This window comes from Spermophilus citellus (assembly GCF_964194105.1).
Source record: "Spermophilus citellus genome assembly, chromosome: 12".
Classification (NCBI taxonomy): domain Eukaryota; kingdom Metazoa; phylum Chordata; class Mammalia; order Rodentia; family Sciuridae; genus Spermophilus; species Spermophilus citellus.
Genome location: NC_138198.1, coordinates 91594580 through 91738758, shown reverse-complemented (window position 1 = coordinate 91738758; position 144179 = coordinate 91594580). Strand labels below are relative to the sequence as shown.

General features: G+C 37.9%; 1 protein-coding gene across 1 annotated transcript; it reads left to right on the top strand.

Moving 5' to 3' along the window:
- Positions 1 to 40176: 40176 nt before the first annotated feature.
- On the top strand, positions 40177 to 135331 carry KLHL14 (kelch like family member 14; the record flags this gene model as incomplete). Its single annotated transcript, XM_081263291.1, has 8 exons — positions 40177 to 41141; positions 69975 to 70096; positions 114500 to 114589; positions 122213 to 122291; positions 128804 to 128994; positions 129076 to 129234; positions 132771 to 132928; positions 135191 to 135331. Exons 1-8 carry the CDS (start codon positions 40192 to 40194, stop codon positions 135329 to 135331), a joined length of 1890 nt encoding a protein of 629 aa, XP_081119417.1. The 5' UTR covers positions 40177 to 40191.
- Between the last annotated feature and the right edge of the window lie 8848 nt (positions 135332 to 144179).

Here is a 144179-nt window from a genome sequence, read left to right as displayed (position 1 = left end):
AAGAATACTTTCACAAAAATGTATGTACTTATCATAAAAAATAAGGGGAATTATAGCTATTAAAACATTCTTTTTCTTTTAGTTTTTATTTGTTGTTTTTAGTTTTACATGACAGTAAAATCTATTTTGTTATATTTATACAAGCAAGGAATATATTTTATTCTAATTAGGATCTCAGTCTTGTATATGTAAACCATATGGAGATTTACTGTGGTATATTCATATGTGTACATAGGAAAGTTAGATAAGGTTCATTCCACTGGCTTTCCCATTCCCACTCCTCCTTCCCTTTATCCCCCTTTATCCAATACACTTAACTTCTACATATTTTATTGCTGATGATTGAAACAGGCAATGCTGTGTCAATCTACCTTATACACACCTCATAAGTGAAATATATAGTGATTAGATACATATGCATAGCATTAGAAGGTGGTACACAAAGATACTTTGCACTAAACATAAAGTCTTACAATTCCAAGAAATGGTCTTCAACCTGCTTTTCTACATGCATTACCTCTAGCTGGGACACTCCTTTCATGTCAACATGACTGCTTATCCTATCTGCCCTAGGATAGAGTTCAGTTCAAATGTAGATTCTAGAGTTTCCAGATTCTTCAAAAATCCAATTTCACCTGTATTGCCTTTGATGTAATTTAAAATACCTGTCTTAGTACAATTGTATTTGTTAATGTTTTCTTTCTTTCAGAATTAAATCTTATGAAAGGCAGGACTGAAATTTTTTCATCTTTATGTACCCTGAAATTCTTCATGTTCATAGCTGTTAGCAAACATGTATGTTGAATGCTAAACTCTAAAGAAGGGCTATATAGCATTATTTGTAAATCAAAGTGCAAGAATAATAATTCCTCCCCCTTGAGTTGTGGATAGTTTAATGTACCAAAATGCAAGATACATAATTAAAGTAGAGATAAAGTAAAATCACATCATAATTGTTTGTGGGGTGTGTGTGTGTCTGTGTGTGTGTGTGTGTGTTGGTGTAAACATTATCCTTTCCAGCTAATAATGACCAACAGCCAATTGTTGGTAATTAATTCCAACAAGTTCATGCTTCACCTGTAATTAACTTTGTTTATTTGTATAAAACCAATTCAAGTAAAATACACAAATGTTTCTTGCATTCCTGCAACTCAAAACGCTGTACTGTATATTCGGAGAAATATGAAGAAGTATCATATATTAACCCTGCCTCAAGAGGAAACATTCTGAGGCATTAAGATAGTTACATATTCAGAATTTTAATAATCAAAAAATTAAATAGTGTTTAAAAAACACAGTTAACGAGATATTACCGAACAATACATAACTAGTTACTTATGGATTATAAAAGCAATCCCTATTTTAGTAACTGGGTGAGGGATGACCACTTTATTAGGAGGCACAGGAGATAAGAGGGGAGGGAATACCAGGGGGGACACACTGAAACCCAGCCCTCACTCAATTCACAAAATTTGTTGCCCCAATGGAGGCTCAACTCAGACCAGAGAGGAGAGGTCTTTTTACAGTTAACATAAATACATCGTGTATGTCAAGGCACTCTGTTTAAGTAGAATTTTGTGGAAGGTTTAGGATTTGAACAAGGTCTTTAAAAACTAGTGTAATTTGCTGTAATTCCACAGATGAAAAGTATCAAAAATATATTTGGGGACCACTCATGGGAGAATAATGTGTTCATAGGGAATATGTCATATGAATGTGTATACATGTCTAGTCTTAAGCTTCAAGTTAAAGAGCCTACAATTTATTGCACAGATATTTGAGCAGGTTAAAAGTGACTGATGTTTTAGCACATTTGCCCAATGTAATACAGTATGTAAACTGTACTGCAAGATTTTGTATTGCCTTTGATGTAATTTAAAATAACTGTGTTAGTAACATTGTATTGTTATTAAAATAAGCAATATCTGCATCTCTGAGGATGCAGATTGTTAGGGTCTGTAAACAAGTCAAGATGGCGCCTGGCATTTTGCCAGAGGGAGTGGTTTGTGAGGTGGTGCCAGCGAGCCATTAAGTGTGGAGATTCCTTATTGGTTGACTGCTGTATCTAGTTTATGTTAATTAAGATAAGCTGTGTGTAATGTATATATACCCCTCCTGTCCTACAATAAACGGCTCCCACTTTTGCTGTATCAATCTACACAAGTTGCTCGTCACCCCCCCCCCCCGGGTTATTTTGCTGCAGCAGATATTGAGAGGCCATATTCAGTGCATCTCACTGGGATGCTGCTCTGATTGTCCAGTCATGACAAGATTCAGGTTTGATCTAGAGCAGTGGCAGCTGGAATAGAAAACTGCAAAAGAAATGCAAGGGGGAAAATGCAAGATAGTTGGAAGGGTAAGAAAAATGGGAAAATATGAGGGGAAAGAGTTTCATTTATAATAAAGATATCTTAGTTATTAAAAGTAATATTTCTTCTTCAAGCAAATCAAACATTCCTTTTCCAATCTTGAACTAATTTATTCAGTGGTTTTGTTCTTAAAGGCATGAAGATAAAATTTCACCAGCCCTGGAAAAAAATTCTTCACAAATTTGTATTAATTAAGAAATAAGGTTTCACAGTGCCACATGATGCTCGCAAGCCTGGACTCCCAAGCCAGATCTTTCAAGTCTGAATCATTCAGTTCATCATTCACAAGTCATGTGACCTTGGATACGCTACTTCATTTCCCTGTCCCTATATTGCATGATCTTTAAAACAGGGGCAATCATTGAATCACCTCATAAAATTATTGTTAGTAACAAAACAGTGCCATACACTTTGTGTTAATTTTTATTCTTTGTTTTTATACCTTTATTTTATTTGTTTTCTATTTTTATATGGTGCTGGGGATTGAACCCAGTGCCTCACAATGCTAGGCAAGTGTTCTACCACTGACCCACAATCCCAACCCCTGTTAAAGTTATCCTTGATCCTTTATTATTCTGTTTTCAGGCTATCACAATGGGGTTAAGAAAATGATCACGAAGTCGACAAAACTGTATTTCTTTGATTCCAACCTCACCTATGTTTTATGAATTTCTACCCCGCTTCGCAGTTGCCAAATTATTCTGGAAATCATAGGTCACATCTCACTGGGTTCTCAAGACATCCAATCCCCTCCTGTTCTCAAAGGCTCATGGTGCTCATGGTGGTAAATGTACCCCCATAGACTTCACTGCTGCCCATCAGAAGTGCTGTCATTGCTGCTGTTGATGCCCACATATGTGGCAAGGTTCCTAGTGTCCAACTTTGAGGGCTATTAAAAGACACCATAGACACTCTGAGGTTGTTAGTGCTATGGGTGTCCCCCACTGCCATTTCTAAGGCAACATATCTCCTTCACTCCCACAGCCGTGGCCACCATGGCCATGATATCAGTGATGATTCTGTGTACTCCTCTTTTTATGCTTCAGAGATACAGAGATTGCTCATTTTAATTTTACATACTCTTCTTTTTCCATGCCCTTTAAGACACTGGTTTAAATCACGGTAATCATCCCAATGTACCTTCCACATGACAAGCACCATGCCATAATAGAATCTTCCCTCCCAGTTGAAATTTAGAGGAGGTGTTTCCTAAGATATTACTTTATCCTACAAGGCAGTAGCCTGGCTCCTGGCAATTCTACCTCCAGAGACATGTCAAAGGTTGATACATACAACATACACTCAAATTGGGACTCTTCATTCAGTTAAGAAAAGAAAAGAAAGCCACATAGAAAACTTACCTTTCTTTAAAAAATTAAATCCATAAAAACAAATATTAATGTGAGGAGGTGTGTTTGCCTATAACATGAAAACTAGGTAATAAACAGAAAAAAAAAGTTGGAGGCGTTAGACAAATAAAAGTCGTTGATGTGATTCAATTTCAATCCTCTGACAATGACTGATAGATCACAGGAATGGAATCAGATGGATGCTCATCTCTGAGTGCATTGCAAAACATCCCCTCACCCAGCTTGTGCAACAATCAACAGGACCAGGGGCTATTCTGGACTCAGTTCAAGGAAATGAAAGTAGGTGAAATGAATACTGTAACATAGAAGCTAATAAACCCCTAGGGGAAAGTTATCATAATATCATCAGATTGGAACACACTTCTGAGAATATTTGTGAATGGTAATAGAAGTATAAAAATATTGGAAATGTGGAATGAGTTAAAAAAAAGTTGATTGGAATCAAGTATTGTGCACTATAATGGAAAGGTACACAGTGCTGAGAGAGAACATACGACGTTCACTATCCTGAAATTCAATTTTAATAACAGAAGTCAATGCCGTCTCGTAAAAATGTAGTAATAGAAATCAAAAACAATTTCCTTATTTAAAAATACTATCAGCTTTGATATGGAATTAGATTTTGGAGATTAAAAAGAATGAGAGAAGTCATAGCACGCTTCAAAAATGTATTTAAAATGTAGTTTCAAAAAGAAGTTACATAGAATTGCAGAAGGAGGAAGGATTTTGAAGTTGACTGCCCAGATGCATGATGCTAAACTTGTCTCGTGGTCTCTTCCAAACAAAGAGGACACAAATGCCCACTTCAATAGAGGTGTTGCTCAGAGTATGTCAGATGAGTCATGTGAAAGCATCACATAGTGGTACAGAATTGGTGCTCAGTAAAGATCACCTCCACTTCCTTTATCCCTCCTCGTTTCATGGTCAACAGTGTGCTGACCATTACCTCTCCCTTCTCACTCGCTTCTCCCTTCAACCCAAATCGTGGTATCCCCATTGCCAGGTCAACCCTTGAAGTCCAGTGAGAACAGCTGGGCAGATAACAGAGTGAAAGTCCTTGAGAGAAACTAGAAATAAAACATGTGATTGAATTACAGTATGGAATCTGCTTTTCACCAACCAGCAAGCATTGGTCTATCTTGGGGAAGCTCTGAAATATAAAAGAAGAAGCTACAGCGGACTGACAATTTTCTCAGTATATAACAATAAATAAATAAATACATTAGCTGGGTAAGGACAAATGATTCCTAAGTCTCTTTCAATCTCTTTCTTCTTGATTCTAGCAAACTCTCATGTTCTTACTAATCAGGCTCCTGGGGAATTTCTGGCGAACTCCTCAGATTATACACCCTAAAAAACAGGAAACACACCCATGGATACACAGGTGAGGTGGCACACACAGGTGGTACTCAAGAACCACCAAGATTGTAATGAGACAACTCAGTCCAGGCTTACAAAAGGACATAATAAAGTCAAGAGAACCCTAAACACTGCTATTTTAACCAAGCTTAGCTTATTAGATATAAACAAAATATATTTTTTAAAAAAATATTTATTTTTTAGTTTTTTTAGGTGGACACAACATCTTTTTTTTAGAAAGAGAGAGAATTTTTTAATATTTCTTTGTTAGTTTTCAGTGGACGCAACATCTTTATTTTATTTGTATGTGGTGCTGAGGATCGAACCTAGCACCTGGCGCATGCCAGGCGAGCGCACTACCGCTTGAGCCACAACCCTAGCCCAACAAAATATAATGTAATGTTGGTCTCTGCTTCTATTATAAAATACACTCAATGAGAGACATTTCCCCTGTCATTAAACACACAAGGGTCCTTTTACTTCTACACTTACTTTTTTTCTTCTTCTTCTTTTTCAGTACCAGGGATTGAACCTAGGAATTTAACCACTGAGTGATATCCCCAGTCCATTGTTTTTGTTTGTTTGTTTGTTTGTTTGTTTGTTTTTTAGAGACAGGGTCTCACTGCATTGCTTAGGGTCTCCCTAAATTGCTGAGGCTGGCTTTGAACTCACAATCCTCCTGCCTCAGCCTCCTGAGTCTGTAGAATTACAGGCATGGGACGCTGCGCACAGCTGCACTTACTTTTTAATAGTAGATGGTTCCAGATACACTTTAGAGTCAAAGCTGTCTCCATTAAAAGATGCCCCTTGCTAGCAACATTGGAAATTCTGAACTCAATTTAGAGTTAAATTTTCTCCTGTCCATCAACTAGGCCCATTGAAGACCCACCTGCTACCTGAAGAGAACAACACTTTTCTTCTTTGTCTAGACTTGTTCTTCTACTTCATTGGCTTCACTCATGAGCTGTGCTTTCTAATCTGCTTTAGATGTAGCACTGGGCAACCAGGGGCAGAACAGTGGGCAGGGACGCCTCCTGTGTGAGCTTGTTTTATTATATTGACTCCAAGCCCTCTCGCCTTCAAAGTGTTTGAGCTTTCTCTCTCTCGGGCTTGGATAAGTAGCTACATTTGATGAGTCCCTGCTGATCCCCTCCTACTACCTACCACACTAGCTTTTGCCTCTCTTTGGCCTTCAGACCACCTGCACTCACCCTTGCCTTGGCCCTTGGTTCTCAGATGGTCTATTCCACTGAGATATTTTCTGCTGGAGTACCTCAGCCAGGCCAGTTTCTTTGTCAGGACATCAAATGACTTCTGACTTATATTTCTACATCAGTTTCCTGGGATTTTTTGCCTCTCTGGACTGATGACCAGGGATGGCTGTTGCTTTCCATTCACAGCAGCGATTCACCTCTGCTCAGCTGCCAAACCAGCTCTCCAACACACCTCTGGGGCTTTGGGATTTCCTGTGCCCATTGTACTCTGGCCACAGACCCACAGGAAGCTCTTTGAGCAGCCTTTGAACTTCCCCCTTACTCTGAGTGAATGAGGGCAGGCATGTCCTCTGTCTTCCTCCCTCAGAGGAAAAGGAGACTCTCAATGCAGTTTTCTCGGAGAAAGGTCCTCAGAAATGCTCTTCCTCCCCACTTTCTTTACACTATCATATTTTCCAGTGAGCATACTCCTCAAGTCAAGCTCCAAAGTTGTGAAATCAACTCCTGCTTTAAAAACATCTTTTTTGTTGTTGTTGTTGTACTGAGAATTGCTGAGGCTGGCTTTGAACTCTGATCCTCCTGCCTCAGTCTAGTATTCACTCACCATCTCATTCATTCTGCAATACTAATTGAATGGGTGTCGTTGTGCTGAGCTGAGACCACAACAATGAACAAAGAAAGTCCTAGTTCCTGATGATGGGCCATATACTCTATCAGGAAAGCATCTGTCCCTGCTTTATTTTGCCTTCCTAATTTTTTTTTCATTTAATTTTTTTAATTTGTTCTTTTTAGGTATACATGACACTAGAGTCAATTCTGTCCTTTGAATTTTTTCATTAGGCACTTGTGATAAAAAAATGGCTGACTTTCTAAATTTTGGGGGGTGGTAAGAAGTACTGAGGATTGAATTCAAAGACACTTGACCACTGAGCCACATCCCCAGCCCTATTTTGTATTTTTATTTAGAGACAGGGTCTCACTGAGTTGCTTAGTGCCTCAATTTTGCTGAGGCTGGCTTTGAACACTCGATCGATCCTCCTGTCTCAGCCTCCTGAGCCACTGGGATTAAAGTCGTACTAAAAAAATCTACATTGGAGAACCATGCCTGGCTCCAATATAGACTTTATTAAGCTCTTGTATTTTGGGTTCACTGTTAAAAATCCACCACTTTTTTTTATTGTCAGGCGCATAAGGCAATTAAGTCAAGTCATATATAAGACAGTTGGTTCTTGCCAAAAAGTCCGTGCAGTGCATGATGTGAGATTGTTGCCCAAAGACCTTGCCAAGGTTTGGTGTTATTGAAACCTGAAAGTTCACTTGCTCAGAAGTACTTCTTGGTAAAGCAACATGGGTCAGTAGGTGAAGCAATGGCATGGAAAGGACTCTGGGAACATGAATTTTAATTTGGTTCTGTCACTGACTGTGACCTTGATCAAGTCCCCAGAACTGTATCTCAGTTTCCCTGCTGTACAACAGGAGGGCACTTGGGATAAAACTGGCTGAGTGCTGTCCTGCTGCTCTCTTTATACCTAGAAAGGACATTGACATAGTATCTATTTTATCCATACTGAAACTGAGCTACAAACTGAAAAGGATAGGAGAAGGATATTCCTGGATTCATATAGTGAACAGGAAGCCATTCAAAAGTTGGAACTGAGGATCTGTAATTCCCTCGTCTCTCATCTCGGCGAAGCTCTTGGCAGTGTTAAATATGAATTCTGGGTTTAGTGCTTCTGTTTCCATTTCCATTCTATCTTTCACAGAATGGCTCTATCCTTACTCCTTCCCATCTTACAGTGAAAGGAAACACACACACACACACACACACACACACACACACAATTTAAGGATAAGTCGTACAGCTAAAAGAAATAAAATATGTACTGAGGCCCTACTAGAAGTCAGATACTGTGCTAGGTTCTAAATGTAAAAACTAATGTAACCCATCAGAGCTCATAGTTGACGAGGACTTTCCATGTGCCAACCGTTTTTGTTTTGTTTTGTTTTGTCGGTGCATTTCTCTCTTAATTCTCCAGACAATCCCTATGGGATAACAAATCACCACTTTAGAGATGGTAAAATCACTGCTCAGAGTGGGTAAACGTCTTTTCACCACAGCTAGTAGGTAGAGGGAGCAGACGTTTTACCCAAACCTTCTAACTCCAGAGTCCATATTCTGAGCCACTAACTTGCTCTGCCTTCCAAAGATGAATAAGATTAGATAGAACCTCCTGTGAGGAGGTTCACGGATGAATGGAGGAGAAAGATTCATAAAAAACTGCTATGGAAGTACAGAGAAATGCGCAGTTAAATTTGTGCAGGGCTGGAGCAAATGGGTGTGTGAGAAAGTGTCACAGAGGAGGTAACATAAACTTGAAAGAAAGAAATGAAGGATTCAGGATAGGCATCCCAGAGGGAACAGCATGGGGTGACAATACTGTATGTGTATAAATATGGTGGGGTGGGAACACCTAGTGCAGAATGTGGCTTGACCGTAGCACAGCCAGACCTCTTAGTGGTTGCCAGAAACCCAGATGCAGACAAAAGATTTCTTACCACTCTACCTTCCTACCTTGAGCCCACAGGTTAGGGAGAATCTACAACAGCAAAAGTATTACCAACTTGACATCAACTGTGGAGAGAAACCTCACATGACCAGGTCGGTACAACTCCATTGTCCCCCAGTTTAAGCTTAAGATTCTGAGATAACCTTAGTGAATCTACAGATGAAAGAATTTTGTTTAATCATATATCCAGCTGCAGATTGATGATGGCTTTTAAGAGAATGGCTTCCTTGTCCCCTAGCACCCCAGTTGATCCCATATGTCAAGTGACACCAGTGTATAGGCAACAAATAAGTTAGAGCTCTAAAACAGGTGTGAAGAATGCTATTGAAAATCAGGCAATGAGAATGAGTAGCAAGAATCAAAATATAAGGTTGCAGGAATTTACCTTTTGATGGATTAATTTTTTTAGAATTTTAAATAAAGTCTTACAAAACCCCAATGTGAAGAGGGACTAAAACTGATATTTTTTTTCATCCTGACCTATTAGTTTCTACATCAGTCTTCTACTCCTTCCCGTATAACTATTAATAACACAGGGTGCTTTTACAATAGAAATTAAGTTAAGCTATACTTTGGACTGTGCTATACTTGAGCATAAGTTAATTCCTAACCACATATGTTCTGTCCCAGGTGCACAAAAGAAAACCTTATAAACTTGATTTCCACATACAAAATCCAAAAAGTCATATAGGAACTGATTTTTACTTAATTTGGGGTAGTGACAATATAAGAGACTTGTCCCATGATGACTCATACTTAGAATAAGATAGAGAAGGATTTAGATTTGCTATCCCTACACATTCGGTCTCCTGGTGTTTCTACACATTACTAGACATACAGACACCTCTGAATATAAGCTGAGAAATACTTGTTAAATGACTTTGAAGTATGTTTTCTTATGAGCTTGTGTTATTGCTGCCAATCAGGCCTAATAAGCAAAACAAGCAAAGAAAGAAGATTGACTGGCTGGGTTTTAGAAAATAAAATCAATGGGAGTAGCTAAGCTGTTAACTTTATGAAAACATATTATTTGTATTCTGAAAGGGATGTTTTTCAAAAGACTCCTGAATAAAAACATCTAGGATTGTAATAATGGTGATGATGATAATCCTACAACTAATAATTTTATATTTGTTATTTTTAAACGTTGAGAATTTTGCATTCTGAGATAGGTATGGCCATCTTTCCTTTATCCTTGAAGAAACCATATCTTTGGGAGTTTAAGTACCTAACACAAGTTCATAAATAGCATAACATGGACTCAAACTGCAATCTGCAAATGCTAAAGACTGAACTTCAGTATTATGTTTTACTGCCTAACAGTAATGGGGCAAGCAATTCCTTTAGGAATATATAACCTCAGAAATCTAGATATGCAAATAGCTTCCAAATGCTACATTATAATGCTTTCACTAAATACTGATTTTCTGCCATATTCTTCATGAAATGTAAAACCTGGCCACCTGTGTACTCTCAGGCCCTCTTATGCCTGCCCTGAGCTCTGACCTTAAAGGTTCAGAGCCTTGTGAAAGGCTGAGAGCCATAAGAGGACTTGTCATCAAACTCATGTCATCAAACATGAGTTTACATCCCATGCTTATTATTCAGACCTTTTCAATGGCTCCTAATCTCTTGTTATTAAGGGGTTTTGACCTGGACTCATGACCCCATGTTGTTAAAAAAAAAAAAAAAAAACCTTTCCACCCCCTGACCTTGTGTCTTCCGGAATCCTAACCTCAGTATCTGATCCCTGATGCCTGTCTCCCTGGATTCTGGACTTCTTACTTGCTAATCTCTTCCTCGGCTAATCTCACTTGAATTAATCAATGATCCTCCTGCCGGTTCCTTTTGTGCTCAACCAGCAAACTACCGGCCCTGACCCATTTGGCTTTATCTTTGGTTCACTGTCAACCAGACTCTGTTAGAACATGCTTTGAAGAAATGGCTTGATTTTTCAAAGACACAAAATCAGTTGTAATCTTAACAACACATGGCCCTTGAAAACAACATATGTACCAAACCCCCAAACTCAAGATCGCAGTGTTCTGATTACATGTCAGTGGAACATGTCATGAGTCAAAAAAAGGAAAGTGAGCAGGAAGGAGGACAGATATCAAAGAGCCACTTGAATGGCATCGATTTTCAAAGACACAATTATTTTTGTCTAACTTATCTTTCCTACTAATTGATAATCTCTTTGAAAGGAAAAATTTGAACTTCATTCTATTTTAGATCCTACACGATGTCCACCACAGTGCTTGGTACTACTTGGTCCTCATCAATGTTTATCGAATTAATGAAGTAATTGATTAATGTTTAATGGATTGGCTGCAAACAGCCTTTTGGCTCAGTTCCTTTTAGAATACAGTTAGCAGTTCCATAAACAAATCAATACTGTGTACCTGTCACCATCTACAGGAGTTAACTGTCTCTATACTATCTGGATTTTCAAAACCAAGAAAGGAAATCAAGTGTCTGTCATGTGGCCTGACCTTCATCTGCACTTTATGAAAAGAAAGAAAAATTAACTAATAAACTGGACAGGCCAAGAGAGTAGCCCCCGTCCATGAAGTTCAGCCTGATTTACAAACCAACAACAACAAAATAACCTTTCCAGAGTTATTTAGATAGATTAAAGTGAATTCCAACTCAAGGGAAAAATCAAAAGAGAACAAAACATTCTACCTCTAACACACATTGGGTGGAAAATAACATCAGGACTTTGCAAACGGTGAGTGTGACCCTGAGGATTTCAAATTGGACTGAATTCCCTCTGCCCGAACATGGCACTCTACCACCAAACAAAGAGCTGAGGGGCCCTGTTGCATCCTGAGAGCCCCCTGCATGTGTGATGTTCCTGAGGTAAGCGGCTCAGAGGAGGGAACTTAAAAGAAGACTTGCATTGTTCATGGAGCCTTTCAAGCATAGTAAGGGTGGAATTCCATCTGTTCAGTTCAGCTTGGTTCAGTGAGCCGGTTCACTTTTAATGGTTCACTGAGTCGTGACACCTAGTAGAAATTACAACCAATGTTTTAAAAAACCTTTATGGTATCATTTATGAAACCGTGTGGTTTGATCACTGTAAAGTTTTCAGCTTCTTGTATATCTGATCTGTTTCCCGGACATCTTTCTACTGGTTTAAAAAAAAATTATACTTTAAAATATGCCAGTGAAAAAGAGGAATGTATTTGTTGAGCTCTGTTTTGCACACTGACTTAATTTGTGTGTGATTTCAAACACAGGAAGTTTGCAAAGCTTTTTTGCTCCGGGTTTGCATTCACCTTGGTCTCCTAATCATGAGTTTTTACATGTAGAAAAGCTATGACTAACATTCTTTGCAGCAGCTTCACAGATACTCTACCTTTAGGAACAGATAGAATTCCACTCTATTCGCTTGAATGACTCGCTGAACAATACCAAGTTATTAAGTTTTTCAGTACTGGAAGGCGATGGGGGAGGGTACTGCACCTGATATCTGCCCAGTGGCGTCTTACAAAAAGTCTGTGTGCTTGCATGGGCCTTTGCAGGAGGCCAAATACTGATCAGCAATGATTATGATCTCAGCCAGATCATCATTTTCTCTTACCTAGAGAAGAAACAAAATGGTACAGTGCAACAATGATGTAAAGTGATGGATGGTTATTTGCAGCACATTTTGCAAACAGAACATGAGGCAGGATGAAAGAGGCCGTTTGTACACAGTTCAACAAATAACAAGAGACATTTCCCACTGCACTTTGAGTAACCTGCTTCAAAGGTGCCAGACCTATTTCTCACAGAGTGAAAGAAGCATGCAACCTATGCAGAAAGAAAAAAAAAATTTGAGAGAAATGTTCAAGGAGGATTTCCACTGCATGTACTACAGATCTGGGAAGAAAGAAAGCAAATCTCTAAAAGCAGAAACCTAAAGTAGAAGAAAAATAAAAAGGCTGACCACATCTAGAAACCTAAGGCTGACCACATCCAACCACTGCTTGTTCATGCCTTCATAGTCACCTTAGAACACTGATGGTTTTGTCTTGTATTGTATGCTCTAGTTCACTCCAAAAAGTAATTCCAGCATTTCCATCTGATCTTTGCTCAATAAAGGAGACATATGCACTAGAAAATGGAGGGGCTACCCTGGGTCTCCACAATAAAGAGCTTCTTGTTGGAGATATCATTTCATCATACAAAAGGATCCTGATTTATTTGTCATCAAAGGAAAGAAAATAATTCAAACTAAAGACCTTGTGTAAGTGATAGTTTTGCTATTTCCTACTTCCTAAACATACCTGAGATTACCATATTTGTTCTTCAGCTCACTGTACCATACCACTCTGCCTGAGACTGTTCCTTTGGACTGTGTCTTGACTCTCTAAACTATTACCCCAGGTACCATCCCCACCACAACAAAGCAGGCAAGGTAAGATATGTTCACTGCGAAAATAAACACAGGATGTGTGCTTTGCTTTTCTAAGATCTACTCTGATTTCTGGTGAAATTCCTTCCATTGGACTTTTTGGCTATTCATTGTTAGATATTTTGTCTTGGTTTTTTCTATTTGCATTTGTCTCAGACTCAATTCTGTTAATTATCCTCATCTCTCATCAGAAGACCTAGATGGCTAATTTTCAACATGTAGTAAGATAGGTCAACAGCATGATCTCCATTTAATATTTAGAGAATTTTACATTCTTGGTCTTTACTCTTTAGCATTTTTTTCCTCCATTATTGATCTTGGTTTCCAAAGTTTCTCATTTCAAAAAGTAAAACTGTTGATGAAACTAGTTTTTATTGGGTGAAAACTAGGTAAACTGCAAAGCAACAGTACACTAACTCTGTCCTTTTTAGATTTCTACTTCCTTTTTTTTTAAAAAAAAAAAGGAAAGTTATAAGATGCTTTGCAAGCTAATTATTCCAACAAACAATATGCACCAGAAAAAAATGCATACTGTAATTTTGTCCTGGATTTTTATTAAAATCTACAACAAAAGGGAATGCTTCTGTCTAGCAATGAATATGGCAATAGAAAGACAAAACTGACACGTAGACTAAAAATATCACCCAATGCTTCTGAGGACTCTCTGGAAAATACAGATCAAATATGTGTCTGTGGGTTAAATCTTAGTTGTTTCAGAAGCTTACATGGGTGGCATTTAGAAAGTCACAGCATGCCTAAAGATTGCTGGCATGCTTTACAAAAAGAAAAGGGGGAAAAAGAGGAGGAACGTCAAGCATCACTAACTTTTTGGAATTTCTGGAAGACACAACTGGCCGTGGAGACCAGGAAAATAGAATGAATACGCTATTCTTTGAATTTTTATTTTTTAAGGAAGCTTTTGATTGTGGTCTGTGTGAAATACTACAAAAAGTTTTAAAACAGGTGAATTCATTAAGGAGGAGGGAAATGTTTAGAAAATGTCCCATGGTTTTCTGAAAAAGTGGGTGCCTTTTCTCACTCCAAAGGTGACAAATGTCAAAATGTATGTGAAAACTTCTAGAATAAAAAAGGAAAAGAAGCACCTATTGGACACCTACTGGGTTCCAGTCATGTCACACACTAACTCTCATTGACTCTTCACTCATCCCTGGAAGGTAGATATGATTGTCCTCATTTAATGCATGAAGAGGTTGATGCTCAGTGAGATTACGTAGATTGCCTCAAGTCACCCAGCTGGTAAGTGAGTGGGGGAACAGGGATTCAAACTCAGGTCTAGCTGCCACCAACCCTCACGATCATGCCACTTCACCACAAGGGCTCCTGAAGAAACTAATGGATGTGTTGCTGGTCCTCGCATCCTTAAGCTTTCCTTCCTCCAGGAGGGGCCTCTGCCTCTGAACCACCTAGAAATTTCTGCCTTCCAGCATCTCCTTCCAGCCTCTCCTTCCAGATCCTATACAGATCCTGGATTTCTTCCTTAACAACCAGGTACAAATGTTCTATTGCCACTTTGCAGGTATTTGTAGTCCCCCATGTTTTCAGCCTTAAACTAAAGGGATTATGTTTTAAAAGGAAATTCTGGCATCTGAAAGGGATAAAGGAAGAAAGGCTTTTCTGTTCCTTGAGAACTACTCCTGGCTCTCCCAAGACCTTGTGCATGTGTTCCTTTAAATATGTGTGTGCAATCCACCATGCCGAGTCCAGCAACGTCTTTTGGCTAACTAGCTGACATTTTGGTGCTTAATAAAAGTGGACAGAGCCTAGGGGAGTCAATTACAATAAAGGTACTGAGCTAGAACCTCGCTGGGAAGGAAGAAGAAAAACAAAAGAATCAAGTGGTTAGAGTTGAAGGAAAAGTGTTAACAGGTGAGTTTCAGTAATGATTATATTAGGTCATACCACAATCATTGCACTTGTGCCCATGCGACACCTTTTAATGTTTTAGTGTCCATACCCCCTCATCTAGTACATTTTTAGATACCATATATGTGTATATATTTATATGTTTGCATAGATGTATACATAATATGCATGTATATGCACACAGTTACATGCACGCCCTCTAAAAAGCAATCATAAGTTCAAAAATTAAAGGAAATTAAAATTAGATGCTAAGTTTTTTATAATCATCTCTTGAGATAATTTTTTACATCCTGGGGTATCACAAAATCAAAGTACCGTATGCTCCAGTGCTAGAAGTATTTTGGCCTTCAGAGAATAAATGGCCCGAGGAGTTTCCCAGAGGCACTTACTTGTATGGGAGAGTCACTTTCTGTGGATCTGCAGGATGTCCATTAGGGATCCCCACCACTACCCCAGAGAGATCCCCAGTGATATTTAACACAGCAATTTTAACCTTGCCCTGTCAGGCTCAAACATTTTATGACATTTGTTCGGAATCGTTGAGATTTTCCTCAGACAGTGTGATGGAGAAATCCAAATGTTACCAACAGTCATTGTCTTATATACCACAATAATGATTCTCATACCTTGTGCTTCACAGAACTCCAAAGTGATTTAGATACTTGGATTATACCTGTTGGTATTTACATTCCTAGAAATGAAAAGCCAAGTCTTTTAGAAATGCTAATTAATTCATTCAAAGATAATAAATCTTTTACATGTTAAAATAAATAATGATTTTAGAAAAGTAAACATGTTACCCCAATCAACAATCAATGGTAATTGCAGAATTGTTTTGCATGTTTGCAAGACTCTTTTAAACTGGCTTAATAAATGACAACTGAATTTTCGTGTCTGCTTTTGCATTTAGTTTACTGTAATGCATGGCTATGGTAGAAGCATTTGAAGAGATTCCAGAATCACACAGATATGAACTTAGAAGATGGGGACCATTTTAGTATCCATTTCAGATAATTTGGGGCATCTTTTTAATACTAGACAAAACTAATATGGAATATGAAATCATATTAACTTTTTAGACTTTTACATTAAAATGCACATTATATTTTATTTTGCATTTTTCACAAATTATTTGTCATTGTATGATTTTGTGTTATTAAGCATCAATATTTAAAAATATTGCTTCTTCAAATTCTATAAAGCTCCTAAATATTGACAAATGTCATTTTTCAATATCAAAAATATCATCCATTAATAATACCAATAATCTCATTAGAAAAGCATTTACTCAAGTTTATAGAATACAACTTTTCTAAAAATTCTATTCTTCACTGAAAAGTTCAAATGTGATCATTGGCAATGAATACCCTCAGTTGTTCTCTTTGAAATGATAAGTTCATTTCATTCATTGTCAAAAAACTCTATGCCATATATCCAAGTCTAAATAATATCTATTTGGTTATTCTTTCAAGCAAAATTATGTTCCATGAAACAGTGGCTAGTTTAGCTTGTAACTCAAGCAATTGTACAAGTGTTTTTCCAAAGACAGCTATTGTACTTCAGTACACAGCGGAGCTTCCCATTTTTTCACACAGAATATAAAAAGATAGATAATCAAAGTTAAGATTTAATAAAATTAACATTTCTATTGCTTTAGCAAAGACTATCTTAAGTGAAACTGGCCATTTCTTTAAATCAAAAGTAGCACTTAAGAATACAATGATGATTGGGTCAGTTTGGTGCCACTGCCTTGATTTTTGCTGAGGCACCAGTAATTTTACCCACCATTGATTTTCACCATCGATACAAATGTCAGAACAGTCAAAAATAAAATCTTTGTATTGTTATAAAAATAGTTTGACCTCGTGGATTCCCTGAAAGAATTGTAGGAGCCCCAGAGTCCATAGAAAACACATTCAGAACCACGGCTCTACATGAATAATCTCCTATGCCTGTAACCACAAGAAATTTTTAGACTTCATAGCCTACAGAAGCTCTGAATTCTGGCCTTTAAGCTTTCTCTAATTGGTTTATCTGTGGTATTATTTATAAGGTATGCATGCTGTGTCTGCTATCATGAAAGTCCCTCGAGGTGAGGGTGTTTTAGCTATTGCTTTGGCCATTTTCACTTGCCTGATTTTAGCTCTGTATTCAATAATTTTTGTATTCTTATAGATATCTCTTCTGTTATGTGCTGCAGAATTGAATTGCTGAATGGTTCCAGAGCAAATATTGTGTCTTATTCATCAAAATCCTAGCACATAACACTGCTTAGAAAAGATCAGGGTTTGATGAAGTAAAGGATAATAATTATCTTGTAAAAAGATATTAGTTCATTTTTATTATATTACTATTATTGCCTCTTTAGGGAAATTAGTAGATGCTAATGTGGAAATTATCTAAAAATAGGATTATTATAACTCACTTGCTTTTTCAACTACACTTTTCTTTTAAAAGTTCACTGCCACACTAATGTTATTAAGGGACCTGCAGGCTATCTGAATGTACTATCTAGATCCTTGTCCTTTAGCATACTAGACTTCAAGAGCAGTTTTCTAGCTTTCTTCTTCTTTTTTTTTTTTTTTTTTTTTTTTTTTTTTTTTTTTTTTTTTTTTTTTTAGTACCAGGGATTGACCCCAGGGGCACTTAACCACTGAGCCGCATCCCCAGCCCTTTTTATATTTTATTTAAAGACAGGGCCTCACTGAGTTGCTTAGAGCCTCGCTAAGGGTAGTTTTCCTTTGAGTTACTAAGAGATGTATATAATTTTCCCTCACAGAATTTGTTGGGCTACCTAGCCTTTCCTCAGATTATGTGAGCTTTAGCTACACTAAAACTAAAGGTCCAAATGTGTGCTTAGAAAGAATGATCTCTCAGCTATAATATGTCTTCCTTTGTTCCAGGCAAAAGCTAATAAATCAACTAGTATTTATGCACCCTTTTACATTTTACAAATTATTTCATGTACACTCTCATTTTCTTTTATAAGATTAAGAACTATTGTATATACAGGGCATTCTATTTGCAGAGACGAGGCTATAAAAATTTACACACAGAGTTCTGCTTGATGCCAATGATACTTGTCAGTAAATATCATTACTTCCAATTTACAGATGAGGAAACTGAGATTTCAGGGAATGCAAAACTTGGACTCACAGGCTAGTAAATTACAGTCATGGAACTTGCACCCAGCTTTCTAACTCCAATGCTTGAATCCTTTCCACTAAAGCACACTTCTTGGAAATTTAATTTTACGTTATTCTTATTGAAAATACTCCAAATTCTTTATCAGAAGTTGCTTCAAAACACTGTGGTTTGGGATTTGCTGTTTTTGGAAAGCTTATGAAAAGATTAAGAGTCTTAGGATTGATGTTATTTTTTAAGAGTCTCAGAGCTAAGAAAGAATATTATCAAACTCTGAAATATTTGGTTAGGATGACAATCCTAGAAAAGTACTTGGTTAATGCTTTTAATAAACTCAGCATTTATCTAGGTTTCTTTATCTAGGTGCTACGCTTTTTTAGAGGTTCCGTTTTATTTTCCCCATCTTCAAAGAGTATTTTAATTTTTAATATAAAATTTAAAAAATACTGTTCAAGCCATTTTAGTAAACTAATGAATATACTAGCATTATTACATTACAGCTATAATAAAGACGTGCTTAAGAGGTCTGGGGTAAGCACGTTCCTATTATGTTTGAGGTTGTGGGTTCCATCCTTTGCACTGAAAAAAAAAAAGTCTTTAAGAATACCTTCAAGCAATTCCTAAATGTCACACTTACGTTCTTAAAAAAATCCTACCCTTCTACCTAATTGTATTTTAAAATAACACGGAAAGAATATTGGCCTCATGAGTATGACCTAGTAGCTATGTGGTTTGTGTTTTTTATTAAAATGAAGACAATAAGTCAATTCTAGCAGTTCATCTGTAAGTCGGTGATTATTAACCTTTGTCAAATGTCTTAGGGTCAAATTGATACTTAGAAAGTTGAAATGTATCTCATAAAGTCCCCTCTCTGTGTGAAAGAATTTGGCTCAAAACTCCCACTGATTTTTCTCCCTCACTAGCAAATCACACTTAAATATTATCCATTTAAGTGTTCTTTTATTGTGTAATATTTATTTTACCAAGTATAGATTTTAATGCAAGATAACCAGAGACATAGAGACAAAAAAAGATTAATACATGGCTTTGCAATAGTTTCTGTTTATTATTCTTTTCCTGTAATTAAATTGCATTGACTCAAATGAATGATATATTTAATTCCATTGTATAATCAAATGAAATTTTATATATGTCAGAACTTTGAAGAATGAAAAAATGTTATATAATTTAAGTGGCTAGTATTATTAATGCTAAAATTGAATCACCATATGGCCTTGACCCAGTTATTCTGAAGACTAAAGATGGATGAGATAAAAGTAATCTAATTAAATGGTCAATAGCCAACATCTGGATGTATCTCTAGCATTTCACTTCAGTGGATACATTAAGGAATATTAACTTTTCAGCAGTCTTTGTGGATAGATATGAAGATGTGACTAGCCTCACTCTAGAACACTGTAGCTCTCAAACATGAGCAGCCATCAGAATAACCAAGGTTTGTAGTCATTTAAATGGCTGGGCCCCATATCAAGAGTTTCTGAGTCAGTAGATCTGGAGTGAAGTCCAAGAATTTGCATTTCTAACAAGTTCTCAGATGATGCCATTACTGATGGTCCAGGGAACAAATTTTTTTTTTTTTTTTTTTTTGGCAATTGAAGAAATTTGGTTTTATTTCTTACTTTCCCTTTTTTTATTTTTTATTTTTTTATTGGTTGTTCACAACATTACAAAGCTCTTGACATATCATATTTCATACATTAGATTGAAGTGGGTTATGAACTCCCAATTTTACCCCAAATGCAGATTGCAGAATCACATCGGTTACACATCCACAATTTTACATAATGCCCTATTAGTAATTGTTGTATTCTGCTACCTTTCATATCCCCTACTATCCCCCCTCCCCTTCCCTCACATCTTCTCTCTCTACCCCATCTACTGTAATTCATTTCTCTCCTTGTTTATTTTCCCATTCCCCTCACAACCTCTTATATGTAATTTTGTATAGCAATGAGGGTCTCCCTTCATTTCCATGCAATTTCCCTTTTCTCTCCCTTTCCCTCCCATCTCATGTCTCTGTTTAAAGTTAATCTTTTCTTCCTGCTCTTCCTCCCTACTCTGTTCATAGTTGCTCTCATTATATCAAAGAAGACATTTGGTATTTGTTTTTTAGGGATTGGCTATCTTCACTAAGCATAATCTGCTCTAGTGCCATCCATTTCCCTGCAAATTCCATGATTTTGTCATTTTTTAGTGCTGTGTAATATTCCATGGTGTATAAATGCCACATTTTTTTTATCCATTCATCTATTGAAGGGCATCTGGTTTGGTTCCACAGTCTAGCTATTGTGAATTGTGCTGCTATGAACATCGATGTGGCAGTATCCCTGTAGCATGCTCTTTTAAGGTCTTCAGGGAATAGTCTGAGAAGGGCAATAGCAGGGTCAAATGGTGGTTCCATTCCCAGCTTTCCCAGGAATCTCCAAACTGCTTTCCAAATTGGCCTCACCAATTTGCAGTCCCACCAGCAATGTACAAGTGTACCCTTTTCCCCACATCCTCGCCAGCACTTGTTGTTGTTTGACTTCATAGTGGCTACCAATCTTACTGGAGTGAGATGGTATCTTAGGGTGGTTTTGATTTGCATTTCCCTGACTGCTAGAGATGGTGAGCATTTTTTCATGTACTTGTTGATTGATTGTATATCCTCCTCTGAGAAGTGTCTGTTCAGGTCCTTGGCCCATTTGTTGATTGGGTTATTTGTTATCTTATTGTCTAATTTTTTGAGTTCTTTGTATACTCTGGATATTAGGGCTCCAGGGAACAAATTTTGAGAATCTCTACTCTGATATTACCAGAGCCACACTATATGTTGGGATGTGAGGTTTTATAACAAATGATTTATGCAAGTGAGTCCATTGCCATCCTATTAATCAATGTATCAGTAAAGGTAACTGTGTTAATAGCAGTAAAGGTAACTGTGTTAATGTGCATTTATAGCAGAAGGAGAGAGAAAAGAAAACAAGGGAAAGCCTCTGATAAATTATTTCAATAACTGAACAAACATGAGTGAAGGAAATAAGAGAATGTGACTTGGCTTTCTGCATTGGAACAATCATCTTAAGAGTCAAGGCAGTAAGAGTTAGAAGTATAATCCCTACACAAAGATAATGACTTAACAGTATCAAATTCAGATACAGAAGGAATAAAAATATTAATGGCAACAAGAGATACATTATTTTCTTCCTCAAGCTAAAGGAACACTTTATGTACAGTTCAAGGTTTTTTATTGGTTTTTGTTCTTTGGGGGTTTTGTTTTGTTTTGTTTGTTGTTGTTTCTTTTCTTTCTTTCTTTTTCTTTTTCTTTTTTTTTTTGGTACTGGGGAGTAAAAAATCCAGGGGCACTCAAACACTGAGCCACATCCCCAGCCTATTTTTGTATTTTAATTAGAGACAGGGTCTCACTGAGTTACTTAGGGTCTCACTAAATTGCTGAGGCTGGCTTTGAACTCTCAATCTTCCTGTCTCAGCCTCTTGAGCCACTGGAATTACAGGTGTGCACCACCATGCCAGGCCTGGCAAACTTCAAGTGTCTTTAAGACCCTGCATTTCATCCATATGTAACAGTTAGAGTCTTAAGTCTTATAAAGGTTAATTTCATGAAGCTAGGAAGGCGCCTCTGAATGACCAGTTGCCATAAAAGAAAATGTCGATTCTTGTATGCGTAATTGTTCTTAGTGCTGCTATCCACCCTGTGCCTCTGTCCCCTCTGCCCCACCACCTGTATCCCCTCTGGCTACCTGGCTACTGCAGATCCAACTCTTTTCTGTGAACAATGGTCAGAGGCACATATACCTTTTTGAAATTACAAGCAAGATCAGGAGCTTTCCTAGGACTCCGAAACCCACAGAAATTTCACAAATCACTACTAGTATTCAGCTACAACTTTCATCCTCACCTCCCCACACATCAGGGAGGCTGGGGGATTTAGCTTGAAATGAACTCATGCTCCTAAATGGTGTCCATGCCAGCTGGTAATCTCATTCGGTCATGAATTACAATGACCATCTGCCCTCTTCAACAGGGATTAAAGCATGCAACATTTCATTTTCTCATGTAAAAGTGGTACAGTTATAGGCAATCCCAAATTGGTGCAGCGATTTCATGAAATCATCAGGATCCCAGGTCCCTTCCAGCTCACTGACCCACCAGTCCTAAGTTTCAGCCTTGTCCTTGTGGTCCAGAATATGCTGCAGGGGGTCCAGATGATACAGGCTCATTCTAAGCAGCATACTGGAGAAAAGGAAGAAAGAGGGCATGTTCCTGCCCTTTAGTGAAGATTTCGTAAGTCCTATACAAAATCCCCTCTTGCATCTAGCCATTAGGAAGCTTGAAAAATGTTAACTGGGCAACAAGGAACCCAGGTAAAAATTATAGTTCCTATTTTACAGAGGAAAAAAAAATATGAATATTGGGTGAGCAAATAGTAGTAACTTTGCCCATCAGATCCAAGAAAACTAAAATTCTTGCTATCAACCATAGAAAGTAGTTAAAAGGAGCAGAACCTTCAAACACACCAACTTTATGCAGTCGACCTCATACTTTGGAGAACAAAAGAGTTTTGGAGAGCGGTTGTTAAGGTTCAGAGTCCCGGCACTCTTGAGTTTAATTTAGCACTCTCATGTGGTATTCTGCTTCAGGAGATGCCAGGGACCATACTTTGAGAAATGCTATTTTACAGTTTTATTATCATTTGTCAGTCATCTGTCTATTGCTGCCTGGCACATTATTGATCATTCTTGATAACAAATCTTTTCTGTTCCTTTTTTACTATTTTCTTCTCCATAATTAGATCTTGTAAATTGGTTGAACTTACTCTGCCAAGTGTTTGTTCCATTAGTACAGCAAAGTTGGACCAACAATGACAGGGGGACATTAGCAATACAATAAGTTCCACCTGGAAGACAGACAGTAGGGTGCAGGTCAACTCCAGGAGGAGTTGACCTGAGTTCCAAGCCAAGACATGTAGCTATACCTTCTGATGACTTCAATGGCCAAAAGAAGCCAGGGTCAGGTACAACAGTGAATCTAACAGTGAGTGATTAATAGCTGAGTGAAATCTGTGGAATTTTATTCCCCAACCCCTACTCTGCCTCCTCTTTAACACTCAGGTAAATGTCAAAAATGGACCTAGGGATTATAGCTGACAAGGGGTAAATGCCTTCCTGTTGTCCTCCAAAGGTTAGGGTTCCCAGGCTCAGTTGGAAGCCCCAATATTCAATAACCATTAATCCACTCCACACTGGTAGGAGTGAGCATATTTATGACTGCAGTCACTAAAGGGTGAAATAAAGATTAGTTTTTAGTTAGGAACGCAAAGCCTTTGAGATCAATACAAACTCACTGCTGAAATCAATCTAAAGTTTGGAATTTTTAAGTAAAGATTTACTAGGCTTTCTTGTACAGTTAATTTTCCAAAGGGAAAATAAGCTCAGAAAATGTAACACAGTAATCAAATTGAGTAAACACTAGTCGGTTTGTAAACTGACCTTGGTTATGCACATATCAAATAAATGTGTAAAGCAATAAAAATCCCCATAATGTGGACTATAAATTTGCCAATAAACAGGTAAAACCAAAACACACATATAGATTTACATGATAAAAATACTCGAAGCTACAGTGCCTATTTGAAAATATAAATAATCAATAGACATTAATAATGAAGTTATTCGTGCGTTTCCCTATTACTGTGCATATTAAGTGTTTCAATTATTTCTACTTAGTTTGATAGATAAATGTATAGCCATATTTTATGAAAACCTTCAAAGAGGATATAGAATTGTTCTTGAAAACAAAAACTACTGTTTGGATGAAAGAGCAAGTGGACTGGAAACACATAGCTTGTTATAGTCCTCTGCTGCTCATGTTTGATGCATGTATACAATTTATTATGCAATTTCTTGAGATTTGACAAAGTAATTGTCTGGCAAACCATAGCTTTAATGATTTTTTTTTCTGTTTCATATGAAAAGACTGTAGGTATTTTAGGAAAACGGCTTAATAGATCAATGTCTATAAGTATTCTTTGGCTTATTATATATCTGTAGGTTGTGGAGACTCAGAAATATTTTCAGAGGAGTGTGATTCCATGTAGTAAATTCATTTTCTTCAGCAGAGTCAGTGCATGTAAGCTTACAGTAAGCTATAACTTCAGAAATTATTTAAGCTACCCTTGGGCCTTTATGGTAGAGTTGTATTTTGTTCTCAGCAGGGTATGGGGGAGTGAGAATACAACAGCACCCCACCACTCAAGAGGCACTGGAAGACAGGCATGACCTCCAGTTAATTTCTGACTGGCTGGTGTTGTCTGCAATCATTAGAGGCAGAATTATCAACTACACTCTAAATGACTCTGATTGATGCTCAGATTCATTTGCCACTATTAGCTGCCTAGATACAAGAGATGGTCTCCTAAAGTCCTTCTACCTTAAGTATAGGTTCCTTCTGTTCAGTCCATGCTTTGGCAGAGCTCTACAGGAATTTGGGTTCTAGAGATGGATGTTGCTGTAGTTGAAATATTTAGAGAGCACAACAAAATATTTTTGTTGCTTAATGTTGGCATCTGATACCTAGTACCATGTTCTTTGGAAATATTGAAAGCCACTGAGCAAGTATGTTCTTACATAGTAGAATCCACACAGATTTTAAGAGAGGCATTATTATTATTATTATTATTATTATTATTATTATTATTATCTCCACTAAAGCTGTTACATAGGGGCTAAACAATATCTTGAATGATGCTACTCTTCAAGGGTGGTAAATTAACTCCTAAGGTTTATAAATTTTATGTACACAGTAATTACTATACTATAATGTGTGCAAATGCATATACATAGATATACAGGTAAACATAAAAGTTCATGTGTACATTCACACATATATGTATATACACATATACATTCGCATTAAAAAAATAAAATTACCATGTCTACAAGATAACTTGACCACCTCAACTGTGGTTCAGATGTTTTAATTGATAATACACTATTTTCCAAATTATTTGGAAATTTTTAAATTATTTTAATAAATTGCACTTTCATCAGAAGATTCATGTAACAAATCTACCCTCATAATATGAAGGTGAATGACAACTGACCATTGAAATAAAGCAATTAGGAATAGGAATGGTTAATTTGCCATCATGAACGTGAATGATTTGAAGAAAAACCAGGTTAGAAGTTATAAAACTGGGCATGCCTGTAATCCTAGTGGCTTGAGAGACTGAGGCAGGAGGATCACAAGCTCAAAGCCAACCTCAGCAATTTAGCAAGGCCTTTATCAACTTAGTGAGAACCTGTCTCAAAATAAACAAAATAAAAAGGGCTGGGGATATGTGCAGTGATTAAGCTTTCCTGGGTTCAGTCCCCAGTACCAAAAAAAAAAAAAAAAGAAAAGAAAAGAAAGAAATTATAATACTGGAAGGATTTGCAGGTTTCTATAGATTTCAGAACCAAATTAGTGAGTGACAGAGTACTTACATGATTCAGATTTCTAGCACTGCCAGTTCTTTTGCAGAAACCTGAAAACATTTGTTCCAAGGATCAACCTATGAGCATAAAAGTTATTTTACACATAACATGAAATGCTTTATTACATGAATGAGTGATGACTGCACAGGGGAATCTATATATCAGCACAACTGGAACCAGCAAGTCCAAGTCTCCTATTTCCAGTAGTGACAAACTGCCAAAGTGGCTCCCAGTAGTAAGCTGGGTCCCCAGGAGTCATATGTTCTTCCAGACCAGTGTGGGAGGAAGCTGCCCAAACAGAAGCAAGCTCTAGGAGCCTAGAACTGATAGGAAGAGAACTCTGAAAGCATGACTCTTGGAGCTGAATAGCCTTATTTCACGAGATTCCTGAAATACAAAGACTCTAAAAGAAAATCTATATTCAGTTCTACATTTTTGTGAATCACAGAAATCCATCTACTTCCACAGCTACTTGTTACAGACTTGGCAGGATTCCCAAAGAAGCAAACATGGGGTAGGCATGTGGGCAGGCACACATTCTCTGGTGCCTAATATTAATTTTTTTTAAAAGCTAGCATGACCACAAACATCACAAAATCCAGGAAAATAACATAATGTTAACTAACTAGCTGCCCGGTACCTATCTTTTTCCTGAAATTTGACTTCATAGTCCTCATGGTCTTGAGTCAATTTCACAATGACAAAGATTTTGTAATACTATTTTCTAGGGGAAAAAGATTGAGATCAGTTAATTTTCCTTCCAGTATGATTAGCCAAAATTTGTCTTTTATTATTAATACTTCAGCACATTTTTTTTGTTTCCCAATTTGTTTCAGTCATGTGATGAATGTGAAAAAAACTTCTCCAAGTTTCTTTCTCATATGAACTATAAGATTGCAATTTTCCTGAACAAGAAACCTCCATAAATACCTCCACATTCTTCAAAAATTTTGCCATAGTACACATTCATATCATAAGACGACTTCCAATCCTTTATTTTTATGTCTTGATGCTGTTTAAGTCAGCACAAATGAAGAGTTAGAATATTCCTGGTATTCCTTCAAAGTATTAGGCAATAAATTAACTCCACATGGAAATACTTGTTAACCACATATATACATACATCCTTCTGTATCAATCCACATTGAATTCCCAAATTACATTCCTTTTAGCCACATCTCAGAAATGTCCACAGCTCCTCCAACAACCCTCTGACATGAAGAAAAGTCAAAACAGACAAAGAAAACAAGTTTAGTTGATTGTAGTAAAATGTCTTATTTGGTAAATTTCATGCATTTTTAGAGTCTCTCCCAGAACCTTAGGAGAGGTCTTCCCAGTGGACAGCCTCCTCTGATCACTCAATTGGGATAGAGTTTATCTGATGTCCCCCAGAGCTCAGTGCTCACATTCTTGACCACTGTGCTATGTGTGCCCCCTCCAAGAACCAGTGGTCTCCTCCCACTGAAGACAATATAAGGAATAACATTTATTGAATTTTTATCAGTTCACAAATTACTTTGACATTTCACATTTTTTCTTGATCATAACACTGCTCCTAAACACTAAATACTGCAGGAATTATTTCCCTATTCACTAATGAGAAAACTAAGGTTTAAAGAACTTAGGATACTTATACTACTGATAATGATGGAGGTGATCCTCCAATCCAGTTTCTTTCTATTCTAGACCCTATGTTCTTTCCTCCTATTCCCACAGGATCTTTAGCTTTTAGGTGAATAATAGCTATGACAGTCTGTTAGAGGAACTTCCAGTGGTCATCAGGATTAATGGACTGTTGGAAGACGATGAGGCTAGGCTAGGCTGCGACCTTTCTTATTGCAACTTCCTCCCAATAGGCCTGTGTTGAGATTTCTCTCTAAGGTGACAGGATCCTCAATCTCTCTTATCCTATTGAAAATGTTGGATTTCAATTACAAGGCATCCATTTTTTTGCATGTTACACCAAAAGCCTTTGAAGTGTATCCCTACTAAATACTAAATCTGAAAATTGCTACTAATGGATGTAGCTTATTCTTCCGTTGAAGTACTTGTTTACATCCTCTGAGAGCTCAGTGTAGTCTATGGTCCCATCAACCCCCAAATAGGAACATTGTTTTGCCTATTTTTCTTTCTCCTCTTATTTTCACCCTATATACCTGTTAAAATAAAATAATGTTGGCTGGTAATGCACTAGAGTTGAGTGTGAACTCATGTTTAGCTTAACACAGATATATCTGGTAACATATATAAGCGTGTGTTTTAGGCAGCTTTTGGGCTGCTGTGACAAAAGGAACTGACCAGAACAATTTTAAAAGAGGAAAAGTTTTTTGAGGCCTCATGGTTTCAGAAGCCTTAGTCCATAAAAGGTCGGCTCTATTCCTCAGGGCTCCAGGTAAGGCGGAACATCATGGTGGAAGAGTGTGACAGAGGGAAACAGCTCATGTGCTGATCAGAAAGCAGAAAGACAGAGTGTCCACTCACCAGGTACAAATATATCCCAAAGCCACACCCTAAATCCCACCCCCTCCGGCCACACCTTACCACTTCAGTTACCATTCAGTTAATCCCATACAGGGGATTAAATCACTGATTGGTTTAAGACTCTTACAACCCAATCATTTCTCTTCTGAACCTTTTTGTACTGTCTTACATGTGAGCTTTTGGGGGACACTCCCATCCAAATCATAACATGTGTGGATAGATATGTGGACATACAGGGTTATTATACATGCATACATTTCCTTGTTCTTTTAGTTCATAGGCGCCGTCTAAAAAGCTCCCAATGGTCAAAACTGGAATAGTTTGAGTAGGGAAATAAATAAATTTGTGTTGGATTATAACACAAAGTGAAAAATAACTGGAGTCCATATTGATATAAATCAATGATTACATAAATAAATGGAAGAGAAGAGGCAAACCTCCTTTGCAGACAAATTCCCCCTCACAGAGCTGTTCCATACCTCTTTACTCTTTAAGTGCAGGGTGTGCATAGTGACTTTTTTGCAGGAAGCACAATATGGGGAAATTATTTTTTAAAAAAACAAAAGAGGAGAGTACCTTTACTATGAAGAAACCCAACAAACATTACTTCAGCCAGGTGGTCAAGTTTGACATCAAGAGTGATAACTCAAGCCGGGCGTGGTGGCGCACTCCTGTAATCCCAGGGGCTTGGGAGGCTGAGACAGGAGAATTATGAGTTCAAAACCAGCCTCAGCAACTTCGAAATACTAAGCAACTCAGTGAGACCCTGTCTCTAAATAAACTACAAAATAAGGCTGAGGATGTGGCTCAGTGGTCAAGTGCCCCTGAGTTCAATCCCTGGTACAAAAAAAAAAAAAAAAAGAGTGATAGCTTATATTGATATATAACAAAAATGGGTCTTTATCACTGTGGTCCTCCTCACAAAAATCTATAACCCCAGTGTAATGGTGAGACAAGTTCAAGTGAAGAAGCAATTTACAAATTAACTGGCCAATACTTCTGAAAATCATCAGGGTCATCAAAAACAGTGCAAGTGTGGGAAACTATGTAGGCAAAAGAAACCTAGGAAACATGACAATCAAATGTAATGTGGTCCATCGGATGTGATCCTGGAACACAGGAAGGACAGCACATAAAAACTAAAGACATCGGAATAATCATGGACTTTAATAATAATTCATCAATATTATTCATCAATTGTAACAGATGCACCATACATACTAATGGAAGATATTACTAATAACACCATGCTCTAGATTCTTGGGGTTCTCTGTGCTTTCTCCTCGTTTTTCCTATAAATCTTAATCTGTTCTAAAAATGTTTCAAACTATATTCTAGAAGTATTCTGCATCCTATGAAAACATAAAAATTTTATGTTAATGACAGTTTTGGAAAAATAAACTTAATATGTACTATCCATGATAAGAAATAGTAATTTGGGTGGGGAGGGGGAGCAATAATAATAATAATAACACACTTATAAAAATTTACCTTCAAAACTACATACTGTGCATACAACCTAAAATCATTATGCTTTGACTTCACCCCAAAATATATCTAAAGTGCACACTCATTAAATGAGCAAGTAAGTACTTCCAGATGAGATTCAACTGACAAATTTTACCCACTTCGGATGTGCGAATAAAATGTATGTCAATAGTACATACATTTCAGGTTTATGAAGACAGTTACAATTGGAAGCATATCTTAAAGATGAGAACTCTAAAGATCTGCATGTTGCACAGTAGGAGTGTTCTTGAAAATCTCTCTGGAAGCATTTGACTACTGTTAGAAAGCCAAAAAAAATTAATACACATAAAACAGGATCAAACAGGGCCAAATATTCTTACAGCCAAAACTTAAATCTCTACAGAGGACTTAGTCCTTATCTTGACTCATGTTTTCCTCTATTATTCAGCTCCTTAAGAGGTAAAGACAAAAATGAAAAGATTCCAATTCAGATCTGTCATGTTGTGTTAGCCATGGCTGCATGTTACTACTGGATTTTGTAAAAATATATCCTGTAGTCAGTATGTTGCCTTTTAAAAATAGTAAAATGCAATACTCAACAGAATTCTTTGTCACCTCAACTACCCAAATTTATCCAAACTTTCAGACAGTGCTTCAACAATATGAAAATATTATTTTGTAGAATATGATCACTGAAATTTTATGAAACAAGCATTATAAAACAAACAATTAAAATAGGAATCAGACTGTGTTGGGGTGGAATGTAGGATGTAGTGAAAAGGATAAGACAGAGCAACAAAGATTATTCTGAAAAAGGTACATTAAAGAGCTTTACACTGATTTGGCATGAACATACTCTATATACACAGTTACGAAAAAGTGTGCTGTGAACAGATAATTATGAATGTAATGCACTCCACTATTGTCATGCATGAATAAATAAATAAATAAGAAAGAAAAAAAAGAGCTTTACCCTAATATTAAAGCAGGTAAGAGCAGTAATCAGTAAACATCTTAACAATAGGTCACCTGTGAGGGAATCTTGCACCTCAATCAATATGATAAATTCTAGTAATGATACAATATTTGACTATTAACCACATAGATATTTGTCTAAGAAATATAAATCATTGCTTTCTAGTAACTATTAAAAAATCAGTGAATATTCAAACACAGGAACACTAATCATTTTTAGAAATTGGTAAGGTAAAGAAAAATGTATTGCCACATATGAAAGAAAAAATTGAGGGTGGAGGTGATTAGAATAATTTGTAAATTTGTATGATAATTCTTTATGATAAAGATGCATTGTCCTTCTGATAGAGAAAGTCACTCATGCCTTTCTTTAATGAGCATTCAGAATATGTCATTTCTATAGCAAAACAAATTGTCTCTCATAAACTCCAATATTTTGAAAGATTTTGATGCTTATTGAAGCTTATGAATATACCAAGCATAATTTTTATCAGTGCACTCAAAATGTGTTAATATTTTTTATTTTCATTTTTCTATCTGACCTACTTCCAAAAAGATAACTGGATAAGTATCTAGGGCCCCAAGACTCTGGGCAATATCCAAGAGGAGAAGAATATATTTTTTCCTTATTTCACTGTTTAAACCTTCAGCTTATCCCACAGTCACTAAGAAAGTTCCCAGTTGTACTTTGGGGAACATTCATTGTAGTCACTTCTCTTCATTACACCCCTATCCAGTAGTTAAATGAAGAAAATGCCCTCTCTCTCCAAGTACAGGAAAACTAAGTCCTGAAAAAGCAAAATGATTTGTCTAGAGTCACAAGTAGTGACAGAGACAGCAGCCAAAGTACAACTACATCCTCTCTCATCTCAATCATTTGCATAAATATGAATTTCCAAAAAGTTACTTTTCAAAATCAGAACTATATTTGGCAACCTATAATTAATGTTAAATATCCTTATTTTTTATCTCAGTTATTTAGACATATGCATGAAGTAGCAATACTTCCAAAGGTAAAGGAGTAGTGGCTTTCAAAATTACAGATAAACTAATGCAACATAAAATATCTGAAGAGCAAAGTCAAAAATACTGGTACATTTGTTAAAGTGATTGATTGCCCTTTGAATAGCATCGCAAATTATTGTAGCCTAAGTAAAGCAGATTTTATTCTTTCCTTTACCTTGTAGTTGTTGAACCCTAGGCATAACCTGTAGAAAAGAAAAAATAAAAGGAAGATTAAGTAGGGAATTCTGCTACCTTTCCTAATACAACAATTACTAATAGGGCATTATGTAAAATTGTGGATGTGTAACCGACGTGATTCTGCAATCTGCATTTGGGGTAAAATTGGGGGTTCATAACCCACTTCAATCTAATGTATGAAATATGATATGTCAAGAGCTTTGTAATGTTGTGAACATCCAATAAAAAAAAAAGAAAAAAAAGTAGGGAATTCTGTAGCCATGTCTGTTTATCTTTTACTCAATAATCATTGAATTATATTCATTGTATCTGACAATATTCTAGGCACTTTACATATATTTAAAAAAATTTAACATCAAAAAATGCCTTAAAATAGATGCTATTATTACCCCCACTCTCAGATGAGGAAACTGTGCAGAGGTGGAAAGTACCAGAGCCAGGATTCAAGCCCTAAGGGGTCCGCTTCCAGATCTATACTCAGAGTCACAGCACTATGCTACCTTTGTTTAGTAGTTTCATTAATATTTCCATGAAAGTAACTATTTTCCAACTTTTCAGAGAGTTTTGCTAGGTGATGTTTGCCATAGGTAAAAGATTTTTACCAAGGTCCCACCAACTCTGCTCTATATGTTGTGGAACAATAATTGCACAAGAGTATAAGGATTTTCTTAATTGCAAACAATAGATCAATACATTTGGGAGACTAACTGACACTACTTTGGTCAAATGCCCAAAATAGTTTCTGAAATTCACCCCCCCATTCTTTCTCCTATTTCTCTAGATAAATTTGAAAAATCACCCTTAATAGTCCATGAATATATTTATTGAATACTATTATGGACAGGTATGAAGCTATGCACCATAGGAAATCTTTACCAAGAAGAAGGAATTTTTCCTCCAGGAAACTTATAATCTAGTTATGATGATAAAATAGATGTCCCTAAATAATCAATGAACAAAGCAGTAAACAATCAATGTCAAAAGAATGTTATAGATAATAAATACTATGAGGTAGTTAGGGACTTGCTTTTTTTCTACTCCAATAGTTCCTTATACATTGCCTTTTTTAGGGCAATTATCAATTGTAATTATTCAGTTGGTATGTCTAATTTACTGTACTAGAATATTAGCCCCTTGAGGGCAAAGATGCAATTTTATTCAACATTGTATCATCAATATTTAGCATGTTGTTTGGTGTATGATAAGTACTTAATGTAGACTTGATGAACAAACAAATGAATGAATGAATAAATGTGTATGGAAGTGTATGGAAGGCCCTGGACAGTGTAGTAGAATGACTAACTTCTGGAGGCAGATTGTGTTGGTTTGAATCTCAGCTCTACCTTGTTTCCAAGTTGTATGATTCTGAAATTTTTATCTGATATCTTTGTACATCACTTTATCCATTAGTCAAATGATAATAATAGTATCTTTCTATATCAGCTAATTTTACTGTGGAACAAATCACCCCCAAAAGCTAATGACTTGAAAGAACAGCCATTTATTTAGCTTAGGGTTCTGTGAATAATCAATTTTGACTTTACTGGGTCTCCTGTCTCAGCTGGGCTCATTCATGCATCTGAGTTCAGTTACCAGGTGAGTGGGGAAATGTCTGGTTTATGTGGTATCCCATCTTTCATCAAGCTAGCCTGGGCTTCTTTACATGGCAGCTGATGGGGTTCCCAAAGAATTGAACTGGGGGGAGTTGAAGCATACAAGGCCTCTTGAGGCTTAGACTTAGAATTGGCTCAGTCACTTCTGGAGCATTGGGTCTAAGCAAGTCATAAGGCCAGCTCACATTTAAGGAGTAGAGAAATAGACTCTACTCTTGACAGAAAATCAGCAAAACCACAATGTAATGGGGGTGTGTTTATCAGGAAGGGTGGAAAGATGGATCCGTTTTGATAACCTATTATACTCTCTCATAGGATTGGCAAGGCACTAATGTTTATTTTATTAAGAAAACAAAAAATCTGAAGGATTTAGAATAGTGTCCACCATACAAGTAAGGAGCTAAACAATCAATTGTCATTCTTTTTGAAGTTGCTTGTAGACATTTCATAACAGAAAGAAATCTGAGTTTAATCTTGGGATTTCTATGTGTAAAGAACCAAAACCCTTCATAAGAATACAACCTAAGCAGAAGCATGAGGTACAGCTAACAGACCAGACTACCCAGAAAAGCTGGAACTAGGTTCTTGAGAATCTGAATAGCTGATATAGACTCCCAAATCCTTGTCCCTGACCCTAGAGGAATACTAAACTATTGTTTTTTGAGTAATGGTTAGCCAATAGCACCGTTTCTTATTTTTTTTTTTTTACTATTATTTCAGGGGTTTGTTTTTATTTATTTCTGGCTTTTCGCTTTTCCTTGTTTTGTTGGTTGTTATTTTTATGTTTTTAACTCTTCAATAAGCTTCTTAGTGCTTATGACTTTGTGATATCTCTGTCCAGAACTGCTCATTTAAAATTCAAAACTAGAAAGTGTCTGGGTTTTGTCTAGGTTTTGCCTGAGTTTGAGGGAACTGTGTGGTTCTTCTCAATTTTTTTCCATCTGTAAAATGGAATAATTTCTCCTATCAATCTTATAGGTCAGGCCATGAGGAAATAGTATTTACTAACTCAAAAAAACACAGGTGAGGCCAGGTTCAAATATGCATACAATTTGCTGATAGCTCATATATCTGAACCTGGAAAGTCAAGAGGGAGGAAAATAAAGTTTTAGAGTGGCTACTCCTTCAAGTTAGGCTGTAAAACACTTCTAGATCTGCCCTAAGAATAATCTTTAGTTCATTCAGTTTAGAAAGTTGCTTGTGAGCAACTAGAGTCACTGAATCTCTGCCACCTTGAAGACCAACCAGTCAGCTCGGAGCTAATGGCAGCACTAGTAGATTGCTTAGTGGTGATAGTTTCAGAATCTTTATGCTGTACATAGTTTAAATGCAGATTCACTGATGAATAATTTTGATAATTCTGTTGAAGTATGAAGACTGCTTGAATTAGATGACTACACGATTATGTATTTTTTTCCAAGACAATTCTGGCTTCTCTTCTGCCATGTGAAATCCATCCTGCTGAGAGCTCTTGACTAGTCACGTCCTTCCTGCCATTTTAAAAACAATAGTGGCAGAGATGCGAGCTGCTGATAGTGCTCAGCAGGACAGATCAAACACACAGATGCAATTTCTGTACGTTGAACAGTGAAGTAGGATAAAATTCAAATACTTACAATCGCTTAGTAGCTAGCATCTGATTGTTGCAAATTGAATCTTTCATAACGGGATTTATTGTAAATAGTGTCATATCATTTGTGAGTTCTGCAATAATTTCAGTCAAAGCCAGTGCAAGATATTGGAGGTGTGAGATTTACATGATATATATGCTAGTTTATGCTCAGATTATAAAGGGATTTTTTGTTATCAATATTCTTTTTTTAATTGCTTACAAAATAATCATAATTGTAATTTCTTTCTCTGAAATTATAAGCATTGTCAAATAGGATAACTTTAAGATGTAGAAGAAAACAGATCATTCCACTTCATTTTAACACCTGTTTTAGAATTGCAAGACCCTAACCCTGCTTTTCACCCCTTCTACCTAGTTGTTAAATAAGCATTAAAATTTCAGGTAGTTTGAAATATGGCTTTTATATTTTTGGAAGCAATAAAGAGCCCAGTAATCATAATTAATGACCAATATATTCTAAAAAAAGAAAGAAAAGAAATTCAACTCTAAGATATTTTGAGGCCTACAAAACGTGCTTTAACTCCTTTATAATAAAATGGGAAGCTGGAACAATTTAAGTAATCAATACTGATATTCACCTTTGGGTTTAATTCAAAATATTTCACTGGAAGTTCATAAATATCAGTATGAAAAGCAATAACATAAAAAATAGTACTTTGCATCTATGAGAATTTGGTGACACTCCACATACTTAGCTTTAATTGCTAATGACAGAACCCCAAAAGGCACTATCTTACAATCTCACAATCTTTCTATTCAAGATCCAAATAATGGAAATTCAAAAAATAAAATAAAATGGTAGGACCAGAGGATTTGAATAATCTGATCGCTTTCTTTCCCCTGTCCTAAACAAACAAACAAATCCTTTGTATTTTACTATGTATTTGGGCTTTTCTGTTATAAATATGAATATGAGAATGCAGTGTCTCAGCAGGATCTGAATAAAAAAGTCTTGCACTCAGATTATCTAGGACCTTGGCCGAAAAGGGCCTTTGTGAGGAATAAATTCTTCTGTTTCATCCTTCTTCATTTATTTAAGAGTAAATATTCCACATGCAAGTTAACATTTATCATTCTGGATGGGGAATTCCCTATTTTGGAGCCTCTGAATTTTCAGTTTGCTCCCCCTTCCCTTAAGCAGGTGTCTTTCCATCTCTCACAAATCAAAAGAGGAGGTTAAAAGACAGCCTTTGGGGGGTACCCTGATGTGTATTTTAATAAGGAGACTAATCAGAGCATATATAAATTAAAATGAATCATAGTCATGTATTTAATAGCAAGCAAAACTCAATTTAACTCATGTCCATCTTTCTTTCATGTCCATTTTATTCAAGGGCATACCTTTCTCTTTCTGCTTCCTTTTTTCTTTCTTGGACACCTCCAACCCCCATTGACAACCGAAATGCAGGGCTATAAATGTAAGGGCGCAATACATCATGAGATAAGTCTGGAGAACATGTCCTCTACCAAAATGCACACGAATCTCTGGTGCAGCTAGAATTCCAGAAACATGCTGAGGTTCATTTTGCATGCTAAGCAGGGTCAGAAATATGAGCACCATGTCATTGCCCTTATATATCAGGTGAACTCCAAAGTTGAAAGGTTACATTTGTGAAATTGTAGCTGGGTTGCCTAGCACTTGATTCTAGCTCCTGCAAATCAAAGATTCCTAATTGAAATACAAGTCTGACAATATGATAATCTTCCTATAAAAAGAAATGTGATTTCTGAACCCTTATCTGTTGAAGAGCTGACAGAGAACTTCAGAGGTGGTTGTTTAACCAGACAAAAAGATAGAAAAAAACATGTTTTCAAACAAGATCATAAGGCTTGAATAGTGAAGGGAAAATAAATATAAAGCAAAGGGCTACCCTCTATTCTACCAGTTTGATTCCCCTGCCACCAGTTTATGTACTCAGCCATTCACCTCTTAGGCAAAGGCTAGTGTCCTCCAAGTCATCCCCAAACCCCCAAAACCAAGACTGGATAAAGTGGCATCTAAGCCTACTTTGAGATCAGACAGTTTCTGCATTTCATAATGTGTGTGGGGAGGTGGCAGGGGGTGGAAGGGAAAAGCAGCATACCAATGTAGTAAAATCTGGAAACAACAGCATATATACAGACACAAAAAAAAAGTTTGCATATTGCACAGAGCGCTTGAAGATCATAAATCTATGCATGAGAAAGATGTAGTGGAAATTTTGGGGGGGATTAGAGTTTATTTTTGTCATCTCTGTGAGACAGCTACTCATTCATCCAGATCACAGCTAAGAAAAAAGCTGGTCACAGAAATTAGCAGTTTCAGCTCAGCAGCGAAGTCGCCAGCCTGTGAAGGCAGAGAGAAATTGACTAATTAGCAATGCGCACTAAAACTTGACGGTTCTTTATAGAGAGAAGAGAAGAGAGAGGGTGAGAGAGGGAGAGGGAGGGAGGGGGGGCTCGCTTTTTCCCCTTCTTTCTTCCAAAGATGTTTGAAATCGCAGTCATTTACGCTCGACAATTTTTACAATAGCCTTGAGCCATAATTTTGCGAGTCTCTCCAGCATCCATCCCCCTGTATGGTCTCTCTCTACTGGCCAAGCACGACCGTTTCTCTCCCCAACCGTGGATTTCCTATTACTCTCGTTACGACTCACTGAGCCCCAGGCCCAAGGATAATGATGTGTTGTTTCTTGGTAGCATAATTTGTCACACGTACATTTTTTCTTCTTCTTCTCTTGCAGAAAGCTCAGCTCCCTCTCTCTCTCTCCCTCTCTCTCTCTCTCTCTCTCCTCTCTCTCTCCCTCTCTCTTTCTCTCTTTTCTCCCTCTCCTACATTTTCTTGCTGTTGCTAATTCATGGTGATCAAATGATGTACGACAAAATAAATTGTAAAGAGTGACTGCCTGGAGTTGGGAACCAGAAGGTGTTTTCCCCCCTCCCAAGGAGAGAGCAAACCTTTAAAAAGGAAGGACAATTGATTTTTTGGGGGGGAGCTTAAGTGAGCCTTGACTTTGCAGCTGGTTGACAGCAGGTAAGTTTCTGGCCTTGTGTCTGCCTTGTGTGTATTTTTGTTGTCTTTCGGGTTGTTGGAAGGGGGAGGGACGGGAGGGAGTCTTTCAGAGGGGTGGGGGGTAGGTGTGTGGCAAACGCTCATAAAGAATAAAACTCTCATTGCAAGAATAAGCAAATGGGGGGGAGAACAAGAAGGAAGGGGAATAGGAAAAGATGGGGGGGGGGGTGCGAGACAACGAAGCGGGGAGAGCGAGAGAGAGGTATGACCGGGGCCACTTCCAGAGAGAGACTCTGAGAGAGGTTTCCGGCGAGCCAGAGCTTTGGGGGCGGGGGTGGGGGTGCTGCCGGGGGAGGGAGCGCGAGGGAGGTTAGGGTCCACCTGGAACGGGATGGTAAAGTGAGTCGAGAGGAACCCAGTCCGGTAGAAATGGGAAGCCGGCGATCCAGGACTGGCGCCAGGCAGGGCAGAGTGAGCCGCAGTGGAAGGGCCAGGTCCGGCGGGATCCCTCTGAGCCGGGCGACGGCGGCGGCTGCTCTCCCCGGCGGGCGCGCGGGCGGGATGCGGGCAGAGGGTCCCTTTCCGCTCAGCCCTGGAAGGTGCAATTACAGGTTAAGGACCCGGCGTATCGATTTTGCCTTGCCTCCCCCACCCTACCCACCTCCTCCTAGATGCGGGCAGCTCAGACTTTTTACACAAGTACTTCCAGGGTCGGGGGAGTGGGGGTGCCCAAATGGGGGACCTCGGGGGGCTACACCCAGGCGTTTGGGAAGGAAGCTGCGGCTTCCAGGAACCGTGCGGGGTGGGAAGCAGTCCTCGAACCGGACTGCGTCCCCCCCCCACACACACACATTGGCCAGCCCCCACCCCTCCCCCAACACCTGCCTTCTAACTTGAACTTCTCACAGTTACTGGAGTTAAAGCGACTGTGCCTGGTGCCCTGGAGGGAGAACCGTCCATAGGAGTCCCTCCCGGCCTCCAGATTCTTGCTCTAAATCCACCCTAGTAGCCCCACTTTCCCCCTCATCTTTCTCGGTGCCGCCCCGCGCTGGAAGGGGAGATAGATGTCTGAACTTCCGTGCTTTTAAGTGCCGGAGGCGGGGTGGGTGGGGGGGATAAGGGGGGGGATGGAAGGATTCTTCTGCCAGGTTTAAAGGCGTCTCTGGAAAATTAGCAAAACTGAGTGGTGACGGGGAAGCCAACAGTTTGCGAAGCAGGGAAGCGGGCAGGGCCGGGGTGAGGGAAATGAGCTAGAATTGATAAGGACAGCTCCCGCCTCTCCGAGTCCACTGAGCTGGTCCTCACCGCGCTCCGCTGCACTTTCCCGGGAGAAGAAAGGGCTTTATCTCCTCCCTCAGACTATTAGCCTAGGAGTTTCTCAGGGCAGCACGGATAATCGAAGGGGTTCCCGGCTTTTGGAGAGCTAAGAATCGCCCACCCGCACGCCTGTCTGGCCCCCTTTCCCACCCTACTCCCCCAAACTGGGCCAACTACGAAAAGCAAAGCTTGGAGCTCGAGTTGACCTGGAACCACTGCCGTCGGTCGCTTCTGCTCTCTCGAGGCACCCCTGACTCCCCAATCCCGGTCTTTCCCTTCATCTGGCCCGGCATGGACACGAGCCCACGAGGCGTCTCGGCCTCAGCCTCCACTTTGCCGTCGCTGGTGCCATCGCTGTCGCTGCCAACTGCCGAGCCGGGGTGGTTTTAAGAAAGTGAGGGAAGAAGTGTGTGGAAGGTAGCGAGGAGCCAAAAGAGCGCCCGGACCCCAGACAGGGCCCTTCGGGTGGCGCTCACGGATCTAGAGCCTCCAGACCTTCCTCTTAGGGTCAGGGTCCGGAGCGCGCCGGGAGGGAACCTAGCAGAGCCTTGATTGTTGTTCTTTGCCCTCCCCTCCCCTCCACACCATTCCCCACCCCGACCACACCCCATCCCTCTACCACCCTGTTCCCCCTCCCATCCCCCACCCCTGTCTGCCAGGTTGGAGGAGGGTTTAAAGCCAGGTGCGCCGAGTCAGATCGCCATGTCCAGATCCGGGGACAGGACCTCTACCTTCGACCCCAGCCACAGCGACAACCTGCTGCACGGCCTCAACCTGCTGTGGAGGAAGCAGCTATTTTGCGACGTGACCCTGACGGCCCAGGGCCAGCAATTCCACTGCCACAAGGCCGTGCTGGCCTCCTGCTCGCAGTACTTCCGATCGCTCTTCTCCAGCCACCCCCCTCTCGGGGGAGGGGTCGGCGGTCAGGACGGCCTGGGGGCCCCCAAGGACCAGCAGCAGCAGCCGCAGCAGCAGCAGCCGCCACAACAGCAGCAACCGCCGCCACAGGAGGAGCCCGGGACTCCTTCCTCCTCCCCCGACGACAAGCTGCTGACCAGCCCCCGGGCCATCAACAACCTGGTGTTGCAGGGCTGCTCTTCCATCGGGCTGCGTCTAGTGCTCGAGTACCTCTATACCGCCAACGTGACCCTCTCCCTGGACACGGTGGAGGAGGTGCTGTCGGTCAGCAAGATCCTGCACATCCCCCAGGTCACCAAGCTCTGTGTGCAGTTCCTCAACGACCAGATCTCAGTGCAGAACTATAAGCAGGTGTGTAAGATAGCCGCGCTGCACGGCCTGGAGGAGACCAAGAAGCTGGCCAACAAGTACCTGGTGGAAGATGTGCTGCTGCTTAACTTCGAGGAGATGCGCGCCCTGCTGGACTCGCTGCCTCCCCCCGTGGAGTCGGAGCTGGCGCTCTTCCAGATGTCCGTGCTGTGGCTGGAGCACGACCGCGAGACCCGCATGCAGTACGCGCCCGACCTCATGAAGCGCCTCCGCTTCGCACTCATCCCGGCCCCGGAGCTGGTGGAGCGGGTCCAGTCAGTGGATTTCATGCGCACCGACCCCGTCTGCCAGAAGCTGCTGCTGGACGCCATGAACTACCACCTGATGCCCTTCAGGCAGCACTGCAGGCAGAGCCTGGCCAGCAGGTAGGAGACAACAAAGACGAGGGCGGGGTGGGGGGAGCCCGAGAGGCCGGAGGGAGGGGAGGGGGCAGGGAGAAGGGGGGAGAAGGGTGGGCTGGGCAGGAGGCTCCCACAGGCTGAAAACAAATGCAAACAATTCAGAAGGTGTAGAGAAAGTTGATTTTAGAGTCCCTGAAAGGTCAATAGGCAACTGACCTAACAGCATCTCTGAGTGTTCAGAAGCCCAGATTCTCTATATCCCCACAGCAGCATATGTGAGAATTGTGGACTCACATTGAAATTGACAGGCAGGTGGGGCCAAAGGCCCAGGCAGTTAAAAGTGCAGTTTTGGAAGCCTCTCTACCATAGCCTCTACCATCCAAATCTCAAGATGGGCTTGCTCAAGGAAAAGGTTTCTGTGATAAGTCTCGATTCTGATTCCTCTTTCCTGTCTTGGGCCAGCAATAGTGCCCTAGGCATGCCAGCAGAGGATAGCGTTCATATTTCTATCAAGCACTCAAGTTGGCTTTTATGTGTTTTGTGATTGAGGTCTGCTCCCTTTGGAGATTAGAACTTCAAAATGCTTTGTGTGTTAGGGTTGCTATTAGAAATGCTAACTTTTGTATCTTACAGAAAACCTTTCTTTACCACTTTTAAAGAAGAGCAAAGCAAAAGGAATCTTGCCTAGTATCTTCCAGGTCAAAGAGGAGTACAGTTGCAAATTGGGAATTGGGGAGTGGGAGGGAGCAGAATCTTGTAGCTCTTGGTGGTCTGTGTGCCTGAACATGAGTAGCAAAGAAATTAGGGAGTTGTGCTGCTCTTGTTGCTGTTTAGAATGTGTCTATGTCTGTGTTGCAAATAGGAGTTCATGTCAAAAGGGAGAGAGAAATAATGGCTTTTTTAAATGCTGCTGAGATGAAAAGACTGTAGGAATTGACAGCCCTGTTTTATTGGCTCCAATTTTAAAACCCTTTTTAATGAGCCCTAGCAAAGGGTTTCTTTCTCTTTTTAGAAAAGAGAAACAGTATCCTCTCAGTTTCTCATGATAAAACATGATTCCAGATGCAGGGCTACTCCAGCCTAAACCACCAAGTGTTGCTTTAGGAAAGTCCATGTTCTGAAAACCTGTCATGGCATGTTCCCACACAGAATGCTGTGTAAGGGATAGGGTCCACTGTGTGCAGCCTTGTGGAATCGTTTGGGATTTGTTGTGATATTTCTGCCAGACCTAGCTAACTAAAGTTTTAAGAAATGGAGGATATTCTCCACAGTTGTTTAGCAGTACTGGTGTTAAGGTGAGGCCAACAGGAGCAAGATTTCTCATGAGATAATCTGAACTTATACTAAATCCTGTAAGCTGATTTTTCTAATATCTGTTGGACATGAGTTAATGTCTTGTGGTATCAAAAGATGACAATAGGACAATAGCAGAAGCAAGAATACAAATCCTCTTATACTCAAACATAGAGCACAGGAGTCCAAGTGGAAATGAGACATGAAATGTGTCTTTATTTTTTTTTTAAGAGTTTTCCATTTGTCTAAGATCAAAATGCAAGCTCAGTGTGATGGGCAAGTGTTACCATACCAATGCACATTGGTGATTAGCATTTTGTTTTTTTTTTTTCACTTTTAAATGACCTATAAGTATTCTTCATTTAACATATATCATACAGAGTCAAGAGTTCAAACCACACAATTATAACCCTGAACATACTTTTTTTATATATTTTAAAGATGTAGAATTTGGTATCAATTCAGAAACCCAGAAGGATAATAAAATTAAAATTTAACTTGTTGTAAGAGTAATTTGGGCAGATGAGCTTTACAAATATGATCCAATAAATAATTTCTGGAGCCCTTAATGCACTTTATCTGTAAGTAAGTCCTAGAATTCACTGTTAGGAGAGTTGACTTTGAAAATGCAGAATCCATTTCCCACCTTCCTCTGGATTCAGCACACCAGCTGGGGCCTGCTGGCTCTGTCCTGGTGGATGGCTGAGATACCAGACTGCCTGATTCCATGACGACACCTTCCAGCTTCACTGGGCCACATCATTTGAAGGATATGTAGTGGTGTCTGACCACTGAATGCTTACAAGTGTCATGGATGCTGCAAGAATCTGATACTTCTGCAGTAGGAAGAAAACTGTATTTTCCTTTAAAAGAGGAAGATACAGAAAAGAAAATAGTTCATGTGAACCTATTGCTGATCTCAAAGTAATATAGTTTAGATTTTATTCCATTATTAGTAACTGTAGCATCCTAATTTAAGGAACTAATCACATCATTCTGGCTTTAAGTCACTGAAAGAATGCAAAAGTAAATATCCAGATCTTTAACTTTAATGTAGAAAAAACTCTTAAGTTGCAACTCAATAGTATTAAATGAGCCCATTTATGAGAGCATCAGCATAAAATAAAAATGTTTTCTCAACCTTACATGTAATTCAACAGGAAGATAAATGTGGTGACCTATTGTTTATGAGATTACATCGGGTTTATTGAAGAGAGTGGAATGGAAGGACATTGTATTTATTACTTTTTATCCACCTGTAGTTTTTAAAATCTAAATATGAATGCGTACCTCAAGTGCAAAGAAGGAGATGGAAAATTAAAATTGAGCAGTCAGTTTACTTTGTTTATGAGTACAAAACATAAGCAAATAGAATAATTCCAAGGAAATTCACTTCTTTAGGAATATATTTCTATAGAAAATAGAGCTATTAATATAGTAATAATAATTTAAACATGATTTTAAATATTATTAAATAATTTTGATTTTTTTGTCTAGAAAAATAAAAACAACCCAAGTATTAGGTTTTTATATAAATACTCAAATCAATTTTAATATTTTTATCAAGTTGATTTATTTTTCTGAGTAAGCCATTTGCACTCAGATTCATATTCTATTTTAACAAAGTACATTTTAGGATAATAAATAAAATTAGAAATTTGTCACCCTGTGTTTAAATATATAGTTTAAAATGTATGTGTATCATATATATACATATATGATTTAAGATAACATGACTTGAAAAAAGCTATAAAGTTTCAGTTTAGACAGGAGGAATAAGTTTTAGTGGTCTCTTGAACAGCACTGTGATCATAGTTAATAATAATGTATATTTCACAGTTGCTAAAGGATTAGATTTTAAACATTTTTGCAAAAAAAATGATAGGTAGATGAAGTGATTAATAGGTTAATTGACATGATTTAATTTTTCTACAATATATACTTTTATCAAAATGTTGTATATATAATTTGTATCTGTCAGTATTTTTAAATTTGTTAAAAAAGATGACAGGATGTGTGTAGACAAAAAATTAGAATATTTTAAGTCATTTCTTGAAAATATTCTTTTTATTATAAGAAATATGAAACTTTCTCACAATTTCAGGAAAATACATAAATTAAGTTCTTGAAAAGGTTTCTGGAAAAGTCAGTGTTAAAGTCTTTTAAAAGGTGACTTGATATGCAATGCTTAGTATATTAAAGAGTAAGTATCTGAAGACTTGTAGTCTAAGTTATGCTCTTAGAATACAGGCTAACAGTTATAAATCTACAACTTATAATACAGAAGACTTATAGTCTAAGTTAATGTAAGTAACTCCAAGAGATTTTTTAATTTCTATTTCTAAATTTTAATGCATAATTTAGTAATTATTCCAAATAAACCAAACTGCACCAGGGTGTTAACGTGGTTTTTTTTTTACATTTTCATTGTAGCTCACACAACGTAACCATTAAATAAATGCTTATCAAAAGTTAAATGAATTAACATTATGAAATAAGAAAAACTAACATTGCACTTCATCAACACATTACTCAACTGATATTATTACTTGACATATCAAAAGTCCATTGGACCTTCCCCAAGAAGATACCTGTAAATAAAAACATTATGAAAATTTTTATTTTTTAAACATTTAACCACCAGCTATTAAGTCCTGTATACAATCCCATATTGAAGTATAGTTTCAGGAAATTGTATTTTAGTAGATGATAGGAGGATAACATACACATATTTTACTTTCTATAAGACATACTATATTCCAAGATTTCACATAAATTAATATTGAAATCAATTTAAACATCAGTAGTTAAAAAGTCTTACAATGACTAAAAAGCCATTAGATTTCCTAACACGTAAGTTTGATTCCTGACTTTAGTGCTTAGAAAGTGTCTCTTTAAAAGTAGGACAATATTTTTTTATTGGCTTTCTTCCTAAGAACTGAATAATCACCTTAACAAGGCAAACTAATCTTGTACCCATGCATTTTCTAAATTGTTACTTCCCTTTATATCAATTTGATACCCACAGATTAGAAGTTGTTAGGTGGTTAGATTTTGTATCAGAAGTTACTCAACCATTCAGAATTCAATTTGTTTATTATCTGAAACAAGACCATTGATTACAAAATCATATCACAGGTATGGAAGCCAAACAGTTATATCCTACAATCAAAAGGCAATTAGAATACATATTAATGCATTTTATTGGCTTAGAGGACTTACTGACAAAAGTGAACACTTTCAGATTTTATTTCATGCTTATACTTTTTCCCATTTCTCTGAACATGTCAGGGTTCACACATTTATTTAATTTCTAAGTATCTGAATTTATTTAACTTAAAAACAGTAAGAAAATGTGTTACTTTGTTTACAATAGCTACTGTAAACCAGGTGATACTCTAAGTACTTCACGAACATTAATTTTCAAAATTCTCTTAACAGCCCTAAAGGAGTGGGTGCTATCATTAGCCTCATTTTAGATGAAAAAACTGACGTACAAAGAAGTTAAGAATTGTGCTCATGTGTGCACAGCCAGTTCCTGGCAGTATGACGCTTGAATCTGTGTCATACTGTATCGCCGATTGTTATTATTTAAAAAAAAATATTTATTTTTTGGTTTTAGGTGGACACAATATCTTTATTTTATTTTTATGCGGTGGTGAGAATCAAACTCAGTGCCTCATGCATGCTAGATGAATGTGCTACCACTTGAGCCACATCCCCAACCTCCCCCTGCTGATTATTTTGACTTTCTCTATACTAGGCTATTATATGGTGATTGAACTTAAAGTTCTATGTAGACTTATGATTTCCTTTTGGAAAAATAAGTTGTGAGAGTTAAATATTAATGTATTTAACTTTAAAAGAATTTAAAAGATGTTGTTCCAGAGGTCAGTATATGTTTTTTTCTATAAAAAGCAAAATAGTAATTACTTTTGGCTTTGTGGTCACAAGGTTTCTGTTGCAACTACTCTGATCTTACTTGTACTGCAAAAATAGCCACGGACCATATGTCAATGAATGTGCATGGTTGTGTTGCAATAAAACTCCATTTGTAGGCAGGGATTTTATATAATTTCTAAGTCATGAAATATTCTTCCTTTGATTATTTTCAACCATTAAAAAAAATTCTTAGTTATTGAACTGTGCAAAAATAGGAAGCCAGCTGGATTTCCTCAGTGGGCCATGGTTTGCCGACTCCTATTGTAGACACTTGAGATGTATCAGTGAACCAAACAGACAAAAACTTTGACCTTACTCTAGTGGAAAGAATCCCCTTTATTCTTTTTCCTTTCATTTGGAAAGATTTCAGGTCTAAATCATTCTACCAGGCCACATCAGAATTTCAGATTCCTGGAATTAGGACTTAAAAATTTTAGTAGTGATCCCAGAAAGTTAAATAGTGATTAATAAAACAATTAATGGATGAGTTGCTAATTGTTTCAAACATTAAGTAGATCCAGAATGTCCTCACAGAGAATAGTCATTATTCAAAAGAGGGTTAAATATTGTTTATATGGTATTTTAAGGATTTCCAGTAGGAAATCAGAGTCAGCAGGTATGTTTAACACACTTCTTTCTGAGATTGACAGGCACATTCTAATCTATGCAAGTGAATACATGAAAAATTACTTTTCTCCATGCCATCTTACACATTCAACTGCATTGATCAAAGGGCACATGTTGTCAGGATGCCTGATACCTAAGTGAATCAAATGGACTGTGTCTGTAGACCCTCCCTTTCTTCTCAAAGTGAATAAACTTGAAGGAGTGCTCACCTCATCAAGTTTGTCTTGTTTTTTTTTAATCTCCCCACTAGATAGTGACTTCTCTAAATATTTGTAACCAAAGCACGTAATTCAGTGCCTGACCTTGATCCAAAAATGTAAGTTCAATATGCATTGCAATTGGCCTTTAAAATAATTGAGATAGACCCTAAGGACTTGACTTTGCTGGCATGAATTAAAGAAACTAATGAGAAAAAAAGTGAGGGTGATTTTGAAGATGGTTTTACACACACACACACACACACACACACACACACACACATAAGCACACACACATTACCAGTAATGACAGAAGCATCCCTAACTGAACAACTACCAGAAGCTTTACTGATCACTTACATTGTTCATATTCCTTACAGAATTCTTTAAGCCTTTTTAAAGATTAGAAAACTGAAGCTCAGAGAAAGTAAGTAGTTTATCCAATCATCAGAATAGTGTCAAGATGGACTCCTCATTGTCTGGAGAACACCTTCTCCTTGTGAATGCATCTTATAGACATAGCTTCTCCAAGGAGCCAACTCTGATCTACACCTTCCATATATTTATTTTATCATATCACAGAAATCATCAAAAGTTCCTACCTTCTAACTCTCCCAGCTACCCAACAAATGAAGAAGTGTGAGAATATGCTGGAAGCATAGACCAGTATCCTACTGGTCTACCACACTTAGTTGTTAGTTCTAAGATCAAGGGACTGAATAGTGAGGCTGCTGAGAATTGTCACTATGATATTAACTGGTGTAAAGTAGAAGAGTCAATACATTTTAAGTCAACAAATAAATACAAGAGCTTTGAGTTTAACTATGAAAAATAGTTATGAAAATACAACAAAACCTTAAAGCTTAAATTTGAATGGAAACTTGTTTTCCCTGTACCAGAAGGTATCAGCTTTGCTGCTGTGACAATAAAGCATTAGTCATGCTAGTGGTACTTTCAGGTGATAAATACAATAGGTATAAATCAAAATCATAAAAATACTCGCAAATTTTAGTAACATAAAGTAAGATTACTCTCATTGTAAATATGTTGTTTATATTTTGTTTTGAGAAAATCCTTTTCATCATTATTATGTCATAAATGTTTATGCCTCCATCATTCATCTAGAATTTCAGAAAATGCATATATTTTCTATGTCCTTTTTCTTAACTTCCAAGATATGTCACAATGCATGAATTAATAGTGATTTTAAAAAGAAGAAGAAAAGAAATGACATTTTGTTATAGGCAAGAGGGTGTTAACCAGAGGAAGAACTATCAGATGTAATGTAGATGACACAGTGAGTATATTCATTTTGCTGTAAATATTGGAGGGGTTTACCTGTTCACAAATAATATTAATGGAAACAGGGTTAGAACAATTTGCAACTTTACAAGTATAGCAGAAAGGTACTACATAAAGCTTACAGTAGCAGGGAAATGAAAAGAAAGAAATCTTAGGAAATATGAAAAAAGAAAAAAAGCAACAAGAAAAATGTAAGTTAATATGGAGGATCAAAGAAATTACTAAGAGGCGAACTTGCTGAACAATGAAGAAAGGAGAGTTAGCAGCCCAGGTGGACAGGGATGTCATAGAGATTGGAGATTAGGAGTTCAATATCTGTTGGACAGAAAAATACAAATCAAGAAGCATTCAAATCAGTACACATTCTATCTTATAATTCAGAGTTGTCAACAGAGTTCCACTTTAAAAAAAAAAAAGAAAGAAAAGAAAAAAAAAAAGTTAGATCTCAAAAGAAAAGAAATAATGTTTTCCCAAGGGAAAAATGTAAATCATAGTAACCTACCCCTTATAATTCAATTCAGTTTAATAATTATAAATGTGTAATTGGAGTAATAAGATGTTTTCTTTTTTTTTAATGAAGGTTTGTTCCTGTGCTAGGTAATGCACTAGTTTCAGAAATGTCAGAGTTCGAAGGGTAGAGCCTGTTATGTCAATAATAGAAGATAAAAATATAACTGTATTCTGTACAAAATTGTCTCAACTGCCAGTGTGATTTGAGCTGGCAGCAGGTGTGAAAAGCAAGAAGACATTCACAACCTCTGGCAGGTTTTCTAAGCCCATGCCCTGGTTGGAACTTGGGGCGATTTGTTGCAATTTACCACTTACAAAAAGTTGTGCTGTGGAATCTCCCCCAAATTAGTATTGCACATATGCAATCCACCAAGCCCTGTGATCTGAGATACAAAGTTGAACGACTCAGACACATTCCTGAATTCATGTAGTTTGCAGTCAAAAAGGAAAGAATAAATAAGTATTCCAGTTAATCCTCGTAGCAATACATACATTAAACTAGAAAAGGATCATAGGCAGGGATATCATATAACAGAGGGCTGTATTCTTGTCTGAGTAGCCTAAGAAGACTTCCTCTGCAGAAACCCTGGAAATGAGATATCTAGGGTCTGGGGGTGGAGGAGGCAGGGTATATAATTGGGGCACCCAAAGCTGTGAAATGAACATGTGCAAAAGCCCCTGGGGCAGAAAAGAACTTGGTATCTTCTAGGAACTGAAAAAAGGGGTGTGTGCCAGAGACACTGGAGAAGGGGCTGTCCAAATCACAGGGGAAGCTGTAGACCCAGCTGAGGATTAATGACCATGTAGACTAATTCTGTAGTGGAAAAAAATCAGCATGCTTTTTTAGTGGAACTTAGAAAAGAAGCAATACAATTATGGAAATACTGCTGCCTTTGAAATCATAAACCTTAAGAAGGTCCTAGCTCCACTTTAACTGGGTCCTGCATCAATAAAATAGGCTAATAATCATAGTACGACTTCCTAAGGTTTGGGCAAATATCAGTTGAAATATTGAGGGGGAAAAAAACAACTAAAGCTAGAATGCTATTTAAAAATGGATTTATTATTAATTTTAAAAGATGCTTTAAGCAAAATGTACCTGAATACACTTTGCCTATTAAGAAAACTCTATGGCATATTTGTATATTTCACTGATGGCACAGAAATAGCCAGAGACTTTTAAGACCAGAAGAATGAAACTGAAGGGATTCAAAGGTGAAACCAAGGGCATCAGCAAGAAGTGGGAAAATTAGAGTTTCTGATGGCTTTCAGCAACCTATATTTAATCCTTCAGAGGGGAATGATGGCCTTTTTAGGTCTAAAAGTCCTTCGTTTCTTCCTTGCATAGATAATAGTCACTCTTCTTTTTAATCTCATGTCCTCCAGCACAGAGGTTTCCTTTGCTGCTGTTTCCAGAGGTCTCCCATTTACAATTGCCTGGCTTCTTTGCTCCCAGAGAGCCTGGGAGTGGGCTGGTAAACTGCACCTGCACAGGGACTCTGAACTTCTCAGAGCTCAGCTGGGCCACCCACCGTATGGAGACTGGCTCACTGGAGGCTGCAGAGAAGTGAACTGAAGAATTATAGTCGGTTCCACTTCCCTGCCTTATGCGCCTTGAGGTGCCTCTGAAGACAGGCGAGGCCAGTGAAATGGAGAGGAGGAGGAAGAGAGAAAGCATCAATATCCAAGAAGAAAGAGCCCTTGAAAATGTAGAAGCGTTGTTGAAAAATGTGGCTAGACAGATTTGTGTGTGTGTGTGTGTGTGTGTGTGTGTGTATGTGTTCACAAACCTCATATTGTTGGTTGCTGTACAGTAACTTCTGAGACTTTTTTTTTTCCCATTGGCTAAGGGTCTATTTTGTACATGAGGGTGGGGATGGGATGGTCATCAATTCAGAATCTGGCACTGAATGAGGAATTATTGCATTAAGAGGGTCCATTTGTTGCCAAAAAGAAAAGAGTCTTATTTCTAAATCTTGCTTAGAACAAAGCAGCAGGCTGCTGTTTGGCCCTGATGCTTAGCCATCCCTCAAAACCAACCCCACCAGAGCATCCTGTGCAAAAGAAGGATGCAGGTTGGAACAAAGAATGCCAAATCCATGAGTCAGGGAAGGAAACTTTGAAAGAGATACTTTAATGCTGTCAGAAGTACAGCAGACTCTCAGCACTTGCTATTCCATGTGCATTAACAGGGGTTAATTGATACTGTGAGGAATCCTAGTCAGTATGGGTGTATTACAGAGACAGAAGTGTGTGTCTAGTAGCACAAACAAATTTGGTGGCTTGGTTGCTATAGCAACAGTACCATCACTGTCAGTGGCAATTTCTGTAATCTCCCTCTCTCAAGGTTTTTACAAGCATTCACTCCAAAATAACAAGAGGGAGAGACAGAGAGATGTAATAGGAGGTACAAATGAAAAGCTTAAGTTATAATGCAACTATCTTAAACAACTCTGTTGCATAATTATTATGACCTAAAAGTCAGACAGATGTGGGTTCAAATCCCATCTCAACCACTTACAGGCTTTCTCTCTTTGGCTAATTTACTTAAGCTATTTTCAGATTTCCTTTCTATAAAATGTACCTAATAATATCTACTTCAGTGCAGCTGCACATGTTGAAATTATGTATCTACAACATCTAGTCTAGAACCTGGCTATGAAGATTTAATAATTGATAGCTTTTATTTTTATAGGTATAGTTCTATTTATGTCTAATATGCCTTTATTTTCACTTGTTAGGCAGGACTGCTAATTCAATATGATATGTCCATTCTAGAATTGGGCTTCCCACACCCTGAGTCCCAGTGTTCTTCTAATAATGATAATGCTTCAAGCATTATGCATTGCATTCACTGTTTTATGTTTTGTATTATATTCATTTTATCCACCTTTGAGTTACTTACAGAGCTACCTAGCTAGTGCCGGAGTCTCTTCTGTCTTCTTCCATATCAATAATCAGAAAAGTTAGAAAAATCATGGTAAATTCACATCAAATAGCTGTATTGAGTTGTGCAATTCATGTAACTGTATAATTCAATGGGATTGTTATATTCAAAGTTAAGCAGCCATCATCACAATCAATTTTAAGATACTTTATCATCCTTCTATTCCCCTTCAAAAAAAATCCAAACCTGTTATCAATCAGCCCCCATTCCCCACCACCACCACCACTGCCATCTCCCCATCCCAGCATTAGGTACCATTAGTCTATATTCTGTCTCCATAGATTTGCTTACTCTGGACACTTATCATAAATGGAATCGTACATTATGTGGTATTTTTTGACTAGTTTCTTTCATGTAGCAAAATGTATGCAAAATTCATCAAGTTGTGGCATGTAACAGTAATTTGCTTCTCTTTCTGGCTGAATAATGATATATATGAATATTCATTTGTTGATGGACACTTGGGTTGTTTTCATATTTTGCTATTATGAATTATGCTGCTGTAGGTACCTATGTACAAGTTTTTATATAGTAATATGCTTTCATTTCTCTTGGGTATATACCTATGAGTAGAATTACTAGCTCATATGGTAACTCAGTTAATATTCAACAATTGGTCAGCCTTTTTTGGAACTGCCATATGGTTTTCCAAAGCAGCTGCACCAATTCACATTCCCACCAGCAGCCTTTGAGGTTCTAATGTCAACACTTATTAGCTCTCTTTTTTTTACAGCCATCCTTGTGGGTATGAAGTGCTATCTCATTATGGTTTGCATTTCCTTATTGACTACTCATGTTGAGCATCTTTTTTAAGTCATTTTTTAATTTGTTCTAATTAGTTATACATGACAGTAGAATGCATTTGGACACATCATACATAAACGAGTACAACTTCTCACTCCTCTAGTTTATACAATGTAGAATCATACCGATTGTGTAATCATATAGGCACATAGGGTAATAATTTCAATTCATTCAAATATCCTTCCTACCCCCATAACCCCTCCCCTTCCTTCACTCCCCTCTGTCTAACACAAAATCTTCTATTCTTCGCTAGCACACACTCTTTTATTGTGAATTAGCATCTGCATATCAGAGAAAACATTTAGTCATTGGTTTTTTGGATTGGCTTATTTCGCTTAGCAAGATATTCTCCAGTTCCATCCATATACGTGAAAATGCCATAATTTCATTCTTCTTTAAGGTTGAGTAATATTCTATTGTGTATATATCCCACATTTTCTTTATCCATTTATCTGTTGAAGGATACCTAGGTTGGTTCCATAATTTAGCTATTGTGAATTGAGCTGCTATAAGATTGATGTAGCTGCATCACTGTAGTATGCTGATTTTAGGTCCTTTGGGTATAAACTGAGGAGTGGGATAACTGGGTCAAATGGTTGTTCCATTCCATGTTTTCGGAGGACTCTCCATACTGCTTTCCAGAGTGGTTGCACCAATTTGCAAGTCCCACCAACAATGTCTGAGTGTACCTTTTCCCCCATATACTTGCCAACATTGATTATTGCTTGTATTTTTGATAATCGCCATTTTGGCTGGAGTGAGTTGAAATCTTACAGTAGTTTTGACCATGTTTTCTTGAAAAAATCTTTTGGCCATTTTTTTTAAGTTGTATTATTCATCTTTTTATTATTGAATTATAAGAGTCCTGTGTTTTGGGTTAGGCTTCTTATGGTTCCTAAATCACAATGGGGGCTACTTTTTGTATGAATTCAGTGTTCTTTTTGGCAAAAATAGGAATAAAATGCATGCAGCTATATAATGGGAATTTTTCTAGATATTTTTATATGATACATATGACATATGATACATATGGCTGTTAAAAATCCTGGTGTTTGGCGTGACAGAGAAAAAGACCTATGAAGCACAAGTATGAGAGTCATTACTGTGGTATATAAGAAAATGACTATTGGTAACATTTTGATGATGATGTTGTTTGTTTTCTTCTTTGTCTGATTATCTTGGCTTTGTTGACTAAGGCATTGTATCTCCCAAATGGTAGCGTGAACTTGGTTAAGCAAATCTCTTATTTAAAGAAAAATATTTATTATTCAAGTTATGTATTTAAATGTCCTTAAAGGTACACGAGAAGTATTTATCCCAACAATGTTTATGTAATAATTATTCTAGGGAAATGAAGTGGAATTCTTTGACTGTCAAGATAGTAAAAACTCATAAGAAACACTGCAGAATAAAAAGAAATATGTCAAAAGAAAACAAAATGGAAAAAAAAAAAAATAGAAGCTCTCGGTTTAATAGTGATGCAAAAGCGTTCCTTGTGGGGATCAGCAGGAAACAGCAAAGCACAGGATTTTCGGTCATGGCTGAGACTCGGCTGAGAGCTTCACTACACACATCACCAAGACATGGAAAAGCTAAATTCATCATGAGAATGACTTGTGCGGCTTGTCTTTCCCTTGATACAGTGTCCCTGCAGTTTTCCTTAGAGACAAAACAAAACAAAAAATCTTACAACTCTTGATAAGAAATTACTTTGTATTCCTCTACTTAAGTTTAGTAATGTTACTTTACTAACTTTAGTTTGGAGTGTGTGGATATGGGGAACAGTCAGCAAATTGATCCCCAGACTTCATGCTTATGTTTCAGAACAGAACAATTTCCATTTTACTCTCTGTTAAAAGATTTAGCATAGTGGTAGAGCAGTTGCCTAGCACCTGTGAGGCACTGGGTTCAATCCTCAGCAACACATGAAAATAAATAAAATAAAGGTATTGTATCCATCTACAACTAAAAATAAAATTAAAACAAAAAGATTTACCTCTCAGTCACATAACAAAGAAAACTCTGGGCCCCCATCATAGCTCTGAATGCAAGGTGGTAGTGATTTTAATGAGGATGTGGTAAATTTCTAGTGTTTATGATGCATTACCAACAGATACCAAGAAAGCAGATAACTTCTCAATGAATCACTTTTTCTTTTTTTTCTTTAGAAGGCATCTTCTTCCCTTGGCCAAAGTCTTATTAGAGAAGGAACTTAATTCTAGACTCTTGAGACACCTAGAATCCTGACAAACTTTGAATGCTGCTCAGGCATTCTTGTCTTCAAAATTTAGAAGAACAGAAAACAGACAATACAAAACTGAAGTGTTTAAATACCATCCTTAATGCATTCGAACAAATTTAAGGCTTGGGATTTTTCCAGAGTTAGGGAGCAGCGAATTACACCAGCAACAAGTAGTCTAGCTACAGTAAAAATCCATTCTATGGAAAGGGGCATCCTGTGTGCATAAAAGAGCTCCTCAAGGCTTCCATCAATGGAGTCAAACTAATAGTTCAAGTTTTAGAAAACAATAGCCTTTTTGACCTAGAAAGAATAATCTTGTCCTGGTTGTCATAGAAAGAATTTGACTAGAGAGTGCTTCCATTTTTTTTTTTTTAATGAAAGGAAACTAGTTTCAGAGCATGAGAAACATTTAAGATTTCTGAAAATTCATGTCAGTGAATTTATAAATGCTAATTAGAGCTTGTCACAAAAGTTTATGGGAGTCGCTTGTCTACATAAGCTGTATCTGTTCTTATTTCTCCTAATTTCCCTTCCTTCTTTACAATATTGTTGTCCATGAACATTTACTGCATGTGTACATTATCTTGAGCACCAGAGGAGTGAATAAGGAATCTTTCTGTCCTTCTTCCATAGCCTCCATACAGAGCCCGGTTGATAGATTGCTGTAAAGTGCAGAATTATTTGGTGAAATTAAGATCTTTTCTCAGGTTTCACCATGAGGGTTCTGTCTCAAGTGTCAATTCTCAAAAAAGAGTGTGAAGACTTTTTGGTCCTTTCCAGACTATGTTCCTGTTGGGTGGACAGTTCTATTAAAGAGGGCTGTATTAGTCTGCTGGGCTGCCATTTGCAAAATACCACCAACTGGGTGATTGGAGACCAGAAGTTCAAGACCAAGGTTCAAGACCAGAGGTTCAAGACCTTGGTTTCTGGCGAGGCCACTCTGCTCTCCCAGGCTCCCAGGCCTTTCCTCTATGTCCTCACATAGTCTTTCCTTGGTATTTGTAGGAGAGATCTCTTGTCTCTACCTCTTCTTACAAGCACACCGATCCTGTTGGATTAGACCCCTTCTCATAACTTTAACTACCTCCTTAAAGGTACATACAATGTCACATTGAGGTTTAGGGCTCCAGCATATGAATTTGGAGCAGACACAATTAAATTCATCACAAAAGTCAGATAACCTCACCCCAGTAAGATTGGCAGCCATTATGAAGTCAAACAACAACAAGTGCTGGCGAGGATGTGGGGAAAAGGGTACACTTGTACATTGCTGGTGGGACTGCAAATTGGTGCGGCCAATTTGGAAAGCAGTATGGAGATTTCTTGGAAAGCTGGGAATGGAACCACCATTTGACCCAGCTATTCCCCTTCTCGGTCTATTCCCTAAAGACCTAAAAAGAGCATACTACAGGGACACTGCTACATCGATGTTCATAGCAGCACAATTCACAATAGCAAGACCGTGAAACCAACCCAGATGCCCTTCAATAGATGAATGGATAAAAAAAAATGTGGCATTTATACACAATGGAGTATTGCTCTGCATTAAAAAATGACAAAATCATAGAATTTGCAGGGAAATGGATGGCATTAGAGTAGATTATGCTAAGTGAAGCTAGCCAATCCCTAAAAAACAAATGCCAAATGTCTTCTTTGATATAAGGAGAGTAACTAAGAACAGAGAAGGGAGGAAGAGCATGAGAAGAAGATTAACATTAAACAGGGATGAGAGGTGGGAGGGAAAGGGAGAGAGATGGGAAATTGCATGGAAATGGAAGGAGACCCTCAGGGTTATACAAAATTACATACAAGAGGAAGTGAGGGATAAGGGAAAAAAAAAACAAGGGGGAGAAATTAATTACAGTAGATGGGGTAGAGAGAGAAGAGGGGAGGGGAGGGGGGATAGCAGAGGATAGGAAAGGCAGCAGAATACAACAGACACTAGTATGGCAATATGTAAATCAGTGGATGTGTAACTGATGTGATTCTGCAATCTGTATACAGGGTAAAAATGGGAGTTCATAACCCACTTGAATCAAAGTGTGAAATATGATATATCACGAACTATGTAATGTTTTGAACAACCAACAATAAAAATTTTTTTAAAAACTCAGAAATAGGACATTGGGAACTAAAAAAAAAATAGATTAGGAAAACTAACTGAAATGTTACTTTTCACCTAAATCTATATAGGCAAAGTTATACAGGCAGGTGAGCAATTATCTAAGTCAGCAACATATTAATATCTCTTTCAGTAATGCAAAACTATAAGTGAAAAAAAAGATATACTCCCTCTTTCCTCCGTCCCAGAAAAATCTTGTGTTAACCAGTAGTTCTCTTAAGAATCAACCACAGAATAAAAATTTTAAAAATCAACCACAGAGACGTTTTATAAAAATATATCTTTCCCATCCCAATCCCAGAGATGTAAAATAAATTGGTCTAGAATATGGTCCCAGGAACCTGCATATTTAGTACGAATCCCAGATGATTTTAACTTCCAGTGGGTTTTGGACCACACTTTGAAAATCACAGATCTAACATAATTATTTCTGTTTTCCAATTTGCTACATATCTGTAGAAGATAGGAGAAGCTGTTAACAGCAGTTTATTCTAAGTATAGAGAAAATTTGTTGCAAAATTAAAAGAAATCTGATTAGTAGACAGGAGAAAAGGGGAAATGAGTACTGGGAAAGTTATCAGAATTACCAGTCTCTAGGGAACTTATTGCCTGGAAATAAAATACCATTGCACTAGATGTTCAAGCCACAGTATAAAGTCCACAACTCACCCTCAGGGAATGCAGTAAACTTTCCCCCAAATCATTTGTTTCCGCATCTCAAAGAGCTGATGATCGAAAGGATGTTCCTGCTGATTAACTGGTGGGTGGGTCCCCAGGCCTCTCCAGAAGCCCTTTCAGACGGGGACATTGGAGGACCTCCACACACCACAGAGCCCTGGAGCTGGAATTTGGGTTCTCTCTGGCACCATTGCCCCTCCAGGGTTGGTGAAACAGCAAAGAACAGAAAGAAGTGACTCCCCAAGGAGAGGCAAAGCAAAAGAAGAGGAAGATCAGAGATTCCTATTTCACCCACAGCAGCAGGGGTCCCTAAGCTGGATCCCACAAGCCACACCTCATTATCTCCACAATACAAACCCCCAGGGCCTGCCTCACTCCCCAGCAGCAGATCTATCCCCCAAATAACGAATTCTCCCTTTACCTTAGCCCCAGAATGATTTCATAGAATTAGTCTTGCCCTAAAAGTGAATTCTGGGCGTTTTTAGAAGGCCTTTTCTTAAAGATGAATACCGTAAAGATGAATATTTGTTGGCATGAATATTCCAGGAGATGCTTGAAATAAGATCCAGTTGCAAACTAACTTTCCCCCTGTCTCCCTGCATGGCCACTCCCACAGTGACTCTCCAAGCGGAAACCCTGCTTGGCAGGAGGCTGGCTTCAGTTCCTCCCAGGGAGCTTTACAGTTTCCCCTCAAGAAGTCTCTCCCTGGAGTAGGAGTAGGGTGAACTTGGGATCCGATCCTGAGGTGGAGACCTGGCCATTGTCCCTCTCAACATCATCTTGAATGACTGAACTCCTTTCCTCAGAATGTCGTTTTGTTAAAATAGGTGACTTTCAGAGACAGGATTTTAGTGGGATATATGTATCCTTCTGAATTTGAATTTTTATTATCATTTTGTGATCTTGTACATTCCTATACTTTTTCTTGGGGGTGGGGGGAGGGCAGGAAGTCACTCATCTCTTCCAAACACCAGCCAGATGGGAGGGGTAGGAGAGAAGTCTCAGTAATGAGATTGGTCCTCAGGAGGCAGCATAGTGTAATAATTGGGCTTTCTTGGGGGCTTAAATGCAGGCATTACTTACCAGTCCATCGCTAGGGCGAGAGTGACGCTTTGTCTCCTTTCTTCACTAGGCTACACAGAGCCCGAATGGCTCCTCTGTGACAGGCTGCACAGAACAGCTTCTCTCTGGATCAAGGAGAACAGCTTTCTCCTATCTCACAAATACTGGTTGTCCTCCTCAGCTAGTTCTATAGCAAGCAGCTGTGCTAGTGAGCTACTTGCAGGTGGGCAGGTGGGAGGATTAGTGTGAGAGGTAATACTTGCCATGCAACTTCCTCACAGGGGTATGGTGAGGATTAATGAGATGTTATTTCCATTGCAATTTATACTCTTCAGAAGAAAAGCACTGAGTACTAGGTATTAGAATTTGGGATTATATAGGTGATCAAGCAGAGAAGATATTCAACTGCTTCTAGTTACAAAAGCAAGCTTTACTCTGGGAGGTGGGGAAGGAGGGGAAAATGCATGAGTATAAAAGCAACTGGAAGGCATTGTTCCTCATGAAATCAAGGACCAAGAAAGAATGAGCATCAAGTGAAGATGCTGGCCATTGAGGCTGTGAACTAGCCCGGGGCGGGGGCGGGGGGGGGGATTTCATGGAGTTGGATGAAAGCCTCAAGGCTTATTGGTGCTATCTGCCTCTGTCACCATCAGCCAGTCTGCAGCTTTGGTGAGTTCAGGAATATGGCAAAAGCATTAGTAAACTACTCATCCACATGCTGGAAGACACGGTCCCATTCTGGAATGAGTATATGACAGGGAAGAATTGCAGTGACCCCAGTAAGCTACAGGGACCAAAATGAGGAGCAGAGGGGTGGGGAGATGGTCAATTACAGTTGCAACGTGTAAAGCCACAGCCATTAAGATGGCCACACATGTAGGAAGTGACAGAATTGGAATGTAACTCAAATTTCAGAGCTTTCAACGTTACAGTCCTGGTTTCTTCTATTTACTATAGTGTGTCTCCAGTGGTTTCCCTGCCTCAGGAAAAATATGAGATCATTTCAGAAGGTATAGGAGAAATTATTTTTAAATTTATTTTAATAGTAAGGTTGGGTATTATTGTAGTTTAGTACAAGTTAGAAATAAAACATAATTAACTGATAGAACCCATGATTTCATAAATATAGTTGCTTAGAACAATGATTCTCAATACAAGTTACATACTAGAATTGCCTAGAATGCCATGTATTAAAAAAAAAAAAAAACATTGATGTTGGGTCCCACCCTAGATCATTAAATCAGGATCTCTTAAAAGTGCCCCTACCCCAGAAATTACACAAAAGTTCTTGTAGCTTGCACTGAAACCAGTAGAGTAGGCTGGGATTTTTTAAAAGCATTTTAAGTGAGAATCATGAAATAAATAATATCATAGTATATAGATAAGGTAAAAAAAATCATAAAGGTCTCATGCTATAATTTTAATGGGATATGTTTTATCCTTCAGAACTTGAATTTTCATTATTTGTGATCTCATGTCTGCACTTTTTATTGTGCAGCAAGTACCAGTTTCCTTAAGTCAGGAACTCACTCAGCTAGATGAGCAACTGAAATTTGCTAAATATTGCCCTAGGTCAGCTGGGCATGGAAGTGCTCACCTGTAATCCCAGTGAGTTAGGAGACTGAGGCAGGAGAATCACTAGTTTGAAGCCTGCAACTTATTGTGATCCTAAACGACTTACCAAGACACTGTCTCAAATGAAAAATGGCAGGGGGTATAGCTCAGTGGTAAAGAATCCCTGAGTTCAATCCTCAGTACTTAAAAAAAAAAAAAAAAAAAAAAAAGAAAAGAAAAATTGACTCTATCATGGTTAAAACACAATTAACTGATTAGCTCCTGATCTATGAGACAATACTGATTTCAAAGAACCAACAGAAAAGCAGAGATACCCAACAAAAAGCAATGAATGGGGTGGTTATGACAAGAGCAAAGCTAATTATTTGGGCATACTCAAGTGGGTATAAAAAAATCGGAGTTTGGGGGTATTGCATGCTAAAAGTAACTGGTTATAGTTGGGAGTTAGTCAACATGACAATGTTAGTCTGTTTTCCATTGCTGTAACAAAATACCTGAGATAATCACTTACAAAGAAAGGTTTATTTTGGCCCACTGTCGTAGAGGTTACAGTCCATGGTTGGTTGGCCCTGTTTTCTTTTGGTCCTTTGGTGAAGCAGCTCATCATGGACTGGAGCATGTGATGGAGGATGCTGTTGTCTTCATGGTAGCCAGGAAATAAAAGAAAGCAAGAAAAATGCTGGCACCCTACAATTCCCTTCAAGTGTATACCCTCAGAAAACTAAAACTTCCCACTAGGTCCCACCTCTTAAAAGTTTACACTTTTTTACAATCTCTCTTCAAACAGATATGAAAAAAAGATACAAAGAACTATATCATGTTCCTAGGTAATCAAATGACAAATGACATTTTTCATTTGTTCTTTTATTCACCATATCTTATTTCATGCAACAAGCATTTATTGAGCACTTACTGTGAACCAAGTCCTTTTTGCTTTTAACTATAGACAGAAATTTCCTTAGTGATCACGCACCTTCGATACATTATGACCAAGGAAATCTTGCAGTTACATCCACTGTAATAAAACTGGATAATGCATATGACTGTTCATTCTCCAGTTGCTACACAGCCAGACTCTGGTGGGATGAAGAGGGTGGCTCCAAAGGCAGAAGATAGGATGCTGAGGCACTTTCAGCCACATCTGAGAGTCACAGATAAGTTGTGTGAGAAAACTCTAGAGACATTCCTGTGTGAAATGGAGGAAATAAAACCCATCCTGAGGCACTGGAAAAGGTACCCGAGCCCCCTTTCCTCTACTCTTTCATCTGTTAAATGGGGATAATGATACTTTGTGTTTACCTACCTTAGAGAGGCATTATCAGGTCTATTTAAAGCTCTTCCCATGAAAGCTGCTGTGTAATTACCAAGAACAGCTATGATAAAGAAACCTAAATACAACAGCAAATCAGCTGGAACAAATTCTCTAGGGAGTTTACTTCTCTGGAGAATTTTAAGAACAGGGTAGCAGCTCTCCTTTGGTGAGCCCCAGGTATCAGTGTGGCTGGAAGTTCAGGGAAGGCTAGCTGACTTTCTGAGTTCTCCTCCTGGCCAAGGACTCAGGATCTTCCTCTATACATTTTCCCTATGCTGTAAGCAATTTCCTTTTGAAGTTTCTTTTTCAAGTTTTGTTGTTTTTTTTTTTTTTTTCAGATCTTGACTCACAAGTTGTTTTGTACCTGAAATGAATTTCAAGCAGGGCATTTACCTATGAGAGGAGAGAGAGAGAGAGAGAGAAGAGAGGGAAAAGAAGAAAGTTTACATCATTTTATAGATGATGGATAATGGAGAATTTGTCAATGATTTTTAAGAAGAGGATCATTAATGTTAGACTTCGATAAAATGTATTGACAAAGTATGTAGGGTAGCTGGGTGCCGAGGTGCCACCCATAATCACAGTGACTCAGGAGGCTGAGTCAGGAGGATTGCAAATTCAAGGCCAGTGTTAGTAACTGAATGAGACCCTGTTACAAAATTTTTAAAAAAAAGAAAGAAAGAAAGAAAGAGAAGGACTAAGAATGTAGCTCAGTGGTCAGTGGTACAAAGCCCTGGGTTCAATTTAAAAAAATAGAAAAAGTAGATTAAATAGGCATAGAAAGCAGGGACACCATCATTATGCACTTGAGAGAGCCACCCCAGTCAGAGCAGGCTGATGGCAGCTTGATTGGAATGAAGAGAGAGACTTAAGAAGCCCTGCAGCTATTGAATTCACAGAATAGAGTAATAAAGAGGGAGGGGATTCAGTATACCCTACAGTTTGGTGAGGCTGTGGAGATGATCTTACTTGAAAGATCTGGCCGCCCAGAGAGTGAATGGTTTGAATTTGTCAGTGAAGTCCAGATCAATACAGTTGCAAGAAGCCCAGTGATTTTAGATTTTTGTTAAACTTAATTATATATATTATGGCTGTGTATAATCAGTGTAACATATGGTATCTAAAAGGCTTCAAAGCAATCAAAATTCCAAAATTCCAATGATTGTTTTCAAATGAGAGCATTGTAAGGTTAATAATGGTGCATTATAATAATGGCTGTCATTTGTCAATGGATTACTATGGGAACTTTGTAAATATTTTCCATATGTTGCCTAGATGCCATTAGGGCTTCCCAGATCTGGTATTATTGGCACAAATGCCTCCAATCCAATGGCTAGAGGAAATCCAAACCCATTGCTATGGACTAAATGTTTATGTCCTTCCCTCTCAAGATTCATATGTGACGTCCTAATCCCCAGTGGAACAGAACCTGGATATTGGACCTTTGGGGAGATAGTTAGGTCATGAGGGTATGCCCTTGCAAGGGATTAGTGTCCTCGTGAGATAGGAAAGAGCTTGTTGTCTCCTCCTACCATGTCAGCACATAAATAGGAAGCTGGCCCTATCCAGGAACTAAATCTGCTGGCACTCTGATCTTGTATTTCCCAGCCTTCAAAAACTATAAAAAACACATGCCCATTGCTTACACTACCCAGTCCGAGGTAATTTTGTTACAACAGCCTAAACTGACTCATACACCTATCCTCCTGTCTGTGAACTGGTGGAGACGTGTTTCCTTGGCTTTTCCTGCCTCCCAGATCACTCTCATACATCACTGACATGCTACCAGACATGAAATTGCCCATTCATGCTTTTATAAAATACTCAGCCAATCATGAGTTTGGTTGAGGGCTCTGAAACTGCAAGGTCATGGGAAAGAGCCATAACTTGTTGAAATCTTCCCCAGCCTCTCCCTACTGGATGACATTGAAATCATCAAGGTTTTTTCTCCTTTCTCTGGGTAGAGATACTCATCTTTCAAGGTCTCAGCAGCAGGACCTGAGTCTAGAAGATGACTTTGGTCACAAGTAGTAACCACTTACTTGCCCATTACACCTTAATGACTTCATGAAACCTCACAACATTCTTCTAAGATTATTCCCACTTTACAGATGAGGCAACTAAGGCTATGAGTCATCCCAAGAATAAAAGCACAACTAGTGGTAGAAAGAGAGTTTACATCCAGGTCTGACTGACTCCTAACTTGAAATTGACTTGAATTTTGAAAGATGTTGTAATAATTATCTACTCTGGTTTACTTTGCCTCTTTAAAACTAATGTTTTTCTATTAATTTTTTGTTTCCAAAAAAGAAGGCCATATATAGGGAATTATAAAGTAAAAATCTCAGTGATTTAGTATCATTTCAGAGAGAATGAGTTAGGATCATTAGAAAAATATCTAAACACAGGAAATACAATTCTTTATAATTTTTAAACTTAATTTTATTTGTATTCTTTTTAGATATGCATAACATTAGGATTCATTTTAACACAAAAGCATGGAATATAATTTGCTCTAATGCAATACTTCCCCTCTTCTTTCACTCCTTCCCACCCTGTTCCCTTCCCTCCATTCTACTAATTTTTTGCTACTTACTTATAGGGTTTTTTTTTTAATTAGTGCCTTGTGCCTTTATTATTTTCAAGCGATAAAATTTGAATGGGGATATGGGCTACCTCTCTGATAAATCTTGCAAAATGCACAAAGGAATGGCTAGTTCTGATGGGGACAATGACAATGATATTGCTGCTGCTGCTGAGAACTAGCTTTGGGTTAGCACTGACTTAAATGTTCTGCATGTGTTATTTCTTTTAATCCTAAAAATTAAAAACATCTATGTCTTAGGACTATTGTTTCCCTATTTTCTAAACAAGATTAAATAGGGACAAAGAGATGGGCTAAAACTCACCTCAGAAGAGATGAAGCTAGGCATCTTACTTTAGCTCTGAAGGCTGCACCTTTGACAAATGGGAACCTTCTTGCCTAAAACCAGGGTGCCTTCATAGATGTCCTCAGGAAGAGGGAATTCAATGCCATGAAGAACAGGGGATTCAGGCCTTGTTCTCACTATGATCATGAATGCTTACAACAATATCTGGAACATAGTGTTCAGTTAACAATTTCTAAATAATAAACGAATTGAAACAAAAATGTCTAAATCAGTAGAGAACATTAAAAACCTTAAAAATACCTATTTGTTCAGAGCTGTTGGAAATACTTTAGTTAGAGGAAATACAAGATAGGAAAATTTTGGCTTGAAAATATCTCTTTTTTTAAAAAAAAAATCCATGTTTGTAATTAGTTGGAAGCAAAAATGCTTTGTGACTCCCTTAAAAGACTACAATGATTTTAAGAGACTGTAAAAGGAAAAAAAATGTATTTGTCATCTATCATATCACATGTGTTACAATGTGTATAATTTTGACCTTCACATTTTCAAAGGAACTGAGATAGTCAAAAGTGTACTAAAAGGCAGTGACCAGGATAGTGAGGAAAATTTAAGCCTTTTCAAAGAGAAATATGAGTTTTCAACATGGAGAAGAGGATATTTGGCAAGTATCTCCAACATTTGAATTTCTGCATGCTTCTCTAGGGAAGACATAGGTAGGTTATTCAGCCCAGAACATGGAGAAAAAAAAAAATCGAATTCAACTCTCCAACGACGACCTTCAATAATACAGTGAAAAGCTAAGATTCATTTCATTATAAACTTCAAAACTCTATTATCTTTAATAATAGAGTATAAGACTAAGGTTTTGAAAAACTAAGGTTCATTTCATTATAAACTTGTATACATAGATAAAGACTACTACTTATAAATTCTTAGCAGAATTTCTACGTTATACAGAGAACTGGAAAAAGTTAGTGAGTGGCTCCAGGTCCAGCAATGTATTAGAATCAACTGGAAGTTTGTGGGACAATTTTAAAGCCTCCTCCCACTGAATCATAATCTTTGAGCATTGGAAACTGACAATCTATCAAGAACTTTAAAATTTTAATCCCCTTAGATGACTCTAGTGAACTGCCAAAGTTGGACAACACTGAACTAGAGTACCACAAAGCTTCCCTCCAACTCTATGATTTGGTAATTCTTAAAGCATTGTGGAAGAACTTCATCTATAAATGAATGAGAATTATCTGTAGTCTGTAAAGTGAATATGGTCTAACCCACAGAGGTAGCTCTAAAGTGCCTGCTAACCAGTTGATTTCTTAAATAGATTGAAATTCCTTCTTGCAATCTAGTGAATGAAAACTTTCTTCATGTATCATGGAAAGGATAACTTTATCTGGCCTGTTTCCCAACTATTAAGGTTCCAAATCACTGAAATATAAATAAATGAGATTTTACCATATCTAAACACCAGTATGATGAAAAATTTGTTTACACCGGGAGGTTTTAGGTCATCCTTCAATCATTCATCCCGGAACCAAAGTAGGTATGCTCCTGAGCATACATGCACACATGCACACAGACACCCAAATGTGACACTTGGTAAATGTTGGGCAATTACTGAGATGGAACAAAGGAGACCTTCAAATTCCATCGCCATTTTAACCTTATATTTTTGGATCTAAAAAAATCTAAGAACTCAAGTCAAAGGCATACAAATAATATTACTGATCATGCTGTACTCAGCTTCATGTTTAAATTTCTCTAATTTCTTATCTTCTAAATACATTACTTTGGTCCCAGTGGTGCTAAAATGAGGAATGAGAGCAATATTTTTAAAGTAATAAAAAGCTATGAAAAGTACATATTAATTTTGACTAAATTGATTCCCTATATAAAGAGCATATGTTGCCCTATGAAGGAGCTCTAATTATGGCAAGAAGGCTACATTTGTAGATTTTGCCTAATCTAAAATTAAACCTGTAAAGCTTTGCTGGAATTATTTAGGAAAAGAATAATGGAAACCCCCTTCAACACAGTTAGATTTTCTTAATTTTATTTTTTCAATTCACGTGCTATTGTTTCACGGTATTTTCAGATTGAAGTTCACACATAGCAAATAAATGGCATGATAATCAGAGGTTCGATATCCAGTACACATTCATTATTATCTGTCATTATTGTCATTGTCGCTATTATAATTGTGCATGGTAAAAAGAAGGAAAGCTTTTCCACGGGAATTATTCACGTGTATTACTTTCTAGGAGTAATTGAATAGTTGACGTTGCATTTTTGTCAAAGTAAAATATGGGATGGTTTTTCTCATTTGTATTTTTCTTCAGCAAGAAGAAATGTGGAATAATCTCTGTTAGGTTCCTTTTTCTTTGGATCCAGGGTCTCATAGTTTCATGCAATGCTCAAATGTATGTGTTTTAAATGACAACTATGGGAACTTTCTCACTCCTCTGTAAAATGACCTGCCACGTTACGGGCTGTTTTGAGAGTCAGTAGGGAAAATGGCAAGAAAACCTCTCAAGTGTGTTTCACTGTCTATGTGTTCTTCCTTCTGTATCACGAACTTCTCAGAAGTCTTTGTCCTATTTGGGGTTTCTGTGTGGTTCACCCTCACACAATACAGCTTGAAGCTTTATTTAGAATTAAATAATAGAAATGCTGGTTTGGACAATTGTGTAACACAGGCTTTTGAGACAAAAGACTCCAAGTAAAATGCGGTAACAAATTGGATGATGATACAACAGTGCAAAAGATTTGGGATGTGTCTTTAATCACTAAGAAGGCCATACATAATGCACTCGAAGCACGTACCCTTCACAGAAAACACAATCCATGAGGGTAGGTGGGAGTTCCTTTTCTTCCATAAAATCTACCACATTCCCTGCAGAGACCCACGTGGTTTAGGGATCTGTTGTAGTTATGTGGGGTCTTGGTGTGCTGCTAGGCTAACCAGCCTGGTAGCATCATGTCATTGCTACCAGGGAGGAGGTGCTTACCGTTGACAAACTATACAGTGGCTTATGTGTTGAAGGCCTCAGGCCAGTTCGCAGAGGACAGATGGAAATGGCTGGCTTTTTAGGCAGAGAGGGCAAAGACTCAAGGTCCTCTTCTCATCCACAGATAAGGGCAGCAAATCACCAGTGAGATTGGTCCAAGGAAGCCAGTTTTATCAATGACTGATATAAACATACTTGGGCCATGTTTTTACGTCCTTGTCATTCATCAAGTACATTTTGAAGCAGTACCTTTATTTGTGAATTAAAACAGATACAATTATGATGCTTTTGTCACGATCAGCACTTCAGTGAGTCCTTTTCTCTGTGTCTATCCTGCCCATCTTGGTCTTCTACCTCCTATCTGCAGTCTGGCCACATGTACACATGTGATGTCAGGCAGTTGCAGAATCATGACTTCAGGTGAACAGGTCCGTCTACACATGATAACTTACTGCACCTAAAAGAACTGTTTGCTTTCACTTTGACTTGTCTTACAAAGCAGTTGATTATTTGGACTAAAAATGATAATAAAAGAAACAGCTATATATCAGTCCTGTGAGCATGCATTTATGAAATTATATGGCATATGAATTACATGTGTATTGTTTCCACCCAGTCACTGAAATTCTCAATGTATGGAGTCTTTGCTGTTTCACAGTTTTTGTTTGCCAACCAGCAGTCTATAGGGCATATGGGTGCAGGTCAAGAGCACATTAAATTCAAAGAAGTTGGGTTGGTTGGTTAGTTCATTTGCTTGTTTTTCTTTACACTCAACTATATCCACAGCGTGGCAAAATTAACATTGTAAACTCCTATTGCATTAGTCATTCTTCTTTAAGTACAGCTCCCTCTATCGATGAGTCTGGAATATAGGAGTTTCTCCAGAAGATATTTCCTAGTGAGACATACACAATGCATTCAGTGGCACCAGAGTTTCATTATAGGAATTCTCTAGTTCCCTTTCTTCATATGGAAATGTTTCATTAACTGTATTAAGTTAACTCTCTGAATGTTAGGTTCTTAACCAACAAACAGTGCTTCTCCACGGGGCCTATTTCGCCAAGCATCCTTGAATCGGAAGGGGCTGCATAGGTAATAATAGATTCAGAGCCACACTATGGTTTGTGATCATATGTAAGAGGAACCCTTTTGTATTTATTGACTTTTTCCTTTAATCATGGTCGTTCTGTTTCTCCCACCACCACCTTGAGCCTTTCAGGTAAATGAAAAGTTCAATTATATGTAAAGTGACTGTTAAATCAGCAGGCCCCTTGTGGGGGTCTGGGCCTCCTCTCCCTGCTTCAGTGGTACATGTGCTCAATCCATTACTATTCCTGAGGGTTGTACATCCATCAGGTCGCCTCGCCGGCCAGGGTGCATCTTATAGCTTTTACTGCATATGAGACATTGCAGGCCTGTTCTCAGGAACTGCCAGGCAGACTGGGAATCACAGTCACGGTTAATAGCAGCGAATTGCCAGCTCTTGATGGGTGGGTAGTCACTCCTTTCAGTGGTTGCCCCCTGGGGGAGAAGGTAGAAAAACAGAGGGAGGGAATTAGAGTGACTTTGCACAGTTGAGCAGGTTCATGCCGCTGGATCAGTGGCAAGCATTGGCAGGGCTCCACTCTGGGGAGGCTCACAGCAACATCACAGTCTCATTTTTACCAATTGGAGCTTCTGTATCGCCAGTGGTGCACAGGGGGAGAGCAGAGGGGAGGGCGAGCTGGGAGTGGGGGAGAGGGGATGGAGGCAGAAGTCTAAGCTAAATTAAACAAATGGGAAAAAAAAAAAGTTCATGTTCAAACTGGTTAACCCATCCTAGTTAGCCCTGTGCTACTAATTGTACCAGACTGGTTTTGGAAGTTGCCTGAGTGATTAAAGAGTTGGCTCACAAACTCTCTGCATAACCTTAATTTTTTCAAGGTTCTTTGAGTGGAGAATGGCTTATAATAATGATTTTGACTAATACGATTTTTGACATGCAACTTTAATGCTTAACCTTAGTACCACTCCAGAGCATTCCATGTGTACTCAGCTGTAAAGAGTGATGATTTAAAGGGATAATATAAGAAAAAGGTCGTTCTAGAATGAACCTCTAACAAATCGCATAAAGGGAGCTTATTATTCCATGAGTATAGGGATATGCAGTTCTTCTGATCATTTTTCTGCTTGGTTCAAAAAAAAAAAAAAAACTGTTGAGACATGAATGGGAAAAGAAACAGGAAAAAATGAAATAGAAATCTGCAAGCAAGGAACATTCTTTTGATGGTTATGATTTCGTTGCCACTAAAAAGACTCTACAATAATGTGGTTATTCATCTCCTCTTTTGTTTTGGGTGAAGAATTCGCTCTAACAAGAAAATGCTGTTATTGGTTGGAGGGTTGCCGCCCGGACCTGACCGGCTCCCCAGCAATTTGGTTCAGTATTACGACGATGAAAAGAAGACATGGAAAATACTCACAAGTGAGTGACTTATTTATTTACTCTCCTATTTATTTCAGGTTAGAGCTGTCTTGATGAATTCGAAAACATGGTTAATCAAATTAGACATTTTATTGATTTGTTACCCTGCGGAGGTTTATTTACGTATCATGGGGGAATTTAGAGTAAAAGACTAAATTAACATTGCAGAGGTGGCCAATTTGGTAGTTGAACAGGCCTAAATTAAAACTGGCCTCAAATCACTGTACTGGTTTATGTTTCTGTGTGTGTTGGGCAAGACAGGGGAAGTAGCGATCTTCCCCTAAAATTTCTTCTTCTTTTTTTTTTTTTTTTGGTTGATTGAAAAATGAAAGGTTGGTTAACAGCACTAGTAAGTTTTCTCTCCTTAAAATGGTTGCTGAGTTTTCTGTTTCTGTAACTAACATTCATTTTGCTTTTTAGACATTTTTGCTCATTAATCAGGCTGTGGAACCAGGTCTTTAGAGAAATGCCCCCTCAGATGCTCCACAGCTTGGATGGACAGATATATTCATGGCCTGGCCCAGCTGCATTAAATTGTACTTGCAAACTTCCAGCCAAGAGTCTCCTCCTCCCCTCCTAAAAGGGTGATTGTGTTTTACAGCAAACCTCTTGCCTTGGGCAGTGAGATTTGGAACTTATTGTTATATCAGTTATGATTCCCAGTCTGACTCAGTCATGGAATCAAAAATCATCGTTTCTTGAGTGCAGCAGTCTGTGTGCACCAGTCCCCTCGTGGGCACAGTGGCTGCACTGGTCAATAAAACTAAATTTTAACTGTCAAAATTGCCCAGAGCTGTATAGATAAAATAATAAATGAGCAATTTTGATCCATAAATCAAAGCCATACATTTAAGACCAACAAAAGCAAAAGTCAGATTTTCTTATTGCATGTGTCTTTTAAGCAGTTAGATATTTTACCAGAGTATTTTTAAAAATAATTCCCTTTGCTCTTCCTGAAAGCTCTTTTCAAATTATAGAAACAGGGCCAGAGTTTGCCCAAAAGAGCAGAAGAAGAGGTGCTAAAACTTGTGAGGTGGTGCTTGTGATAATACATTTTGGAGCTGGCTCACCCCAACAAAACCTGCGTATCATCATCTGGGAATTGCAACAATAATGCTCCCTGACACCACTGAACTATGATTCTAGTAAAGAAGTGGTGGAATAGTAATGGTGAGATTAAGATGAAGGAAGGAAAAATAAGTTAGAGATGTCTAAAGATATTTGTTCTTCTTTGGATGAAAATACCATTAATAGTGGTTTAAACATCTGAGTGAGTGATCAAGCTGTATTTTAAAGATTCATCAGAAATGAAAACTAATGTAAAACCAAAGAATCAATTTGGGAACACCTGATCAATAGAGAAAGCCTACATACAATGATCCGTGGAGACTAGGAGGAGCAGAGAAAAAAAAATGAAGGTCAGAATATTCTCAGGGAGAGATAACAGAAAAAAAATGAGCATAAAGGACAGGGAGATATTAGACCCTACTACTAAATGCCATTCATTTGCAAACCCACCTGTTTTTCCAAATATACCAAACTTCATCCAATTTGCTACTTATTTGAAGTCCTCTAGTAAAGGCAAAAAGATTGATTAATAATACCTATGGAAAGTCTTATGTTCATTTTGAACCTTGGTCAGAGATAGATTGATCATCAAACTTCTTGCCCAAACTAGGAGACTTTTGAGCATGGGAAGTGGGATCTACTAATTAGGCCAGGTCAACACTTATAGACTGGAATAGATGGTCACCCCATTGCCTGATTTAACTTCCTACTTGGGTATAGTAAGAGCACATGAACTCTGCATCCTGGATCAAGCCCAGATCTCTGACTTTGAGCAAGTCATAAATATATTCTGAATCCTAGTTTCTTTATTTTGTCAGTCTTTGAACATTTTTTTAAATGACATTGCATTTATAAATCATCTATCATGTAGCATGCACTCAATAAATTGTAGATACTTTTGCTCTTATTTTAATACCACTGCCAATATTAGCACAGGACAGTATCTTTATACCTTAGAAGCATCAGTCAGCCCAAGCCCTTTGTGCAAAGAGGAAAAAGATAACTCTGTAATGGAAATGACACTTGCACCCAGTGCTCCAGAGGAGAGAGCCTATTGTCCATAGTTTTCATAGGTCAGATGTTATAATCTACAGATTAGGATGTAAGCACAAATGGGGGTCTTGGCTCATGCCCTCAGATTTGAAATGAAAGGAAATAAATTAGTATAAATATAGAAAAGTTCTTACAATAGAAATATATTTAAAGATTTTGGAATGTACTTCTATACTCAAACTCAGAGCTTTGAAATAAATTTCTATTCTTCTTATACTCTTCATCTCACTAGGACTTGAACTTCAAAAAATTGAGTTTATTTCCTGCTAGGCTGTGACTACACGGCCCCAAGTGAAGGCTTATTTTTCATATTTGTTGAAAAAAAAAGTAGGCATTTTAATCTGGATAATTTCTGTTATTGGTAGTGTGTATTTTTTAAGTAAGGCCTTTATTTGGCCAAGTTGAAGGAAGTCAGGTTAACTGACACGATTTCATACCATTTGGGCCACATAATCATAAACAAAGAAACGTTTCTCATCAACTAAGAAAATATCCAACTGCACCCCAAATCCAATCAAACGTTAGGGATTTCCAAAGTTCCCACTGCCCTTCTTGCCCCAGAAGTGCTAAGCTAATTTATTAGGGAGGTAAGGATGATGGTTGAAGGTAGGAGATGGCCTGCCAGTTTGGGGTCTGTTTATTTATTGAATGAATGTCTCCATACAAACTAACAAATTAACTAACAGACACCTAACACCTGAGGTTGGGTGGCGCTTCTGAACCTTAGCCTACCGTGTCTGTTTTGCTTGAGCAAACATTTCTCAGCACCTCTGACAGACAGGTTCCTCTTTAAGAGATACCATTCTACAAGCAGAAGCACAAGCACCTGCTTAGGGGTACCACACTATTTACACATGTTAAATAACACAGAAGAATTAAAAGGACTTTGGAAACACTACACAAGGCGGAAACATTTCAGTAATAATACATTGAACAAGTAGAGGTAAGTGAGAAGGAAAAAGTGGTTCTGTATAACATAAAGAAAACATAATTCAAATAGTTAACCAGTCAATGGTTTGATCCCCTCAAACAGCAAAGGGACAATTATTCTCACTAAAAAGACTGTTTTGGTGACATACTGGCACCAAGTGCATTTTTATCTTCCTTCTTAAAATAATCAGTTAATATGATGTGGTAGAATTGATGTTAAAGAATGGTGACAGAGCCCCCCCCACCACCCAGCCTCTATTGGAAAAAGCCTTGAGAAATAACATGTAAAAATGACTGTAAGCCCCTTTGTCAATGTGAAGTGTTCAGTAATCACAATAAAATTGGGCATTGTTGTTCTCTTGCCTGTTAATAATCAAAGGGAAGTTGAGACGCACTTTCGTTCATTTTTATTTTACAGTACTGCTTTTCTTGCATTTCTCACTCCTGCATGCAGTCTGCCGTTTCATTCTTAACTTATTAGAAAGCAATACAGGAGACATGAATAATAAAATGGCCAACACAAGAAATATGCCTTCTGCATTTTGCAGGCCCTCAGTCCTCTGCTTAAAGATCACACAAAACAATCCACATGGCCACCGTGTACCTCTAGGACAGATTTCTTACATCCCCAAATTTTTATGAAGACCACAGGAAGATGCACCCTACATTTCTCCCCATGGGATAACACTGAAGGTCTCTTTATTCCATTTATATTCCCAGTTGATTGATGTCTTTACTGATGGGTGAAGACATTTTCCAGGAACTATGTTCCTTTTTTCTATGTTTCAGGTAAGAGATTTTATTTATCAGGTGCTTCTTCATTGCTTTCTTTAAGCAACGACAGAAAAAAGACTTCAAAATACTGATTTATTCTTCCAGGTGCCAATCATGGCTTCCCCTTAATCACATGACCACAAAAGCTATGGAGCTCCTTCTGATCCCTCCCACTTCCGTCTATTAGATGCAGGGGAAGTGCCCTTTGTTCCTCTTCCTTTCAGTTCATTTGCTCTACTGTTTATGTGTTTTCCAGTCATGGTATACTGGCTTCCTATGTTGTCTCCTGGCCCATGGAGGACACTTCACTTGATCCCATTCATGCAGAAAGGGTCCTGGGGCAGATTGTCATCTTTTAGAAGAGTCACAAAGATCAGAAAGTTTGTGGACTTTTCATACATGTTTTTAAAAATATACTTCCCATAAGTGTCAAAGAAATAGTAATGAAAAAACCTCATATAAGACAATAAACTTCAGTTGTGAAAAAAATACAGACTTGATCATATTCAATATCTGAGCAATGGAGAATGGTTCAATTGCTGATTATTCAAGGAATAAGGGACCTAGAAGTTGACGCATTTGAATGGACTTCTTTCCGTGGTTCTTCTGTTTCTTGATTTCAGTCCACTTTTGGTCTTTGAGGATATATCGGGAGGAAAGTCAAGTTAGTCAAAAGCTAACGATCATTTCTCATGGTTGTTTGTTCTCAAAGAAATAAAAAGTGTTTAATGTTCATCTTTTCTTCCTACTCTTCCTCCCTGCTGTGTTCATAGTTGCTCTAATTATATCAAAGAAGACATTTGGTATTTGTTTTTTAGGGATTGGCTAGCTTCACTAAGCATAATCTACTCTAGTGCCATCCATTTCCCTGCAAATTCTATGATTTTGTCATTTTTTATTGCTGCATAGTACTCCATTGTGTATAGATGCCACATTTTTTTTTATCCATTCATCTATTGAAGGGAATCTGGGTTGGTTCCACAGTCTAGCTATTGTGAATTGTGCTGCTATGAACATCGATGTGGCAGTATCCCTGTAGCATGCTCTTTTAAGGTCTTCAGGGAATAGTCCGAGAAGGGCAATAGCAGGGTCAAATGGTGGTTCCATTCCCAGCTTTCCCAGGAATCTCCAAACTGCTTTCCAAATTGGCCTCACCAATTTGCAGTCCAACCAGCAATGTACAAGTGTACCCTTTTCTCCACATCCTCGCCAGCACTTGTTGTTGTTTGACTTCATAGTGGCTGCCAATCTTACTGGAGTGAGATGGTATCTTAGGGTGGTTTTGATTTGCATTTCTCTGACTGCTAGAGATGGAGAGCATTTTTTCATGTACTTGTTGATTGATTGTATATCCTCCTCTGAGAAGTGTCTGTTCAGGTCCTTGGCCCATTTGTTGATTGGGTTATTTGTTATCTTATTGTCTAATTTTTTGAGTTCTTTGTATACTCTGGATATTAGGGCTCTATCTGAAGTGTGAGGAGTAAAAATTTGTTCCTAGGATGTAGGCTCCCTATTTACCTCTCTTATTGTTTCTCTTGTTGAGAAAAAACTTTTTAGTTTAAGTAAGTCCCATTTGTTGATTCTTGTTATTAACTCTTGTGCTATGGGTGTCCTATTAAGGAATTTGGAGCCCGACCCCACAATATGTAGATCGGAGCCAACTTTTTCTTCTATCAGACGCAGAGTCTCTGATTTGATATCAAGCTCCTTGATCCATTTTGAGTTAACTTTTGTGCATGGAGAGAGAAAGGGATTCAGTTTCATTTTGTTGCATATGGATTTTCAGTTTTCCCAACACCATTTGTTGAAGATGCTATCCTTCCTCCATTGCATGCTTTTAGCCCCTTTATCAAATATAAGATAGTTGTAACTTTGTGGATTAGTCTCTGTGTCCTCTATTCTATACCATTGGTCCACCCGCCTGTTTTGGTACCAGTACCATGCTGTTTTTGTCACTATTGCTCTGTAAGAGGGAAAGGGAGAGAAAAGGGAAATTGCATGGAAATGAAGGGAGACCCTCATTGCTATACAAAATTACATATAAGAGGTTGTGAGGGGAATGGGAAAATAAACAAGGAGAGAAATGAATTACAGTAGATGGGGTAGAGAGAGAAGATGGGAGGGGAGGGGAGGGGGGATAGTAGGGGATAGGAAAGGTAGCAGAATACAACAATTACTAATAGGGCATTATGTAAAATTGTGGATGTGTAATCGACGTGATTCTGCAATCTGCATTTGGGGTAAAATTGGGGGTTCATAACCCACTTCAATCTAATGTATGAAATATGATATGTCAAGAGCTTTGTAATGTTGTGAACAACCAATAAAAAAAAAAGATAAGAAAAAAAAAGAAATAAAAAGTGGGCTGGGGATGTGGCTCAAGTGGTAGCGCGCTTGCCTGGCATGCGTGCGGCCCGGGTTCCATCCTCAGCACCACATACCAACAAAGATGTTGTGTCCGCCGAGAACTAAAAAATAAATATTAAAAAAATTCTCTCTCTCTCTCTCACTCTCTCTTTAAAAAAAAAAGAAATAAAAAGTAAGTTCAATGTAAGGGTTGTACCTGTGAGATTCCTTTATTCATATTATGTGTATTGCTAAGAATCCAAACCCAAAAAATTATTTAATGTAACTTTTAGACAGGTAGGTAAAATTTGTAAACAGTACATTCCTCATTGCAGGGGAACCTGGAGAAATGATGAAGTACTTCCAGAATGACTCTGAAAATGCCTGGAGAGAATGTAGTCTGACTTACAGACCCCATTCCTTCATGGAGCAAGCGATTATTGAATATCCACTCTGTTGGATGGAAGGGTACAATATGAATATGACTGTCTGTCCTCTCAATCACCTAAGGAGGCAATTATAATACAGGGAGCTAAGAGATAGACAAGAAAATACCAAGGTACAATGAGAGCAAAAATGGGCCCCTAACCTAAACACAGGAGGTTAGGAAGTTCTCTTAGAAATGATTTTCTTAAATAGGGCATACCACACACCTGTAATGCCAGCTACACACAAGGCTGAAACAGGTGGGTGGCAACTTCAAAGCCAGCCTCTGCAATTTAGGAGATCCTGCCTCAAAACAAAAATAAAAATGTATGGGGGTGTAGTTCAGTGGCAAGTGCTTGCCTAGCATGTGAAAAGTCCTGGGTTCAACATCTAGCACTGAAAATAAAATGACATTTTAATTCCAAAAACAGGGATAGGAATTATCTAAGCAAAGAGGTAGATGGGAAAGCATTTTAGTAAGTCAGTATAGTTTTGAGAATTAATAAAAAGGTGAGAGAATGTAGGACCTTCTAGAACCTGACTTAAATTTGTCAATCTATAGGAAAGTCTGGGGTAGTAAATGATGGGGTTAGCCAGGAGCTGTATCTTACAAATACTATTTCAGACAATTGCTGATTGATACAAAAATTAAGAATTTTAGGCTGGGGATGTAGCTCAGTGGAGGAATGTTTGCCTAGCACATGTGAGGCCCTGAGTTTGATCCCCAGGACCAGGGGGGAAAAATTAAGAATTTTGAGTAGAGACACTCCTCTAATTTTTGTTTTCAGTGTTAGTGAAAACACAGTGATCTAAAAAATTATATACAATAACATGTGGTCTATGTCTCTTAGCCTGTAACTTTTATTTCAATTCATGGAGCAATTATTCCCATGATTCTGGATGAAAAAGAAAGGGGAAGAATTGTGTCTTGACTTTTTAAATATGTTAGCATCTAATTTTACCTTCAATGAGCTCAATTCTAATTTGAAATACATGGCTGCACATTGCTATATATCTTGAATTATTTGCCACTGTGTATTCATGCACCAGTGCATTAGTGGATTTTTCATAGATTTTTTTTTAAATATGTGTGGTGGTCACTCCAAATACTGTATTTCAACTAACTTGGGTTCCTAGAAAAACCAGTTGACTTTATTTGGCTATCTCTCATTTATTTCTGGCTTATACTTCCCTTGAATATAGTAATTGCTTTCCCTCCAGAGAATGGCACATGTACAAATAATTCTAGTGCCTTCTCCACACATAAGCAGTATTATTTGCTACTGAGTCTGGTGTGAAGGAGCTACATGTAGAGGACAGTGTAGATTTCTCTGTGTCATTCTTAGGCAGATTGCAGAAAAAGTCTGGCAAATCATTAAATATAAGTACTGAAAAACTTAATGATCTCTTTGCCCAATCTTCTCATTTTGCACATTGATTTCATTCACTCCGAAAATATAATTGATATGTCCTATGTCACAGGGATTGTGCTAAGCATACAGAGGGTACAAAACTGAGCTAAAACAATTTCACTAGATCCTCATGGAGTTTTGAGTTCAGTAGGAGAAAACAGAATTCATCAATAATCCCAGGTAGCAATGTGCCATAATGAAATGTGATAGTGCTTCAAAGGAAGGGTATGGAAGACCTAATCTAGTTAGGAGTCACCAAAGAAGTGTCATTGGAGCTGAGAATTAGAGGATGAGTAAAAGATAGACATAGCCCTGGTGCAAATGTGAGATAAGATTGCTCCAGGTTAGTTAACAGTAAGCTCAAAGACCCACCAACAGATGATGCATGGTTAAACTCCAAGAGTAAGGAGGAGAGAAGGATGAGATGTGGCAAAAGCTGTTAGCAAAAACCAGCCATATGGCAGGTTCACAGTTTTTTTTTTTTTCTTTAAGTGACTCAAACAGAGGAAGTGTTTTATCCAGTGGTTCAGGATACTTAGTGGCTGATCAAGGAAGAAAACAACGATCCCTGTATTTCCATCATCACACTAATGTACCAACCCATCTGACAACACTTTGCCAGTGGTCCAAAGACTCCAAGAAATGAATGGGATTTAATCTGTGGCGACCCATTTCTCCCATAATAATCTAAATGGGTCCAGTGTTCTTGGCATAGTAACACATTCATAGAATGGAACTACCATAGGTCAAATTAAATGAGTAAACCACTCTTAAAGGTCAAGAATATAATCTAAGTTTAGGGACTAAACTGAAAAAAAAATGATGTATAAGCAGCAAAATTTACATCTTTGTAAATTTTTATTTACATCTTTATTGAAAAGCCATAATTCAATGCAACTTTCTTGATATTTTATCGGTGTTTTAGAAGCATCGTAGTGTGAACAAATGAAACTGTACACATAGGCACACACACAGAGTAACATCTTTAGGGACAGATAGACATAAATTGAAAAACACCTCCAGGTATTTGTTGATTGTGACTTAGGCAAGCTGCTTACTCTCTGATCTTTATTCTGCATCTGAAAATTGAAGGTAATTATATGAATCTCATAGGGTTATTGTGAGAATTAAATAATACAAATAAATCTCTAGCTTAGATATCTGGAATCCAGTTATTCCTCAATGAATTTTTATTCTATTCTAGTTAAATTTGCATACTTTTCTAACCAAGCAGAGTGAAAACTAAAAGATCAAATTGAATCTCATATTCATCTAAGGTCTCAGAAATAAGATATACTGTGATTAATGTGATTAACGTAGTCTCTGTTTTTAGTATAAGACTGATAGGTATCAGTCAAGTGGCCTTAAATTATGCTGTGGTAACAACTCTGAAATATAAAGGAATTAAACTAACAAAATATTAGTTTCTCACTCATCTCCAACATAGTTGGCTGAGTACATCTGTTCCACAGAGTCATTCGGGGATTCGGGCATGTGGGGTCCATTTTGACATGTACACAGCAGGGGGAAGAAAGAGCTGCAGAATTTCACACTGGGTTAAAAGTGATTTTAATCATTTCTTTTCAGTCACAAGACCACATCCCATTTTTAAGGGATTAGGAAATACGATCCTACCAAGTTTCAGGAGACAGAGATTAGACAAACAAGGCAATGTGACTATCATCATCTGTCCTTCCAGATATCAAATACTCTGTATCTTCATTGTGCTCAGAATACCCTCAACCCTTCCCCCAAGACAACATCAGTCATGGTCATTAGGCTCATTGTGAAGAATCTCTGCGTGTTGGACAGTCATCTCAACCTTAGGCTCATGTAGGATTTGTCTTCATCTGAACCTAAAAAGATGAGTTATCTGACCTCTCACACACATAATGTGAAGTTATAGAATAGGGACAGAATTGCCAAAGTGAACCCTGTGATTTGGAAAGAGGAAGGCAGTTCTGCAATCCCACCCAGTAGACATTTTGAAGAGTACCTAGGCAAGGGGTGGGCTTGATTAGGGACCAATCAACCAATCCTTGATTAGGGACCACCCCAGTTCTGCTCATTATCCTTATCCTTTGTTCTGTTCGGCTTCTAGCTTCACCTAATGGAAGATGCTTTATTTTTCTTTACCTTCCTTGGCATTATATGAATGGAGTCTTGGCAATTTCTTAAATACAGTTCATATCTGTAACTGTTTAGGAGACAGCAGTGGGTTTTTTGTTTTTTCAGAACTCGGGATTGAACCCAGGGGAACTTTACCACTGCTCTACGTCTCCAGCCTTTTGTGTTTGTTTGTTTGTTTGCTTTTGACACAGGATTTTTCTAAGGGGCTGAGTCTGACCTCAAACTTGCAATCCTCTTACCTCAGCCTCCAAAGTCACTGGGGTTACAGGCGTGGACCACCAACCCTGGCAACAGTGGTGGTTTTAAGTATCTAATTGTCATCCACCCCTTTTAAAGGCTGGTATATCTTTTGGAAATTATGTCTAGAAAACTTAGCTGTTTTCTTATGTTTCCATCCATTCCCTGGCCAGTGACCATGTTTCTTCTCTGATGTATTTCTTTAGGTTGCTTTTTCCTTGTTTTCTTGGGCCCATCTCTCTCTCTCTCTCTCTCTCTCTCTCTCTCTCTCTCTCTCTCTCTCTCTCTCTCTCACACACACACACACACACACACATTAATCTTTATATATACTTGTGTGTGTATCAGGCTTTTATAGGAAAGCTTATTTGCTCATTTTCATTCTTTTCCTTGAGTGAAAATTCCCTGGGTATCTCATCCTGAATTGAAACTTTTTTTCAAAGACATCCTCTGTGTGAAATTTCTTATAGAAGCCAAAGTTTTAATTTTGTCTTTGAACTAGTTGAGTTTTAGTTTACCCTTTTTGCTCAAAATTCTCAATTCCATCTTTTATCAGGTAGGGTTGAAAAAAGCATCCTTTCTAACAGGGTTGCACCCCACCCCCAGATTTCTGGACTCTATTTCCTTTCAATCCTCCTTACAAATGGGCAATTTTTTCAGAGATCATCTCCCCCCACCCGCCCCCCAGAACTTGCCAAGTGCAGTCTACAGCAACCATTACACTATCAACAGTCTGCTTTCCAACCTCTTCCATTGGAGGTGGAAGTTCATTAAATAACTGATTAGGCTTCCAAGTGAAAAGAAAATTGTTTCAGCAAGTGATTTTCCACACCACAGCATGCATGTCTATCTTTTTACCACCTCATACCAGTCTCTTTGTCATCAGCCACTGGATTTTTTTTGGTACCAATGCCTCAGTCAGGTTAAGCACTCACAAAAATCTCAAAATACTAGCAACTTAAATTTAAGTAGAGATTGCCTTTTTTTTCCATGTCACATGTCTTCAGCAGGTTAACTGGGGATCTGTTCCATGTCTTCTTATTCTTGAACTCAGATTGATAGGCACTCCACTATCTGGCATATCACCGTTGCCATGGCAGGGGAGAAGAAAATTTCACACTGACTCTTGAAGCTCCTGCCCTAAGTTAAAACATCCTATCATCAAAAGTAAATGAATTAGCCACATCTAACTCCATAGTAGATGGGGAAAGTGATACCTTGGAAAGAAGATAATCAAACTATTTACTTAGTAGCCTATCTGAGTCCATTTTCTGTTGTCAACAACTGAATATTACAGACTAGCCAAATTATAAAGAGACTTATTTTAGCACATAGTTCTGGTCCAAAGTCAAGGTCAAGAGTCCACTCCTAGTGATGACCTGCTTACCATCAGAGAATAGAGTCCCAAGGCATCATATTCGTATATAGCCACCAGTGTTCAACCCTGGGGACCCCTTCCTGAAGACTTTATCAAATCCTGATACTCAAAGGCCCCACCTCCAAACACCAATGTCATCATTAAATTTCAATAGGGGTTTTGGAGGAGGCCACTCATATTCAAACCCTAATGATTTCAACAGTGCATCCTTAGGTGCATCACATACTAGGTCCACTCTTCTTGTCACATGCAAATGTTCTCATTCCCTCAACAAGATGTTATTAGAGTAGAGAGCATTCTCGGCATCTTTTTACATTTCTTGCCTTGGTATGACTTCATTGTCAGGACTGATATTTATTCTCACATAATAAGATGCCCCTGCATTAACGGAAAAGTATAGAAATACATTCCCAATATTATTGCGACTGTTATTGCTTATATAGACTTATAATTCTTCTATTATTATCATTTTACATTTTGATCACCCTCAAATAATTTAAAGGTGTTTATATACTCTTCACTACTTCTACAACTTATTGCATGTAAACCATTATACAGAATAATATATATTACTATATATAATAAAATATATATAATTCTAAATATAAATTATATAGATTCAATTATCATAGAACCAAATGGGTTTATCAGCAAGACATCATTTAAAAAAAAAAAGAATGGATGTGACTTTACAGTGACAGCAACAACAAAGGAAGATAATTCTGCCTAGAGACTATTATATGCAAATATCAAAAAAAAAAAGAAATTAAGGCAAAGTGCAAATAAGCATACTGCTCTTTTCCAAAACAATGAGATGACCTATAATGATGTCGGTAACCAAACCTACCTTTCATGAATATCCAGCTAGCTAGAATTTGGGGTTTAGTCTATAACACTCAAAATGACTGCATTACTGGGAATGTATGATCACTCTGCGAACCACACCTTAATATTCATTAAATGCTTTTCATGGTGCAAACAGCTGTGCCTCATAGAAGATACCTTCAGGGCCTGGCCACATTTAGCTGGCATTAGGATGCTTTGGTGAAAGGAGGGGGGCTGAGCTCTGTGCCTGGATGTCAAGGCAGGCTACTGCTCCCCTCAGCGTGTTCTAATTATTAATCCTCCTGACATGCCTTGTTTGGTTATTAAGTCTTAATTTATTAAAGACAAAAAATTAAGATTGAATTCCAGTTATTTAGCTAGAACAATAATCATTGTGAGTTTCAAAGACTAAAATGTTCCCATATTTTTATGTTGAGAACCGCAAAGCACTTTCAAAAAACCCTACTGCTAAGGCAATGATGTATCACTTTCACTTTCATTATATGTTTTTAATCAGAGCGTGACTTCACACTAGACAAAGCGATGCTTTATGCATGGTCTCACTTGTTTTTGCTAAAATCTTTTGACATGATTAATTTTACTTTAATGCTTTTGTCTTGTTGTAATGGTAAGGATGATGGGTATAAACCAGGCAAAAATACATGCTTTTCTATTATAATGCCTCTGAGCATTAAAAATATCTTAGATGAAAGGGAAAAAAAATCACAGGAGACTGGTCCGACTGGAATTAAATTTCTTGCTACCTGAACACAGAGTACATGAGATTTTTAAAAAAATTGATTCAGTCATTGTTTTTAGTTTTATTTTTGGTATTTTTATAGCAATTTATTCATCTGTATGATTAGATCTGAAGAGGAGGAGCGAGATCGTAGCTCATGGATTTCTTGATCTCATTTGTGGCTTTGCAGCATTACCTCCTCCACGGTGTTAAGAGACCAAAATATTAACCAGTTCTAACCAATGTGTATCTTGGCTATAGCTTCTCCAGGGTGATGGCAGGCCTTGGATATGGGCTAATATTCTCAGTTGTACAGATTTGCAGTTCGAAAGAATTGCATGCAATAAATACCCTTTGTCCAATTTACAGAAAAGCAGTTACATAGAATACTTTAACAAGAAAGCAATAGACCATTCAACAAGTGAGACGCATCTTGTGAGCAGCTGTCAAAGTATCAATTCTACCACATCCACTTTTTCTTCTTCCATTAATAAATTATGGTGTCACTTATCTATACTGCAAGAGTAGGACACCTTCCTTTCTTCTACACAATATGTCTGCTTGCTTTACTTGCCCCCTGAATAAATCCTATTCCAATAAAAATGTCATTCAGCACTATCCAGTAGCACTGTAGGCAGTAGCCAAAGTGTTTTCTCTTCATGCAATTCATCATGGTAGCCAATAGCCACATGTGCCTACTGAGCACACTAGATGAGGCTAGTAGGACTGAGAAACTGAATGTCCAATTGGTTTTCATTTTAATGAATTTAAATTTAAATCACCCGCTATAGCATGCGGCCTCCTATCAACAGCACAGCTCTAAGTAGTAGAAAGAGATTTGTTCACACTTACATAGGGGCGCTGCCTGCCTGGTGGGCCAAACCTATTCACCTGGAGGAAAGAAAAAAAGAAAGAAAGAAAGAAAGGTGACACCCTACCCCTACCCCAGTGAAACACCCAAATTCAAAGAACACCCAATGGACCACGCATCACAAATGAGCCTTGTTCTAGTTACTGGATTTTCACCTTTGGGTTTCTCTTCTCTTTCCACAGACTTCATCATTATCATCTAGTTTTTGTGGTATGTTCTTTTGCCAGGGCTGCCATAATAATCTACCAAAAATCAGATGGCTTAAAACAACAAAAAGATATTCCCTCACAGTTCTGGAGGCTAGAAGCCTGAAATCAGAGTCTCAGCAAGGCCGTACTCCCTCCCAAGGGGAGAAGCCCAACTTGTTTCTTCCCAGCTTCTGATGGTTCCTGGCAATTCTCAGTGTCCTGAGGCTTACAATGTCATTGATCCAATCTCTGCATCTTCACTGGGCTCCTTCCCAGGGTCACTTCTCTGTGTCTCTATCTAAATCTTCTCCTTTTTCTTAAAAGAACAACTATCCTTTGATTCAGGGCCCTCCCTAATCCAGTATGACCTCATCTTTCCTTGGTTCTATCTGCAAAGACCCTATTTCCACAAATAAGACAACATTTACAGATATTGGGGTTAAGGATTTGATCTTCCTTCTTTTCTCAGGGACACAATTTAATTCACTGTACATAAACAATGCCACACATCACAAAATTCTAGGCACTTCAATTGCATTTATTCATCTCATTTTCACAATAGCCTTCCACAATATATACATTATATAATAATGAAGTAATTATATAATATAAAATTATTACACACTAATAATAACGTGCATAACTATCGCTTCTACTTCAGATGAAGAAATGGAGGCACAGAGACATGAAGCAATTTGCTCAAGGTCAAACAGATGGCAGATGGCAGAACCCCGGTATATACAAAATAGGGTTCCAAAGTCTGTACTCATTGCTGCTTCTCATTACTCTGGTGATAGCAGAGTGCATTTTATAAGAAGAGTTAGAGGTGAAGCAAGACTAGATAAGCTACTTCAGCATTTTATGCAGAATAAAACTGAATATCCTCTGCACAAACAGAATACCTTAATATTGTAAATAGGCATGTTTATGGGTTGAACCTTCCAATATAGCTTTGTTTTTGTTTTGATGCTGGTTTTTACAGTGCTCAGGATTGAATCCAGGAGATCCCGCATGCTAGGCAAGGGCTCTACCTCTGAGCTATACCCTAGTTCTCCCCTTGGTTATTAATTGAAGACTGAAGAAAAACTATGTCAGTGGGTTGTTTTGTGAATGAAATTATTTTAGGATGATATAATCTTCACTTTTAGAGGACTGGCAACCTCCACCATTGCTTTCTGGGTCTACTTACTTCTTCAAAAACTGGTAGCCGGGTGTGGTGGCACACACCTGTAATCCCAGAGACTCTGGAACCTGAGGCAGGAGGATCTTGAGTTCAAAGCCAGCCTCACCAAAATCCAGGTTCTAAGGAACTCAGTGAAACCCTGTCTCTAAATAAAATGCAAAATAGGCTGAGGGTATGATTGAGTGCCCCTGAATTCAATCCCCAGTACCCTCTCCCCAAAAAAGAAAAACACAACAACAAGAACCTAGTGACTATGAGGTTTTTATACCAAGATGTGATTTTTCTGTAGTGGGGAAGCTGGGCACTGTGCTCTCACTTGTCCATCTCATCCTGTACCAATGACACAGAGGTACCCTTGTCTGTGACACATTTGTCAACCTCAGATCTTTGTTTTTATGTTCAATCATAAATTTGCTGGAAGTTTTTCATTACTATAACCATTAACTTTACCAAATATCAGTAGCAGTTCTTGTGTGCACATAAGTATTTATGGGATTAAATTACTTCTTCCATTTTAGAGCTTTAATTTTTTAAAAAAACTTAGGCATCTCTCTCTTTTTTTTTTTTTTTTCGGTACCAGCAGAGATTGAACCCAGAGGAGTTTAACCTCTGACCCACTTCCCCAGCCCTTTATATATTTGATTTACAGACAGAGTCTTGCTAAGTTGCTAAGGCTGGCTTTCAACTTGCAATCCTCCTGCCTCAGCCTTCTTGAGCCACTGGGATTATAGGTAATGCCACCATGCCTGGCTTATCTTTATTTTTGTTGAAAACCTAAGTTATTTTCCTCACCTGAACAATAATCAAAAGAGGTATGTGCAGATGAATTAAGGGGAAGTAGAATGGTTCTGAGCGTTTAGTTTTATCATTAAATTTGCAAAGGTTTGATATACTATATTGGGTTTGTCACAAATACATGCAAGTAGGTTTCTAGATCTACTTCAGAGTACAGTCCATGATGGTTCTTAAAACTGATTGTGCTTCCAATGTCCAGCTCATGGGTGGATCTCCGAGCTGAAACTTCATCTTCTGTGCCTTGTTGTAGCTGGTTTCAGTCCTGCTCTGAAACGTCTGAGTAGACATGACACACACATACTCTGAGTTTGGTGCTATGGAGCATCTTCCCTAGACAGAATAACTTCCCTTGACCTTTGGATAAAATTTAAATTTCCTATAGTCTATTTTTCAAAAGAAAAAGAAAATGCTCATCTTTTAAAAGAAATGGCTTTTGTTCCTTTTACCCCCAAAAATGTAGCCATTTATAAATATGATAGCCAATGCCTGATCCGATCATGGCTAAATGAAGCCAAGGACAAGAGTTCCATTCTCTGTATAGCTCCAATGGCTTCCCGTAGAGGGATGTTCTTTTTCCAAGCCACAGGCTGCATCTCAACCAGTTTCTTATAAGCATAGTGACTCTTGATAATAGGAGTCCATTGAGAGAGGGGATAGAATGGTGCAAATCCATTAACACCACTGGAACAGGACATTGCAGAAAGTGGGTTAGTGGCAAAATTCTCATGCATGTTGCTTCCTTAAGTAGAACTGATAGGGGCAGAGAGAGCACATAGTAGTACCATCTGAGGTCTTTTCAGTTTTACTTGTTTGCAGAGTATGATGTCACTTGAAAGAATGTAAATGCATGAGTATAAACATATTTCCCAGAAGCAATTTCTATGCCAACTTTTCCTTTTGAGAAAATATGTTAGTAGTTGCTATTTATCCAGGTGTCAGCAAACTTTTTCTGTGAGGAGCCAGGTAGAAAATATTTGAGGCTTTGCACCCATAAGGTTTCTGTTGCAACTACTCAACTCTACCATAATAGCACAAAAGCAGCCATGAACAATATACAGATGAATAAGCATGGCTAGGTTACAATAAAACTTTATTTATAAAATGGGCCAAGGCCTGGATTTAGTCAGCAGTCCATGGTTTGCAAACTCTTGCACTCTTTGGATTTATTTATTTTATTCATAAATCATACCACCTCAAAGTAAAATGACACTTGTAGTAATACAGTAATAACGGACCTTTATTGGATAAGCCCTTTACCTATATGAATTCATTTACTCCTCACATAAACCATGTGGTGCAAGTTCCACAAGGATTCCCATTGTATAGAGGAGAAATCCAAGAGATGAAGATGTACAATAGTTTGTCCAACACCATGAGTAAGAAGCTCAACCAAATTGTGAACTCAGATACTGTTGTTCTAGAGTTAGAAGCCATAAGTCACAATTATACCAGTGCTCAGAGAATATTTTGTGACCTTCATCTTTAATTTCAGAGTCAGATGCAGTTCTGAATGTAGAAAGAACACTATCTATCTGCAACGTGAAAACAGAGGTTATGTGTGCTTCATTGGCTAGCTTAACTTCCCCATGCCCTACTCATAGCACATGTTCCCAAGACAAAGGACAATGTTGAATCAGAGGATTAGTGCTCATGTTGTTGCCAGGGCCACAGATAAATACAAAAGGAGGCAAGCAATGAACATTAGCTTATTAGCCTTGGAGCCCTCCAGTAGGGCATATACAGATTGTGCTGGTACAACATGAATACTCCAGAGATCTGTCCAGCTCCCAAATATGTATAGTTAGATTGTTCTGCTTACCTTAAATTCTGTCTTTGATCTTGTACATATCTATTGCATAAACGAAGCATATTTGAGGACTTTAAAATGCAAAAGGATTGAGGTATTAAAAGGCAAGGAAGGGGAACTTTTATTTTAGCAACACCAAAATGACAATGGACATTTTAACTGAGCAATGATTGTGTGTCCAACATTCTGCTAAACACATTACAAACATCTTGTTGTTTAGTGCCCATAACTCTGATATCACTACCCTGATAAGAATGAGAAAAAATAATACTTGTTAGAAGGACTCAATAACTTGCCCGAACTTACACAATTAGTACATATGTGAGTCCGTATTCTAAGGCCTGAACTTTGTGCTTCAAAATCCAGAAGATTAACCACTGCACGACACTGTCTATTGTGGTGCTCTGTCTACCTCCGATGGCTGGAGGCCGACACAGATGAAGAACTGCTATAGGTGAGACCTCGTGCTTGGTGCCTTGCATGATATCTCATTAAATATTCGGAGTAACAAGGTGAGGTCATTGTTACTATGCCCCCATTTTATTAATGAGAAAACCAAGGTCAAAGGATATGTCCACAATAGTTCATGATGGAGTCAGATTGTGAGCCCAGGCCACTGTCTTCAAAGCCTGCCTCCCACCAGTGCTGCATTTAATGCCCACGATTTTAAGGTCAAGAGTGAACATACATGAAGGCCCTCTAGGAGAAAGGAGGTTTACTTATTTATTTATAGCTTTTATCTGCATAACCACTCTGGGCAAAATCCCTTTGTCATCTTCGCTGTTGGAAAGCACTTTCAAGGCAACCATTCATTGGATCCCTAATAATAACCCTGTGAGATAAACAGGTCACCATTTATTATCCTTATTTGACGTAAGAGGAAACTAAAGTTCAGAGCGGTTAAGTGACTTGTCAAGGTCACACAGTAATTGATGAATTTGTGACTCAAACCTGTGGCTTCTGACCTAATTTAGTTCAGTGTTCTTTCTATTAAGCCATGTTCTATGAAACCTTATTAGGAGTTCTTTGACCTGTAACTGACATCATTTGATCTCTTTCTAACATGATTTTTTTTCCCAACTGGATTACTTAGAAAAGTATTTATATATCAGAAGCTTTTGAGTCACTCTAGCCATGGTGAATGGAAAACAGTGTAGTTCTCTGTTTGCAAATAATGCAGAAATGAGAATGCACATAGGCCATATGAAAATAAGACACATTGGTGGTGTACAGCCTGGAGTTCCAACAGGAAACAGATGGCCTCGTGCAATAGGAAGAGAGTAAGAGATGTGGGCAACAGAGAAGAATACTGCAAGGTATTGTGTACCCTTCTCCCTATCCCTGGCCCCAGTGGCAGCACCTGTAAGACACTCTTACCATCATAATCCTGAAGGGCAAAGGAGGTGGAAAGTTATCAGAACCGGTCACAGAGAGTGTCAACTAATAGGAGCTTCATTCAAAGAGGACAGCCTACACTAGCCCAGAAAAAGAAGTCAGGGGAGTAAGTACCCATACTCCTAGTAAGACACTAGAAGAAAGGGGGCACCTCAATGTGGTCAGTGCCATTGGGTGTCTTAAAGAACAGAGCAGGGTCAAGGTGAGGAGCACAGATCCACAGGGGCAATCAGAATATGCCCAGCACACTTGGATGGGTACCTGTGAACACTGTGTTTTGTGAGAGATGAAAATCAACAATTGATGTGTCAAAATGCATCTCCATTTTCAGTCTGTGGAAACAGGAAAATCTTGTTTGGCTCATCCAAGCTCCTTAAAACCTGAACCATTCTAGATTTTTCTATTGGGTCCCACTGGCCTGATACCATGATACCAAATAAAAATAACTGGAGCGAAAGCAGGTAGCGCGGGCAGAGAGGATGGCATGATCCTACCACACCAGCAAATGAGCCCATGAATAAAGGGGTAACCAAAGTTATCCTGGGACCATCCTGTGCAGTGAGAATGACTGCTTGATTTTTTTTTTTTTTTTAAGAACGATGTTGCTTTTCTCCTCCATCATCATTTTCTTTGCCAATTGAATGCAGTGTCTAGGGTACAGCATGTGCTGTGCACACGTTAATGAGCATAGACTGAACACGGGTGGTTTGCTTCACCATATCAGAAGGAGCAAGTGGCACTTCTCGTGAGAGTAACACCATTGTTTCTTCAGTGTGATCCCTGCTGGACTCCATGATTTCTTTGTTTGCACAACACAGCTCTCCCACATGTTGTGACATTTGTCCAGGTTCAAAAAAGTTCTTTTTGGTTAAGCTTCTCCCTGTCTCTCTCTTCCTCTCTCTCTCCCCTTCTCCATTTATTATTCATATCAACTTGGACTTGAGCAATGATACAGATTTGAGCTGGGGCTTCCTGATGGCCACTAAATGCAAAAGGAAAAGCCAGGGCCAGAAGGATTCTCAGGGTGAACCATGCTGTCTATTATTTGAGTCAGATGGGTATTTGCAGATCTCAGCAGGTAAGTGAATGGGTTCACTGTGATCACTCTTCACAAAGGTTTCCTCAAACTCATGCACACTAGAGAGTTAAAGCTTCTTTTTTGTTTTTGTTTTTGGTGTTGGGGATTTAACCCAGGGGTTCTTAACCACTGACCTACATCCTTTTTTTATTTAAGACAGGGTCTCAATAATTTGTTTAGGGCTTTGCTAAGTTGCTGAGGCTGGCTTTGAACTTGTGATCCTCCTGTTTCAGCCTCCCAAGTCTCTGGGATGACAGGCATGAGCCACCATGACCAGCCAGAGAATTAAAATTCTAACCTTCTTCACCACATACAGATTTTCAAATTGGCAACTAAGGGAAAAACAGTCATGTAAAAAGAAAATATCTTAGGAAGAGTTTGATGAATTAGCCATTTTACAAAGAATGTATCCAAGTTGGGGGAGAGTATCCCTTCCCTTGAGAGAACAGAAAACAGGTAGAAAGGTAAATGAACCAAATGCTCAGTGAGCATTTGAGAAGCCAAAATGAATAATTTTTTAATGAATATTGTTAACTGTAATCAAACCTAGATCAAAAGCCATTCTTTTCCTTTCTTTTGTCCCTTAAATAGTAGAGGGAGGAGCATACCTCTTCACTCTATACTCTCTTATGACACAGAGCACCAGGGCTGGTGACAGCTGCTACATGTCCCCAGCCTCTCTGACATGGCACCAAGGTGAGCGTCACTCTGCAGTCTACCAATAAAAGCTCAGGTTTCCTCGCAGCAGGATTTCAAATGTGGGTTTTTGTCCCTTTGCTGTGTTCTGCCTGTTAATGTTCATTATCTTAGTGTCCAGAGAGTTGGAACTGAAGGTGTCATTGCTAGAGAAGCTCAGAAATGACCAGTCTCAGAGCTGAAAGGAAAGTGAGAGAACAAGAAACAGGCAAGCAAGAAATGAAGGAAGGAGACCAGGCAGAGATCCACACGAAAGTTTATTTTTTCCATATCTTTATTTGTCAAAACTGACCAAATAAAGGCCATCTCTCTACAGAGAGGAGAGGGGCCTCTAGGAGTGAAAGCATGTATTGGGGCGGAGAGGATGGCATGTTCGGGGAGGCAAGATCCTGCTTGGTTTGCAGTTGTACTTTTCATCTGGCCTCTTTGCCATCTTCTTACCTTCTCCTCTATTTTTCTTGGTAAAACCAATTTGTAAAGGATGCTCTTAAAGTACATGTGCTTCCAGGGGACAAGAGGAAGAAGTTGAGGAAAACAAGTGTCATGGCCATCATTAAATTGCGTGAGGAAGCTTGGTGGGCCTGGTACAGAAATCGTGAAGAATGCTGTTTCATATGGCAATGACTTCTGGCCCAGAGAGAATCCATTTTGTACTCGAAGTACTAATAATGTAGGATATTGATGTTGATAGTATATATCTAAAAAAGTCAGATTTATTTGATTATTATCTTCTTACTCATCAAATACAACTTGAGAAATAATGCACTTTCCCAGGTACCCTCCTGAGTGTCTCTTTTTCCATATATCCTTAAAGTAACAGTGTTTGGCAAAATGTCATCCAAGCCCTCTTCTTAGCCTGAAGACTCTTTCTGTGCCAAAGCATCCCATAATAGATGATGCTAATCTGTGTTTCCTTCTAACCTCTCCTAGTCAACAAATGACTATATTTCTGGCTGCCTCCTGAACATCTCCACTTGGCTTTGAAATCTTTATCTAGCTTTCAAAGCCATTATTTTTATTGTTCTTTATTGACAAAGATGACATTTTACCTCCCCAGCCTGAAAGCTTAAGTGTTATCCATGACCCTTCCTCTCCTCCAACACCCTCCTCAGCCCATCAAAAAGTGCTGTCACTATGATCTTCTGTACCCATTCTACTCCATGTCTTCATCTTTGTTCACCCCATCAAGCCCAAATGGGGAATCGTTGAGTGAATCCCCAAGACAAGCAAGACGAAACCCAACTCTTTAGCAGGACTTCTAAAGCCTGCCTGCCAGATCCACTTTCTGCTATTTCTCCGTGCCCACACATTTTCCTCCTGTTTTTCCAAGCTACACACAATTCCCTGCAATGTAATCTTCTGCCCTCTCCTCTGCACAGAATGTTCTTTGGTTCTGCTTAATTCCACTCACAATCAGCCTTTATGCTAGAAATTTTGGATACAAATAAGACATGGCCTGTACTATTAAGGTCTCTCCAATGTTCACAGGAGGCACAAATGAATCAGTTCTATATAAAGCCATAGGCCAGGATAAAAGTAGGGACAGAGTGCTAAGAGGGCACATAGTGTTATACCTACCCAATCATGCATGTCCTTCTGACCAAGCACCACGGTAGCTCCTGAGCCACCTCTAACAAATTGTCACCACCTTCTCGGGGCTGTTTCAGTATCCTGCCCATCCTTACCTTAGAAAGCTTATTATTTTGTGCCACATTATTTAAATGCCCAATTTTCTAAACTGAAAGCAAGGATATTATGCCTTTTTAATCTTTATAGCCACCCTGTGTCAAGTACATGCAGTAATTATTGAAGAAATGAATGAACAGTCCCTAAACAGCTTAAGTACCCCCCACAATCAATAAAGTGTCATTGAAGTCAGTCTGCCTTCACATCTTACTTGTATGGTGATGAAATTGAGTGAGTGATAATCAAATCATTTGATATATATAAAATGTTATAGAGTAAGGCCTACAAATGCTATTAATAATGAGAGAAGTATCCGTGTATAAATTTTTCCTGACCTTTGGTTCATAAGTGGATTTATGAGATAAAGACATCTTATTTATAGCTCAAGTTCAAAAATCTTGAGTAAGCCTTTAAAACGTATGCTTCCCCATTGACTGTCTACTAAGTGCTTACTGTCATTGCACAGAATAGGCATTAACTAAATATCTGCTCAAACTGTGTGTTTCCATCAAATTCTGGCACAATATAGTACAAATTTTGATGCAACTCACAGGTGCTATTTTTGCAAAAAATATTCATGAACTCTAGACTGTGCCAATATTTTGACTATATCTCTGTAAAGATGCAAAAAAGATTAAAAAGAGTGTGAGCTTTTTATAGTGGCTATGAAATATTGAAGTTATTTTCTAAAGTCTAATTAGTGTCACGAATCAAAAGACATTTTAAATATAAAAATTATCTTTCTGTGTAAAAAAAAAAAAGTGCTTAGATTAAGATACATGACACCAAATATTCCAAACTCATTGTATTTAGTAAAAAATGTCACCTCTTCCTAATCAGTTTTTTAGTACCTTTACCCATTTTGTTTACTGTATGGGCTTTCTTGATGATCATAAGCAAGGTTAGCTTGTTCAGTAACTCATTTCTATGGTCATGCCTTTGATTGTTTCAGCCTTAAATTTATGGGGAAAATTCCCATCTACCATACAGAAAATAGGTAGAAAACTCCCTTGTCAACTGGAAAGTGACATACAAATGTGAAGCAGTCTTACTGTGCCTGGAAAAGAGAGAATAACAAGAGCAAGGGCAAAATGTGACATTGCATTTTAAACTTAGGAAATTGCAAAGAATTGGGAAATGCCAAAAGGTGAGCTGAGATCAGGTATAAAGGATTATATGAAAACCGTTTGGATTTTATTCTATAGTCAGTGGGGAGTCACCTTTGAGCAGGGAACTAACATAATTAAATCTGTGCTTAAAAAGCTAATTTAGGATGAATTGGAAAAGGAGAGATTGGAGCCAGGTTACCCATTCATTGCATAACTCAGGGCAAGGGATAATAAGGATCTGATTTACAGTGATGACTATGGAAATCATCAAAAAATCCTGAATTTAAAATGCATTTCGTACATAGAGTTAAACAATGCTTGCCAATTTTAGGAGTTAGGAGGTAAAAGACAGTCTGGCTTGGTTGACAAATTGAGTTGAATCCATCGATCAGAAAATCAAACCAAGGAAGATATATACAATTATAGAAGGATGGAATGGATTTAGTCCTGAACATGTTGAGTTGAGGGGTCTATACTTCCTAACCAGCCTTGTGCCTGTTACACTAATAGGTGTTCAATAAGTACTTTGCGAGTGTATCAATAAAGGAAGGAGGAATTATAGGTTAAGTTATTTGAGGGACATTATCCAGAAAGAACACAAAAATATGACAGAGGAAGAGATCAGAAGTACAAACTCAGAAGTCAGCATGTGTTTAGATAGCACCAGTGAGATCTGTAACGGAGGAGAGTTAAGTAAGAAGGCTAATGGCAGCTGTAAGGAAACAGGATTCTGTGTGTCTGATGTCTGGCAAAGGGAAGGCCTCATATAGTAATTATTCCGTGAATGAATGAATACGTGAATATCAACTTTTCAAGAGTAGATGAAGAAAGAGATGAAGTTAAGGAAGCTAAAAGCCTCACCATTTATAACATTTTAACCTTAAACATCCATTTCTTCCACACACAAAATAAAATTCAAAGATTTTTTTCATAGCTGATACTTGATCAATTTATTTGCACTTACCAGTGCCCTCTGGTTTGATCCACTCTCTGAAGAATTAAATAACCAAAAGACAGGCTGAAAGGAGGTTAATGCTGGAGAAGATATGAACCAGACCACTGGTCATTGAGTAATTATGAGTTAACTATATTTTTTAAATATAGTCATCCTTTATCATTATAGCAGAAGAAAATCTTGTTCTCAGTCAATAAAATTTTTCCCCTTAAAATTACTTCTAAATGTCAGATGAATGTAATTCAAAGAATGAGAACATAAAATTAGTGTCTGTTTTCAAAAGCACCATTAAGGCCTTTCAGTAATTTCACTGACTTTTTAGATTTTCCAATTGAAGATCTACCTATAGGCATTTTTGTTCCATCTCATTATTGTGCAAGGAAATGGACTTTGAGCATCTCTTCATGGCTGCAAGGCCCTGATTGGCTTGAATGCTCTTTTCCTGACAAAGGATGTGCACACTGATTTGCTACAGTGTCTTCTGACTGTTAAGGATTCGGAAAGTTAACCGCTGCTTGATGAGGAGCTATAATTCATATAGGACTAGGTTAAGATGACAAGAACGAGTGGAATATATGTTAAAACTGCCTACTCAAAATAGATCATATTTAAATATATGTGCATTTGCAAAAAAAAAAAAAATTCGAGAGGGACTTTAAGTTGGAGAAGACTTTTTCTTCAACATCATTACAATGTTTGCTTCTTTCCTTACAGAATTTAAATGAATTCAGTAAAAAGTGAAAGATATGCTAATGCTACTAAAAACACATCATTCATAGACACATGCCTCTGTTTTTATAAAATGTGAGAGACCACTTTAAGGAATAGGACTTTACTCTGTTAATGTCTTCTCTAAAATGTTTATTTCTTAAAGCAACTTACCATTTAAAAACTGAATTTAATGTTTTACTCTTTCATAGAATCATTTCCTAAAACAAAACAAAACAAAATCATTTTCCCAACCACATACACAACAAATATAAAATGCCAAGTTTATATTGAAAGATGAATCAAAATTGCTTATAAACTAAAGGGCAGCAGTAAATTCAAACTCATTATATCTCTGCCACATAAATGCCACAGGGCTTCTCTGCAGATCTCTCAAGATATTGAGAAACTAGCCTATTTAAAAAAAATCCTTCTTTAACAATATTAGCATAGAGTATCTCTGTTAAGTATATGTCCATATGAGTTTTTTTAAAAAGAAAACAAACTATTTCATGTTGCTTTCAGAACTAAAATATGAAGTTCAAAAGTATATTGCTATGAATAGCTATAAAATAAAGAAAGATCTGGGACCTGCTCAAATATATGGAATTACTTAGAAGAGTAAAGAAAATAATATTGACATTTTCCAAATCAGTATAATCTTCATCAAAAATAAACACCCAAGTTTTCAAAGATGTGCCCTTAATTTTTGCCTCACTGGGTGTAGTTTTCTTCTTTGTGGTTGTTGGCCTTGGAGCCCCATATCTGAGCATACTTGTGGATGCTTTTTCCAAGGGATGTGCAAAGAACAGTGCACACCATCTAGTGGCTCACTTCAAAATTGCAGCAAAGAAGTGAGTTTGAACAGGAAGTACTAATGGGTGTCAGTAGCCCTGGCAATTCACAGCTTTAGTCTTCCTTCAGTATTTGTCCAAGTGCCTGAGAAATGCTTAGGTGGTTGCCACGAATCCAAGGAGGAAGCCCTGAATTTAAGTATCCCACAGTTAAAATCCTACTTTATTTCAGTTATGTATCTATAATTACTCTGCTTTAATGTGAACTTTTTAACTTTCCTGCTTAGTACCAGTGTTAATATTATTACTATAACACTTTGTTATATCACAAAATGAGCAACTTGGATGAAAGAGGAAACAGGTCCCACTGGTGATGATCAGCTAAGTGGCTTGCATCTTTAAATCATCATCACCAAAACAGTGGTTGCCAGTCCATAAACTCCAGGGAAGCCATGCAGCTAACACAGAGTGATCCCTAAGTCCATAGTCACAGGGCTCAGTCTCTATAAATTGAAAATAGGATGTCTGCTACAAGTATTGTATTCACCATAACAATTTCAAATATGATTAATAAAAAGCACTACTAAATTACTCATCATTTATTTGTTATGTAATTTTCATAAATGAATATTAGTGTATGGCTCTCATTCAGGAATGTACAAAAACATGTTCATTTATATTTATACATGTGTATAAATTATATGAACAATGGAATTTAAGAAATACAGTGATCATGTTTTCCACAATTCCACTTTGAGGAATTTGTCCTAAGGAAATAATCAATGTTCAAATGCATTCATTTTAGCATTGCTTATAGCATCAAAAAGTTGGAATCTAACATGATGGACAAGTATTAGTTTAGCCATACAAAATAATAGCATACTATTATTAAAAAGTAAACATGAAGATTTCTATTTATTAAAATAAAAATAGCTTAACATATTCACAGGTAAAAAGAACCAATTACTAAAGCACATAATCCATTTTATATATTTGTGAATAAGTGAAGAAAATACATGTAAGAGGATATATTTTATCCCAGGAGGAAGATATAATTTATTTTACCACGCATAGTAAGAGAAAGAACGGTGTCAAGAATGACATCCAGGTTTTTGTCCTTAGCTAGTTGAAGGGCAGGTGGACACTGCTGTAGGTGGAAAGGAGAGCATTTGGAGGAGACAGGCAGGGGTTGGTTAGAGAGCATGGTATGCTGGAGAACCCTACTTCCCCAGAGGAACTTGTATTGGCATTTGTGTGGCTGGAAGATCACCCTAGTGCTGAGTGTGGATGGAGGTGAAGAAAGATAAATGAAGAACACAAGGCACAACCAGTAAGGACTATGAACAGGGCACAGCCAACCAGCTAGAAAGAGAATCAGGAGAGAACTGTGTCCTGGAAAGACACATTTGAAGGAACCATCTCCCATGCCAAATGTTTCAGGTCCTATGAAATGAACACTGAAAAATGACACGAGGTCTAGCCACCAGAGGTTAACTTAAGGACACTTGTTTTGGTGGAATGATAAAACCAATAGCTTCATCAAAAAGGACTGCAATGAAATTGAAAAAAAAAAATTGGAAACTTTGAGCAAAGACAACTTTTGGAGGATGATTTATGTGAAGAGAAAGAGAAAAATGGGATAGGTAGGAAGAAGAGAATATTGATTCTAGAAATGTCCTTTTTGTAAGGTGAGCAGTATAACAGCATGCATCTCTGCTGATAGGAGACGTCTGATAAAGAGGGAAGAGTTAATGATGCAAGACATGATAAAATTGCTGGGGGAAAAAGTATCCTTGAGTAGTCGAGAAGAAATGGGAACTGGTGCATAATAGAGAGCTTGACTTTAGAATTAAGCATGGACAGTGCATCCATAAAAAACAAAAAGAAAAGCAGGACATGTATATTGATGCTGGTAATGTTGTGGGGATGAGACCGAGAGCCGGTGGGAGTTCTTTTCTGAATGTTTCTATTTTCTTAGTAGAATAAAAAACAAGGTTATCGGCTAAAAGCAAATCAGGAAGCAGATGTTAGAGAGCTGAGAAGAGAGAACAAAGTGTGCAATAGTCATTTAAGACAAAAGTGAGCAAACATTTTTCCTATGAAGAGTAAGAGAGTCAATGTTTTTGATTTTGCAAGCCATTAGGTCTCCATTGTAACAATTCACCTCGGCTATTGTGGCACAAAAGCAACCATAGACTGTATCCAAGCTGTTGGGTGTGATTGTATGCAAATAAAACTTTATTTATACAAGCAGGTGGTGGGCCACCTGAGCCATGAGCCATAGTGTACATTCACATAGCGATATCAATTTCTCCAGCCACATTCAGCCATATGGGTGCTGGAAACTGGAATGGGTTTGAATATAACCAAGATCTGGTTTTGTTAGACCTCTATGAAGAATGCAGAAAGGGACAAGGGACTGAAGTGTGTATGTTGGGAAATCATTTTAAATGCAAACTATGAAGTCTCAAATAAGGAGGTGAATAAGGACACAAAGGGCATCAGATGTGAGTAATGGTATAAAGGAGACAGGCTGAATGAGTCTGGGCCTTGCTGTTAGACTTTGATGCTCAGATACTTCTCATGAGAAAAGAGGACAGTTGGTCAGCTATTTTATTGAAGAGTGAGTTTTGTCGGGTGATAATGCAAAGATGAGGCATCATTCCGCAAGACAGATAGAATGTCATCCCCATTTCTCCATGTGAAGGAAAGAATTCAAATCGAGTTGAGTGTGATATTTGAATCACCATCTTGTTAACCCTAACATCTAGTTTCTTAGTTATTAACATTACTCCTTTTCTTCTTCCCTTGATTATATTAAATCTCCCTGCCTCTTCCCTCTCCTCAGATACTACATATACCCCTGGTTTCATGTTAGTTCATTTTTTTTTCTCATTCTCTTATCATCCTCCCATTTTCTTTGCCTCTTGGTCTTTATATACAGCTGTTTTGCTGTTTTCTGAGCTGACACTTCAAGATATTGTTTTACACTCTTCATGTTTCGACCTCTGGAGCCCTTTCTCTCTTTTGCTGGATTTCTGAACTTTAAAATGATGGCTTTTTTTTATTTCAGTGGAAGCATACCCACGTGATGTAAGAACGTTAACAAGATCTAAGGACAGATCCTGTTCCTGAGGTTCAGCTTTCACTCCCTTCCGGTCCTCTCTACTAAGAATAGCCAAGTGTTGCCCACTCAGGGGCCTCTGCTACCTTACCTCCCACTACTTTTCCACTTCACCTCCTATTGATCCCCAAACCTGCCTTACCCTCCTTCCCATAAAGCTGTCTAACAGTCTGTGGCCTCCACGCTCTGGTGCTCACAGGTGGCATTGACTGGAATGCCCTGAAGCCCTGTTTCCCCACTGTTTCTTCAAGGGCCCAATACAGAGGCCCACCTGTAAGTATTATTTTCCAAGACAACTAAAAAAATCACTCTTGTCATGTCTCATCTTTCTCTGTACATTGGACTTCTAGAGCATCAGTAATGACAGTCTATTTTGTATTAAATTTACATGAGCATGTTAATATTTCTTCCATTAGCTGTGGGCTCCTGATAGACAGGGTCTATATATTTGTGTATATTCTTTTCTGTTCATATACAGCAGATAACAGATATCTGATATATTTCAGTTAAAAAAAAATTAAATGAAATTCAGCTGGGAAATGTGGTGCACACCTGTCATCCCAGGGATTTGGGAGACTGAGGCTGGAGGATTGAAAGTTCAAGGCCAGCCTTAGCCACTTAGCAAAACTGTCTCAAAACTAAAAAGTGCTGTGAATGTAGCTCAGCACTCGTGGGTTCAATCCTCAGTACCCTCCTACACACTAAATCCCTCATTCTTCTTTTGCATTGTGTGTTGGGAAGTGAATTTAAACTAACACTTTGAATGTCATCAACGTAACTGTTGAAAATTTGAGGACCTATGTTATGTCACTTCATCCTACCTACATGACAAGATGCAATCAACCTCTAGAATGTTCTTGCCCCAATGAGTCAAAATTGCATTTTGTTCAGTTGTATATCAAATCTGTGCTTGAGCAATTGTATATTTTTATTAAGTAGTTAGTATCTTAACTGAAAGAGCTTTGTTTATTTGGGGATTTTTTTTTGTCCCTTATAAAATTAAATGGTGCAAGAATCTTTGGTGGAGGAATTAGAGAAAGGGAACAAAAAAGAACTACCTTTTATACTTTGTCTGTAATGAGCCCTGTGCTTCACATAAGTTACCCAATTTAATTGGATTCTCACAATTACCCTGTGAGGTAGATATTATAATCAACATTTTACTGATGAAGAAAATCACAATTCTCAAACTCACATAGTTGAATGATACCAACCCTGGTCTGGGGATGGATATGTAGTTCAATTTGGGTAGAGCATATGCTTAGCATTCACAAGGTCCTGGATTCAATCCTTAGCATGTGTGCATACACACACACACACACACACACACACACACACACACACAAAATCTTCCATTTTAAAAAGCAAGAGATATGTAAGTCTCCAAATCTCCAAAGCCGAACTAAGTGGCTAACACGATGTACTTGATCAATTTATATTTCAACTTAACCAAATTGCTTCTTTATTTGAAAATTTCAAGTATTGGTTACAAAGAACATAAATCCAATAACTTAAATTATTGTGTCAAATTTAACAAATACTTATTAGGTATATATTTCATGCAAAGCCTTTTCCTAGGCATTAGAGATTCAGTGGTGAGCAATATAATCCTTGTCTTACCTATGCAGTTAACATACTAGTATGGAAATAGATGGTGCAAAAAATAAATCTCTGTAATTATGAGCTTTGTCAAGTACTATTGAGAACACCAAAGTAGGGTAAAGAAGTAAGAATGGATGACTTTTTAGATAGGATTTCAGGGGAGGCCTCCCTTTCTGGCAGAGAATTGGATGATGGGGGAAACTATGCAGATTTATGAATGATTTTCCATTCATAAATCTTTTCATGTGGCAGAGGGAACAGCAAGTGCCAATTCCCTGAAAATGAACTACACTGGGAATGTTGGAGGACAGCACAGAACCTAGCATGGCTGGAGCACCCTCAGCCAAGACAGTGGTACAGAAAAGTTGGAAAAGTATCCAGTGTTCAGACCATGTGGTCCTCGCAGGCCATTTTGAAAACTTTAAAATATATTCACAACATGAGCTCCTTCTCTGCTCAGACCTGCTTCTCCATTTCCATAAGCAGCTCTAGGACCTGTGTACAGAAAACAAAGCATCTCCTTTCAGCTCCAGCATGACAGTCCCTAGGCCCAGCTTGGTCATGACACCATATCTAGACCAGTCATTCACTGTATTCCCTTTTGTGCACATAGGCTTGCTTTGGGACCCAGATAGTGGAGTGCTCTAATGGTTGCTAGAAGGGCCAAGAGGGTGGAAAAAGTTTGCATTTTCTTTTGTTATTTAAAGATAAAGTAAAGGAGTCCGTGAACGCACAGAAGGATGTAATGTCTGGGAAGAGATGAAGATTGTTCATCCTAGTCTGACTAAATCAGACTCCACAAGCCCTCCTTTCTCTAGATTTCTTTGACACAGAGCTCTTATACTCTTTGTGTTGTTAGTTCAAAATGATCTCACATATGTCTGTAGTGGTGTTTCAAGCAGAATGGAAATTTCCTAAGGAAATAAAAATTTCCATGGTATCCATTTCCTTCACCAATCCTCTAGCACTTCTGGAGGGACAGTATTGGTCACTGGTGCATTCTCAGGAGAGATGTACACATTGATTCCAACCAGAGGACACCTGAAGCCCTGCTTGCCCAGCTAAAAGTGCTTCTGGGGAGTACAGAAGCCATTTTGTCAGAAATGTGTACATTCATAGTCCATTAAACGAGCTTCATATATAAGGCCAACAGAAAACAACTTGATTTTTTTTTTTTTTTTTGCAAATACTTACATTTCATACTCCCTCTATTAGGTGTCTCAACTGTCCCTGTGAGCTATACTTCAGAAAGTCCCCACAGCATCCCCAGCCATTTCAGGTTGGTAAAGGAAAAATTTATTCCCTAAAGATATTTGAAGTTTCTCTGGCTTCTATTGTATCCGGGATCCCCAAGACCACTCTAGTTACACACAAGGAGGACGAATGGAATCTTTCTGTAGTTGTACTCAAAATTATGATTTATTACAGCAACAAGATACATAGCAAAATCAATAAAGGTAAAAGGTGCATGAGGCCAAGCTCAGAAGAAAGTCAGCTTAAGCTTCAATGATCCCTGTCCCAATGGGGCTACACAAGACATACTTGAATTTCCTCCAGTGTCAAATTGTAACATGTGAAAACCTATCTTATAGGAAAGTTCACTAGAGACTCAGGCCGTTGGGTTTTATTGGTCAAGTGGGCATCTTCTAGAACATACCAAAACTCCAGACTCCCAGAAGAGAAGAGCTACTCCTATCTGCTAAGGTAGGAGAATGTTTGTGAAATGAAAGTTCTCAGAAGCCAGCCAAAGTCCAACTTTGCCAGCAGGCCTTTCTAGGGAGACAGTGTCAATCCTGCTCTGTTAACTCTTTCCCACACAGCTGTGTTGACGTGCAGCTGAGGAAGGCTGACCTGCCCTGAATGATGTTAACAATCCTGAAGAGTCTGGTCCCACCAGGGATGGAGCTGGAGGAGGGAGATACAAAGGGAGAAAAGCCCTTATTTGCCTGGTGCTTTTAAAAACCTGTCTTTTTTGCTTTACAGGCGATAAATGGCACAGAGCTGGCTTTGTTTTGTGATGAGCTGCCTTTATGGATTCTGTTGCGAGCTTCTTTCTGAACACTTCCCACTGCACCATAGGATACCTACTACATAGCTTCTATTAGGGTCTTCTTGACCTGGTATTTAACTTTTTTTGGTAGGGTGTAGGAGGTCCTTCCAAAACAACTGTGGCTGAGTAGGCTTCTAGAGCCCAGGCTTAGCCCACAGAAGGCCCTGGGTGCCATCACCCTGCCATATCCAAAAGCACAGGCCATTTCAACCCCAGGTCCCCTTCACACTACCACCATAGATGGCTCCCATCAGCCTCTTACCCCCAGACCTCCTCCTCCTCCTCCTGCTCCTTATCCTCTTCTTTCTCCTCTTCCTCCTCCTCCTCCTCCTCCTCTTCTTCTTCTTCTTCTTTTTTTTTTTTTTTTTTGGTATGGGGCATTGAATTCAGGGGCACTCGACCACTGAGTCACATTCCCAGCCCTTTGTTGTATTTTATTTAGTGACAGGATCTAAAGTTGCTTAGCACTTCACTTTTGCTGATGCTGGTTTTGAACTCCAGACCTCTTCTTGCACCTGCAGAGCTCCTGGAGGCATGGAAATACCTGGCCCAAGATTTCTTGGCTCCATCTTGAGGTGGAGTATGGAAGAAGCATTCTCTTTTCCTCTAGTGGGTAGAAAATGCACAGGATTCCTACAACTTCATATAACTACTCAACCACTCTCTTAAAAAGAAAATTAAAACGCTGGCTCAGTAATTGTCTGTCATATCATTGTATATATAAACTGAATACATATGGAGTGTGAACACACACACACACACACACACACACACACCTGATCAAAACCAGTTTAGGGGCCGCTTTTAGCAAGTCCTGCATAGTAAACCTAGTATATACCTCCAGATCAACTTCAACATTAGGTTTCAGCCTAAATTCTAAGTCAGGAGAAGTACCAAATATTCATGTTCTCAAATATATTCATAAACAAATATTACTCAATATTCAGTGGATGTCTAGTTATGCCAGTAAAAAAGCAATGCCAAAAAAAGAACAGGAATGCATCATAGCACTCTGCATGTTTCTCTCTTCTGATTTGCACAGCTTTAGCTCTTGACTTTTTCCCAGCAAGGGAGACTGGAACTTTCTCAAAAGGCAGCTCTGGATGACTCTTGATGGCCAGGAAGAGTCTTGCGTTCTTCTCCTGAGATCATGGTCCGCATTGGCATCTCCCCTCTGTGTTACACGCTGTTGGCTTGGTGTAGCCTTGATCTCCTGGCCCACCTGCTTTACTGCTCATGGGGTATCCTCGGCACATGCACACACCATGAAATGCCATCAGAGGCCTGCGTAACACACGTCCTTCTGAATCTTTGTAGCAAACTATTTATTCTTTGAAGTCCAATAAATGCAGCAGTGACACACTGAATCAACACAAGGAAATGTAATGAGGGTGACCTAAAAGAAACAAAGGTATTACAGTTCCAAGGATGCTGTCAACTACTTCCATATAACCTGGTGGCTCCACATGTTGGGAGAGATTGAAGCCATGTGGAAGCCATGACTGCTGGATTGTCCAAGAAGGGAATGGTACAGAAGGGATCTTGAGCAAGGGAGCAGGACCGATAGTAAGGACAGCATAGATAATAATGTGTCCCTTTGATTTGTTCATTTTCCCCAAACACATTTTTTCTGGCCTTAATAAAGGTTGATATTTGTAATAATATGATCTCATATTGAGAATATTTAAAACATTGATCTAATTTTAAAAATTCATTCTTAGAAAATAAGCTGATTAAAATTTAAAATAACATTATGCAGTCTAGTCCAAGGCCTGGCACATAGTAGGAGCTCAAGTAATATTTGACGAAACAATATTACTTTTACTGATAATGATTTGGCTGATGTGAGACTCTGGGGGAAAAAAAAATCTCTCTTTAGCCTATGATTTGGCTTAAGCCTACTATATTCCTGGAGTTTTAGTTATTTCTTCTCTGGAGTATTTATTTCTCTTAGCATACAGTGTTTTGTATTCTACTTATTTGTTCAATTTCTCTCTCCTCCCTCTCTCTCTCTCTCTCTCTCTCTCTCTCTCTCTCTCTCTCTCCCCCTCCCCTCCCCCAACCACCCCTCAGTCTTCTGTCTGCTCTACAGCACAGGAATGATATGCAATTAATCTTTACCATTCAGAGTTTAGCACAGTACATATTTTTGAATAAGATGATTGAATGAATGAGCTGATAAATGAATGATTCTTAAATGGACCTTTTGAAACCTCATGGATTTTCATGTGAACTGCTGATGTTCCCTTCCCAGTACTGAGCCTGTGTGATCAGCATCAGCAAACCCTTCTGTCCTCATTATATGGATGACACCCATTTCCTTCCCTCTGCCCTCAATCATCTGCCGCATCTTTCTGGCAATCATCTAAGAGAATTATAAACTATTTAACAATCATTTTTGCTATCGTGTTGCTGTGTGATCCATAGTGAAAATAAACCTTACTCTCTCTTTGTCAAGGATTTTATTTTCAAACATTTAAATACTATCTGTTGCTCTAATACTCAGTTTACTTAAGAAATCCACTATTCTTTAAATAATTCTTTTCTAGTGTAGAATGATGAAACTTCTACTTCCTACTCTTCCAGAAAGATATGACCAGCAAGGTACTAGGAGAGGTCCTGAAAGAAATATATGTCCAGTCCCTGAAGAGTTTACCAATCTCATTTTCTTAAAACTGGCATTTGTGTTGCATAGGATGGCATCAATCCTTCTAGAAGCCACCCCTCTTTTCTGCTCTTTCCTTTCTTCACTTCCTCCCTCCTTCACATCAGCTGGCATTCATCACATTTTCTATACCTTCCAAAGAAGTAAATTCCACACTCTTTCTTAGCTTGTGTTCACTTACATGTGCTAATATTTATTGATATATTAATATTTCTGATTATCATGAAAGGCATAAAAACTGAAGAGAGGACACAGTCTGGCCTCAAGGAGCTCATAGACTCTTTGGAGGTGACAAAAGAGAGACAGGTAATATACTGTACCATCACTGGGCAAATGACACAGTAAAGATATGCACTCAGTCTAATAGTTGTACAGAGCCAGGAGAAGGATCTTTGGGTCTTTGATACAATTTTGAGCTATGAAAGAGGAAGAAGCTGGTTTGGTTCTCACACAGCCTCCAAAGCCTAACACATGTGCACATTTTTTAGATTTGCAAATCTTAACCCCACTTAACTATGTCTTCGCTGTGAGAATACGTCTTCCTGTGTACAAAATCAAATGGGGGGAGGTGTTGACAAACTTTTAATTCAGGAGGTTCACAAATTCATCACTTAGTTCAGTTGGTAGAGTGCCTGGCATTCAGACCATACTCTTAGAGGACTGAAGTTTCCAAATGAACTGTCCATAACAATCAAATCATCCCTACATACACAATTTCCCACTTATTTGTAGTTTTCTGGTATGGTACATCCCAGAAAAAAAGTAGCAGAGATTTTTGTGGATTACTTACTCAATAATATCTATCAAGCACCTGCTAATGTATAAGATGTTTTATTATGTGTCTATTTCTATCTCCAGAAATGTATCAGTCAAGTTGCTAGATCTTTGCAAAGAGATTAAATGATAGGATTAAACTAACTAGCAAAATTTTTAATGTTTATGTTTTTCAATTGCATTTACTATAAAATCGAATAAATTGTTGGGAAGGGAACCCCTCCGGGATTCTATGGCAAGGAATATTCACTCAGTATTATTAAAGTGAGGCATCTTTCTTTCAGGTTATATTTGTTTTCAACAGCATGTAATTGCTATTTGAATTTGCTTCAATGAGTAAATATTTCACAAATATATATTCTAACAAAACCATGCTTCCAAAATATCATTTATTTTTCCTGTTTAGATAACTCCCAAGAAAAGAATATCTTAAAAACAGAAATCATTTCATTATACATAAAATAAGTTATATCAAGAAATCAAAACCCAACAGAAAAATATACAGAATACAAATGGATTTTAAGTATATGAAAAGATGTTCAATCTGTACCATAATAAATGGGCACAGATTTAAATTGTAACTATGAGACACCAATTGCTCATCTATCGTGTTGGCAAAGATACAAATGTAAAGATGGAGTACAATGTGAGAAGGTCCATGTGTTGTCAGTTTTGCTTTGCTGTGACTAAAATACCTGAAAAGAACAACTTAGAGGGGAAAAAGTTTATTCTGGGCTCATGGTTTCAAGAGGTCTCAGTGCACAGAGGTCTCTGTGCTCTCTGGCTTCATTGCTCTGAGCCTGAGGTGAGGCATCATGGCGGAGGAACAGCAAAGGACAGCTATTCAACACATGGAGGTCAGGAAGTAGAGAGAGAGGAGGTGCCAGAGACAAAATATAAATCCCAAAGGCAACTGCTTTCTCAAGCCACACCTCACCTGCCTACAGTTTACCACCTAGTTGGTTTATTCAAATTAGTAATCCATCAAATGAATCCACTAATTAGGTTACAGCTCTCATAATCTAATCATTTTACCTCTGAACATTCCTGAATTGCCTCACACATAAGCTTTCAGGGAACACCTCATCTCCAAGCCATAATGGTCCATCAAAATGTAAAATGAAACCGTTTTTGCCTGGCAATTTTACTTGGAGGAATTCATCCTACACTAAACTCCTCTGTGTGTGTTGGGTGTCTACATACACACTAAACACAGTACTGTTCGTAACAGCATTCGCTTGCAGCCCAAATTCCTTCTCTGTATCCCTAATGTTCTTTCTTAGTCAATCTTTCATCATCTCTTAGCTAGATCTCTTAGCTAGAGAGGAAAACCTCTCTTTTACTCCTTCATTATGAAGAGTTGCCAGAATGATGTTTCTAAAACACAAGTCAGATCATGTTGACCTGCTGCTTACACCCCTCCAGTGTCTATCTAACACCCTTGGAATAAAATGCACACCACTTTTTATAAGACCCCCTTGGCAGCCTCTGCCTGCGCTCTGGCCTCAGCTGCTGCCTATCTGGCCCTTGCCCTTGGTATTCCCCACACACAGGTTCTCCCTCTGCCTCTCCAACACAGCTGACTCATCCCGACTTCTGCACTCTGCCTGGATTCTCTCCCCTTATTTTTTAACAAATGACTCCATCTCACTCTCCAAATTCTACCTTAATTATCACTCCACAGTGGTGTCTTCCCAGACCATTCCAACTGGATCAGCAACCAGACACTTACCCTCTAGCCCATTGTCCCACTCAGTTTCTCTTCATGCCCTCTGACTGTGTTCCTCTTCACTCTTTGCTTGTGTTCTTCTCTCTCCCTATAATGTAGGGATGAAAGCTCTAGGAGAGAAGGGCCATTATCTGCTTTGTTCCCTGCTACATTATCAGCAACCTGAAAAGTGTTTACACCTAATGAGTCTTTGGTCAAATGTTTGTTGAATAAATTCATAAATGGCCATCAGAAAGGAAAGGAATAAATTACAGGACACACATCAAACAGAACACTGCAGCCATTTAAAATAATGCAACAGAAGACAGTGCCAGTGTTATCTTCTGATCATTCCCTCCCACATCACACTGACCCGCCCATGACCTCCCTCCTAGACCTCTGCTGGGACACCTCTGCTCCGGGTCCTGCTGAGCTGAAGTCTTTCCCAGCCTGTGCCTCAAGACCTCTGCCTTGGCTATACCTGCACCTACACCTGCCTGGCTCCCTCCCTCATTTCAGTCACTCCTCTACTCTAAAGTCACCCATCAGAAAGACCTCTCCAGCCACCATCAGAGCTCCCCACCCTTGTCACTCTTTCTCCCAGACCCTAACTGACCTGTCTTTGTTGCACTTGTCATTTGAAACAAAAGGGCCTATTTTATTTGTGTATAAATACGCCTCCTCTGACTTGATGCTCCTAGATATTGTTCCCCAGGACCTCTCAGCAGGTACAGCTTTTCCTGGCATGGAGTAGCCACAGAACACATTCGATTAATGGGAAATAAATGAATATATTCTTTAGTGCAAAAGCGCAAGATACTGAACAATGCATCTATATGTTGCTACCATCTGTTTTCAAGAAAATGGCAGTGATGGCCTCTAAGGGAGAAGAGTGACAGATTAAGGGTCAGGAATAGGAGAGGAACTTTTTGGTGCTGAATATATCCTCCTTTTTTTTAAGATTGTATTTTACCATGGGTGTTTAATCACTTTTCCAAAAATATTAAGAAACATGTCATTTTGGATAGTTTTGCAAGTTTATGTATTTGAGCCCAAAAGGAAATGAAGATCTCTATAACTGTTGCATTGAAATGACAAACATTCAATAACCATTGAGCGGGCAGTCCTATACACTTGACATTGCCCTACACAATCTCTTGTTTGGATTCTCATGGATATGTGTGCATTCTCGTGAAAATGCGTGCATTCATGGGAAGGGTACCTAGGCTTTCTGTTGCAAGAGAGAAAACAAGGGAGGAGACAGAGCAGTGTGGATCGTCAGTAGAATAAGATCTTCATAATACAAACAAGCCCTCTGGGCTTTTTCTATGCCAGGAAAAAGACCTCTATGCCCCTGATATTCATGAATCTAATTGTAGGATTGAAATGGGGACTTCCAATTTAAAAAATAATAAGAATAACCTTCTGCCCATAGACTCTTTACCCAACCTTTACTGGCTGATTTGCTAAGTGTTTTTCTGACTCCGTCAAACAAATGTACACTATTTTAAGAATGTCAACTATTTAAATACCCAGATTTATAGAAAACAAATTTAAAGCAGTCTGCTTGCTTTACTTAAGGATTTCTTCAAATATCAAACTAATAAACACATTTAAAATATGATTCAGTATAAAAATTATATACAAATTTCAGGAATACCATCATTGAACACTCAGGTACTCAGTAATTACTTGTTGGTTGGATGAACATACCTATTGAAAATCAGTAGAGTGAAATGAATAAGAGCGTGGGTTGGGGTCCTGATATTCCCGTGTTTGGATTCAATCTCTGCCATTCATTAGCTGAATATGACCTTCAACAAGTGAATTAACCTCTCAAGGCCTCAGTATTTCTTATAGATATAAAATGGATGAGTAATGCCTGCTTCATAGCTATTTGTATTAAAGGAAATATGCATGCAAACATAGGTAGATTTATATCAATATATTTTATCATAATAATATTTTATTAGGTATTATATTGTGAATCTTCCCCATTCACTTAATTTCTGCCTGAGTGCAAGCAAATGAATAGCATGAACCAAACATGTGTGTTGTTATATTTTTACAGACATAATATAGGTATATATATATATAGATAGATAGATAGATAGATAGAGATATATACGTATATCTATATCTATATCTATATATATATATATATAAAATTACTTAATTTACACATGCATGGCACATAGTAAATGTTTGGTAATGCTTATTACTGTGAAAAGCAACATATAGCACTCTGACAGTCTGATTATGTTCACATCCACAGAGAAAGATTTTGTGCATAACCTTCTAAGACATTTTATTGCACTGGTAGAGGTGTAGGTTAAAACTCTTCATTGACTGAAATGTTTATGGCTAAAATTAACAATTCACAGGTATATGAGCTAATTGTAGCTGAGATTTAGCTTGTAGCAGTTGCTAACCTAGATTTCATGTGTGGTGATGATAAGTCATACTGCAAAGTAAATAGTATGACTTACCTTTGCTCCAAGTTTATTATTCTATAACATCATCTGGTTCCTACCTTCTTAACTAAAAATATTCAATGTACATACTTTATTTCAATCCCCAGACTACAGTAGATCAGGTGTTTAGAGCTGGAAAGGTAAAAAAAAAAAAAAAAAAAAAAAAAAGAACAGACTGTTTCAAATTTAGAGACTAAATGAAAGGGCTCCATCAGATGACCAAAGTATATTTGGGGGTTTGGGGCGGGGGTTTCTTTTCTATTTTTTTTCTTTTCAATTTTCTGGCTCCCCCCACCCCTTTCCTTCTAGGACTACAAGTCTGTTTATAGTAAAGTTGGGAAATCTCACAAAGGGCCTTATAAACATGTGTTATTAGATTTTAAATCTGATTTGAAAGTGCCTCTCTCCTACTCCCTCTGAGTAAAGTGACCTTTTTAAATGGAGGGAAGTGGCTTTAGATGACAGTCATGATAAATGCGGTCATGTTCACTCAATAAAATAAGGCCCAGTGCATTTGAGGATAAATCAGTGAAATGTACAGCCCCACCTGTCTGTCTCCATCATTCATTTCCACTGTCACTTTCACAGTGGCTGATGGATCACAGTTGCTGTAAAATTAGACAGCCTTTAATCTCATTTCATCCTGATTAGCTTCTCTTTCCCCTTTCCCTCTAACTCACTGACTGACACGCTAAAAACTCACGCCGGGCTGTATAGGAACGTGGAGTACAAACCTCCTCCTTGTGAAGGCAAAGCAGGTGTCCACCTCTGGAGAAATCTGGAAAGGAGCCGGGATGTATTTGGTGTTATTTAAAGCAGAATCAATAAGTTCAGTACCCAGTGCCTCTTTAAACAGATTGTTTGCTCTTGCTTACTGCCCTATTTGGCTTTCTGTTTAATCAGAAGTCAAAGAAATTAGGTCTTTTGCAAAATTCAAACATTGATTGAATATAGATTTTTCCCTCCCTAATAAATTTGGGAGGATTTTACATTGAAAATAATTTCAAAGAGTTCTTTGTGTATATGTATAGCCGTTCACTTCATGATAATAATTCAGAAAAGGCAATTCGAGAATGATAATATTGAAAATGTTTAATCAAAAAATAAAGTATACAAGCTTTTAAAACAAGAGTAAATGTATGTGGAATAAATGAAAATACCTTCAAGTGGTCTTTATATTATGACTTCAAAAACCTTCTTTCCTCTTATTTTGAAGAGTTGAGTAGTTAGCTTAGTACAATAGTTTCATTTGTTTGCATAAAACATAACAATAGAGGTAATGAAATGAGAAAGAGGCTTAAAAATAAATCATGTATTATTTCCTTCACTTAATTTCTGCTTGCCTGAATGGGAGCAAATAAATGACAAGAAGGAAACATAATTGTTGTTATAATTTCAGAGATTGTGCTATATTACAAAGCTGGACTTGTAGTTAAGAAGGAGGAAATACAATTTTTTCCTTATTTTTAAGATTTGTGCATTGAACTTAGCAAAAGTTTAAAATAAACATATGAAGTGTGATGGTCATAGAATAAGTAGGTTTGGGCTGATGGCTCCGTTCCTGCACTGTCAAAAATGACGATGCTGTGTAAGTTCACACTGGCCAGAGGACCACTTGCAATATAACACAGAACAGCCTACTTTTGGTTTGTGTATTTTGTACCAGAATCATAATTCAAACATCAGTGAGTTAACTTTTAAAAAAACAAACAAGTCTTTAAAACATACCCCACCTTAGTTACACAGTAAATCCAGCAAAAATTCTGCCCCTATGAATTGTGAGTGGTGAAACCAACAGGATCCACACAGTTAAAAGCTTTTTCCAAAGAGACAAACTGAGGATTGAGGGACTCAGGACATTCCTAGGACTCTAAGTCCACTGACCCTAATTCATGGACCACTCAAACCAACATATACCCAATATCTACACCATCTTCTCCCCAAATGGAGGGTTCAAACACCAACACCTTCTCCCCCATGGAAATAACTTCACAAAACAATGAATATTTGAAGCTAAAAATGCACTAATGAATTAATCAAAACTCCTCCAATCCTTTGGCAAGAACCTTAAATGATCCGATTTACTCTCCGAGTTACAGTTCTCAAAGCTATACCAATTCCTCCTTTTTTTTTTTTTATTTACATACCTTATCCAGTATAAGCAATTTCTGAGGAAAATAAAAGATAATAAAAACAAAATGAAATGAGAGATATATATCACCCAAAATAAGTCAGGTGTGAGATAGGTTCCATCTCTTTCTTTCTTCCCCCCCCCCTCCCTTTCTGCATTGGCAAAAGAGCACAGAATAAGAGTTGGCTGGGACTCATATTGATTTCCCACTGCACTGATTTCTTAAGTGCTCTGTTGATCCGTGTCAAGCAATAAGTTCCCTGCCTGAACATGCACATCACCTCCCCATTTGTCCTCACCAGATTTAAGGTGCCCATATGATGAGCTGAACAAGGACATCATTTTTTCCTACTAGTGTCACTGGGCCCCAACCACTGCAAGTGATAGGATAACTAAGGCTGTATAGGTTTACATTTACCCTATGATATTAGGCTAGCAGAGACCAAAACTGCACGGCACAAAAGGTGACAGGGGCAAACTCTTCTGTATGTTGTGACTTCCCAAAGGCGATGCAAATGAGAGCAAACATGGAAAAATCTGCTTTCGTGGGTTTCTGATTAATGCCCCCTCCTCTTACCCACTGCAGTAGGGCAGGGAGAGGTGAGGAGAAGGTATATTTGTGATGTTCCTGACAGTTTTCGTCTTTGTTACAGAAGAGCTCCTATGCAGATAGATAGAAAATGTGTGATTGTGCTGCTAATGACATTGTACAGGAAATTAAGCGTATACATTTGGAGGAGGCATTAAATCAGCAGGACCTTAATTTAAAAACTGAAAACTGTATGGAAATTCAGCTTGCTCATTGCTGTGGAATAGAGAGCTACCAAGCACCCCGAGTCTGTTTATGGAAAGATTGCCAGCAAGCCAACTTTGGGCAAAGCAACTTAGTGACTCCAAGTATATTCAGCATTACTTCTTCCAAGAAGTAATTGCCAGTCCTGACCATTTGGGAGTGTCAGTCATTGTTTGAGAATGTCATCCCCAGCATCAGGCAGGTGAGAAGGACTTAAGAATCCAAAACAGCATGACAGGTTGTTCTTGACTGATTTGTGGAATAACATTATGTAAAATTAATCAAAATGGGTTGGGTTTGAAACTGCTGGGAACACATCACTAAGCCAGTGTTTGGGGATGGCTGGATTGCTGGGTAGCCGTTCTGCTACTTATGCTGTTTTCTTCCTTCTGACTGAGTCGCACATTTTATGCACCTCGGGTAAGTAAATAACTGGTAAGCCAAGGTATGAGGTCCTAAGATGGAAAAAATTATACAATCTCTTTTCTCTTAATTCCAGTTATGCCATACAACAGTGCCCATCACTGCGTTGTGGAGGTAGAAAACTTCTTGTTCGTGTTGGGTGGAGAGGACCAATGGAATCCGAATGGTAATTATTGAATAACTTTAATTGTAGCTACTTGTGTTAATCAGCATCGTGTTACTAAAACAAAATGCCTGAAGCAACTAACTTTAAAGAGCAAAGGATTATTTAGCTCACAGTTGTGAAGTCCAAAGACATTGTCTGAGTCTGGTGAGGGCAGTAGATGGGACACATCTTGACAGGAGTGCATGTAAGAGCCAATCGTGATTGTAGGCAAAGAGAGAGAAGACAGGCAGGGTTTCCATAATCCCTTTTGGAGACATGTCCCCCAGTGAACCAAGGATCTCCCCAAAGGCCCTACATTCTAAAGGTTCCTTTACCTCCCAATACCACTATCCTGGGGACTAAGACTTCATCATATGGACCTTTGAGGGACACATAATTCAAACCCTATCAATGCTCAACAAGTATGTTTTCACTGAAGGCATTAGTAGGGATCCATTTTGTAATTGGTGTGGCAAATGTGTTTCCATGCAACAGGCACAAATAAAGTAGTCAGGAAATTTGGCTGACAATGGGAGGAAAGGCCAGTCATTAACCTCATTGAGGGCTTATGTAGTGGAACACTCACTCTTTGCCTGGGAATTTGGCTTCACAGTGATCCCCAGCCCCTCTCCTTATCCAATGCCACAAGCCCAAGTACAACTAACTCCCCAGAGAACAGTAAAAAGCTGCAGCTGCTAAAAATCCTCACCACCTTCTCCTCCACTTTCCTCCCATTTTATTGAAATGACAATGCAGCATTATCTACAGTTGCATCCACTTAGCTGATGTTATTTTGCAGCAGGTACACCTGAAGATCCATTCTGCTGGCTGTTCCCTTTGCAAGTCTTCTTCCATAGGTTATCCCCACCATCCTCCCTTGGATGTGATTACTTCATAAATGTACCACAAAGAGAAACTAAACCTTTTGACACACTTCCCAAGCCAAACACAAGGAGAACACTGTGCCTTGCAGAATATGCAAAATTATCAAGGTATTTTTGGAAAGCTTGCACATGGAGGAGGAGTTGCAGTTGTAGCCTTCTGTGTAACAGAGATAATTATGACTGAGAAACCATAAAACAGATTGCAGGTACACATTTTTACTTTTAAACCCCAGAACATCTAGCTGAAATTACATATACTGCATGTATTTTATTGTGAATGCTCTTTCAGCATCTGCACTGAGGCAAATTACAGAAAAATTGTTACATCTGTTTGCTCTAGAAAATCCTACAGGGAAACCATCTAGGCCACCCACCAAAAACATTTCTTTTAAGAAAGGGGAGAAACATTTTTTTCCAGACCTGAAGTCTTGTGTCTCAGTGTTGGAAAGGAGATAGCTCCTGGGCTTTCATGAGAAATAGATTTAGAACAAGAGCAAAAATGATACTTCACATTACTCCTTGAACTTACCTCTGTAGTGATGGATTTGATATGTTCCCAGAAGACCTTGACTTACATACAATCCACAGTAAATTCACCTACGTAGCCTTCCTCAGTGAGAGAATTCAATGGAGCATTTGTAGGTAAACACAGTGCACAAACATTGGGTTAATCTAAGCAAAGAACCTGCAGAATGTTCTTTTGGAAGGTCAAATTAAAATTAAAACATGACAGAAAAAGGCTGGAAAATCCTAATTCATAGTACTCTCTCAGCCCACCTCTCTTCCCCTATGGGTTAGGCCTCTGTTTCCCAGTCTTTATGCCACAACTCAGTTTTCACAAAGCACTCTGAACCTCCCATTCCTATAAGTCACCTCTTAGCAACTCAGAGAATCTCCTCCCTGGGTTGAAACAGACAGATAGACAGACAGACACACACACACACACACACACACACACACACACACAGCCCTTAACTGCTTGCTGTTCAACTTCAGATCAAAAAAACACAGTCCAGAGAATTGGGTGGAGGATGAAGAGAGCTTAAAGGACATATTCCTCCCTCTGGTCTAGAGGATCAAGATTTTACCTCTGAACTAATTTGGACGCCCCATGAGACTATGATATTGGACTACCCCAAATTTCTTCCACCCTACCCGGAGAGAAACAGCAACTGGGTTTAAAGCCCTGTGTGAAGATGCTATGAGAAAAGGCCACCTGAACCCCAAAAGGCATGACTTCAAGGATGCCACTCCCCATTGTCACTCAGCATGCTCAAAGTGGAGACTCACATGACAAATTGTCATCAGACCAACACGCTGAAGCATCAGACTAAAGTGCTGAGGCGTTGTGTGCTTTTGAAAATTATTACCAATGCTAATCATGTGACTAACTGCCTCTTCTCTTTGTTTCAGCCACTAAGAAGCTCAGAATTAAATTTGAGTAAAGCTATAATTACTACATTTTAATTTTACAGTTAGTCTCAATAGAAGCCTGGCAGCTCTCTCTCTCTCTCTCTTTCTGTAAGATCCCTTTTAGAATTTTGGAAGCTTCCACATGGAAGGCTGAGCGGCTGAGTCATTCTGTCCCTGACTTATTGGGCACATGGTGTCATTTTGCATAGATCTGCGCAAAGGCTGATGAGCCACTGGCTTGGGCTCCAAATTAGAAGAAAATTGGTTGCACCTGCAGCAATTAGGCAGTCTTATGTACCCTGTGTCATTGACAGTCAGTGGCTAGTGTCTTCCCCAGGTGGAGGATGAGGGCAGAAGTTGAGGCAGCCTGTTCAGCTGAAGGAGGAGCTTGACCATTAGCCGCCTAGGAAATGGTGCATCTCTTTGATAAAAGGGATCTGGCTGGATACCAAGATCATCCATCACAATCTCATAAACATTTTCCAAGTAGCTTCATATTGCATTCATCTGGTCAATGATAGCAGACTTCTTTAATATTAGTAATGATATTTATTAAGTAATTGTTATTTTAGCTAGAAACTTTGCTAAGCACTTACTTACATTGTTTCACTTAATCCTTACAACCATATTGTGAGCCATGTTCTATGAGCAAGGTTTACAATGAGGACACTAAGCCTCAAGAGGCAAGGCACTGGTCACGACACCGCTTACAAGAAGCTAAACTGATTCCAAAGTAGGTAAGACTCCAGAGCCTTAATCTCTAAGTCTGCTAGTCAATAATGCTGTCCGGTGACAACATCACTGCATTACACTGCCTAGAACATAATCAAAATCTATTCATGTGCTCAACCACAATAGAAACAATTGTGTTTTTGCTATTTCTCTTGTAAAATTAAATCTCTATTATATCACAATGGGAAGTGGCTTTTACTCACTCACAAAGAACTCTTCATCATTCCACATTAAGAAAACTATGGAAGAACTCAAGTATCTCAAAAATATGGAATTTTCATATTCTAATACCTCATGCAATTAATACTAGATCTTATGAAGAATAGCAATCCTTTGATCACATATAAATGTGCTTTAGGAAGTGTAATAGAAAATTTTCAAATCCATGGCTTCAAATACTACATCAGTGTGCCTCCAAAGATAATATCATCTCAAGTTAAACTTTAATTCTTGTGAAAAAGGTGCCTGAAATGAAATATCCTTGAATAAAATACAAAATTCTAAATTTCAATACATGCTCATAAAATACATCCTTGAATGAAATATAAAATTCTAAATTTCAATACATGCTCATAAAACACAAATGCATGCTCTTCAAACATAGTCTTACTTCCTGAGGGTCTAGATTATAAGACCAAAATTTGAAGTCAGAAAATAAAAATTGGTTACTGGAAATATAAACAGGACACATATATAATCTTTCTACCAGGTAGAGTATAAATATTAATTCCTATCAACTTCCTTCATATCATTAGTGATAGTATTGCATTTGCTATTTTAATGAATATGCATATATTCTATCAATGCCTTAATCTACATTTGTCACTTGCTGATAACCACCTCCCAAACCAACAACTCACAGAAAATTCCTTTCCTTCCCACTTCCTTCCCTTTGACCACTGATTATGAACTGCCACCCCTTACCCATTTATCACTTCATTCAAGGGCTAGTCAATAATGGTGTCTGGTGATAGGGCATCACCCAAAAAGAGAAGTGCTGGAAGAGTTGGAGAGAAAGTGAAAAAGCAAAATAATAATAATAATAATAATAATAATTCAAAATTCCATTGTGTATCCACCACTCTTAAGCTGCTGGAAGAGTCTTAACAGTAAGTCACAGAGGAGAAGAGAAAAACTCCATTGTCTCTCAGGTTCCTCACTCCACCACCCTCATTCCTTTTAAGGTTCATTATCCTCTCTACACCTTTGCCACTTCTGGAATGCCACCATTATTTTTATCTTCCTAGTCCTCTATCCTTGACTCTCTTTCATTCCATGTACTCTGCCTCTGGAAACTCTTATCACAATTCCATCTCCCACCAGGCCCTGCTACACCTTTTCTCTAAGCCAAGGCCACTACCTATTACAACCAGAAATGAATACTGCCTGTTCCTATCTCTGCTGCTCAGCACATGAAGGTACTCTGTATCCCATTGCCAGAGGAGATAGATGTCTTCTTTCAAAGGGACATTCTAAACCAAACTTCAGAGAGAAACATTCTGCATTCCTTAACCTTGGAACTTGAGTATCAAGGATGACATTTTTTTCTATAATTATTGCAAGTTTCACAAAAACTTACTCTTAAGCCTACTCTAGACATAAATCCTCCTTACTTTGGAGCCTCCCCTATGAGAAATCCAAGTCTTCTGGACCCCCCTGGTGTTCTCATCTCTTTGTGTACCTCACCAGAAAAAAAAAACTCAATTTATCACCCAACCTGACCATCCACTCTCTCACATGATATCTGGAACTCCTAATCTCACATTAGCCAAAGGTCTATACTCCTTAAACACTTCTCTGAATGTTTTTTCTATTTCCTTTCTACTCAAAACCAGGCTATCTTCTGAGAGTACTGCTTTCCTAGCCTGTCTAGTGAGTGTTTGTTTCTTTTCCCCACATACTTCATATTATTGGAGCAGGTGGCTTCTCTCCTTCCTCTCCTTTGCCACTCCCACATATTGAAAATCCTATGCACTTTAAATGAGATTTTTAGATTATACCCTCTACTGCCCCTTTTATGTGGCAGCTATCCACTGCTTCCCTGGTAATGCCACCTCCTTCACTTGACCGTGCCACTTGTCCATCACCCCTTTATGTCCTGACTTCCCTCCTTACGGAGCCTAGATTCTCTAGCCCACCCCTACTTCACTCTGTTCATTCACAGTCCTCACAGCTCTCTCTCCTTCCTCTTGCCTAGCAATCTTTTTTTTTTTTAAAGAGAGTGATAGAGGGAGAGAGAGAGAATTTTTTAATATTTATTTTTTAGTTCTCGGCGGACACAACATCTTTGTTGGTATGTGGTGCTGAGGATCGAACCTGGGCCGCATGCATGCCAGGCGAGCGCGCTACCTCTTGAGCCACATCCCCAGCCCTTGCCTAGCAATCTTGATTCTGGTTAAACCCAACTCTCTTCCACCTCTTCCTTGCTCCTGAGCAGCTAAACCTGGAGGAGAAAACCACACAGCCACACTGGCTGCTCGTCAACCCTACTAAATATCTGTGATCAGTGCACTCAGCCACACCCCCCCCTGATGATTATTTCATGTCTTTTCTCTCCTTCAATGCCTCCTTTTCCAAAATCCTCACTGTCACTCTCAGTTGCTGGCCTTGCTTCTTAGTTTCAAGAACACAGAAGCATTTAGGAGATAAACTCTCTGTTTTTGCTTGCTCAAGGACTTTCCAGTGTTTCTGAACTTACAAAACAACCAAGCAACCTTCCCATGAATGCTGTATCTTCCAGCTATAATCTTTCGATTGCAAAAGTCCTAAGAAGCATTGCCCACCCTCTTACCTCTATTTTCCAACACCTAAGTGTCTCCTGAGTAGTCCCTGCAGGGTTTTAGCCCCGTCGTTTCACTGAAGCAGCACTTGTAAGGGCCATGCCACCTTCCATGTTGCCAAGTACTGTGGTACATTCTCAGTTGCCCACCCCCTGATTTTCAAAAGCTGTTTGACTTGGCTTTCAAAACACCATACTTTCCCTCTTATCTCTGATAATTCCTTTCCTTTGTTGTTTTTTTCTTTTTCTACTCCAGTGGTGATTATGAGGATCATTATCTTCCAATCCCATACCCTCTCTCTAAATGGTTACATCCAATTCCTTCTTCTGCAGTGGTCTTCCTACCAACTCTTCTGTACACAGCAGCCAGAGTGATGAATTAGCCATGTTGCTCACTTGCTCAGAGCTCTCCACTTCCTGTTGTTCTTGTAGCAAGATACAAAATCCTACTTTGGTCCACAAGCACATGTATTCTAGACCTTGACACCTCTCTGATTTCTGCCCAGTCACTCCAGCATGTTCACTGTTTTGGAACTCATCACCAGCCAGAGATTTTATACTTTCCTGCCCCAATGCCTGTGAGGTCCATCCTGCTGATAAGTGCATAGCTTGCAGCACACACTGTAAGCAGGTGGCCTTCCTGTTTCAACTGGCCTCCCCTCCATCACTCCTTGATTTATTATTCTTTATAACGTTCAACTCTACTTGATATTGTATAATGTGTTCATTAATTCATTTACAAGGATAGAGACCTTGCCTTTCTCGTATACCAATATATTTTCAGAGCCTAAAACACACAAGTCACTGAGTCATTTAGTAAGTGCTCAATATATATTTGTGCAATTAATAACTAGGTTATGTGTCCCTGCCTGTGTGAATGCATGCACACACACATTCTCTCTCTCTCTCTCTCTCTCTCTCTCTCTCTCTCCCTCCCTCCCTCCCTCCCTCCCTCCCTCTCTCTCTCTCTTCCCCTCTCTCTCTCTTTCCACCCACCTCACCCACCCTCAATATGTATGCAAAATTAGATGTATTTTAATACCTTGGAGGCTTTTAGGTATTCTTAGGCTTCTTAGGCTCAACAGAGGGGATGAGCTGGTTAAGCAGCTTGGGGACTCATTTCAGCACATGTACTTGTGTATATGACACAGCCACTGTGCTTCCCCCTAATGCACATGCAGAACTTGCATGACATGCATGGTACAAAACTGATTTCCCAACTCAGGCTCTTACTGTAGTGATTGCTATTATTTCCACGAGGAGACAAAAGAATACCACACTATGGTTTGGGGGTCAATCAAAGAAGTTCTGTTAATGGGGGAAGCTAGGCATATGCTGGAAGAGAGAGATGGGAAATTCTGTGTGTTCCTCAATTTTGTTGTGAATTTGATTTTTCAAAAAAAATAAGATTTTAAATTTTTTTCAGGAAAAAAAGAAAAGAAATTAAAAAAAAAAAACAACTCTAACTAAAGATACTATACAAACCAGTCTCTGGAACTGATCATTTATAGATGATAGCTTTTTGTTTTTAAAATATAAAAGCATCAAAACACAAAATTTTTACCTTAACAGTGTGATAAAAGCAGTTTAGTAAACATACTTGGTTGATTTAGTTTTATCCTAAGTCATTCCAAAAATAATAAAAGGGAAATCGAAGAAAAAGGGACCATTTTGAGGAGGCACATGCATTCACGATGATTTCAAGTGCTGTTACATTGCCCCTCTACTAAATTCACCTGTCAAACCTGAGAACAGCAAGACCTCATTTAAAAACTACTAAATGTGCAAATCAACAAAGAAATCTAAGTTTTAAGTGTCTCAAATGTATTTTTACAGGAAAACATAGTACAAATTTTGTCAGCCGATATGATCCCCGATTCAATAGCTGGATTCAACTTCCACCCATGCAAGAAAGGTGAGTTCATTTCTTATGTCTGAAAATGTGTGACTGCTTCTCAGGAAGCATGGGTGCTAGAGGGTTTTCCATGATGAAGAATGCTAACCAGTGTTCATGTGGGAGATATTGGCAAAATACAAAACTTGGCCTAGCCAATTTAGATTACCTGTCTTGTTGACTTGACAGAGAAAAATAATTAAATCAATCAATTATTTAATGTAGGAAGAAAAAAAATTGTGACTTGTCTTCTTTTACTGTAATGATTGATATTTTGCAAACAGAGCTGTATTTCTACTGGCCCTCTTCCTCTTCTTGGTGCTAATATATTTAAATCCTAAAACCAAAATATAAAACACCATTCCCATAATGATATGCATGTCAGTGCAGCAATTTCAATGTTAAACTATTCAATCTTAAATTTAATATTCAATATTAGAGCTTGACATTTAAATATTTGGTATTTAAATATTTATTTGAATTTAATTGTTCACTAGTAAATCCAAGTCTTATTAACTCAGATAGTTTACCTTTGCCTCACCAAATGTCTTCCAGAACAGGTCATTTATTAGCTTAAAAAAATAGTCCTGCAAAGTGTCATTTAATTCTTTGACATAACAGAGTGTTTATCTCGTCCAAGTCTCCTAGCAACCAAAGGAAAAGATAGCTACTATATTTGCACATATTTTGTATCTCCTGGCTGTTATTCAGGCATAATACCATGTCTTTATATGCATATAAAAATTCACATGACAGATTTTGACACTTGGTTCTTTTTAAATAATATCTGGACATAGGCTCTTGAGCAAATTCTCCAAGATGAGAGTCACAATAAACCGCAACCTGTTTTGTCTCCTCCATTGAGTTATTTAAGAAGTAATCAAAAGCATTGCTGCTCTTTCATATTTCCTGCATGACCCCTCTCCTCAACATCTCTTTTAACATTCGAGCACATTGCACTGAAATCAAATTCAACCCTTCATCATAAATTCCAAGTCAAAAGAAATTTTCAGAGACTACCATTTATTAAAAAATGTACATCACTGCAACATGACAGTATGAATCTATGCTCTAGAGAAACTCAACATCCATCTATGCCTTACAGACAGAGTAAGACTTTCAGGAGACTAGAAGCTATACACAAGACACATGCCAAAGATCACAGGCACTTTTAGGAATGTCTACTTCAGTGGTACCTCGAGAAATAATTCTAAGTCTATTAATATCCTGACAAACTTCATGAGCCAGAAGCTTCCTGGTGACTTTGTCCAGAGCACCTTGTCTCTCTCCTTTGAGAAGTTATTTCCCCTAGTTAGTGGTATTGTCACTGCATCAATATGCCCTTTAATCAAAACCATTCAAAAAAAAAGTTTGATTTGAAAATTAACTGTCAATCCATGTTTGAAATGTGATCATCTCATCACCACGGTCCCCTTTGCTGGGGGCTGTACACCATGATAATTAACCTTCACGCCTTCGGCTTGGGAGGCATAACTCACGTCGCGGTCAATTATCTCGCTGTAGAGCCCCTAAGGAGGGGAAGTATTGCTGCAAAACCTAATTAGTAATTTTTTTAAAAATGTGTATTGTTTACTTGATAGTCTATAATGACTTCCTCTGAGGCACTATGGCCTATCATGGCAGGGTCCTACTTAGACAATTTTTAGCAGCTCATTGACCTGATAAAAAGACCTGCCATGGTCTGTCGGCACCCGGCAGCCACCGTTGACAGGATGGACTGTTTAACGTTTCTTTCCAAGTCATTATGGTATATCATGTCAGGTCCCTAGTAAAAGAAGTTTTTTTTTAGATTTAGAACAATCAGCTCGATAGACCAAATAAAGAGCTCCTTACAGAGCTGAGTGGGAAAAGGCAGATCTCACAAATGCCCAGTCAATCTTCTAGCTCCATCTCTCCTATGGCTTGGTTGACCCAGGCAGCAATCCATAACTTCAAAGGAAATTTTCCTGTCATTGCCAGGCTCCCATTTCAAATAGCAGGAAACATCAGTGGACTAATTGGTGATTAAACGTTGAAGAAAAATAATCATAAGTATATGAGACACTCTTCAGATCAGAAAAGTCTATTGAAACATTTACTTGAGTTTATTTTATAATATGTAGATTATGAATCAAACCAGAAGTCTCTGCCACCTCTTTCATTATACTACCAAACTACTGAGAAATTGTTATGCTGAGAAATTACCAAAACTGATTGAGAATAACAGAAACATGTTGTGAACCAACTCCAGGATACCTCATTCTTTCAGAGCTGGGTGGATAGATTACTACGATATCTTGCCTAATCAGAGGTCCCAAAGCTTAGGTAATAAAACTGCTGAGTCTTCTCCCAGTTCAGAAGGAATTGGGCACACAGCCTGCAGGCTGACTTCACCGTGGGCAGCTCATGCATCTCTTGCCTGCCAGTGTGAATTGACTGCCAAATCATCGGATGAAAATATAAATTTAAATGTAATGCTGAGGAATTGTTTTGGTCTTAGATTTAGAATCTGATTCTGCAGTAAGAAGGAAAGGGCAAAATTGAAAATCTGGATCAACAGAAATGTTTTGATCACTTCAATTTTTTCAATGAAATAGACATTTTAAGTATTATTCTTATGGCATCTTACCCCCTAGCTAGTTTAAAAGATCAGAAAAAGAAAAAGCTCTTTGAAGAACACAGCTTTTATTTCACAAAGGAAGTGAGAGGCCAGAAGTTAATACATCAAAAATGCTTCCAAAGTTAAATATTTTGCTTCTAAGATTCTTATAAGAAACCACAGGAGACAATATTCTGTTTGAAAAATCTGTTGTTTTTTTACCTGATGATGGACGTCAACATTTCAAGCTGAGATAAAGTTATAGTAATTCAGTCTCATGCTCTGGATATAAACTGACCATCCCAAAGGTCAGCAAGGACTCAGAAAGATATGTCAAATAAGCAGGGTTTAAAGTATCTTTGTAGAAGTTATTTGTTAGTCTTTCTATATGAATCTCAGAAACATTGAATATTTCTTTTGGCAGTGGGGACAAGGAGAAGAGAGAGACATAAGAAATAAACAATCTGAAATACAAATTGAGGGATGTCACTAAAAGAATCATTAATGACCTTGAACTTACTTTTCCACAATACAAACAAACAAAAAATAGTCTAAATCAAGTGTGCTCTTCATATGGGATGGAGAGGAAGGAACATTCCTAAGAGAGATCTGGCCTGTTAAAATTTTAGGCTCAAGCAAATATTCACAGTAGTTGCTGATAGACCATTAACAGTCTATAATGTGTCTTAAGAATTCTCACTTTGGGTATGCAAGAGAATAAGTCAAAGACAATTTTTGCTAGTGGAATTTCAACATAAATTGCACTTGAAGTTAGGAAGTGAAATCTACTAATTCTTCCCCCTTTAGTTCCTAACAGTGACACTGTGTGGCTAGAGCTAGGAGTACTCAGGGATCATCACATTAAGAATGATTTGACTAAAAAAAGAACACATTCTGAAGGCTGACTCAGTGTCACAGCAGGGAAGGAACCAGGTCAGGAAAAAAGCAAGAAAATTAACATTTAGACTAGATAAAAGGAGTTTACCTTACCAAAGGGATCCTTCACTTATTCTTCACCATCTAAATTCAATTAAATAGGGGGCTTTCACTTTTGTAATGACTGATTGGCATTTTGTTTTCCAGACCAGTACCACCTAAAATTCACTATTACCACCTTACAGCCCACCTGGTCCAAATTATTTAAAGATAGTCCACTGCTGAAATAAATAAATGTATTATTTCAGTAGTTCTAAATTCTGTCATTGGACCATGTGGAAGAAGTATAACTCTGTGTTGATGGTGCAAAGAAATATGTCACTTTAGAAAAGACTATTTGAGACAGGTGTCATTCTTTTCAATAAAACATGTTAACTTGAAATGGCAAAAGCACTAGTAAAAGCAGGACACAGTGGCACATGCCCCTAATCCCAGGAGTTTGGGAGGCTGAGACAAGAGGATGGCAAGTTCAAAGCCAGCCTCAGCAAAAGCAAGGAACTAAGCAACTCATTGAGACCCTGTCTCTAAAAACTACAGAATAGGGCTGGGGATGTGGCTCAGTGGTCAAGTACCATTGAGTTCAAGCCCCAGTACCAAAAAAAAAAAAAAACTAGTAAAATAACTTTGACCTATCTTATTTGATGAGAGAACCAATCTAGTTAGAGAAATGAAAGAAATAAATGGTCCATCTGAATGCACTTGATTTTGCAACTGTTTTTAAACCTAATTTTTTATTTAGATGAGTTTCTACTCCTGTATGCCAGGAAATCCCAATTGTTTTTAGAAATCCCTTTGATTATCTGATTAAAAGCTATGAAATGTCTTCCTCCAATAAAATTGCACATATGCAATATATATATATATATAAAAATTTCAGTTTTATGTGTGTATATATGTATACATATATTTATTATTATTATTATTATTATTATTAAAATTTTCAGTTTTCTTGACCCCTCAGAAGACAAAGACCCATGTTAACAACTCTTAATTTATGAAATCTTTATTTCCATTCCTACTTTTCTCCCTTCTCCTTCTACAATTATTGTTATTTATCATACTCCTGAATTTTCCATACCACATATTTCTTTCAGAAAATAAACACAGTAAAAATATGACTCTAAAATTATCAATAACAGCTATCAAGATCATTTCAGAACTATCACTTTTTTTAAAAAACTAAATAAATCACCATCTATAATAAATAGTATACCTACATGGCAATAAAATATCTAACCAAACATTAAGGACTTTAATCATCAGTTAAATTTTTGTAAAACCTTTTTATCCAGGTAATATTAATTGGCAGTTCCTGAGAATAGACAAAATGCAGGATACTATGACAGGCACTTAGACATATTTGCAAATATCCTGCGTAGAAGGAACCATATCATCCCCATGTTGCTGATGAGCAATTTGAGGCTGAGAGAGGTTCAGTAACATGTTGAAGGTCACAAACCTAGTGAATCATGGAGCCAAGTGGTCTCACTTCAGAAATCAAATTGTTAATCAGGATGCATTATACTGCTGCCCAGATGTGTTAGCACTTCATAAACACAATCTGGAAAATCTCCAAAGAATGTAGGTTTATCCTATGAAAACCTTGAGCATTCCCCATCATGCAATGAGCACTGCACAGAATCTTGGGATTGATTTTTATGGAAACCAGTAATTTATGCAATGTAACTTAAGTTCTCCAAGGAGCTCGGCACTTAGCAATTACACTTACTCAATTCTGGACCACATGTTATCCTTGTGAAGTATACAATTCCAATAGCATCCTAAAAAAAAAAAAAAAAAAAAAAAGCAAAAGGGTCATAGACATGGCCAGGAGCCAGTGACGGTGGCACACACATGTAATCTCAGCGGTTTAGTAGGCTGAAGCAGAAGAATTGCGAGTTCAAAGCCAGCCTCAGCAAAAGTAAGGTGCTAAGCAACTCAGTGAGACCCTGTGTCTAAATAAAATACAAAATAGGGCTGCGATGTTGCTCAGTTGTTGAGTGCCCCTGAGTTCAATCCCCAGTACCCATCCCACCCCACCCCACAAAAAAATGAAAGAAAAGATCATGGGCATGCTTAAAGTTTCATCGTAGTCATCCTAATTCTTTATTTTTGAGTCCTCTTTGAACCTTTATTCTCCTTCACCTCTTATATTTTATTAGTCATGAGTCTTGTGTCATCTTCCTTGGACATACCCTGTGCTTCACTCTTTCCCATTTCTTCCATTAAGATTCTAATTCAGGTCTCACTCCTAAATTATGGCCTACCTCAGAACTGGCCACCTGGTCTCTGATCCTTTGGACACAGCTTGCATCTCTTGCCTTGGATGGTATTGCAAGAAAATATCATTGATAGCCTCTCTTTGAAAGAGACTGAAGCAGTATCTGAGAGAATCAATACCAAAAGCTACTTAGATGAACTTTCTATAATTGGTTATAGAAGAGAAAAATTTGAACATTATATGAAGTTCAAAAAAGTTATTCTATTTTCAGTAGTACTAGGAGGGGGAAAAAAGAAAAAATGATAATTGAAGAAAATTTTTGATGATGTAGTCTCTTATAAATTAGGAACAATGACCCTTGAAGGACCATAAAGAAAGTGAATGTCAAGATAATTTATTATTGCTACATTATCTACCTCATTTTTCACTTTGTCTTACTGAGCTGTGATATCTGTACAAGGTACCAAATATCCCAAACATTAATGAACAGTTTAACAGTGTATAAAAAGCAAGATATAAAGAAGAAAGAGTTGGTGAATTTCTCCTCTACTGTTGCTTTGACATCAAGAATGTTCACCAGACTGGGCAGTGCATATGAGTACTTCATCCAGTCACAGATTTAGAAGGTGGAAGTGTAATGTTTATAGGTTTGCAGATATTTCTGAAGCATGATGTACCTCCTTCCCCTGAGTGGTCCTCACCCTATCTCAAAGGTAACAATTCACTGTTTGTTTGTTTTTTTAAAAAATTTATGGTGCATTCTTATTTTCACTGCAGAAGAGCCAGTTTCTATGCATGTCGGTTAGACAAACATTTGTATGTTATTGGTGGAAGAAATGAAACCGGCTACTTGTCCAGCGTGGAGTGCTATAACCTGGACACAAATGAATGGCGTTATGTGTCCTCTTTGCCACAGCCTCTGGCAGCTCATGCAGGAGCGGTGCACAATGGGAAAATCTACATTTCAGGCAAGTCACCACTCCTCTTTCTGTAATGAAGTTCAGTTCAAAGACACTTCCCTGACTTGTATGTGTACGTTTAATTCACAGGAGGTGTACACAATGGAGAATATGTCCCCTGGCTATATTGCTATGACCCCGTAATGGACGTCTGGGCTCGGAAACAAGATATGAACACAAAGCGCGCCATCCACACTTTGGCTGTAATGAATGATCGCCTGTATGCAATTGGAGGAAATCATTTGAAAGGTCTTTTTTTTTTTCTTTTTCTTAATCACAATAACATTTGCAACTCATGTTTCTTGCTAAGGGGGTTTCTCGTTAGATAATCATAGCTAACCAAGTAAAAAACATGTTGACCAAAGAAAAATACTCTGTGTAAATTAGCAGTATCCTTGAGCAAGCACTTATTCTGGCTTTTCTGCAGATAGGATTATTTTTAAGTTACCATACACATTAAAGAAATGAGTAATGGTGTCTACAGAAAATAAAAAAGGGGAGCATTAATAACTAAAAAGCACAAACGATTTGTCATAACAGCAAATCCAGTGAAATAAATTATCCCTTATCACCAAAGTGTAGTAATGAATTTTTTCCCAGAAAATTGTTTTTTGCAGCAATCATAAAGAACTTTAGTCACAGCTGCACAAAGCTAATACGTGATTTTTGTCTTTAAACATTTAGTAGAATTTCATGTCTAAATTTAGAACTATTTATTTTAAGTATTGAATATCAAACCCTCTATGATTCTCAAGTTCAGTTGCTTTTTTTAATTAAAAAAATCCTAAAACAGTATTTTTAGAACCATGTTTTTGGCTTCTTTTCTCCCTCAGATTCATATGTAACTTCAAATTTTTGTAGTTCATATGCATATGTATAACTTTATATGTATGCATATAACACTGAATTTGACCCAAAAGCAGAAAGATCTGTGATGTTTAAAATGTTCCTGACCTACCTACTTTGTGCCTCACTTTCCTCATCTGAAAAATGAAAAAATTGGTCTAATTGAGCTCTAAAATCACCTCCAGTTCTGACATTCCAAGATCCTTGAAATGGAACTCAATGGGATATGGGTTATAATACTTGAGGCATATCTATGTATTTATTTTACAAAAATATATGCATCCAAACCAGGCATAGTGGCACACACCTATAATCCCAGCGAGACAGCAGGATTGCAAATTTGAGGCTAGCCTCAGCAATATAGTGAGGCTCTAAGAAACTTAGCAAGACCCGTCTCAAAATAAAGGACTAGGGATGTGATTCAGTGATTAAGCATCCCTGGATTAAATTCCTGGTGTATATGTGTGTGTGTGTGTGTGTGTGGTGTGTGTGGTGTGTGTGCATACATCTTAAAAATAGATTAGAAATATATATTTTTCTGTTTTCCCTCCTACATATTTACCTCTAAATATATTTTTAAAATTGCACAAGTATAATTTTCATGTAGCTATTCCCAAGTTCATGTTCAGTTAGAAATGCCAACACCCTAATGTCTGCTGTTGATCTTAATACTCTTCCTAGTGGGAGAGGATTCTGCTCACTACTGCATCTCTATGTTGTTTATCCTTATTACTTTTGCTGGTGTTCCTTCATTTCAATCCATACTTCATTCTCTAACCTCAATGTTTCATGTTACCTTTGTAGCTTTCTACACTGAAATGTATTCCTTCTAAATTCTTTTGCATAAGATATCACCAAAATGTTTTAGAGGCTTTTGGCAGTCGAGCTTATATCTGGACAGAAAGACTGGCCAATGACAACCTAAGTGAGCAGCAGCACAAACACATGTCAAAAGTAGGTTAGCTCAGGGATGTCCTGGCAAGGACAGGGTGGACTTTGCTTATAAGACTAGGTTTGAGTCCTGGTTGTGCGCTAACTTAGACAAGACACACTTAGCCTCATATCTGTAAAAAAGGGATAAGTATCTATCTATCTATACACACACACACACACACACACACACAAATACACACACACACACATACACATATAATCAAGGAGAGGGAAATTATTTTTCTTCTATAGATGTATGTGTGTATATATGTATATGTATGTACAAGTGTGTATATTTCTGTGTATACTTGGCACAGGAAAGGGACACATATCTTTAAACGATGCCTCTAGAACTTTAGAACCTGGAGTTTTCCCAAGTGCTCATTCTAAGTGTATACGCTCAAAAATTTCAGGGAGTGCATTACTCTTTTATACCAACATCAGTGTGATTTATTTTATATAAAAAGCTAGTGGCTTGAAATAACCTGTCTACCTCTTCAAGAATGAAAAACATTCCTTTTGATTTGTCTTCTCAGTTATTTTGAAGAATCCAGTAGGTTAGTTAATTTAATAGACGCAGTGTGTCAGCTTGCAAATATTTGTAGCATGCATTGACTAGAGAAAAAAATTATTTGATCTACCAAGTGACCATGTATCTCCCCTAAGTTAAAGGCAGGGCTCCAGGAGATATAGGAACTTACATTGTCCTTGGCAACCTGGTTACTGCCCTCACCATTGGGAATCCTTATCAGAAGTGGAGGAGAATCTTACCAATACAGGGTGCTCGGATGTGCTCTAAACCTTGATCCGTGGGAGATGTTAGAAGCCATTCACATTAGAGCTATTTATCAACACAGTCAAACTATTTTTTTAAAAAAGGTAAAAGATGCATTTTTACAACGTATTTTTAACAAATGAAAATATTTTGAGAGAGTTCAAATCTATTTAAGATAAGCAATATAGTACATTCCAAAAGAATATGAGCTCTGAAGCCCATTCACCTTTCAAATATCATCCTATCTATTCACTGGCTTGTGACTCACTAAGTCACTGACTTTCTCTGTCTCTCCATTCCTTTATTTGTTAAATGAAAATAATGATAGTGGCTATCTCATAGAATGGAGGGTATAAAGTTATTTCATTTAGAAAACAAAACTATTATAAGCACTTTATGAAAATGCTTGCTTCAACTATTTTCTTATACCTTTTAAAATGTTTTTTAAAGTTTTTATTTGTTTTAATTAGTTATACATGACAGTAGTATGCACTTATATACTTTGATATATCACACATAGATGAGCTTTTCTGAGTATACATATTGTAGAATCACATTGATCATACAATCACATACATAATGTAATAATGTCTGTTTCATTCTACTATCTTTCTTATCCCCACATCCCCTGCCTTCCCCTCCTTTCACTTCCCTCTACCTAATCTAAGGTAACACTATTTTTTTTTTTGCCTTTATACATGTACTTTGTTGTTGTTGTTGTTTTGCATTACAATTCTTAATACGCATATATTCCACAATTTTTGTATCTCTGTTTGTATATAAAGTATGTTGACACCAAATTCAAGTCTTCATACATGTACTTAATAAACATTTTATTAATGTCTACCTGTAGGTAATCCACCTTTATTAACGACCTCTGCTCTGGCATTCTTGCTTTAATTACCCAGAGTTTATTTGGGATATTTTAGATCTTTCTGGCATGTCTCCCAAGTTCACCAATGAACTGCTACATTTGTGTCTTCAAAGACACACTTACAGACACACTTATCTACTTCTTGACTCTAGACCTTTTTTTTTTTTTTTTAAAGAAGTCCTAAACTTACATGGGGCCCCTGAGAGTTTATTCTTCTGTGTCTTCAAAGACACACTTACAGACACACTTATCTACTTCTTGACTCTAGACCTTTTTTTTTTTTAAAGAAGTCCTAAACTTACATGGGGCCCCTGAGAGTTTATTCTTCTGTCGTTCCATTTTTACTATGTCACTTAGGTTTCTCCCATCTTGATGTAATGCTTGTGGAATGCTATGACCCAAAAGGAGACCAGTGGAACATTCTCCAAACTCCCATTTTGGAGGGTCGAAGTGGTCCTGGCTGTGCTGTGCTTGACGACAGCATTTACCTTGTGGGAGGCTACAGCTGGAGTATGGTATGTGTCCTTCTCTTTTCTCTTTGTGCTCACTTTTTCTGTTTCCCTTCAGATGTGTCATCGTCCATACATGTATCTTTTTAAGAACATCATGTTGATGTGCAAGCAGTAAGTTACTCTAAGTAGTTAGAATTAGTATAGATACTGTGGAATTGGCTTGCTATTTAGTCAACTGCTTCATGACCTGTGTGCTAGGTTTCTGGTTCTCTTCTATCCCCATGTTTTTGTGATTCTGGTTGTCCACCCAGGGTCAAAATGAAGCAATTTTATAAATGTTCTGCTGAAATGAATATGAGAGTTCCTGACCAGTGAGGCATGAAAATTAATTTTTTAATATCCACCTATTAGGAGGGGTAGTTTGCTTTTCACTTTCTCCTCTATATCATGAAAATTTCCAAACATACACAAAAATTGAAATTATGATGGACTGCCATTAACTCCTTATCCAGCATCAAAAATAATTAACATTTTTCCATACTTGCTTCAGTGATCCCCCTTTTTACGAATTTTGCCTGAAGAAATTTGAAGCAAGCTAGTCATGCCTTGTAATCCCAGTGACTCAGGAAGCTGAGGCAGGAGGATCACAAGTTCAAGGCCAGCCTCAGCAACGTATCGAGATCCTATCTCAAAAACAAACACAAAAAAGCAAAATTTTGAAGCAAATCTTAGACATATTGTTTTACCCTAAATACCTCAGTTCTAATTTTTTAATTTTTTTAAATTTATTTTATTTATTTATATGTGGTGCTGAGAATCTAACCCAGTACCTCACACAATGCTAGGCAAATGCTCTACCATTGAGCTACAACCCCAGCTCTCAGTTCTTATTTAAAAAAAAAAAAAAATCATTCACATTCATTTACACCCAGAAAAATAATAATAATTCCTTTATATTCAGTCCATATTCAAATTTCTCCTATTGACTTGGGAAAAAAAATGCAAGTTCAAATCAGGTTCCAACAGGTCTCACTCGTGTTTGGTTATTTTGTCTCATAGATCTCTTTGCAATGTAAAACATCACCTCTGCCCCACTTTCGGTTTCATGCAGTGGACTCATTGACAAAATAGGATCAATTATCATAGAGAATATTCTACATCCTGGAATTGGCTCATGACTTCCTTGTGGTATCATTCAAAATCGCTCTTCATCTACGTATTTCCTATTGATCAGAACTCAGAGGCAGGGCTTAATTAAGTTCAGACTTCTTTTCCTTCTCCTTCTCTTGCCTCTTCCTCCTCTTCCTCTTCCCATTCTATCTCCTTCCACTTCTTCTTTTTTCTTTTTTGACAAGAACACCTGAGGAGGTGACTTGATAATGCAAATTACACCACATCAAGAGACACATCAGGTCTAGTGGCCTACACATATTCACTTAAAAAATGAGAGTCATTTTTATATTTTCTTATTTATCCATATTAGTTTTATAAGAGCCATTTGGCAGTTTAATAATATTAGTTTTCTTTTTTTTCATCAAATAAGATTTTGATACAAAGTTTTGGAGAGCTTTAATAAATTATTTGTTATATGAAAGCAAGAATGTATTGATATATTTAACTAGATTTGCATACATGTACTTGTTTGCTTTTGCAAATTGTTAGCTGCAAAAGTACATATGTTTGGAAGCAGGCACCAGGAGTAAGCTGTCAGAAAATGATTATTAGGTTGATTGGGTATTTTGTTTGTGATAAAAGCAAAGCCGCTTTGATTTGGAGAAGAAAATGTTACATAAGCACTAGCCCCTAAATTTAACAAAGGAAACAAAATTAAAGACATTTTTTATTTCTCATGTGGCCTCTTGAAAATAAATAAATCAATGTGTAAAGAAGTCAGGAAGTCTTCATTTCCAGTTTACTTTAAACTGATTTTCAATGCTGGCTCTGATTCACCACAGTAACAATCTAAAATCCAATTTACTTCATTTATTTGAATATGAAGATGACTTTGCCCCTTTTTTTTCCCTTTAATTTAAACCAACTGGATAACTTCAATTTCTGTACAATTATTTTAAGGGATTTTTTTAAGCCTCTAGGAAATACTAGGTATTTATTTAATAGTCACCAAAAAAATTTAAAAAAAAAGAATTTATAATGTCAGTTTCAAGTTTTCCCTTGGAATAAAAGATTTTAGTCTTTGGTTTTTCTTTGGAGTTTTGAGCAAAAGCAGAGAATAAATCTTTTCTTTCCAGCATAAATGTGATAGATAAGACTGCTGCTGCGCTTCTCAGAACGCTTTCCCAAATGCTGCCTGCTTTGCCATTACAGGGGGCCTACAAGTCATCAACAATATGCTATTGCCCAGAGAAGGGAACCTGGACAGAACTTGAAGGAGATGTAGCAGAACCCCTGGCAGGCCCTGCCTGTGCGACAGTAATCTTGCCTGCCTGTGTACCCTACAACAAATAGCCCCAGGAAACTCTGGAAGGAACAGCATCACATCCCAGGAAGCAGTGACAGGTGACGTCACTATCCTAATAGGAACTGTGCATTTCTCATGATACAACTGCTGAAACCCACCTTTGGTTTCTGATGATTTACAAGTAACTACAAAAGAAAGAGACCTGTTATGGAACAGATACTGTGTCTGCAACTCAGATCGTACCCGACTTCCTGTGGTGATGGACTCTTCCATTTCAGACTGGTTTTAATTTGTCCCAGCTTTACAGAAACTCCTCACATGGATCTTAACTTTCAAAGGGAGAAAGATAAAATACAGAAGACTGGCCCCAGAGAGACCTGAGATCAGTATTGTGCATTGTACTCTACCTGCATGTGATCGATGTTGAAGTTTGGGGGATATTTTGTACATGAATGATTCAGAATTTGACCCACCAAAATACTTACCACTGCATTACAGAAATTCCCACTTGATTCTGTATTCCTAACCTTCGGCTACTTCACAGACTCCATAAGCAACACAGTTACTGAAAACCATAGAAGATTAAATAGGGGCATTTTTGTTTCTATACAACCTTATTTCATGTACCTTCTGCCCTTATAGTACCTCATGGAAGAGTTAAGTTGTTGGGTCTTACAGGAGTTGCTTTCTGTCCTGCAGGTTCTAGGATAGCCAGAGTCCTAATTTCCATGTCCTGAATTCTATCTGGAAATTAAAACATACTATGTCACTATCAAGTTCATGGAGGCTTATGCTTTCTTTCTTTCTCTCTCTCTTTTTTTAGTGTTTAAGCAGTAAGCACACATGCTATTTGCCTCCAAAGATAGGACTGACAAATTCAGCCATACACTATTTCATAGATTCTGTTGGATAACACATCTGACCCAGACTTAATCTATGATCAAAACTAAGAGATTGCTTTTAGGAATTCAGGGATGAAAAGAAAAAAAAGAAAAAAGAAAAAATCTTTCAAGGACAATCCCAATTATCTTTGTTCCTAAAACACGAAACTTACCAGGTTATAGCCTCTGACAGAATACTCTTCCCTCCTCACCTGCAGCTGGATTTGTAGACCCTGGACTTCATCTCATTATTCCCCGCCTCATCATTTTTGGTTAGCACCAGAGATTCCTGAACTCAGTTCAGCAAGCAGTTGCTACTTGTCCTTAGGAGCATGGGTAATTTAGGACCAGAGGTCAGGGGAGCATGACGTAGTCTCAGCGTGGCCAATCAAAAGAACAAAACTGGTAGGAACATAAATTTGACTTTCAAGCTCTCCTGAGCTTGATCAACAACTGTTAGGAGTAAATAAGAGCTTAAAATATTTTTTTAATCACCCAGAGATAGTGAATCCTCCAAAAACAAATGTTACATTCAAAACAATAAGGGGAAGCCAGATTAAAAACGCCTTGGTGATAAGCTTTCATTGCCAAGTGTGTCAAGATGGATGGGGATAGTGGAATCCAATGCCGTTTCTACAGTAAAGTGCAATCTTCTTTGTTTTTTGTATTTATTTGTATGTTCAGATCCAAAGGATCCGTTGTAAAAATATATATATAAATATACATATATATATATATATATCTCCAGTGCAATCAACTTTTTATTTCTTTTATTCTTAAAAACATATGAATATATAGAAAGGAAGAAAAGTTACGGTATTTTGTAGGAAACTCCCAGCTGACATCATGAACAGAACAAGGTCTGTTTCAGAACCTTTTATTGTCAACTGTCACCATTTCTTCCTAAAGTCACAGTTTATACAATAATATTTGCTTTCCTTAGACTTCATTTTATTTTTTATTTCTAGCCAAAATAAATAAAAAGCATTTATGAGAACTATAAGTCAAACTTTCTGGATTTCAGAAAGATACAAACTACTAGAAAGTAAAAAAAAATGATTAAATAAGTCACAGAGAATGTAAATTTTGTACAGTATTAGAATGTGTAAATTAAGCTTGCTTGGAAGGGGAAAACTTTAAATAAAAACTTTATGTACTAATTCAACTGTCTGTAATATTTCTATTCACAAAGCACAACGTATAAATCTCAACATTGAATTGTTTGAAGATCTGGAATATCTAAATGTCTAAATGTTTTTACTATGCATATATGCTTCACAAGTTAATTCTACTTTCTCACAATAAGTAAATATATGCATATGGACAATGATAAAACCTATGAAATGCTTCTGGGAAAATGTTATGAGTTAAAGATCATATGAGTTAAATCTTATTTTTCTACTACATGAGCATTTAAATAAGATCTAAAAACTAAATATTTATAGACATTATTATAAATAGCATGTATATTAAAAAATCTTCATACTTTCTAATGAATAAGTCGATCACACATTTAATCGAATCAATCATCTAAATACATAGTATTTGATTCAATTTTCTTTTTAAAAATCTGACAAAGAAGTTTTTCAATACATATAATACATATATGAGATTCTGGAAAGATCAAAACCTGTGGTAAAATGTATCAACTGAATAGCCCTCTAGGCAAAGAGCTCTGCAGGGCCAGTAGCCAGTACCAAAGCCCACAAGCTAGGAAGAATTTACTCTGATGCCTCCCAGAAGTTACATTGATGTTCTTGGTACTGATGATTAAACTCATGACTGTTGGATCCTCTCTTCTATTCCACAAAAGCAAGATTGATGGGGTTTCTTTCCTTTTGCACTGGATCTCCTCTCCATCCTAGTGTAACACACCAGAAAAAGGCCAGTCTCAAAGGCAGCCTCCACAGCCATCTCCTGAGCCAGTGTCCAGCTGCTACAGGGCTGCTTTCAAACACCATGAAATCCCCAAAACTTGAGTGCTGGCCAGACATCATGAGCACGTAAGGAAACGTGTTTTTCCTTTGTCCAATCTTAAGAAACCACCTAGTTTAAATCCATAGCTAGACAATATATCTCAAATCTTATATTCAATTATTTAACATATGAAAAATGGGAAGTAGGAAGGGGAAATATACTAAGGAGGAAAAAAAATATTCTAAGAATATGTCTAAAGTTGGGCAAAATTTGAACAAAGACATAATGCCCAGATTTTTAAAATTACTTAAACTGCATCTGTGGTCTTAAAATTAGTGTCTGCCTTTGTTGTCCCCTATTTAGCTAAATGTTTATTTTTCCAGCTGTTTGATATTTACATCACTTAACAAGTTGTCATCATCATCAATATGCATATATTCCAAAGGGCATCATTAGGAATGCCAGACTTCTGATTAAACTTAGCTCTTTAGGTCAAAATACAGATGTTCCTTGATTTATGATGCAGTTGCATCCTGATAAATCCATTGAAAGTGGAAAATATTCTAACTTGAAAATAATACATCTAACCTACTGAACATTCTAGCCAGCAATGTAAGCACACTGTAGAGCATTAGCTGTTTACCCTTGTGATCACATTACTGACTGGGATCTACAGTTCAATGCCACTGCCTTGCCTCACAAGAATATTATATCATGGATTACTCACCTGGGGAAAAAAGATCGAAAAGCAAAATTTGAAATATAATTTCTACTGAACACATATCCCTTTTGTACCATCTTAAAGTCCAAAGTCTTAAGTCAAGTAATCATTAAGTCAGGGATGTAAATAATTAAAAACTCGACACACCAAAAATTAAAATAATGTTAGCAAACCACATCAACACTAATGAATACACATTGGTAAGTACCTTTTCTTTCTTATTTTGCAATACTGGGTATCAAACCTAGGGGTCTGTATCATTTAGCCAAATCCACAGCCCTTTTTATTTATTTTGAGACAGGATCTCTGTAATTTCTCAGGCTAGCCTGGAACATGTGGAGCTCTTACCTCAGCTTTCCGAATCCCTGGGATCATAGGCATGTGCCACCACACCCAGCTGACAAGTGTCTTGATAAACTGACTTTCCATAGAAAGGACTGACCATCACTCATCAAGCCTGACTTCCTAGAAGCACCTGACTTACAGCATATTGAAACCTTGCTGGAAAACAAAATGGCGATGGAAAGCAGCAGAAAGATCAGTGTAAGAAGAAAACGTGCAACTAATAGTATGCTTGGTTTGTGTGGCTATAGCTGGAGAGTGGTGCTCTGAAAGCACAATAAAGATGTGTCAAGTATTAGTTGGGGTTCCTTAATGAAGAAGGTCTTGGTCCGTCTGTGCTGCAATAACAGAATACATGGAACTAGGTTATTTATAATGAAAAGTTCTTGGCTCACAGTTCTGGAGGCTGAGATGTCCAATAATAAGGTGCCAGCATCTGGCAAGTGACTTCTTACTGCATGACCCTTTATATTGAAGGTAAGTGTACCTATTATGCTCAGAAAGAATATAAACTCCTTGACAAGGTTAGACAATTTACAGATAACAGAGCTGGGATTCATACCAAGGCTTCAACTTGAGGCCATTCTCTAACCATCATACCCAGCTGCCTACAAAGAGATTTCTAAGCCAATCGTTTAAAATGGTGTAGAATTTTCTTGTGACTGTTTTTTCCACACATAAATAGAACGTGCTAGAGGAAAAACTGAACAATTGTGACACACTATGACAAATGTTACATGATTGATGTAAATGAGCAGTAGGAGGCATAATGGGGAGAGAGAAAACTTACTCTCTGAACTTGGAGGGTCATTTAGTTTCTCAGATTTCAGTTTTGTCATCTATATTTGGAGTGATAATCTCTTCTTCAAAACATTATTAAAAGGACCAGATGTAAAGTTATGAAAACACATTGCAGCTTATAAAATACATAGACCAGCTATTACAATTTAATGACTAAGTTCAAACTTTCAGCTAGCATGCAAGATACCTTAAATTCTGGCCTCAACCTCCACATTCAAGTCACATATTTCTTTGCTACTTATTCACTGAGTGCTATGAGTCTTCACTGTTCCACAAATACAGCTCTACTTCTCCGTCACCTCCCTTTGTCTTATACATTTTCTCCACAGAGAACACCAGTTCATACACAACACTGTCTATTAAAATCCTGTCCTTCAAGGTCTAGTTCAAACTCTATTGCCTTCATTAAACCTTTATGATCACAATGGTTTTTTGTGACTTTTTTTCATACAACTCACCATGACTCTCTTACATTAACTACTCCATGCTACTTGTGAGATTTTATGTCTTTACCCTCTTACTAGCTTCAGGAACATGTCTATAAGTCCACCATAAAGCCATAAAATATTTGTTAAATAGAAGTACTATATTTTTAAAACTGTTAATATAATTGTGGAAAGTTTGGGAATTCCAAGAGAGAAAAAGCAATTGTCTCACATTATTTATTTTAGTGGCCAACATGAGTCTTCCAAGGTAAGTGGCCTTAGTTAATTCAACTCAAAGGAAAGAAAAAGAAAGGGAAGGAAGAGGGGGAAAAAAGGAAAGGGAAGAGAAAGGAAGAGAAATGAAGAGAAGGGAAGGAAAGGAAGAAAATAAAATTTCACATTCAAAAATCCTCTTGGGTTAAATAAGCCATATGACAAGATACAATCCAGGTCTCTGGTTAGACCACTCCCTGATGTTCATCATCCCCTCCATCTGAAACAATTTATATCTTTTAGGATTACCTGTTTCATGAATACATAATTCAAAATTTACAAGTGTCTTAATGAATCCCACTCACTATTATGTATAATTTTAATGCATGACCCAAAAATATTTTTTTAAAAAATTGGATAATGTTTCAATGTTCATTCATCATCTCATGCAATTATTAAAAATTACTGCAAAGATGAACTCATCACATGGAGTCATGCTTATAAAATGCTAAAAATTTAAAGATGTCAAGGTATTAAGATATGAAAACTACAAATGTAAAAAACTGGTAAGAGTTCTGACCCTAAAATATAAAAGTTGTATCAGATGGCAGATTTTGCTAACATGACTTCACCATAAATAAAACTTTGAACTATAATAAAGTTCTGTCTCTCCAGAGATAGTGCTCATTTGGTTCCTCTCTGGTCTTTTTCACTATTTAACATTTCTGTTGAGAAATGCCACAACTCCTCCTACCTCCAGGCTCTTCCAGAATAGTTGTGGTAAACTGTACTTTCCTTGTGAATGGACTTAGACCACCAAGATTCCACTTCGGGCCAGATGGCATTTATACAGTTTGACAGGAAATTCTTTACTTGACTTGAAATTTTTTTCTTAAAAGCAATTCAGACTATTAAAGCCATCTGAGATGAGATGCCACATGGTTTATTCATTTCTCTTCCAACATGAGTGACCATGTTAAAACAACACAAAGGAAAAAAATAAAAGAAAGAACTTTATTGGCCAAATCCCCTAGGGTTACTTAAGTTACATGAGGTTCCATGACAAGATACAATCCAGGTCTCTAACTAGACCACCCCTAGGATGGCCATCATCTCCTCAAATTTTTAATATTTACTATCTGTGTCATTCAAATGGCTCATGTCACATATTTTCTTATATTGATGGTGATTTATATTTATGTCCCAACTCTTGGTATAGAGTTGGCAAAGCCTAAAATGTTGTGATTATCCACCGGGTCCTGTTCACAGTGGTACACAACAAATGGGTGGTGGCTGATTTCAAGGGTATTAGACTTCCTGGAATAGCAGAGTCATTTTTTTACTTAGAAATTTTATACCTATAATCTTGAAAATGTAAGTTACACAGTGATTTTTTTCAATTCTGATTGCTACCTATAATAAATAGCTTTGATACAAAAGTCTGAAAGTGTGTGCAAATTAGTTACCTTTGTCACATTATCTGTTTCTCCTGTTTTATAGCCAAGGAAAGCTAGGATTTTAAACCTACTGTCATGAAAATCTTTGGCCCAATACATAAATGAGATAGTGCCAGTGTAATTCTGGGCCTCAGATCAGAAAATATAGCCCTCTTAGCCTCCTCTTCACAAAGCAATGAGAATGAGCATATAATCATGTTCTCGGTATCCTCAGGAAGTTTCCCGTGTTATGCTGTCAGTCTTTGATTAATTTATTCAGAGCTCCTTGATGTACCCTGCGGAGAATATAAGTATACATGAGTAATATAACACAAGGTATATGTGCAACAAAATATAGAAATAAGGTGCCGTGCAAGTTCCATCATGAAAGAATTGATGACCACTTAGGGGGATCAAGGAAGACTAAGAAAAAGGGAGCACATAACCTCAGTTCTGAAGAATAGGTAGAAAAATAAATAGAGTTTTTTTTCTTCTGTTAATGTTTGTAAGTTAATTACTGAAAACACAGTAAATAACAACCAAGCCATTTCCATATGGAAAAGTGCTACATCAAAGGACTTATTATAATCATCTCCAGGATTTATATTCTGAAGAGTGTTACAAATGGTAAGGAAACCAATAAGGGCCAGAACTTTCATGTTCTAGTGGAATAAAATAGTTCATAGTAGGCCAAGACTTCTACAGTACAGAAATGAATAAGTTATTTTTAAATGCTTCTTCAGGCTTTAGAAAGTTATGAAAACAATTAGTACTAAATTTATTAAATTCCCCAGGGAAACAATGTTCCGAGGTGAGCTAACAATGGCCAGTAATTTTTTTTTCTGAATACATTTTCCAGTTCTGGCCACAAATTGATCACCCTTGGCTCAGGAAGAGGACCCAGCCATGGGAAAGAGAAATCAGCAAAACCTTTAGCCATTACAGAGATCTAGATTGGCAGAAATGGAGGCATAAGGACTCAAACACACAGCCAGTTTTCTCCAAAGGAAACTTTTGGAGTTCTAAGATTTCAAAGGAAAATAGAAACCTAGACCAAAAACTTCTGAAAGGCAGAGGGGAAAACTCTTCCACAACCTCATAGTATTTGGGAATTAAAGACTTGACAGATGAAGAGAACTGCTTCAAAAGCAGGACTGCTCGTTGCCCTACGACATTTGCAAATTTTAAAATTCTGTAAGTTAGGAAGATAAAAGACTGAGCTGAAAATCCTCTAAAGGGAATAACTGAACTTCCTTCCAACTAAAGGACTAGGGAGACAAAAAGCAGACTCTTGGCCCAAAGCCTGGGATACCCACCCTAAAGATAGGGACACTTCAAAGGTAGGTTAAGTCAAACCACCAAACTCTATCACCAACTGAACTGAGACAATCACCTCCTCACTCTATCTGTACAAAGGATAAAAGGAGAAACATTCTCTGGTGGAAGATGAAATTATTTGGAGCCTACAGTTCTTTCACGTTCAAAATGTTGCATTCAGCCAAAAATTTCTAGATGTGAGAAGAATACATCCCATGATCTGTAATCAACAGAATAAAACAGAGAATAGAAATAGACCCACTGCTTCTCCAGATTTTTAAATTAGCAAGCAAATAAATAAATATGTGATCACTATGTTAATAAAATACAGGAAATGTGGAAAAGATGGATGAAAGGATAAAGAATTGGATCACAGAATTAGAATCTTTTAGCAAAATTAAATCATTATTCTAGAACTAAAAGAAATGTAATATCTTAAATTAAGAATTTTTTTGTATGTCATTAACATCAGTTAAACACAGCAAAACACAGTATTGGTGAACTGGAAGAGAAATTGATAGAACACATACAAAATGAAACATAAAGAGAAAACATAAAGTAGAAGAAATATATTTAAATGAAAGAGTCTTCTGAGATACACTCCAAATATACAGTTATAGCTTGAGAGAGAAAATATAGGAAAGTATTATTGACCAAGAATTGGCCAAGAATTTTCCCAAGCTCTTAAAGGATATCAACACACAGATTCAAGAAGTTCAAAGCAGGATAAAGACAGAGAAAGCCACACAGTGTGGTCCTGAAATGTACCATATAAAAAAAAAAGTAAAGCAAAATTTCTGAAGAAAAAAAAGAATCTTAAATATAGCTAGAGGAAAAAGTCA